Below are 144,179 nucleotides of genomic sequence, written 5' to 3'. Positions count from 1 at the left end.
TCATGAAATCAATCTGCGACCAGTTTAAACGTTCTCTCTGTCGCTCACTTTCTAAACCAACTGTCAGAACAAGAAAGCAATATTTTTTCCCAAGGCAAGCTGATTGTGCCTGCGGATTACTTCCTGTAAGAGCCTGAGGAATTGCTTTCATTTTTTGTCAAGTACAATAGGGAAATGGGTCTAATGAATTAGTACAATCGGAAAATGTAAGGGGGATATGGAGGAGCTCAGAGTCACAAGGTACGCCAAGGCTAGTCGGGACTGTTTGTGTCGAGACCTGTTGTCCACAACAAGCAGCAAGGGCACAGTGCCTCTCTCTGAGAGATGCTCTCAGAATGAAAGTACGTTCTGAAAGTACGCTCAGAATAAAATCAAAAGTCGCTGAATTAGATCAAGGCCCTCGCAAGAGAATTATTTGATTGAACCTTTTCTATTCAGGACCTCACCAGCTGACAACGGCAAGAAACTGTCCGACTGTATCAGCTCCGCGGCTTGTTAGCAAATGGCAAATGGTTGTGTAAGGTCCTTACACAAATACCACAAATCCACACGAGGCACATTCTATGGACAAGGTCACTCCATGATCTGAACCTTTATTCACAGGACCCAGAAGTGATGACACTGCGTGGAACCTCCCTTTATATCCCTGGGTGACCAGGTGAGGAGTGTCTCCCACAAGTTCACCCCCTGTGGTCAAGGTGTGCATTTCTTACGTATATACAGTATTGCAGTGTTGTTACATAAAGGTTACATACATGACATCACCTCCCCCTCAACATCTTATTGGGATCATAGGTTAAGTCTCTCGGGTGGTCTGCGCTCTCTCGTGGAGCGCCGCAGTTGGGGCTCTGGTTGTTGAGCCTTGGTATGCGTGTCTGTCACCTGTGGTGATTCCGGCCTGTCCGGGCTGACCGCAGGGACTGTGCATGCTGCTGAATGTTCTTGTTGCTCATTCACTGGCGGTGGTGTGAATACCATCTCATGAACTTCCTCGGGTTCCTCAGTGTCCATGCTGAACCTTTTTTTTACTTGGTCCCGATGCTTGTGGCATATCTGCCCATTATTAAGTTTAATCACGATGACCCTATTCCCCTCTTTGTCTATTACAGTACCCTCAAGCCATTTGGGCCCCAAAGCGTGATTGAGAACAAATACGGGGTCATCAATTTCTATACATCTCCCCCTTGAATTTCGGTCATGGTACTCGTTTTGGGACTGGCGCTTGCCCTCAACAATGTCGGACAGGACTGGATGAATGAGGGACAGCCGAGTTTTGAGTGTTCATTTCATGAGTAGCTCCTCGGGCAGGACCCCCGTGAGCGAGTGCGGTCGGGACCTATAGGCCAGCAGGAGGCGCGATAGACAGCATTGAAGGGAGGGTCCTTGAATCTGGAGCATGCCTTGCTTTATCATTTGGACCGCACGTTCTGCCTGGCCATTGGAGGCCGGCTTGAACGGTGCTGTCTGACATGGTTAATGCCATTACCCGACCCGGAATTCGTAGCTTGTGAAATATGGGCCGTTATCGCTAACAAAGATGTCCGGCAAGCAGAGGGTCGCAAAGACCGCATGTAGACCCTCCACGGTGGTGGATGTCGTGCACAAATTCAAAATGATGCACTTGATCCATTTCGAATACGCATCAACCACAATGAGCAACATTTTTCCCATGAACGGGCCCGTGTAGTCTACGTGAATACGTGACCATGGCCTGGTGGGCCAGGGCCACCGGCTGAGCGGGGCCTCCCTTGGGGCATTACGCAGCTGGGCACACGTCGTGCACCTGCAAACACAGTGTTCCAGGTCTGAATCAATTCCCGGCCACCAAACGTGTGACCGGGCAATTGCCTTCATCAGCATGATGCCTGGGTGCTCGCTGTGGAGTTCCCTGATGAATGCTTCCCTGCCCCTCTGGGGCATGACTATCCGACTGCCCCATAGTAGGCAGTCGGCTTGGATGGAGAGCTCATCCATCCGTCTGTGAAACGGTCTGCCCTCCTCGGGGCATGCTCCGTGTACGGGCGCCCAATCCCCAGTCAGGACACATTTCTTAATCAGGGATAGGAGGGGATCTCTGTTGGTCCAGATTTTGATCTGGTGGGCTGTGATGGGGGAGCCTGCGTTGTCAAAGGCATCACCAGCCATGACCATCTCAGCACTTTGCTTCGCTGCCCCTTCAGTGGTGGCCAGTGGAAGCCTGCTGAGCGCGTCAGCGCAATTTTCGGTGCTTGGCCGGTGCCGGATGGTGTAGTCATACGCAGCGAGCGTGAGAGCCCATCGCTATATGCGAGCTGACAGCCTTGCTGTCTGACAACAGGGAAGTTAATGGCTTGTGGTCTGTTTCTAATTCAAACCTCCTGCCAAAAAGGTACTGGTGCATCTTTTTCAACCCATAGACACATGCGAGTGCTTCCTTCTCAACCATCCTATATCCCCGTTCAGCTTGAGAGAGCGACCTGGAGGCATAAGCCACAGGTTGTAGTTGGCCCTCAGCGTTACCCTGCTGCAACACGCACCCAACCCCATAGGACGATGCATCACATGTCAGAACCAATTTTTTACAGGGGTTGTACAGGATCAACAACTTATTTGAACAAAGCAGGTTCCGCGCCCGATTGAAAGCCGGTTCCTGACAGTCCCCCCAAAACCAATCTCAACCCTTACGCAGGAGCACGTGTAGTGGCTCCAACAATGTGTTTAAGTTCGGAAAAAAGTTCACGAAATAGTTCAAGAGTCCCAAAAATGAACGCAACTCCGATGTGTTGCAGGGCCTGGGCGCTCGTCGAATCACCTCTGTTTTGGATTCGGTGGGCCGAATCCCGTCTGCAGCAACCCTCCTGCCCAGAAACTCGACCTCAGGAGCCAAAAACACACACTTAGACTTTTTGAGTCGCAGGCCTACCCGGTCCAGTTGGCGTGGCACCTCCTCCAGGTTGTGGAGGTGTTCCTCGGTATCACGACCTGTGATGAGGATGTCGTCCTGGAATACGATTGTTCCAGGAATGGATTTGAACAGGCGTTCCATGTTTCTTTGAAAAATCGCAGCCGTTGATCGAATGCCAAACGGACACCTGTTGTAAACAAACAGTCCCTTGTGCGTGGTGATGGTGGTCAGTAGTTTAGATTCGTCGGCCAGTTCTTGGGTCATGTAGGCTGAATTGACGTCCAACTTGGTGAACAGCTTGCCGCCTGCCAGCGTGACAAAAAGGTCCTCCACTCTCGGGAGCGGATATTGGTCTTGTAGGGACACCCGATTGATAGTGGCCTTGTAGTCGCCACAGATCCTGACCGGGCCATCCGCTTTTAGGACGGGAACAATGGGGCTTGCCCAGTTGCTGAATTCAACGGGCGAGATTATGCCCTCTCTCAGCAACCAGTCCAACTCACTCTCAATTTTCTCCTGCATTGCATACGGCACAGCTCTGGCTTTGTGGTGCACTGGTCTGGCGTCCGGGGTGATGCGTATCACTACTTTGCTACCTTTGAACATCCCGACGCCAGGTTGAAATAGTGATTCAAATTGCTGTAGGACTTGTGAGCAGGAATTTTGCTCCACAGATGACATGGCATGCACATCCCCCCATTTCCAGTTCATCTCAGCTAACCAGCTCCTCCCCAACAGTGCGGGACCATTGCCCGGGACAATCCAGAGCAGCAGCCAGTTCACCAATCCATTGTCTGTGACCGCCAACATTGCACTGCCTAGCACTGGAATGATTTCTTTGGTGTACGTCCGTAATTACGTCTCAATGCGTTCTAGTTTGGGTCTGCTGGCTTTGAGTGGCCACAGATTTTTGAATTGTTGAACACTCATGAGTGACTGGCTGGCCCCCATGTCCAGCTCCATGCATACAGGGATGCCGTTTAATAGATGGCGTTTTGGTATATGAGCTGTGAATGTTTGCCACATGAACCCGCTGAACTTCAGCATCCATTGATTTGCCCCAAGCGTCATCCTGCCTCGCAGACCCCTCATCTGGTTCATCCACCTCTTATATTAGCCTGGTTACAGGCTTTCTGCACATTCTGGCTAAATGGCCACTGATATTACAATTTCTGCAGACGAACTGTTGAAACCTGCAAGTCCTGGCAGCATGTCTGCCCCCACACCTCCAGCATGAACTGAGATTCTCATTGTTGTGAACAAAAGAGCTGTTGCAAGGCATTCCTTGCTGATTGTCCCTTTGACTGCTCTTGAGCACCCTGTTAGTGGGTGTCAATGGCCCCATCCCGGGCCGCATTGTCCACTGGGGGGGGGGGGGGCGTAGGGATCAGTGCTGGGACCCCAACTATTTACAATCAATATTAACGACTTGGAAGAGGGGACTGAATGTAACGTAGCCAAGTTTGCTGATGATACAAAGATGGGAGGAAGGGCAATGTGTGAGGAGGACATAAAGAGGCTGCAGGAGGACATAGACAGGCTAAGTGAGTGGGCAAGAATTTGGCAGATGGAGTATAATGTTGGAAAGTGTGAGGTCATGCACTTTGGCAGATAAAAATCAAAGAGCAAGTTATTATTTAAATGGAGAAAGATTGCAAAGTGATGCAGTACAGCGGGACCTGGGGGTACTTGTGCATAAAACACAAAAGGATAGTATGCAGATACAGCAAGTGATCAGGAAGGCCAATGGAATCTTGGCCTTTATTGCAAAAGGGATGGAGTATAAAAGCAGGGAAGTCTTGTTACAGCTGTACAGGGTATTAGTGAGGCCACACCTGGAATACTGCATGCAGTTTTGGTTTCCATATTTATGAAAGGATATACTTGCTTTGGAGGTAGTTCAGAGAAGGTTCACTAGGTTGATCCCGGGGATGAGGGGGTTGACTTATGAGGAAAGGTTGAGCAGGTTGGTCCTCTACTCATTGCAATTCAGAAGAATGAGAGGTGATCTTATCGAAATGTATAAGATTACGAGGGAGCTTGATAAGGTGGATGCAGAGAGGATGTTTCTGTTGGTGGGGGAGACTGGAACTAGAGGGCATGATCTTAGAATAAGTGGCCACCCATTTAAAGCAGAGATGAGGAGACATTTCTTCTCTCAGAGGGTTGTAAATCTGTGGAATTCACTGCCTCAGAGAGCTGTGGAAGCTTGGATATTGAATAAATTTAAGACAGAAATAGACAGTTTCTTTAACGATAAGGGGACAAGGGGTTATGGGGAGCAGGCAGAGAAGTGGAGCTGAGTCCATGATCAGATCAGCCATGATCTTATTGAATGGCGAAGCAGGCTCGAGGGGCCTTATGGCCTACTCCTGCTTCTATTTCTTATCCTCTAGTGTGGAAAGGATGCTACCTATAAGCAGGCTCTGCTCTGTGAACATTTCATATTTGGCAGGGTGATAATCTCTCATTTTCTGCAGCTTATCTCCCCTGTGGAGGAGGCGAGAGCTTATCCATGTTGCTCTTAGTAGTTTGTTTGTTCCGCCCATAATAAGAATGCCTTATCTCTGAAGCCCAGACTAGGAATCCTATTAAGACAGGCCTAGTGTAAACTCGTTCCTTCCCAAAATACCACATGAAGCCAATATTAAGAACATAAGTATCACTGAATGTGGAATATCATTGGTCTCATTAAAAGCTATTCCTCCCCACAGGCAATGCAAAACCACTTTATCATGGGCCCTCCTGAGGGAAGATTGTGCCTAATGGGCCCTGGGCCCCAAAGGTAATCAAAGGAAACTCGACTACATTGGCTACTCTCCGATCTCCACGATTCAACCATTAGCTGCTTCCTTGCCCTCCCCATTGTGTCTCAGACAGTACGTGACCATCTCATCCCTACCCCTCCCTACAAAATGAGGTGGAAGAAGAAATTGGCGAGTGGAGCTGTGCTGTGCAAAGGTGGCGAATTAGTCTAATCCATCAGGAAACTACTGGTGCTTTCAGGATGCCATGGACAAACAAAGAGATTGGAAAATTGAAGAAGAGAGTCTATAAGAATAATCATTAAAAAATGAAAGGATAATATGAGAAAATAAGAAAAGAGGTGAAGAGGCGGATAAAGAAAGCAAAGTGGGAGTACAAGATGAAAACATCAAAAAATACCAAAAGGAACAGTAAAGTATTTTACTAATACCCTGTATATTAGTAAAATGAGAATTGTTAAACGCAAGTCGGGAATGCTGAGAGGAGGACATTGTCACTAATTGGCAGAGATAGAATTGGCGAAGATAGAATCATTGCCCAGAAATCTGACTGCAATGCAAAAGTTGCCACGGGTTAATGACCGCTGAAAACGGTGGTCCTGGTAAAAGTTATAAATTCGTGCTGGGGTCTAAAGATTATTAGCCCAGTGCTAAACTGACCATGTCATCATCTTAGGTGGTCCCTCGTGTTGATGATGACTTGTTGCCACAAGGGATGAGTTCACAGGTGTTTCAATGAAGGACCTGACATTTCAGATCCCGAACTGCATATTGAAGGGTGGAAGATGTCTGTGCGTGGATTTTTTTAACATGTGGTGGCCGTTGCACACCAGTCACCACACGGGCTTGACAGAGCTAGGTCTTGTTCCAGTGGCAAAGCAGCGCAAGAATGTGTACCCTTCCACTCTGATAAGCTCAATAAGCTCACTTGTGTTTTGCAGGTCCACCAACAAGGCGCGCCGGAAACCTTCTCCCTCCACAGGAGGGGAGGAGGAACAGAGCAGCGAACAAGAGAAGGAGGATACCCTAATGGAATCGGAGGAAGATGCCCCTCCGCTGACCATGACCATGGCTGATGTCGGACCTGCGCCCACTTTCTCGGTTTCGACTGAAGAGGTGGCGTGACCAAGCGGCGTGCAGCCGGCGACGCCAAGGTGTTTTACAGTGCACACGTCGACCCCACGGAGGTCGGGTCAGCGAGGTCAGCACTGGCTGATCGGATAGAGGGCTGGTCCAGACTGTGCGAGGAGAGTGTCGGGATCAGTCACGAGCATTTCCAGGCGTTTGTGGTGTTCACGAGAGACATGTCCCGGGTGTGAAGTTTCTCAGCAGACGCTCTTGGAGATGCGTGCGCAGACCTCCTCCATCGATACCTTGCGGCATGCGGTGTTGGCGGGACAAGGCACTGAACCCCAAGGTGCCACTGTCACACACACCACCAGCACCAGCACACAAGCGAGTCAGGAGGAAGCACTTCCTTCTGACTCGGAAGGCGATGCTCCAGTTTCGTCTTCCCCTCCAACAACCCCCCAACAGGCGATTGCATCACCATCACCCCCACCACGGCAGGAAGTCTTGCCATTACCCGCTACACGTCAGCTTCGTCTCGGTACCCAGGGACCAAAACAGGGTAGGGTTAAGATGCCGGGGGGTACAGGACCTGGAGGGAAATGTGGCCGCAGGTAGGGAGGGGGGTGTTTTATTGTTGTTATTGTTATTGTTGTATTTTCTTATTGTTGTTGCTGGGGGTGGTGGGGGGGGAGGGGGGTTGTTACAGTTGAAAAATGTAATTAAATTATTAATATATTGAATTTTACAATTGTTGTTCTGTGTCTTCTAATAACGTAAGTAAAGTTAAAAATATTAATTTAACTGTTGTACAATGGCCAGGCCAGACCAGGCAAGGATAAAACTGTAATGTATATAATGACTCGAAAGACTTGTTACTGTAAATTCACTCAAGTGCAAATCTGGTTCAACTTTATTCCCGCCCAAAGTGCCCATATGACATGGTACTCGCACTTATATTCCAGGGCCCGCGCACACAAGCGTACAGCCCGATGACCTCCGACAGTGGCGCCCCCTGGTGTCTAGTGACCCCAAGCATCAGTACATAACAACATCCCCCTTCAAGACCTTAGTATCAGTCTCTTTACAAATTAAGACAGTCTGGGGCTCTTCGCTCACAAGTTGATCGTCTCAGTTCAACTCCAGTTCTGTGCAAGAGTTCTGAGTCAGTTATGACTGGAGGCTATTTAGCCAATCTAATGGGAGTGGTAATGACCCTATCAGAGACTGAAAGTCCAGGTTCAGTAATGACAGCAGAGTCTTCTGATGAATTAGCATTGTTTGTTTGGTCACTGACTGCATCTTCCTCAACCGGTTCCGGTTCATTCGTGTGCCGCAGTTTTATCTGATCAAAATGTTTCCTGCATGTTTGCCCATTCTTGAGCACGGCAATAAACACTCTGTTACCCTCCTTGGCCGTAACAGTACTGGTGATCCACTTTGGACGTTGACCATAATTCAACACATAAACTGGATCATTGAAAGAGATGTCACGTGACACAGCAGCACGATCATGAAACCATTGCAGATTTTGACGTCTGTTTTCAACTTGATCATTCAAATCAAGATCGACAAGAGATAGCTTGTTCTTGAGACTTCCCTTCGTCAGTAGTTCAGCAGGGGAGACCCCGGTAAGCGTGTGAGGTCTTGTCCTGTAACTAAGCAATATACGTGACAAATGAGTCTGCAGTGAACCCTGAGTCACACGTTTCATGCTTTGCTTGATCGTTTGAACCGCACACTCTGCTTGACCATTAGACGCAGGTTTGAATGGAGCAGACCTTACATGTCTGATACCATTGAGGTTCATGAACTCCTGAAACTCAAGACTTGTGAAGCAAGATCCGTTATTGCTCACAACAATGTCAGGCAAACTATGTTGGGTAGGCTGGGCCTCTGCTCATTGGGATTCAGAAAAATGAGAGGTGATCTTATCGAAACCTATAAGATTATGAGGGGGCTTGACAAGGTGGATGCAGAGAGGATGTTTGGGGGAGACTAGAACTAGAGGGCATGATCTTAGAATAAGGGGCCGCCTATTTAAAACAGAGATGAGAAGAAATTTCTTCTCTCAGAAGGTTTTAAATCTGTGGAATTCGCTGCCTCAGAGAGCTGTGGAAGCCGGGACATTGAATAAATTTAAGACAGAAATACACAGTTTCTTAAACAATAAGGGGTTATGGGGAGCCGGCGGGGAAGTGGAGCTGAGTCCATGATCAGATCAGAGCAGGCTCGAGGGGCCGTATGGCCTACTCCTGCTTTTATTTCTTATGTTCTTATGAGTAGCAAACATGACATGAAGGCTCTCAATAGTAGCTGTGGACGTATTGGATGACATAATAATACACTCTATCCACTTTGAATATGCATCCACCACAACAAAAATATCTGTTCCAGGAAAGGGCCCGCAAAATCGACATGTGTCCTTGACCATGGTTTAGATGGCCATGACCAAAGACTCAGCGGAGATTCCGCTGGTACTTAGCTGCATGCAAGTATTGCACTGATGCAGACATGATTCCAGGTCAGAGTCAATTCCAGGCCACCAAACATAAGCCCTGGCAATGGCTTTCATCATGATGATATCAGGATGAGTGCTATGTAGTTCATGTACACATTTTTCTCTGCCGTTCTTAGGCATAACAACACGATTATCCCACAGTAGACAATCTGACTGAATGGATAGTTCATCTTTGCGACAGTTGTAACGTTTGGTCTTATCACACATTTCCATAGGTATTGCAGACCAATCACCACTGAGGACACAACATTTCACAATCGATAAAATAGGATCATGGCTGGTCCAGATCCTTACTTGTTGAGCAGTGACAGGAGTTTCTTCACTCTCAAAAGCATCCATTACTAACATTAGATCTGCAGGTGGGCAACGGCAGACGATTCAGTGCATTGGCACAATTCTCAGTGCCAGGTCTATGACGAATAACATAATCATAGGCAGACAATGTCAACGCCCACCTCTGGATATGGGACGATGCATTGGTATTAATACCTTTGTTTTCCGAAAACAATGAAATGAGTGGCTTGTAATCGGTTTTGAGTTCAAAACGAAGACCAAACACATACTGATGCATCTTTTTGACCCCTTACACACAGGCCAAAGCTTCTTTTTCTACCATGCTGTAAGCTCTTTCCATCTTTGACAAACTTTTCGAGGCATACGCAACAGGTTGTAGCTTACCCGACTCATTTGCTTGTTGGAGTACACAGCCAACCCCATATGATGAAGCATCACAGGCCAATACAAGATGCTTAGTGAACAAACAGCTTGTATGAACAGAGCAGATTCTTGGCTTTCTCAAAAGTTCTATCTTGAGATATACCCCAGACTCAGTTGTCACCTTTTCTGAGCAGCATGTGCAGTGGCTCTAATAAAGTGCTCAATCTGGGTAAGAAACTACCAAAGTAGTTGAGTAGCCCAAGGAATGAACGCAGCTCCGTCATATTCTGAGGTCTGGTGCATTTTTGATGGCCTTGCTTTTTGAATCAGTAGGCCTGATGCCATCAGCAGCAATCTTCCTCCCCAGGAATTCAACATCAGGTGCCATGAAGACATACTTCGAACATTTGAGTCCCACTTTGTCCAGACGATGTAGGCCTTCTTCAAGATTGTTCAGATGTTCAGCAGTGTTGCGACCTGTGACCAGAATGTCATCTTGAAACATGACAGTTCTAGGAATGGACTTCAGTAGACTCTCCATGTTCCTCTGAAATATGGCTGCAGCTGAACGGATTCCAAATGGACACCTGTTGTAGACAGACAGTCCTTTATGGATGTTGATGCAGGTGAGTTTCTTCGAAGTGTCGACAGGCACCTGTATCATATAGGCCAAAGTCAGATCCAGTTTAGTGAACGACTTTCCACCATGGCGAACAGCCTTTGGTAGCGGATACTGATCCTGTTTCGAAAATCAGTTAACCGTAACCTTGTAGTCTCCACAGATCCTGACAGTGCCAATACTCTTTAACACAGGAATGATAGGACTGGCCCATTCGTTAAATTCAACCCCTTCGCATTGGAGTCTGTCAAGCTCATCATGTACGGAACAGACCGAGCTTTATGATAGACAGGCCTTGCATTAGAATCCAGGTGAATTTGCACCTTGGCTCCAGTAAAATTGCCAATGCTCGGTTCAAACAAAGAAGGAAACTTCTTCAGCACTCGAGCACACGAAGTGTCATCCACCGAGGACAATGCTTTGATATCATTCCAGTTCCACTTGATTTTCTCAAGCCAATTCCTGCCGAACAGCTTTGGATCACCTGGGACGATCCATAATGGTAAATCGTGAACCACACCATCATACGACATCTTGACTACTGCACTGCCAATCACTGGTATGAGTTCCTTAGTGTAAGTACTCAACTTGGCATTGACTGGACTCAGCTTAGGCTTCACAGCCTCAGTGTCCCACAGCTTGTCAATTGTCCTTTGGCTTATTATCGACTGACTCGCACCCATGTCCAGCCCCATTGATACAGGCACACCGTTCAGCTTCACATTAACCATTATCGGTTGGCTCTTTATCAGGAATGAATACAGGTTGTACACTTCCTTCTCGGGTATCTTGGGTTGCATATCCAGGCCAGCACTGAACTGGTCATCATCATCAATGTGATGAGCAGCAGCACGCTTGCTCAGTTGTGGGCACATTCGCTGAAGATGCCCCACTTTCAAACAGATGTACTGCTTAAACTGACATTGATGAGGTCGATGACTGTCCCCACAATGCCAACAGGGTGAAATCGGATTCATACCAGTTGGCAGACTTTGAGCAGCTACAGGTTTCACATAAACAGTTGAGTAGGCCCTGCCATAAGCAGCTCTGCCAGACGACAACACAATCTTGTTTACAGTACTTGCCGTGGAGCTCCGACTCTTCGATGATATCTGCCTTAAATTTTCATCAGTCGCCATGCATGCCTGGGCAGTCGCAATGGCCTTGCTCAAATCCAGCGTCTCTGCAGCCAATAATTTCCGAAGGATCACATCATGGTTGATGCCTATCACGAAGAAATCTTGCAGCACATCTTCCAACACATTTCCGAACTTACACGGCTCAGCCAGATGTCTCAGGTCGGTGACGAATCCCGACACATCCTGGCTCTCAGCACGAACATGTGTGTAGAAGCGATAGTGTGAGATGATGATCCCCTCTTTTGGCTTGAGATGTTCATGCACCAGAGCGCACAAATCCCCATTTGTCCGTTGGACGTGCAGGCGAGAGAAGGTTCTTTATGAGGCCATAAGTTTTTGGACCACAAACGGTGAGGAAAACTGCCCTGCGCCTAACTGCATCACCAACTTCCTCCATTTTGTTGGCCACGAAATACTGTCGATAAAATCCGCCCAATCCTCGCCATCCATGAATCTCTCCAGAATTCCAATCTTGCCCATTGTGCATACGAAGGTTCTTAAGTTACCTCATCGCCAAATGTAATGTATATAATGACTCGAAAGACTTGTTACTGTAAACTCACTCAGGTGCAAACCTGGTTCAACTTTATTCACGGCCAAAGTGCACACATGACATGGTACTCACTTTTATATGCCAGGGCCCGCGCACACCCGCGTACAGCCCGATGACCTCTGACAATGGCGCTCCCTGGTGTCTAGTGACCCCAAGCATCAATACATAACAAAAACGTAACTCAACGCAAATGCAACTGTTGTCTAACCATAACTGTAACTATAACTGTGAATGACCCCCAATTAAGTTCATGCAAAGCGTTCACTTATGAGCTGCTGGTCCAACAGCTTTGCAGCCGCATAATTCCCATAGGGTTTCTCCAGTCTTCCGGGAGGGGGTGGGACCATGGATTCATCGTCAGGCTGATTGTCCTCCTGAAAACCTCACCAGCCTCCTCCTCCTCCTCCTGCTGCTCCTTGTCATCTGCCTCTTCCGCCTCCACTACTTCCTGAGGTGGACCGGCAGCCCCATCTGGCAATTGTTATCCTCTCCTTATAGCCAGGTTATGCAACATGCAGCACACCACAATAAACTCAGCGACCTGGTCAAGGTGGTATTGTAGGCTGCCTCAAGAGTGGTCCAGGCATCTGAAGTGCTGCTTGAACACTCCAATTGTCCTTTTAAATAAGAACATTAGAAATAGGAACAGGAGTAGGCCATACGGTCCCTAGAGCGCGCTCCGCCATTCAATATCATGGCTGATCTGATCATGGACTCTGTTCCACTTCTCCACCCGCTCTCCATAACCCCTTATCCCCTTATCGTTTAAAAAACTGTCGATTTCTGTCTTAAATTTATTCACTGTCCCAGCTTCCACAGCTCTCTGAGGCAGCGAATTCCATAGATTTACAACCCTCTGAGAGAAGAAATTTCTCCTCATCTCAGTTTTAAATGGGCGGCCCCTTATTCTAAGATCATGCCCTCTAGTTTTAGTCTCCCCCATCAGTGGAAATATCCTCTCTGCGTCCACCTTGTCAAGCCCTCTCATAATCTTATACGTTTCGATAAGATCACCTCTCATTCTTCTGAATTCCAATGAATAGAGGTCCAACCTACTCAAACTTTCCTCATTAGTCAACCCCCTCATCCCTGGAATCAACCTAGTGAACCTCCACTGAACTGCCTCCTTTCGTAAATATGGAAACCAAAACTGCATGCAGTATTCCAAGTGTGGCCTCGCCAATACCTTATATAGCTGTAGCAAGACTTCTCTGCTTTTATACTCCATCCCCTTTGCAATTACCATTGGTCTTCCTGATCACTTGCTGTACCTGCATAATATCCTTTTGCATTTCATGCACAAGTACCCCCAGGTCCCACTGTGCACTGTGCAATCTTTCTCCATTTAAATAATAACTTGCTCTTTGATTTTTATCTGCCAAAGTGCATGACCTCACACTTTCCAACATTATACTCCATCTGCCAAATTTTTGCCCACTCACTTAGCCTGTCTATGGCTTTTGCAGATTTTTTGTGTCCTCCTCACATATTACTTTTCCTCCCATCTTTGTGTCTTCAGCAAACCTGGCTATGTTACACTCAGTCCCTTCTCCCTTCATCTTGACGATATTGCGTGTAGCTATGTGGCTTTCATTGTAACACTTCTCGGCTTCCATTAGGGGATTATGCAGCGGGGTCATGAGCCAGCTGGCAAGGCCAATCCTTTATGCCCCAGCATTCAACCATAACCTTCTGGCTGACTGTCAAGCAGGTCTGAGATAGTGCTCTCATGCAGGATGTGCGCATCATGGATGCTGCCTGGAAATTTAGCATTAACTGCCATGATAATTTGGTTGTGGTCAACAATGAGCTGCACATTCAGGGAGTGGAATCCATTTCGGTTATGAAACACCACCGTGTTCTGTAAAGGTGCCTTCAGGGCAATGTGCGGTCAGTCTATTGCTCTCTGCACCTTGGGGAAGTTTGCTATTCTCGAGAGTCCCAAAGCCCTCCCTGGTCATAGGGAAGCTTATAAAGTCCATCCTGCGTGTGTAAAGGGCTTCAGTCACCTGTCGAATGCAGCAATGTGTGGTGTGCTCAGAGATACCACAGATGTTGCCAGCTGAAGCCTGGAAGGATCCAGATGCGTAGAAGGATAGTGCCACAGTAACCTTTACCTCAACAAGCAGTGCAGTCCTGATGGTGCTGGTAGGCTGCAGATCCCCCTTGATGAGCTGGAATGTCTCATCGATGACCTCCTTCCGGAAGCGCAGCCTCCTAAGGCATTTGTTATCAGACAAGTTGAGGTAAAATTGCTTTCCCTGTAAGTTCGTTGGCTGTACGTTCTCCTCCTCCGCCTCTGAATTAGTCTGCCACCTCTTCGATTGGCCCCTTCACTAAACCCTTTACTTAACTCACATTCAGACACCAGCATGTGAGCATTTACAAGTAATGGTAGAGAAGCTGCAGGCTCCATCACTATCACTATTATCACTATCACTGTTGTTATAAATGCCCTTTGTACTAAAAAATATATAAAATATAAATATAAATATAAATATATCAATATAAATATAAATAAAAATGTGAGTGGATCTATCAGTAAAAGGCCCTTAAATAACTCACAAATTATAAGCCCCTTGATTAAGCAGCTCCTCACTTCCTCTGACGTTCAAAATGGCGTCCGTAGTGCCAGGTTCTGTGAGGAAGGCCAGGTAAAAGCAGCTTTTCTCCAGCGGTGTTCAGCGATCTTTTCGGTGAGCAATCAGCCCGGCGATGTGTGGGCGATGTGCCAAAAGTTGCGCTGGACGAAATGTGGGCAATCCCCTCAGCGATCACCTCGGCAATGTGACATGAAAGTTGGGCCAGCAATTTTCTGATGATGTCCCGTCCCAACTTTCCACTTTTTGGGCGATATATGGGCACTAGCCCAGCGATTTGAAGTGGAAAGTCTAGCCTTTTTGTCATCGGTACTTGAGTACATCAACAGTACAATAACAGGATGTGATTCCGTTCTTGAGCTGGAACTCTTGATCTACACACAATGGTGTATGGCACTGGGCCACACATTAATAATTGATATGACATAAATTAAAATTAACATTCAAGAGACTTATGCTCCCTATCCAAAAGAAGAAAGTGATGCCCTTCCAATGCAAGCAGCAGGTCAATGAAAGCTTTTATGCAGGAGGACCACCTCGACAATACTGGCAAAGGTCATGGGGTGGTGAAATGCCTAATAAGGAAAATATTGCCTTCTATTTTACTGGTAGATATTTCAAAATAGAAACATAGAAACATAGTAACATAGAAATTTACAGCACAGAAGGGGGCCATTCTGGCCCTTTATGTCCGCGCCGGCCGACAAAGAGCCACACGGCCCTCGGTCAGCAGCCCTAAAGGTTACATATAAACCTATGAGCAATGGCGGAAAGGCAAAGAGCACCCAGCCCAACCAGTCCACCTCACCACAACTGCGACACCCCTTATACTGAAACATTCTACATTCCACCCCAACCGGAGCCATGTGATCTGCTGGAAGAGGCAAAAACCAGATAAAAACCCAGGCCAATTTAGGGAGAAAAAAATCTGGGAAAATTCCTTTCCGATCCATGCAGGCGATCGAAACTAGTCCAGGAGATCACCCTGGCTGTATTCTATTCCCTACAGTACTTACCATTATATCTGCTCCATCCAACAAAAGGTCATCCAGTCTAATCCCAATTTCCAGCTCTTGGTCCATAACCCTTTAAGTGTCCATCCAACCATCTCTTAAAAGTGGTGAGGGTTTCTGCATCCACCAGTCTTCCAGGCAGCGAGTTCCAGATCCCCACAACCCTCTGCATAAAGAAGCCCCCCTCAAATCCCCTCTAAACCTTCCACCAACCACCTTAAAACTATGTCCCCTTGTAATAGACCCTTTACCAATGGAAATAGACCCTTACTATCCACTATGTCTAGGCCCCTCAATATTTTGTACACCTCAATGCGATCCTCTCAACCTCTTCTGTTCCAATGAGAACAAACCCAGCGTATCCAATCTGTCCTCATAACTAAGATTCTCCATTCCAGGCAGCATCTTAGTAAATCTCCTCTGCGCCCTCTCTAGGGCAATCACATCCTTCTTATAATACGGCGAACAGAACTACACGCAATACTCCAGCTGTGGCTGAACCAAAATATTACACAATTTAAGCATAACCTCCCTACTCTTATATTGTATGACTCAGTCAATAAAGGCAAGCATTCCGTATGCCTTCTTAACCACCTTATCCACCTGGTTATTTTTAGGGATCTGTGGACAAGCACTCCAAGGTCCCTTTGTTCATCTACACTATTAAGTGGCCTACCGCTTAATGTGTATACCCTTTCCTTATTAGCCCTCCCAAAGTGCATCACCTCACACTTCTCTGAATTAAATTCCATTTGCCACTGCTCTGCCCACCTGACCAGTAGATTGATATCCTCCTGCAGCCCATGACTTTCCTCTTCATTATCAACCACACAGCCAATTTTAGTGTCGCTTGCAAACTTCTTAATCATACTCCCTATATTCAAATCTGAATCGTTGATATATTCCACAAAAAGCAAGGGTCCCAGTGCTGAGCCCTGCAGAACCCCACTGGAAACATCCTTCCAGTCACAAAAACATCCATCAATCATTACCCTTTGCTTCCTACCTCTATGCTAATTTTGGATCCAACTTGACACTTTGTCCTGTATCCCATGGGCTTTAATCTTCATGACCAGTCTTCCATGTGGGACCTTCTCAAAAGCTTTGCTGAATTCCATATATACTACATCATATGCACTACCCTCATCGACCCTCTTGGCTACCTCCTCAAAAAATTCAATCAGCTCTCCTCTTAACAAATGCGTGCTGACTGTCCCTAATTAATCCTTGCCTTTCCAATTGTAGATTCATCCTACCATTCAGGATTTTTTCCAATAGTTTTTGCATTCTTACTTTTGATGTGAGCACATGCCTGATGGAGGACAGAATATATATACCTGAATAGAGCTCGTAAAACAATATTCTTAAAACTAGCAAGGACAAGAGGGAAATTTATCATCAGGGTGGCCTCCTCCCTTGAGGTACTCACCCACTCTTCCATTCAACTTCACGGAAAAGAATAATAAGGCATATTTAGTATTAGTAGTTTGTGTCATGTTGGAATCTACTTTACCTTTGCCATCTCTGCCCTCAACCCTCATTATGAATGGCAGTACGGCGCTTTAGTGTTCCAATGTTCTGCATCATGGAGCTTTGTACACTCAAATCAGCACAAGATGAGCTTCTGATTGTGCTATCCAGAAGGTACTAGGAGAATGCTATTTGCTTCAACAAAGGAAGTGAATACATTTCAGACATTGACGGAGTCACAGTGCGGATTCCGTCCGCTATGAGGTACAACGGACATGATCTTTACGGCGCGACAACTACAAGTGAAATGCAGGGAACAGCACCAACCCTCGTACATGGCCTTCTTTGACCTCACAAAGGCCTTTGACACTGTTAACCGTGAGGGACTATGGAGCATCCTTCTCTGTTTCGGCTGCCCCCAAAAGTTTGTCACCATCCTCCGCCTGCTCCATGGCGGCACGCAGGCCGTGATCCTGACCAAAGGATCCATCACAGACCCAATCCACGTCCGGACCGGGGTCAAGCAGGGCTGCATTGTCGCCCCAACCCTCTTCTCAATCTTCCTTTCAAAAGGATTTTGACAAGGTGCCACACAAGAGATTGGTGTGCAAAATTAAAGCACATGGTATTGGGGGTAATGTATTGACGTGGATAGAGAACTGGTTGACAGACAGGAAGCAAAGAGTAGGAATAAACGGGTCCTTTTCAGAATGGCAGGCAGTGACTAGTGAGGTACCACAAGGTTCAGTGCTGGGACCCAAGCTATTTACAATATACATTAATGATTTAGAAGAAGGAATTGAATGTAATATCTCCAATTTTGCAGATGACACTAAGCTAGGTGGCAGTGTGAACTGTGAAGAGGATGCTAAGAGGCTGCAGAGTGACTTTGATAGGTTAGGTGAGTGGGCAAATGCATGGCAGATGCAGTATAATGTAGATAAATATGAGGATATCCACTTTGGTGGCAAAAACAGGAAGGTAGAATATTATCTGAATGGTGACAGATTAGGAAAAGGGAAGGTGCAACGAGACCTGGGTGTCATGGTACATCAGTCACTGAAAGTTGGCATGCAGGTACAGCAGGCAGTGAAGAAGGCAAATGGCATGTTGGCCTTCATAGTGAGAGGATTTGCGTATAGGAGCAGGGAGGTCTTACTGCAGTTGTACAGGGCCTTGGTGAGGCCACACCTTGAATGTTATGTACAGTTTTGGTTTCCTAACCTGAGGAAGGACATTCTTACTATTGAGGGAGTGCAGCGAAGGTTCACCAGACTGATTCCCGGGATGGCGGGACTGACATAGAAAGAAAGACTGGATCGATTAGGCTTATAGTCACTGGAATTTAGAAGAATGTGAGGGGATCTCATAGAAACATATAACATTCTGATGGGATTGGACAGGTTAGATGCAGGAAGAATGTTCCCGATGTTGGGGAAGTCCAGAACCAGGGGTCACAGTCTAAGGGTAAGGGGTAAGTCATTTAGGACCGAGATGAGGAGAAACTTCTTCATTCAGAGAATTGTGAACCTGTGGAATTCTCTACCACAGAAAGTTGTTGAGGCCAGTTCGTTAGATATATTCAAAAGGGAGTTAGATGTGGCCCTTACGGCTAAAGGGATCAAGGCGTATGGAGAGAAAGCAGGAATGGGGTACTAAAGTTGCAAAAATTATCAGCCATGATCATATTGAATGGTGATGCAGGCTCGAAGGGCTGAATGACCGACTCCTGCACCTATTTTCTATGCTTCTATATTTTTCCTCACTGCAATGCTCCATCTCATGTTCAACAAGCTCCAGGCTGGAGTGGAACTAAACTATAGAATCAGTGGGAACCTGTTCAACCTTCGTCACCTCCAGGCTAGATCCAAGACCATTACATCCTCTGTCGTTGAACTCATCATCATAGGCAGTCCCTTGAAATCAAGGAAGGCTTGCTTCCACTACAAAAGTGAGTTCCCAGGTGACTGTGCAGTCCAATATGGGAATTACAGTCCCTGGCGCAGGTGGGACAGACAATCATTGAAGGAAAGGGTGGATAGGGAGTCTGGTTTGCCGCACGCTCCTTCTGCTGCCTGCGTTTGGTTTCTGCATATTCTCAGCGACGTGACTCGAGGTGCTCAGCGCCCTCCCGGATGCTCTTGCTCCACTTAGGGTGGCCTTGGGCCAGGGACTCCAAGGTGCCGGTGAGGATGTTGCATTTTATCAAGGCGGCTTTGAGGGGATCCTTGAAATGGTTCCTCTGCCAACCTGGGGCTCGCTTGCCGATTCAGAGTTTCATGTAGAGCGCTTGCTTTGGGAGCTTCGTGTCGGGCATGTGAACAATGTGGCCCACCCAATGGAGCTGGTCAAGTGTGGTCAGTGCTTCGATGAACACTGACATTGGTGCGTCTGCCTCCCAGGGGATTTGCAAGATCTTGCGGAGGCATCGCTGGTGGTATTTCTCCAGCGATTTTAGGTGTCTACGATATATGGTCCATGTCTCTGAGCCATACAGGGGGGCAGGTATCACTACAGTCCTGTAGACCATAAGCTTGGTGCCAGATTTGAGGGCCTTGTCTTCGAACACTCTTTTCTTCAGGCGGCCGAAGGCTGATGCATCGTCAATGTCTGCCCTTGCTAATAATAGGCTACTGAGGTATGGAAAGTGGTCCATGTTGTCCAGGGCCGCACCATACATCTTGATGACTGGGGGGCAGTGCTGTGTGGTGGGGTCAGTTTGATGGAGGACCTTTGTCTTACAGATGTTTAGTGTAAGGCCCAAGCTTTCATATGCCTCGATGAAGATGTTGACGATGACTTGGAGTTTAGCCTCTGAGTGTGCGTGGATGCATGCGTCATCCACGTACTGTAGTTCGTCGACAGGGGATGGAACGGTCTCAGATCTGGCCTGGAGGCGATGAAGGTTGAACTGGTTCCCACTGGTTTATAGTTTAGTTCCACTCCAGCGGGGAGCTTGTTGAGCATTGAGGTGGAGCATTGAAGTGTGAGGTGGAGCATTTAAGTGAGGAAAATCAAAAAGAGGGTTGGTGCGATGACACAGCTTGACCCCGGTCTGGACGTGGATTGGGTCTGTGGTGGATCCGTTGGTCAGGATCACTGCTTGCATGCCATCGTGGAGCAGGCGGAGGATGACGACAAACCTTTGGGGACAACCGAAACAGAGGAGGACACTCCATAGTCCCTCGTGGTTAACAGTGTCAAAGGCCTTTGTAAGGTGAAAGAAGGCCATGTACAAGGGTTGGTGCTGTTCCCTGCATTTCTCTTGCAGTTGTCGCGCCGTAAAGATCATGTCCGTTGTACCCCATAGTGGACGGAATCTGCACTGTGACTCTGGGAGGAGCTCCTCAGCCACAGGGAGAAGACGGTTGAGGAGGATTCTAGCGATGACTTTCCCAGTGGCTGACAACAGGGAGATTCCTCTGTAGTTGCCGCGGTCGGACTTGTCCCCTTTTTTAAAGATGGTCACGGTTACTGCATCTCTGAGATCTCCAGGCATGCACTCCTCCCTCCAGATGAGAGAGATGAGGTCATGCATTCGTGCCAGTAGTGTCTCTCTGCCATACCTTAGTGAATCAGCGGGGATTCCATTTGCTCCCGATGCCTTGTTGTTCTTGAGCTTATGGATGGCCTTTTCTACCCCGTGCAGGGCTGGGGTTTTGCTGAGATGGTGGTGGGGTAGCATGCTGCGAGATGGAGTTGAGGACACTCGTCTCAGAGGCAGAGTCTCGATTAAGGAGATCTTCGAAATGCTCCTTCCAGTGGGTCCTGATTGCCTCGGTATCCTTGATGAGTGTCTCCCCATTCTTACCCAGCAGTGGGGTGGGGCCTTGGGTGCTTGGGCCGTAGGTGGACTTGACTGTGGTGAAGAATCCTCGCCCATCATGGCTGTCAGCCAGCTGCTGAATCTCCTGTGCTTTCTCTATCCACCACCTGTTCTTTAGGTCGCGGTTTTTTGTTGGACTTGGCCTTCAGGCGTCTATAAAGCTGCTTTGCTGCTCCCGAGTTGGGTTGTTGTTTTAGGTTCCGAAATGCCCTGCGCTTGCGATTTATTAGCTCCTGGTCATTCTCATCAAACCAGTTTGTTACCCTAAAATGCTAGTTTAAGTGGGATAACCTGTTATGGACTCAACTAACCAGTGAAGTTATGCATTGAGACAGGGAAATTTAGGGTAAAAAGTGGGTCTAGTTGTGAGTTATGTTCGTTAGATGTTAACATACAATACTCTTAAATCAAAGGTTTAAATCACGCTAATTGATTAAAGATGAGTTTAAATTAGATAAAAGCAACTGTGATGATCCTTGTAAAAGCACTTCTCATACGATTAATTAAGTCAATTCATCCTGAAGCGAGGTGTTTACAATCCTAATTTGTTTATCACATAAATACTTTTTATGGGAGTACAGCTTTGCAGGAACATGTTGTAGAGCTAGGAGGACTGTGTTCACAGGGCAAGTGAAAAGTTTGATAGATTTGTGACACGGGACATAAGGTATAATTACTGATACAAGATCTTGCAATATCAGATAAGGTAGTAATGTAGAGAACTGGGTGCTATGACAAATGGTAGTGGTATATCATAATAGCAGTGCTTATAAATTAACAGTGGTCATGATGTTTAAGTTGAATATGGAGAACATGTAAACCACCTGAAAATCAGAATTAGTATAACATTTTCACAAATGTTGGGGAAGCTATTGTCAATCAGATGGATGAATCTGTTTCCAACATTAGGCCCAAATTCATTGCTCCTCCCCTTGAAAAGGGGAGTTAAAGGCTCCACCTTTGGGGATAAAGTAGTTTCTGAACATCAAAAAATATAGGTGGAGAAATTGGCATCCTTTCCGCCACGCGTTAGCGCCTCCGGAGGGCGATAACGGGGCACTAACGGCTTTCTGACCGGTCGCGGCCAATGTACAGATGCCCACGAACTTCCCTCACAGGTTAACACCGTCGGTAAACCATAACGCCCCTGAGATTGTGATGTCATCTGGTGCACAGCGCCCCGTTACCACCCCGGATGTAATACTTCCTACCGCCCCCTGCAGCATCGCCAACAACGGCAGCTGCAGGAGGCATTGCAAGGTCAGCCGGTCACTTGGGGAGCGGTAATTAAAGGGATTGGTGGTCAGGTAAGCCAAAAAAAAATGTTTCACCCCTTCCTGCTTGTTTTGGATTTTTGCTCCTGTCACGATTGATCAGCCCTGCGCTGTGTTAGAGTGCTTGGAGCTGTTCATCGGGGATCGCAGGTGCTGTCGCTGACTAGTCGATTTGTAACCTTGCAGCCTCCTCAGCAATGGCCCTTCCCAGACGCCACGCAAATTCTAGCCAATATTTTCTGCCGAGTCAAATCAGCCCCACTGACATGGAACATTTGTGGAAGGGTAGGGAAACTGGATGAGAATTAATTTCACGTACCCAGGCCACAAGCCACCTTCTGTCAGTTGTGTGAACAAGTAGGGGTAGAAATTTGTCTTGGGCGATATCACGAAGCGGGCAGTATCATATCAGATGCCTGTTGTATGCCCTGCTCGATATTCAGTTCCACTAAAGTCACGCAGGTACCTTTTACTGGCAGTGTGCTTAATACTGGTACTTATCATATTTAATGGGCACAGAATTAAGATATGTGGCAACATTGCCATATGTGACATTAAGATATGGTGTCCCACGAGAATATAAGCATACCTATGGAGCTGGCAAAGTTCTGTTTATCTTTATCTGGGATTCTCCATCAAGTTTTGAGTGAAGTGAAATGTGGTTAAGATGCTTTGTAAGTTAACACTAACATTAAGCCACATGGCAGCACACATACCTTGCCAACCTGCTCCCAGACTCAGGCCCAAGGAAAGACAACATCCACACTCTCTGTCGCCTCCACCCCAGCATGTGTGATGCTGTTCTTTATCATAGGACAACCTTCACTTTCAAAATGAGAGAAAATATGGCAACTTGATTACTGCAGCATTTAGAGATAGAAGCGAGCAACAGAGAATCAAATGGTATTCTTATCTTCAGCTTTTAGTAATTCCACCAACACAGACTGTCTGTGATGGTACCCTGCCCAACTTGATCTACAAGGGCTGCAACCTCTCTGCTGTTACTATGGGCCCGATATTGGCGGCCTTACCGCCCACCTGCCGCCTGTTGCCGCCAACTGTCGTCGCGTTTTGCCTCTGGTTTCCTCTCTCTCCCAGTTTCCACTTCGGTTGGAGCAGGCGGGAGGGAAGTGCCGCCGGGAACGGTCCGCCAAGTGGCCAAGCTGCCTCCGCCCGCCGAGATGCCAGATTGGTGCGGGCGGGAGTCGGCGGGAGTCAGTGCCAGCAGGGGGAAGGACCGCTGCCTGGAGGCAGGTCTAACCCTGACGGTAAGTACGAAGAAGGGAAAAAGATGTTAGTGAAAATATATTAAATGTTTTATTTACAGCAACTTACCTGGATGGGGGCCTCTGAGGTGTGTTCCAGTGTTTTTTTGGCCTGTTCCATAGGATGTTCAGATTTGTATTCCACCATGTTGTTCATTAGTAAATAAAACTGTCAAAATTTGTATTGGTATAAAAGGAAGGCCTACATAGCACTTATTGGGGAGATCGTGGAGAATTCCAGTAGCTGGACGATTCAGTCAATACACTGAGAATTAGTGTTGGGTCTTTTTGGACTGAGCATCCTACAAGCTGTAAACTTTGCTTCCGCTGAAATATTTTACATTTGCACATGTTTGCTTCAGTTTCCTTTTGAAATAAAGTTAACGTGGCATATGCTCGTCGGTGCAGCCCATAGTGGTTAAAACTAGTTCAAGTAGATCATAGTGTTGAAAGAGCCACGGCCCCTGTGCAAAACCATTAAACACACTAATATTTCCATATAGTTGGAACTACCAACCTGAACTGAGTATGTGGAGATAGGGATGATTAAAGGACAAATGTTACCACTTGTTACACTTGTTTAAATAAATGGTTTTGGGGAATTCAATGTCCTTTTTTATTGCCATTTGTCTGTTGATTTGTTTAAACCATCAGCACTGATGACATCAGTGTAGTTACATTTGGGAAAGTTCCAAAGCTAACTTGGAAATTTGGAGATGATGATTTGCATCAGCTTATGTAAATTCTGCCGCCACACCTTGTCACAGCAATTGCCGGATTTTGGTCTCAACCCATTTTGTTTAAACAAAGACATTCAGAACAAAAATGTTCCACTGAAGCAGAGACTGGTTTGAGGGAAAATAGTTAAGAAAGAGTAGGCCAAACTTCCACTTGTGTTCCACCTGGAGTGGGCATGAGATTGGGAAAGGGTGGGCCTGTGAATGCTTTGTGTCTGATTAGCATTTCTGGTGGTCCAGGAGCAGGTGCAGAAAGCCCCTGCCTAAAACAAGGGTGAAGCTTTATAAAATATTCCAGTGCACAGGGACGATGTCATATCAGCTCCCAAATAATGTTCCACCCGTTACACCTGCACAGTGGCAACTGGTGCTTGCCCCGATATAAAATGTGCCCAGGGTTGCTCGGGATCAGCTTTCATTTAAAAAGAATCTATGAAGACTAAGGGAGTGAATTTCTTTGCTGGTTTAATCACATTCGCAATGCTGGAATGGTGCATGGAAAGTTGGGTCTAAGTGATTCACGCCACATTAGTGCCTTTGGAAAGATCCCCACGAGTTTTCTTGTAATTTTACCTAAAATCATCATCATAGGCAGTCCCTTGTATCAAAGATGACTTGCTTCCATGCCAAAAAGGGATGAGTTCACAGGTGTTTCAATGAAGCACCTAATATTCCAGGTCCCGAACTACATCATGAAGGGTGGAAAATGCCTGTGTGTGGATTTTTTTAACGTGTGGTGTTCGTTGCACACCAACCACCACACGGGCTTGACAGAGCTAGGTCTTGGTCCAGTGGCAAGGGTTACCCAAGACGACTGTAGACCTGCTCTGCTGCACGGACCTAGTGAGCACACATCGTAGTGTGAGTTGGCCCGTGCTGCCCCTGGGCCCTCACCTCTTCTGGTCCCGGTCACTTCCTTCTACAAACTCTTGCCTCTCCTTCGCCCCTCCTGCTGTGCCTGCCCGCACTGCAATTAGTGACCTGGTTTCACAGCCATCGCCCTCCTGCAGCAGCACGCGCTGCTCCCTGCAGTGGTATTCCACCTCACGCTGCTCCCTGTAATGGCCCCGGCCTGCTGATGGTCTTGTAGGCCGGGACCACGCGTGCGGTGGCCCAGCCTGGAAATCCCTAAAATAAAGAATGTGTGACACACAGACAATGCAGACCTTAACATGCTTGCTGTTATGTATGCCCTTATCCTTCTAGGTGGTAGAGGCTGGAATTTGGGAGGTGCTGTCAAAGAAACCTTGGTCATTATCTGGCACTTGTGTGGCATGAATGTTGCTTGACAATAATCAGCCCAAGCCTGAATGCTGTCCAGGTCTTGCTGCACGTGGGCACGGAATGCTTCATTATTTGAGAAGTTGCGAATGGAACTGAACACTGTGAAAGCATCAGCAAACATCCCCACTTTTATCCTTATGACGGCAGGAAGGTCATTGTTGAATCAGCTGAAGATGGTTGGGCCGAAGACACTGGCGTGAGGAACTCCTGTAGCTATGTCTTGGGGCTGAGATGATTGGTCTCCAATAACCACAATCATCTTCCTCCCCTGGGGAACAGAGGCATCAACATTAGCGTTCTCGACCAGGCCAACATCCCCAGCATTGAAGCACTGACCACATTTGATCAGCTCCACTGGGCATGCCTGTAATGACTAAAGAGTTTGGTTACTGTAAACTCACTCAGGTGCAACCTGATCCATCATTATTCAAGCCCAAGAGTGCCTGCGTGACAAAGACACCCAGCTTATATACAGGTGACCAAGAACACATGCGTACAGCCCGATGACCTCAGACCACGCACCCTTTGGTGTCTGGTGACCCCCAAGCATTAATACATAACAACTTCCCCCTTTTAAAATCTTAACAAGAGTCTTTTTACAAATTAAGACCGTTTGGGACTTTCCTCTCAAGAGTTGATCGTCTCAGTTCAACTTTGAATCTGGGCGAGCGTTCTGAGTCCGCTGAGACTGAGGGCTGAGTAGCCGATCTGATGGGAGTGATCATGACCACATCAGAGACTGAAGGTTCAGAGTCCTCTGCTGAGTGAACAATGGTTGGTTGGTCACTGACTACACTTTCCTCACTTGGTTCCAGTTCATCCGTGTGCCGCAGTTTAACCTGGTGAAAGTGTTTCCTGCATGTTTGCCCATTCTTGAGCACGACAATAAACACTCTATTACCTTCCTTGGCTGTAACAGTGCAGACGATCCACTTTGGACTGTGACCATAGTTCAGTACATAAACCGGATCGTTGACCAAGATGTCACGTGACACGGCAATACGATCATGACACCATTGCTGACTTTCATGTCTGTTTTCAACACGATCATTCAAATCAGGATGAACTTCATCAGGACTTCAGCAGGAGGAATCCCAGTAAAATTATGAGGTCTTGACCTGTAACTGAGCAATATACATGACAACCGTCTCTGCAGTGAACCCTGAGTTACACGTTTCATACTTTGCTTGATCGTTTGAACAGCATGCTCTGTTTGACCATTAGAAGCAGGCTTGAATGGATCTGATCTCACATGTCTGATGCCATTGAATTTCATGAACTCTTGGAACTTAAGACTTGTGAAGCTAAATCCGTTGTCGCTCACAACAATGTCAGGCAAACCATGAGTAGCAAACATGATACGAAGGCTCTCAATAGTAGTTGTAGACGTGCTGGATGACAAAATAACACACTCTATCCACTTAGTATATGCATCTATTTTGACAAAAAACATCTTTCCTAGGAACAGGCCCGCAAAATCAATGTGGATCCTCGACCATGGTTTGGATGGCCATGACCAAAGACTTGGCGGAGATTCCGCTGGTATTTTACTTAGCTGCATGCAAGTATTGCACTGATGCACGCATGATTCCAGATCAGAGTCCATTCCAGGCCACCATACATGAGACCTAGCAATGGACTTCATCATGACAATACCAGGATGAGTGCTATGAAGTTCATGAGCAAATTTTTCTCTACCTTTCTCAGGCATGTTTACACGATTACCCCACAGTAAACAGTCTGACTGAATGGATAGCCCATCCTTGCGTCGGTTGTAAGATTTGGTCTCCTCACGCATCTCTATAGGTATGGCAGACCAATCACCACTGAGTACACACGGTTTCACAACCGATAAAATAGGGTCATGGCTGGTCCAGATACTAACTTGTTGAGCAGTGACAGGGATTCCTTCACTCTCAAAAGCATCCATTACTAACAGTAGGTCTGCAGGTTGAGGCATCTACATCTCAGTTGTGGGTAAGGGCAGGCGACTCAGTGCATCGGCACAATTCTCAGTATCAAGTCCATGACAGATGACGTAATCATAGGCAGACAATGTCAGCGCCCATCTTTGAATGCAAGACAATGCATTGGTATTAATACCTTTGTTTTCCGCAAACAATGAAATGAGTGGCTTGTGATCCGTTTCTAGTTCAAAACGAAGACCAAACACGTACTGGTGCATTTTTTTTACCCCATACACACAGGCCAAAGCTTCTTTCTCTACCATGCTGTAGGCTCTTTCCGCTTTAGACAGTCTTCTCGAAGCATACGCAACAGATTGTAGCTTCTTTTACTTGTTGGATTACGCAGCCAACCCCATATGATGAAGCATCACAAGCCAATACAAGACGCTTACATGGATCATAATGAACAAGCAACTTTTTTGAACATAGCAGATTCTTGACTTTCTCAAAGGCTCGATCTTGAGACGCACCCCAGACCCTGTTGTCGCCTTTTCTTAGTAACACATGCAGTGGCTCTAGTAAAGTGCTCAATCTGGGTAAGAAATTACCAAAGTAGTTGAGTAGCCCAAGGAACGAATGCAGCTCCGTCACATTCTGAGGCCTGGATGCATTTTTGATGACCTCGATTTTTGAATCAGTGGGCCTGATGCCATCAGCAGCAATCTTCCTCCCGAGGAATTCGACTTCAAGAGCCATGAATACACACTTCGAGCGTTTCAGCCCGAGTCCCACTTTGTCCAGACGCTGTAGGACTTCTTCAAGATTGTTCAGATGTTCAGCAGTGTCGCGAACTGTGACCAGAATATCATCTTGAAACATGACAGTTCTAAGAATGGACTTCAGTAAACTCTCCATATTCCTCTGAAATATGGCTGTAACTGAACTAATCCCAAAAGGACATCTGTTGTAGATGAACAGTCCTTTATGGGTGTTGATGCAGGCGAGTTTCTTCAAAGTGTTGACAAGCTCCTGGGTCATATAGGCCAACGTCAGATCCAGTTTCGTCAACGACTTTCCACCAGCTAGCATGGCGAACAGGTCATCAGCCCTCGATAACAGATACTGATCCTGTTTCGAAAATCATAACTTTGTAGTCTCCACAAATCCTGACAGTGCCATCACTCTTCAACACAGGAACAATGGGACGAGCCCCACTTGTTAAACTCGACCGGTGATATGATCCCTTCACGCTGGAGTCTGTCAAGCTCAATTTCAACCTTTTCTCTCGTCATGTATGGAACAGACCGAGCTTTGTGATAGACAGGCCTTGCATTGGAGTCCAAGTGAATCTGCACCTTGGCTCTCGTAAAATGACCAATGCCCGGTTCAAACAAAGAAGGAAACTTTTTCAATACATGAGCACACGAAGTACCATCCATCGAGGACAACATCTTGACTTCATTCCAGTTCAGCTTGATTTTCTCAAGCCAATTCCTGCTGAACAACGTTGGACCATTACCTGGGGCGATCCATAATGGTAGCTCGTGAACTACACCATCATATGACACCTCGATTGCTGCACTGCCGAGCACCAGTATGAGTTCCTCAGTGCAAGTACGCAACCTGGTATTGATTGGACTCAGCTTCGGTTTCACAGACTTAGTGTCCCACAGCTTGTCGAATGTCCTTTGGCTCATTATTGACTGGCTTGCACCCATGTCCAGCTCCATTGATGCAGGCACACCATTCAGCTTCGCATTAACAACTATCGTCTGGCTCTTGCTCAGGAACGAATACAGTCCATTTACTTCCTCCTCAGATTGCATATCTAGGCCATCACTGAACTGGTTATCATCAACCATGTGGTAAGCTGCACCACACTTGCTCCATTGTGGACACATCCTGTGAAGATGCCCCACTTTCGAACATCCATTGTATGAGTATTGTCTAAACCAACATTGATGAGGCCGATGATTGCCCCCACAACGCCAACAGGGTGAAATCTGGTTCGAACCAGTTGGCTCTAAGCAGCGGCAGGATTCGCGTTAGCAGCTCTGCCTGAAAATGAAGACATCTTGTTTACAGTACTTGCCGTGGAACTCCTACTGGTCGATGATATCTCCCTCAAATTATCATCCGTCGTCATGCATGCCTGGGCAGTCGCGATGGCCTTTTTCAAATCCAGCGTCTCTGCAGCCAACAGCTTCCTGAGGATCGCATCATGGCTGATGCCTATCATGAAGACATCACGCAGCATGTCTTCCAGCATGTTCCCGAACTTGCACGGCTCAGCAAGACGTCGCAGGTCGGCGAGAAATCCTGACACAACCTGGCCCTTAGCACTAACATGCATTTAGAAATGGTAGCATGATATGATGATCCCCTCTTGTGGCTTCAGATGGTTACCCAACCAACGTACACAATTCCTCGCAGCATTTTTCCGCCGGACATACAGGCGAGAAAAGATTCTTCATGAGGTCATATATTTTCGGACCACAAATGGTGAGGAAAACTGCCCTGTGCTTAACTGCATAGGTCTCTGCCTCCATGCCGTTGGCCACAAAATACTGATCCAGGTGGTCGACAAAATCCGCCCAATCCTCGCCCTCCATGAATCTCTCCAGAATTCCAACCGTGTCCATTGTGCATGCGAAGGTTCTTAAATTACCTCGTCGCCAATTGTAATGACTCAAGAGTCTGGTTACTGTAAACTCACTGAGGTGCAACCTGATCCATCTTTATTCCAGCCCAAGAGTGCCTGCGTGACAAAGACACCCAGCTTATATACAGGTGACCAAGCACACATGCCACATGCATACAGCCCGATGAGCTCTGACCTCGGCGCCCTCTGGTGTCTGGTGACCCCCAAGCATTAATATATAACAACACCAGTCATGAGACTCCCAAAGCAAGCGCTCTACTCGGAACTCCTTCACGGCAAACGAGTCAAAGGTGGGCAGAGGAAACGTTACAAGGACACCCTCAAAGCCTCCCTGATAAAGTGCAACATTCCCACCGACACCTGGGAGTCCTTGGCCAAAGACCGCCCTAAGTGGAGGCAGTGAATCCGGGAGGGCGCTGAGCACCTTGAGTCTCATCGCCGAGAGCATGCAGAAATCAAGCGCAGGCAGCGGAAAGAGCGTGCGGCAAACCAGTCCCACCTTCCCTCAACCACTATCTGTCCCACCTGTGACAGACTATGGTTCTCGTATTGGACTGTACAGTCATCTAAGAATTCATTTTAAGAGTTGAAGCAAGTATTCCACGATTCTGAGGGACTGCCTATGAAGATTGTGTTAGGTATGACTTCAACCGGCCATATCGGTAAATGCTGTAATTATATTAAAGAATCACTGCTACTTGAGTTGAATCCATGACTGTTTAAGTCAAGGAATGAGTTTAATTTCTGAGGGATGCCTGGGAAAGGTCGGTGTTATGTATTTAACTTTTTCTAACCTGTATGACACCTGACCACCAGAGAGCCCAACTGTTAGTGTCCCAAGGGATCCCAGCATTCCTTGCGAGCATAGTATATAAGCAGGCCACCCACGAAGTACCTGCACCCTGGAATCTTATTACAGGAGCTAAGGTCACCCTTGCTCATTGTACACAGTACTCAGTTTCATCCTTTATTATGAGTGTACCAATTGGCGACGAGGTAACGAATAACCGCGCAAAAATGCAAAGAATAGTCAGTATCCTGGGGAAGTTCTCAAAAGGGGACGATTGGGAGGCCTTCCTGGAGAGACTCGACCAATACTTCATGGCCAACGAGCTGGAAGGGGACGAGAAAGCTACCAAACGAAGGGCGATCCTCCTAACTGTCTATGGGGCAACAACCTATGGCCTCATGAAGAATCTCCTGGCCCTGGCAAAACCAACAGAGAAATCCTACGAAGAATTGTGTACACTGGTCCAGGAGTACCTAAATCCTAAGAAAAGCGTTTTGATGGCGAGATATCGGTTCTACACGTGTCAACGATCGGAGGGCCAGGAAGTGGCGAGCTATGTCGCCGAACTAAGGCGCCTCGCAGGACATTGTGAGTTTGAGGCATTCCGAGAACAAATGCTCAGGGACTTTTTTGTACTGGGCATTGGACATGAGACAATCCTTTGCAAACTGTTGACTGTAAACTCCGACTCTAAGTAAAGCCATAACAATAGCCCAGGCATTTATGTCCACTAGCGACAACACCAAACAGATTTCGCAGAGTAAAGAAGTTTCTGTCAGTACTGTGCAAAAAGTAACGTCGGTCTCGACCTCAATTGTCCCAGAGTCCGCCGTCAATCGTTAATGTGAGGCAGTTAACACCTTGTTGGCGCTGCGGAGGTGATCATCGACCCCATAATGTCGCTTTAAGCACTATGTGTGCAATGGTTGCAACGAATGTGCAGGCGAGCTGCAAACCCTGCAAACCACCGCAGAGGAAGATCGATCCACGGTTGATCAGGCTGAATTGGAGACTCGTACTGAGAAGGCAAAAGTGTACGGGATACACACATTCACTAAGAAATGCCCACCATTAATATTGAAAGTTGAACTGAACGGAATTCCAGTATCTATGGAACTGGACACGGGGAAAGGTCAGTCCATAATGAGTAAAAAGGCCTTCGACAGGCTATGGGGCAAAAAGGCACACAGGCCCAAGCTCAGCCCCAGTCACACCAAACTAAGGACTTACACCAAGGAACTAATCCCTGTAATTGGCAGTGCAGAAGTCAAAGTCTCCTATGATGGAGCAGTACATGAACTCCCGCTATGGATTGTGCCAGGAGATGGCCCCACGTTGTTTGGTAGAAGCTGACTGGGAAAAATCTGCTGGAACTGGGACGACATCAGAGCGCTTTCGACTGTTGACGACGCCTCATGTACCCAGGTTCTGAGCAAGTTCCCATCATTGCTTGAGCCAGGCATTGGAAGCTTCTCGGGGGCAAAAGTGCAGATCCATTTGCTTCCCGGTACGCGACATCCACCATAAGGCACGGGCGGTACTGTACATGATGCGTGAAAAAGTGGAAATTGAGCTGAACAGGCTGCAACGTGAAGGCATCATCGCACCGGTGGAATTCAACGACTGGGCCAGTCCGATTGTCCCGGTACTTAAGGAGGACGGCACGATTAGAATTTGTGGGGACTATAAAGTAACGATTAACCATTTTTCGCTGCAGAACCAGTACCCGCTACCCAAGGCAGACAACCTATTTGCTACCCTGGCTGGAGGGAAGACGATCACCAAGCTGGACCTGACCTTGGCCTACATGATGCAGGAGCTGGAGGAGTCTTCGAAAGGCCTCACCTGCATCAACACGCACAAAGGTCTGTTTATCAACAACCGGTGCCCATTTGGGATTCATCGGTCACAGCTATCTTCCAGCGGAACATGGAGAGCTTGCTAAAGTCGGTTCCTTGCACAGTGATTCTCCATAATGACATATTGGTTACAGGTCGGGACACCGTGGAGCACTTGAAGAATCTGGAAGAGATACTAAGTCGGTTGGATCGCGTGGGCCTCAGGTTGAAACGCTCAAAATATGTTTTCCTGGCACAGGACGTCGTGTTCTTGGGAAGAAGAATCGCAGCAGATGGCATCAGACCCACCGACGTCAAGACGGAGGCCATCAAGAACGCGCTGCGACCACAGAATGTGACGGAGCTGCGGTCGTTCCTGGGACTCCTTAACTATTTCGGTAATTTCCTACCTGGTTAAGCACCCTGCTAAAACCCCTCCCTACATGTGCTACTGCGCAAGGGAAACGACTGGGTATGGGGGAATTCACAAGAGGCTGCCTTTAAGAAAGCCAGAAACCTGCTGTGATCAAACAAGCTGTTTGTCCTATATGACCCTTGTAAACAATTAGTGCTAGCTTGCGATGCGCCGTCATACGGGGTCGGGTGTGTGTTACAACAAGCTAATGAATCGGTGATTTTGCAACCGGTCGCTTATGCGTCCAGGAATTTGTCCATGGCCTAAAGGGCCTACAGCATGATTGAAAAAGAGGCTCTGGCATGCGTCTATGGGTAGAAAAAAAATGCACCAGTACTTATTTGGCCTCAAGTTTGAGCTAGAAACTGACCACAAGCCGCTCATATTGCTATTCTCTGAGAGCAAAGGGATTAATACCAATGCCCCTGCCCGCATCCAAAGATGGGTGCTCACGCTGTCGGCATACAAATATGTAATCCGCCACAGACTGGGCACAGAGAACCACGCAGATGCTCTCAGTCGGCTGCCATTGCGCACCATCAGGGTGGAAATGGCACAGCCAGCAGATCTGCTCATGTTCATGGAGGCATTCGAGAACGAGAAGTCTCCCATTACAGCCCGCCAGATCAGGACCTGGACCAGACATGGACCAGCCTGGATCCTTTACTGTCCTTGGTAAAAAAACTGTGTCCTCCATGGGAGTTGGTCCGATGTTCCAGTGGAGATGCAGGAGGCGATTAAGCCGTTCCACAGAAGCAAAGACAAGTTGTCCCTTCAGGCGGACTGTCTATTGTGGGGCAATCGCGTGGTCTTGCCCACAAAAGGTAGAGATACGCTCATATGTGAACTGCACAGCACCCACCCAGGTATCGTAATGATGAAAGCCATAGCCAGATCCCATGTGTAGCGGCCCGGCATCGACTCAGATTTAGAGTCATGCGTGTGTCAGTGCAACACTTGCTCTCAGCTGAGCAATGCACCCAGAGAGGTCGTGGCCATTCAAACCGTGGTCGAGGATCCACGTGGACTCTGCGGGCCCATTTCTAGGAAAAATGCTTTTGGTTGTCATGGACGCTTACTCAAAATGGATTGAATGCGATAATGTCTGTAAGCACGTCCATGGCCACTATTGAAAGCCTACAAGCCGTGTTTGCCACGCATGGCCTGCCTGATGTCCTAGTCAGCAACAATGGGCCGTGCTTCACCAGTGCTGAATTCAGGGAATTCATGACCCGCAACGGGATCAAACGCATCACATCTGCCCCGTTCAAGCCCGCATCCAACGGCCAGGCAGAACGGGCAGTTCAGACCATCAAGCAACGCTTAAAACATGTGTCAGAAGGCTGCCTGCAGACCCGGTTGTCCCGAGTACTGCTCAGCTACTGCACCCGACCCCACTCACTCACCGGGGCTCCCCCAGCCAAGCTGCTCATGAAAAGGGCACTAAAAACAAGGCTTTCTCTTGTCCACCCTGACCTCCATGATCACGTGGAAGGCAAGCGGCATCAACAAAGTGTGTACCATGACTGAGCGAATTTGGCATGCGATATTGAGATCAATGATCCCAAATGGCTCGCTGGCACGGTCACAGCCAAAGAGGGGAGTAGGGTGTTTCTGGTCAAATTGGCCAATGACCAAACGCACAGAAAACATTTGGACCAAATCAAATTGCGGTTCACCAACAGCTATGAACAACCCGAAGAGGACACTACCAGCTTTGACCTTCCAACGCACACACAAGTGGCAACTGACATATTGGTTGACCACGAAGCCGAACTCATCATCCCCAGCAGTCTGGCAAGGCTGGCTGCCCAACAGCTCAGCAAAGAACTGACCAACCCACCCACACCCATATTTGTACCGAGATGATCGCCAAGGGAGTGTAAAGCCCCAGATCATCTCACCTTGTAAATAAGTGTACTGTTAACTTCACGGGAGAGTGATGTTATGTATTTAACCCCTTGTAACCTGCATGACACATGACCACCAGAGGGCCTACCTGTTGGAGTCCCAAGGGATCACAGCAGCCCTTGGGAGCATGGTATATAAGCTGGCCACCTATGAGATACCTGCACTCTGGAGTCTTATTAAAGGAGCTAAGGTCACCCTTGCTCATTGTACACAGTACTCAGTTTCATCCTTTATTATAAGTGTACCAGTCGGCACTGGCCAGTCGTGGGAAAATTTCTTATCCAGTAATGTCTGCTCATCTTTTAGGCTGACACTTCAGTGAAGTACTGAGGGGGGGGCTGCACTGTCGGAGGTGCCATCTTTTGGATGAGACGATAAAGTGAAAGAAATATTCTGCAAGTGATACAGGTACAGCGTCGAAAATCCAGAATTCCAAAATCCATACTGTTCCGGAATCGGGATACCAGGACAATCCGTGGAGTACAGAAGATGATCTGGAATCCGGACCCGCAGCACCGCCCCCCCCCCCCTCAACCTGCTCCGCCGCTGGACTCCCGGATCCCCACCGACCTTTCTCCCACCTCGGGCCACCGCCGACCTCTCCCCCACGACCTTTCCCCCACCGACCTCTCCCCCACGACTTCTCCCCCACCGACCTCTCCCCCACCGACCTCTCCCCCACGACCTCTCCCCACGACCTCTCCCCCACCGACCTCTCCCCCACCGACCTCTCCCCACGACCTCTCCCCCACCGACCTCTCCCCCTCGACCTCTCCCCCACGACCTCTCCCCCACCGACCTCTCCCCCACTGACCTCTCCCCCACGACCTCTCCCCCACCGACCTCTCCCCCACTGACCTCTCCCCCAGGACCTCTCCCCCACCGACCTCTCCCCACGACCTCTCCCCCACGACCTCTCCCCACGACCTCTCCCCCACCGACCTCTCCCCCACCGACCTCTCCTCCACGACCTCTCCCCCACCGACCTCTCCTCCACTGACCTCTCCCCCAGGACCTCTCCCCCACCGACCTCTCCCCCACGACCTCTCCCCCACGACCTCTCCTCCGCTGACCTCTCCCCGCCACCTCTCCCCCACGACCTCTTCCCCACGACCTCTCCCCCATCGACCTCTCCCCCACCGACCTCTCCCCCACCGACCTCTCGCCCGCCGACCTCTCCCCCGCCGACCTCTCCCCCGCCGACCTCTCCGCCGCCGACCTCTACCCCGCCGACCTCTCCCCCGCCGACCTCTCCCCCGCCGACCTCTCCCCCGCCGACCTCTCCCCCGCCGACCTCTCCCCCGCTGACCTCTCCCCCGCCGACCTCTCCCCCGCCGACCTCTCCCCCGCTGACCTCTCCGCCGCCGACCTCTACCCCGCCGACCTCTCTCCCGCCGACCTCTCCCCCGCCGACCTCTCCCCCGCTGACCTCTCCGCCGCCGACCTCTACCCCGCCGACCTCTCTCCCGCCGACCTCTTCCCCACCGACCTCGCTCCCACCTCGGGCCACCGCCGACCTCTCCCCCACGACCTCTCCCCCACATCCTCTGCCCCACCGACCTCTCCCCCACGACCTCTCCCCCACATCCTCTCCCCCACCGACCTCTCCCCCACGACTTCTCCCCCACATCCTCTCCCCCACCAACCTCTCCCCCACGACCTCTCCCCCACCGACCTTGCCTCCGCATTGGGCCGACCACCCCCGCCGCTGCCTGACCCCCCCCTCCCCTCTCCTCCCATCCCTGCCCCTACCTACCGGAAATACACAGAATCGGGAACGGCCTCGCCCCCGAGGCTCCCGGATATTCGACGCTGTACCTGTATGCGGAAATACTTGAAGCAGTTTACCTCATTGTCTGCCAGGCAAACAAATCAATAATCTGCATTTTCTTCACAAAGACATGTCCGTTTAATATTGGCAACTCCCATGGAGGTGCGGCCACAAATAAAGACAAAGTGTTACTGTAAACAGGTGCTCAGGCTGTATAAGTACAAGGTACATTCTGCTCTTGGAGGATACTGGAGAAGTTGGTCGGAGTGTGAGAGAGAGAGAAAAGCCATCTCGTTGAAAAAACATGTGTGAGTTCAATGTTCTCATTTTGAAGGATCTCTTATTTTGATTCCCCTTTCTGTCTATCTGTTTAATCTTGCTAAATTAATTTTCTTCTCTTTTTTTCCCCCTCTTCATGTTTAGACCTGAGCGCCTTGTGACATGATTGAGAGATGGTAGTTTGAGTGGGTTGAGGATAGAGTCTGCCACTTGATTGTGTGATTCTGTTCAGATAGTGCTGGCGTTATCACCTGGGGACACTTGTCTTTTCTCTCCCTTTGGGACCATTTAGATAATGGACTGAATGTGAGGGATTGAATATTTCATCATCATCATAGGCAGTCCCTCGGAATTGAGCAGGACTTCCTTCCACTCTTAACATGAGTTCTTAAGTGGCTGAACAGTCCAATACGAGAAACACAGTCCCTGTCACAGGCGTGACAGATAGTCGTTGAGAGAAAGGGTGGGTGGGACTGCTTTGCCGCACACTCCTTCCGCTGCCTGCGCTTGGTTTCTGCATGCTCTCGGCAATGAGACTCGAGTTGCTCAGCGCCCTCCTGGATGTTGTTCCTCAACTTAGGGCGGTCTTCGGCCAGGGGCTCCCAGGTGTCGGTGGGGATGTTGCACTTTATCAGGGAGGCTTTGAGGGTGTCCTTGTAACATTTCCGCTGTCCACCTTTGGCTTACATAGAAACATAGATACATAGAAAATAGATGCAGGAGTAGGCCATTCAGCCCTTCGAGCCTGCACCGCCATTCAATGAGTTCATGGCTGAACATGCAACTTCAGTATCCCACTCCTGCTTTCCTGCCATACCCTTTGATCGCCCTAGTAGTAAGGACTACATCTAACTCCTTTTTGAATATATTTAGTGAATTGGCCTCAACAACTTCCTTTGGTAGAGAATTCCACAGGTTCACCACTCTCTGGGTGAAGAAGTTTCTCCTCATCTCGGTCCTAAATGGCTTACCCCTTATCCTTAGACTGTGACGCCTGGTTCTGGACTTCCCCAACATTGGGAACATTCTTCCTGCATCTAACCTGTCTAAACCCATCAGAATTTTAAACGTTTCTATTTAAAAACGTTTCTCATTCTTCTGAACTCCAGTGAATACAAGCCCAGTTGATCCAGTCTTTCTTGATATGTCAGTCCCGCCATCCAGGGAATCAGTCTGGTGAACCTTCGCTGCACCCCCTCAATAGCAAGAATGTCCTTCCTCAAGTTAGGAGACCAAAACTGTACACAATACTCCAGGTGTGGCCTCACCAAGGCCCTGTACAACTGTAATAACACTTCCCTGCCCCTGTACTCAAATCCCCTCGCTATGAAGGCCAACATGCCATTTGCTTTCTTAACCGCCTGCTGTACCTGCATGCCAACTTTCAATGACTGATGTACCATGACACCCAGGTCTCGTTGCACCTCCCCCTTTCCTAATCTGTCACCATTCAGATAATAGTCTGTCTCTCTGTTTTTACCACCAAAGTGGATAACCTCACATTTATCCACATTATACTTCATCTGCCATGCATTTTCCCACTCACCTAACCTATCCAAGTCACTCTGCAGCCTCAAAGCATCCTCCTCGCAGCTCACACTGCCACCCAACTTAGTGTAATCCGCAAATTTGGAGTTAGTACATTTAATCCCCTCGTCTTAATCATTAATGTACAATGTAAACAGCTGAGGCCCCAGCACAGAACCTTGCGGTACCCCACTAGTCACTGCCTGCCATTCTGAAAAGTATCCATTTACTTCTACTCTTTGCTTCCTGTCTGACAACCAGTTCTCAATCCACATCAGCACACTACCCCCAATCCCATGTGCTTTAACTTTGCACATTAATCTCTTGTGTGGGACCTTGTCGAAAGCCTTCTGAAAGTCCAAATACTACTGGAAACATCCTCAAAAAATTCCAGAAGATTTGTCAAGCATGATTTCCCTTTCACAAATCCATGCTGACTTGCACCTATCATGTCACCTCTTTCCAAATGCGCTGAAAGTTGGCATCCTTAATAATTGATTCCATCATTTTAGCCACTACTGAGGTCAGGCTGACCGGTCTATAATTCCCTGTTTTCTCTCTCCCTCCTTTTTTTAAAAAATGGGGTTATGTTGGCTACCCTCCACTCCATAGGAACTGATCCATAGTCTATGGAATGTTTGAAAATGACTGTCAATGCATCCGCTATTTCCAAGGCCACCTCCTTAAGTACTCTGGGATGCAGTCCATCAGGCCCTGGGGATTTATCGGCCTTCAATCCCATCAATTTCCCCAACACAATTTCCCGACTAGTAAGGATTTCCCTCAGTTCCTCCTTCTTACTAGACCCTCTGACTCCTTTTATATCCGGAAGGTTGTTTGTGTCCTCCTTAGTGAATATCGAACCAAAGTACTTATTCAATTGGTCTGCCATTTCTTTGTTCCCCGTTATGACTTCCCCTGATTCTGACTGCAGGGGACCTACGTTTGTCTTTACTAACCTTTTTCTCTTTACATATCTATAGAAGCTTTTGCAGTCTGCCTTAATGTTCCCTGCAAGCTTCCTCTCGTACTCTATTTTCCCTGCCCTAATCAAACCCTTTGCCCTCCTCTGCTGAGTTCTAACTTTCTCCCAGTCCCCGGGTTCGCTGCTATTTCTGGCCAATTTGTATGCCACTTCCTTGGCTTTAATACTATCCCTGATTTCCCTTGATAGCCACGATTGAGCCACCTTCGCTTTTTTATTTTTACGCCAGACAGGGATGTATAATTGTTGTAGTTCATCCATGCAGTCTCTAAATGTCTGCCATTGCCCATCCACAGTCAACCCCTTCAGTATCATTCGCCAATCTATCCTAGTCAATTCACGCCTCATACCTTCAAAATTACCCTTCTTTAAGTTCTTGTTTATTTACAGCTCTATTTTATGCCCTGCTTTTGTTCATATTTTTCTGCGGTACTGAACATGCATTTTCAAACTTGTGGTTTACAGATAACCACAGCAGAATGCTACTAATCTATTTAATGTTAGCAGAGAGTGCGCAGAAGCGTCATTTTCACACAACTTCAAACTACTAAATACTTCGACAAACTCAGCAAGAGCCAGTAGAAATCAATCAGAAACTAACCAGTAACTAGTTGATGATCCCTTTAACTCGCGCTGGTGGGAGCATTCTTCCTGCTGCTGAACACACGTTCAGCTGTGCAAGCTCGAGAGAGGGCACTAGCTGGGGCGTTGAGCTCCGAAATTTCACCGCTGGCATCAAATCAGCATTGCACACTGATTGACGTCACGATCTGCCTACTCTGCATACTTCCAGCGCGTGCTGCACGTGTGTGCAATAACGCCCTACCCAAGATGGCATACTGCACGACCTGCACCAGAAGTATGCATGCCGCCATGGATGTCATATTGGAACCAAAATGGCACCCGTAGTGCCCAAACAATGGGTGCTACGGAGCAGAATTTTGTGGCCAATAGCTTTATAAATGTCCTTTGTTTTTCAAGCTGGGGTTTCTTCAAAATGCCGAGTTGACTTTCAATTTGAGAAGAATAACATGGAACACAGAACCGATGAGATCAGCACCAAGCGCCTGATAGTCAGAAGGGGCCAGATCTTCAACATTAAGGTGGACTTCACGGATGGATCCAATCTGGAAATGACCAAGTTTAGATTGATCTTCGAGACAGGTAAATGCCCCCACCCTGCCCCACCCCGCCCCCTGCGCCCCGCCCCATCCCCACACCTGGCCTGCACCCCCCCTGCCCCGCCATCCCTCCACCCCTCCGACTTTCCCCTCCGTCCCCTCCCGCCCCTCCCTGACCCCCACCCTGCCATCCCTCTGCCCTGCCCCATCTCCCCACCCCCGGCACGACCCCCCCTTCCGCCCCGATCCCTGCATCATCCTGGACCCAGCACCTAACCTGGGCCTGTGGTGTCCAGCCTGTGTGCCCCATGTGACTGGAAGCCAGCCAGCCAATCAGACTGTCTTCTGGCCATGGAACCCACCTTTTGTGTTGCTGTGAATTTAAAACTTCATGGTTTCCCACTGTCTCCCGTTGCATGCCGGTAGGAAAGGGGAAAATCTAGCCCTACATATTTCACTGTGGAAAAGTGCTGCACAATAAAGCCCTCACTGGCCACTTGTGGCAAATTAGGATTCCAGATGTGGTTAATTTGATTTCTGATTGGCTAGCTAATAAAAATTGAGTACTGACACCGTCGTTGTGGTGTCCCTGCACCGTACTACAAACTCACATGAGGCATGTACTGCAGACAAAGTCACTATGTGACCTTAACCTTTATTCCCAGGACCAAGGAGTGCTGACCCTGGGTGGGACCTCCCCTTTTATACCTGGAAACCCAGGTGAGGAGTGTCTCCCACAAGTTCACTCCCTGTGGTCAGGGTGTGCATTTCTAGGGTATAAGTACAGTGTACATGAGTTGCATGAAGGTTACAGTTACATGAAGATTACCGTTGCATGATGGTTACATACATGACATCACCTCCCCCCTTACGTCTTTTTATGTCAAAGGTTGAGTCTTTCAGCTGGTTGCTCTCTCGTGGAGCGCCGCAGTTGGAGCTCTGGTGGCTGAGCCTCGGCACGCATCTCTGTCACCTGAGGTGATTCCGGCCTGTCCGGGCTGGCCGCAGGGACTGTGCATGCTGAGGATTGCACTCGTTACTCGTCCACTGGCAGTGGTGTGGGTGACATCTCATGCTCTTCTTCAGGTTCCTCTGTGTCTATGCTGAACCTTTTCTTTACTTGGTCCAAGTGTTTGCGGCATATCTGCCTATTGTTTAGTCTAACCACTATGACCCTATTCCCTTCTTTGCCAATTACGGTGCCCTCAAGCCACTTGGGTCCCAAAGCATGGTTAAGAACAAATACCGGGTCATCCATATCTATACACCTCCCCCTTGAGTTTCGATCATGGAACTCGGTTTGGGACTGCCGCTTGCCCTCAACAATGTCTGCCAGGGCTGGGTGAATGAGGGACAGCCGCGTTTTAAGCGTGCATTTCATGAGGAGTTCCGCTGGCGGGACTCCCGTGAGCGAGTGCGGACAGGAGCTGTAGGCCAGCAGGGGGCGCGATAGGCGATACTGAAGGGAGGGTCCTTGGATGCGTAGCATGCCCTGTTTTATGACTTGGACCGCCCGTTCTGCCTGGCCATTGGAAGCCGGCTTGAACGGTGCTGTCCGGACGTGTTTGATACCATTACCCAACATAAACTCCTGGAATTCATGGCTGGTGAAACACGGGCCATTGTCGCTGACCAGAATGTCCAGCAAGCCGTGCGTCGCGAAAACCATACGCAGACTCTCCATGGTGATGGATGCCGTGCACGAGTTTAATATGATGCGCTCGATCCATTTCAACGATCAGGAACATTTCCCCATGAACGGGCCCGCATAGTCTACGTGAATACGTGACCATGGCCTGGTGGGCCAGGGCCACGGGCTGAGTGGGGCCTCCCTGGGGGCATTGCCCAGCTGGGTACACGTCGTGCACCTGCGAACCCAGTGTTCCAGGTCTGAGTCAATTCCCGGCCACCATACATGTGAACGGGCAATGGCTTTCATTAACACGATGCCAGGGTGCTCGCTGTGGAGTTCCCTGATGAACGCTTCCCTTCCTTTCTGGGGCATGACTACTCAGCTGCTCCATAGCAGGCAGTCGGCTTGGATGGAGAGCTCATCCATCCGTCTCTGAAACGGTCTGATCTCTTCGGGGCACGCGGGTGCCCAATCCCCAGTCTGGACACATTTCTCGATCATGGATAGGAGAGTTGGTCCAGAGTTTGATCTGGTGGGCTGTGATGGGGGAGCCTGCGGTGTCAAAAGCCTCAACCAGCCATGACCATCTCAGTGCTTTGCTCCGTTGTCCCCTCGGTGGTGGCCAGTGGGAGCCTGCTGAGCGCATCAGTGCAATTTTCGGTGCCTGGCCGGTGTCATATCGTGTAGTCATATGCAGCCAGCGTGAGAGCCCATCGCTGTATGCGAGCTGACGCATTGGCATTGACAGCCTTGCTGTCGGACAACAGGGATGTTAACGGCTTGTGGTCCATCTCTAGCTCGAACCGTCTCCCGAAAAGGTACTGGTGCATCTTTTTCATACTGTAAACACCAGCGAGTGCTTCCTTTCTGACCATGCCGTATCCACGCTCTGCCTGGTTGGAGTCACCGGTTGGAGTCGGCCGTCATCATTACCCTGCTGCAACTCACACCCAACCCCGTAGGACGATGCATCGCACATTAAAACCAGTTTTTTACAGGGGTCATACAAAGTCAACAGTTTGTTAGAACACAGCAGGTTCCTCGCCTTATTGAAAGCCCGTTGTTGACAATCCCCCATTATGTGTTACCACCAAGTTTGCACTGCCTAGCACTGGGATGATCTCTTTGGTGTACATCCATAGCTGCGTGTCAATGCATTCCAGTTTGGGCCTGCTAGCTCTGTGTGGCCATAGTCTCTCAAATTGTTGGGCGCTCATAAGTGACTGGCTATCTTCCATATCCGGCTCCATGCGCACCGGGATGCCATTCAATAAAACTTTCATTATCATGGGTGGCATTTTAGTGTATGAGCTGTGGACATCAGCCACGTGAACCCGCTGAACTTCAGCATCCATGGCTTTTCCCCAGGCATCATCCTGCATTGCAGACCCCTCGTCTTGTTCCTCTGTCTCACAGATTAGCCTCGCCACAGCCTTTTTGCACATCCTGGCCAAGTGTCCACTGACGTTACAAATCCTACAGGTATATTGCTGGAACCTGCAGCTTTTCGCATCTCGAGCATCAGCTGAGATTGTTGTTAACAAAAGGACTGTTACCAGGCATTCCTCTCTAATTGCCCATTTGGTTGTTTCTAAGCATTCTGATGGTGGGTGTTAATGGTCCCATCGCAGGACGCATTGTTCTTTGTGATGGCGTGAATTGCCGATCCCCTTTCCATTGTCCCTGTTGCGGGCCCACCCTAGAGTCTGTTGCTGCCTGGGCGGTTTCGAAATGCCCTTGCCTGCCTGCGGGGTCCCTAGCCGCGTTCACAATGTTAACTCCCTGGTCCATCGCAACGTTGGGACCAGGGCTGCACGTGTAAATTAGCTTGGTCTCCTCTTCCCCTGTCATAAAGGTCTGAGCTATCAACGCCGCCCCTTCTAAAGTCAAGTCCTTTGCCTCCATAAGCTTCCTGAAAATCCCAGCATGATTAATGCCCTCAATGAAAAAGTCCCTTAACATCTCCCCCCTGCTGGTGTCTGTGAATTTACAGAGACTGGCCAAGCGCCGCAGGTGCGCAACGAAGACTGAGATGTATTGTCCCTCCCAACGCTGGGGTGTGTGGAACCAGTGCCGGGCCATGTGTACGCTACTCGCCGGCTTGAGATGCTCACTGATCAGTTGGCTGACCTCTTCAAAGGACTTGTCCGCTGGCTTTTGGGGTGCGAGCAGGTCTTTCATCAGCACATACGTCTGTGGTCCGCAGCTGGTCAGTAGATGCGCCCTCCGCTTCTCAGTCGCTGTCGCTCCCAGCCAGTCCTTCGTGACAAAGCTCTGCTGGAGTCTTTCCACGAAGTTGTCCCAGTCCTCACCCACACAGTAATGTTCCTCTGTGCTACCGGTGGCCATCCTCGTGGTTCGGTGATTCCCGTTTCTCGTCGCCAAATGTGGTGTCCCTGTACCGTACTACAAACTCACACGAGGCATGTATTGCAGACACAGTCACTACGTGACCTTAACCTTTATTACCAGGACCAAGGAGTGCTGACCCTGGGTGGAACCTCCCCTTTTATACCTGGAAACCCAGGTGAGGAGTGTCTCCCACAAGTTCACCTCCTGTGGTCAGGGTGTGCATTTCTAGGGTATAAGTACAGTGTACAGGAGTTGCATGAAGGTTACAGTTGCATGAAGATTACCGTTGCATGATGGTTACATACATGACAGTCGTTGACCATGTGATTTCAGTACTCATACTCGGAAGGTGTATGCATGTGAACTTTAACCTTCTGGTGCATTTGTTGGTAAAATGGTCAGACAAAAAGCAGAGACTTTGAATGCTTTACAAAAAGAAAGAAAGAAAGAAAGAAAGAAAGAAAGAAAGAAAGAAAGAAAGAAAGAAAGAAAGAAAGAAAGAAAGAAAGAAAGAACGATTGCATTTATATAGCACCTTTCACGACCACTGATGTCTTAAATTGCTTTACAGCCAATGAAGTGTAATCACTGTTGTAACGTGGGAAACTGAATGGTGATAGATGTTTGTTACGTGAATATACATGCATAAAATACATTTGCTTCTATTTAAGGTGCTTAGAAACATAGAAACATAGAAAATAGGTGCAGGAGTAGGCCATTCGGTCCTTCGAGCCTGCACCACCATTCAATAAGATCACAGCTGATCATTCATCTCAGTACCCCTTTCCTGCTTTCTTTCCATACCCCTTGATCCCTTTAGCCGTAAGGGCCATATCTAACTCCCTCTTGAATATATCCAATGAACTGGCATCAACAACTCTCTGCGGTAGAGAATTCCACAGGTTAACAACTCTCTGGGTGAAGAAGTTTCTCCCCATCTCAGTCCTAAATGGCTTACCCCTTATCCTTAGACTGTAACCCCTGATTCTGGACTTCCCCAACATCGGGAACATTCTTCCTGCATCTAACCTGTCCAGTCCCGTCAGAATTTTGTATGTTTCTATGAGATCTCCTCTCATCCTTCTAAACTCCAGTGAATACAGGCCCAGTCGATCCAGTCTCTTCTCATATGTCAGTCCTGCCATCCCGGGAATCAGTCTGGTGAACTTTCGCTCAATAGCAAGAACGTCCTTCCTCAGATTAGGAGACCAAAACTGAACACAATATTCCAGGTGAGGCCTCACTAAGGCCCTGTACAACTGCAGTAAGACCTCCCTGCTCCTATAATCAAATCCCCTAGCTATGAAGGTCAACATACCATTTGCCTTCTTCACCACCTGCTGTACCTGCATGCCCACTTTCAATGACTTTCTACTAAAACAGACTCACTGTAGCCATGCCAGTAGCTAGTCAATAATTTCTATTGGACGACACTGCCTGAGACTTTAGAGTAAGGTCAGAACACAAGAACACAAGGAATAGGAGCAGGAATAGGCCATTTGATCCCTTGAGCCTGCTCTGCCATTTAATAAGATCATAGCTGATCTGATCATGGACTCAGCTCCACTTCCCTGTAACCCCTTATTCCCTTATCACTCAAAAATCTGTCTATCTCCTCCTTAAATATATTCAATGACCCAGCCTCCAAAGCTCTCTGGGGCAGATAATTCCACAGATTTACAACCCTCTGAGAGAAGAAATTCCTCCTCATCACAGTTTTAAATGGGCGGCCCCTTATTCTGAGACTTTGCCACCTAGTTTTAGTTTCCCATATGAGTGGAAATATCCTCTCTGCATCCACCTTGTCGAGCCCCCTCATTATCTTATATGTTTCGATAAGATCACTTCTCATTCTTCTGAAATCCAATGAGTAGAGGCCCAACCTACTCAACCTATCTTCATAAGTCAACCCCTCATCTCCAGAATCAACCTATGAACCTTCTAAGAATGCAAGTATATCCTTCCTTAAATACGGAGACCAAAACTGCACGCAGTACTCCAGGTGTAGCCTCACCAATACCCTGTACAGCTGTAGCAGGACTTCTCTGCTTTTATACTCTATCCCCCTTGCCATAAAGGCCAACATTCCATTTGCCTTCCTGATTACTTGCTGTACCTGCATATGAACTTTTTGTGTTTCATGCACAAGGACCCGCAGGTCCGTCTGTACTGCAGTACTTTGCAATTTTTCTCCATTCAAATTATAATTTGCTTTTCTATTATTTCTGCCAAAGTGGATAACCTCACATTTTTTCACATTATACTCCATCTGCCAAATTTTTGCACCACTCACTTAGCCTGTCTATATTCCTTTGCAGATTTTAAATGTCCTCCTCACAATTTGCTTTCCCAACCATCTTTGTATCATCAGTAAACTTAGCTACATTACACTCGGTCCCTTCATCCAAGTCGTTAATATAAATTGTAAATAGTTGAGGCCCCAGCACTGATCCCTGCGGCACCCCACTGGTTAATCTTTGCCAATCGGAAAACGACACATTTATCCCGACTCTCTGTTTTCTGTTAGTTAGCCAATCCTCAATCCATGCTAATATTTTATCCCAACCCCGTGAACTTTTATCTAATGCAGTAACCTTTTATGTGGCACCTTATCGAATGCCTTCTTGAAATCCAAATACACCATATCCACTGGTTCCCCCTTATCCACCCTGCTCATTACATCCTCAAAGAACTGCAGCAAATTTGTCAAACATGATTTCCCTTTCATAAAACCATGCTGACTCTGCTTGGTAGAATTATGCTTTTCCAAATATCCTGCTACTGCTTCCTCAATAATGGATTCCAGCATTTTTCCAAGGATAGATGTTAGGCTAACTGGTCTATAGTTTCCTGCTTTCTGTCTGCCTCCCGATACATTTGCGGTTTTCCAATCCACTGGGATCTCCACAGAATCTAGGGAATTTTAGTAGATTACAAACAATGCATCCACTATCTCTGCAGTCACTTCTTATAGGACCCTAGGGTGCAAGCCATCAGATCCAGGGGACTTGTCTGCCATTAGTCCTATTATTTTACCGAGTACTACTTCATTAGTGATAGTGATTGTATTAAGTTCCTCCCTCCCTATAGCCCCTTGATTATCCACTATTGGGATGCTTTTAGTGCCTTCTACTGTGAAGACCGATACAAGGTATTTGTTCAAAGTCTCTAACATTTCCCTGTTCCCCATTATAAGTTCTCCAGTTTCATCCTCTCGGGACCAACATTTACTTAACCACTCTTTTTCTTTTTACGTACCTGTAGTTAGTTATGAGGACAGATTGGATAGGCTGGGTTTGTTCTCATTGGAACAGAGGAGGTTGAGAGGAGACCTTACTGAGGTGTACAAAATATTGAGAGGCCTGGACATAGTGGATAGTAAGGGTCTATTTCCATTGGTGGAGGGGTCTATTACGAGGGGGCATAGTTTTAAGTCGGTTGGGGGAAGGTTTAGAGGGAATTTGAGGAGGGCTTCTTTATGCGGGGAGTTGTGGGGATCTGGAATTCGCTGCCTGGAAGAGTGGTGGATACAGAAACCCTCACCACTTTTAAGAGATGGTTGGATGGGCACTTAAAGTGCAGTAACCTGCAGGGTTACGGACCTAGAGCTGGTAATTGGGATTAGACTGGATGACCTTTTGTTGGACGGCGCAGATATAATGGTAAGTACTGCAGGGAATCGAATACGGCCAGGGTGATCTCCTGGACTAGTTTCGATCGCCTGGATGGGTCGGAGAGGAATTTTCCCAGATGTTTTTCTCCCTAAATTGGCCTGGGGTTTTATCTGGTTTTTGCCTCTCCCAGGAGATCACATGGCTCTGGTTGGGATGAAATGTAGAATGTTTCAGTATGAGGGGTGTCGCAGTTGTGTGAGGCAGACTGGTTTGGGCTGGATGCTCTTTGTCTTTCCGCATTGTTCATAGGTTTGTATGTAACCTTCAGGGCTGCTGACGAAGGGCCATGTGGCTCTTTGTCGGCCGGCATGGACACGATGGACCAAAATGGCCTCCATCTGCGCTGTTAGTTTCTATGTTTCTATGTTTCTGTAGAAACTCTTACTATCTGTTTTTATATTTCATGCTAGTTTACTTTCATAATCTATCTTCCCTCTCTTTATTTTTTTTTCGTTGTTCTTTGCTGGCTTTTTAAAGTTTCCCAATCCCCTGGCCTCCCATTAGTCTTGGCTACATTCTATGCCCTTGTTTTCAATTTGATACCATCCCTTATTTCCTTAGTTAGCCACAGATGATTATCCCTTCTCTTACAGCCTTTCCTTCTTATTGGGATATATTTTTGTTGAGAGTTATGAAATACCTCCTTAAATGTCTGCCACTGCTCATCCACCGTTCCAGTCTTTAATCTATTTTCCCAGTCCACTTTGGCCAACTCTGCCTTCATACCTTTGTAGTCTCCTTTATTTAAGCTTAGGACACTGATTAGAGATCCAACTTTCTCACCCTTCAACTGAATTTGAAATTCAACCATGTTATGGTCACTCATTCCTAGAGGATCCTTTACTTGGAGATCATTTATTAATCCTGTCTCGTTACACAGTACCAGATCTAAGATAAATTTTGGTTGGTTCCGGAACGTACTGTTCAAGGAAGCTATCCTGGATGCACTCTATGAAGTCTTCCTTAAGGCTACCCTGGCCAATTTGCTTTGTCCAATCAATATGAAGGTTAAAATCTCCCATGATTAGTGCCATTCCTTTTTTACAAGCCTCATTATTTCTTGATTGATACTCCATCCAACAGTGTAGCTACTGTTAGGGGCCTATAGACTCTGCCCACCAGAGGCCTGACTCCAGCAACTTTAGGGTTGATACAATGTGGGGACCTCTTTGCACTGATGTCAAAGGTGTAGTTTTGGTGTATCATAAGATAAGTGCAAATGAGACATGAGGGGAATATTACCTTGCACTGGGATCTGGATAAATAACCAGTGTAACGACTGCTGAAGCGAATTAGCTTAACATATATTGAATATAAATTACATGATCATAAAATATAAAAGCTTGGTACAAAGCTACCTTTTCTGTCGTATTATTAATCTAACAGTGCTTCTTTTGCTTTAGGTCCAAAACCGAGCACTGCCATAAGAACCAAAATAGTGGTTCCTTTCACAAAGTCAATAGATTTCAAAAGATGGAGTGCGATTATTTCCTCTTCCACCAAGAGTGAATGGTGCCTAGCCATATCACCATCGCCAGAAGCCATGATTGGTTACCACAGATTAATTCTGCAACACACTGATGACGAAGATGTGAAGCACTATCTTGGAAACTTTGTGGTACTCTTCAACCCATGGTGCTCAGGTACAACTCCTTTTAAGTAAGAGTATTCCTGCAATTGGCATGTTATCCCATGTGGTGCTGTGGTGAATGCTTCACAATTGTGCGTGAGTTCAGCTGATTTTGACGGTCATGCTGGAACCAGTGCATTATCAGCCCCACAATTGTAATTGTTCTATTGTTTATACATCACAAATGATCTGATTATTGCCCCATCTGCTTTACCTATTCAGAGGATGAAGTCTTTCTGAACAGTGATTTACAACGAGATGAGTATGTGATGAATGAAACTGGAATTATTTATGCTGGTGCTACAGAAGACATATCATTTTTTAGCTGGAACTTTGGACAGGTATATGAAAATCAGAAAACTTCCTGGTGCATTCCCTTTATCAGCTAACGTTAAATCCTGTGACATTTTTAGACTTTTACTTATATGGTTTGGTCGGAATTCTGTTTTAATTCAAATTACGTTATTGATATAAGGTCAGATTCTGCTTACAAAGTGTTAATTCCCAGAGATACACAAAGGTTTTAAAAAGTTGATTAGGATGATTTCTGAATGGAATATCAAACGGTGGAAGTTATGTACAGTTTTGAGATAAAGCTGTGCATAAAGTGCTCTTATGGAAGATCTCTCTTATCAGTGTATAAGTCTGCACATTGGCATTGCATCTTGGGCTTAGTGAACACCTGAACGTACAGCCATAACAGAATCCTGATCTGCAGCACAGGAACAGTTAAATGATTTGAACACTGCAGGAGGCTGAGCATTGTATAACCTTTTTGAAGGAACCAAAGCGAAGTGCAGGACACCACTAAGATTGAAACAAGAAGGGGAAGGTGAGGTAAATTGGGAAGTGGTGATTAGGTGACTCCAATATTGGATTTAAAAGTCTGTAATTTGAATGGGGGAGAAAAGTTTAAGGGAAGTGAGCAGTTTGATCGTTCTGAGGCTCTGAAGTTAGAAGTTAGTGTATTATGTTAAAGGATACAGGGGAGAGCAGGAGCACAGAAGACAGCTTATATATTGCATTGCTAATGAATGAAGAAAAGTAAAATTAAATCAAATGGAATACTGCAGCATGAGAGGACTTCAATTAATGAATCATTTCTAATACTGTTGACCAATTGATACAAATGTTAATTTTTCCAGTTTGAAGAAGATATTTTGGACATCTGCCTTAAGATATTGGACAACGCACCCAAATATCTGAAAAACCCAAATCAAGCACTTCAAAAAACAGGTTCTTCTGTTTATATCGTGAGAACTGTGTCTGCCATGGTAAGCGTTTAAATGTGAACAGTAAAGGTGCAGCTTCCCAATGGTTTTGTTGGTGAAGTCACTGTGTCGTCAGCTGTATAGATTTGAAGGTCCTAGATTTGATTCCCAGTCTGTGATGACTTAGCTGATTGCTGCCAGAAAAGGCCGTTGGGTTCTACAATTAGCCTCAAGTTCTAGGCCAAGGAAGAGGGCATTCAGGCAGGGTTATGAAGTGATCCCTGTGCATTCATGTCGATTTCTGTTGAGGACAGCATTGGGTTTGAAATACTGCCCACATTAATTTGCCAATATTCACTGTATAGGCTCATACATGAAGAATGGCTGCCTTGGGAAAGGGACTGAGGGGGCCTGGCATCGATGGAACCAGCACCAAGCAAGATCCTCAGGAAAGGAGGAGGGGAGAAAGGGGGCGAAAAGTATTGCTGATAATAAGAGGACAGTTAATGAGTAACTTTAATGAATAATAAAATAATGGCCTCTAATTTGCAGTCAGCAGCAAAGCAAAGGCATTCGCCATTGGCCGCGAAGTAAGCTCCGTGCAAAGATCTTGCGATCTCTGTGTTTAGAGGGAATCCCATAATGCAGGCTGCTGTGACATCAACAACTTGTCTAAGCAGCCAATCAAAAGGCAGATCTTCTCACAGACAGCACACCAGGAAGTGGATAAACTCTTAAAATTCTCACTGAGAGAGCAATCCAAAGATTGGGGCGCTCACATGGGGACAAGACAAATCGGGAAATATAGATGAACAAACGTTCAGAAAAATCATTTTACTTTTTTGTTAAGTTTCTCAAAAATTAAGTATCTTTTTAAAATTAAAATGGATGAATTTGAAACTGTACAAAATTTAAATTAGTTTTTCAGAACCATAACCTTTTTTTGGATTCAATATGTTGTTAAAGCCTCAGTTACACATAATCCCCTTGGGTCTAACTTTTAGTGGGGAGTTTAACAGTGTACTTACTGCAGAAGAGCTGAAGTTTTCGCTAGCTTTCATGATTTGAGAGATGTCACTGATTGCCAGCTCTGCGGCTCTGTGCGGGTGCACGGGGGTGGGGGGGTGCACGGGGGGGTGGGGGGTGGATGGGTGCACAGGGGGGGTGGGTGGGGGGTGGATGGGGGGGCTGGGTGGGGGGTGGGGGGTGCACGGGGGGGGTGAATGGGGGGATGGGGGGTGGATGGGGGGGTGGGGGTGGATGGAGGGGTGGGGGGTGCACGGGGGGGTGGGTGGGGGTGGAAGGGGGGGTAGGGGGTGGATGGGGGGTGGGGGTGGATGGGGGGGTTGGGGGTGCACGGGTGGTGGGGGGCGGGAGAGTGGGTGGGACGTGGCGGGCAGGGGGTGGGTGTGGGGGGCTGCGCGGGTGAGGTTGCATGGGGGGGTGGGGGCAGGGAGGGGCCAGGGGGTGGTGGGGGAGGCGGGCGGTGGGTGGGTGGTGCGCAGACAGTGGATGGGGGCTGCACGGGGGGGTGGGCAGGGGGTGCATGAGTGGGGGGGGTGTGGGATGGATGGGGGGTGTGGGGGGGATGCGGGGGGTTGGGGATCGGGGGGGTGGGCAGGGAGCAGGAGGTGCGTGATTGGGGGGGGTGGGCGGGTGGGTGGTGCTCGGGGGGTGGGTGGGGGTGCGTACAGCACATAGAAAACATAGAAAAACATAGAAAATAGGTGCAGGAGTAGGCCATTCGGCCCTTCGAGCCTGCACCGCCATTCAATGAGTTCATGGCTGAACATGCAACTTCAGTACCCACTTCCTGCTTTCTCACCATACCCCTTGATTCCCCTAGTAGTAAGGACTACATCTAACTCCTTTTTGAATATATTTAGTGAATTGGCCTCAACAACTTTCTGTGGTAGAGAATTCCACAGGTTCACCACTCTCTGGGTGAAGAAGTTTCTCCTCATCTAGGTCCTAAATGGCTTACCCCTTATGCTTAGACTGTGACCCCTGGTTCTGGACTTCCCCAACATTGGGAACATTCTTCCTGCATGTAACCTGTCTGAACCCATCAGAATTTTAAACATTTCTATAAGGTCCCCTCTCATTCTTCTGAACTCCAGTGAATACAAGCCCAGTTGATTTAGTTTTTCTTGATAGGTCAGTCCCGCCATCCCGGGAATCAGTCAGGTGAACCTTCACTGCACTCCCTCAATAACAAGAATGTCCTTCCTCAGGTTAGGAGACCAAAATGTACACAATACTCCAGGTGTGGCCTCACCAAGGTCCTGTACAACTGTAGCAACACCTCCCTGCCCCTGTACTCAAATCCCCTCGCTATGAAGGCCAACATGCCATTTGCTTTCTTAACCGTCTGCTGTACCTGCATGCCAACCTTCAATGACTGATGTACCAAGACATCCAGGTCTCGTTGCACCTCCCCTTTCCCTAATCTGTCACCATTCAGATAATAGTCTGTCTCTCTGTTTTTACCACCAAAGTGGACAACCTCACATTTATCCACATTATACTTCATCTGCCATGCATTTGCCCACTCACCTAACCTATCCAAGTCACTCTGCAGCCTCATAGCATCCTCCTCGCAGCTCACACTGCCACCTAACTTAGTGTCATCCGCAAATTTGGAGATACTACATTTAATCCCCTCGTCTAAATCATTAATGTACAGTGTAAACAGCTGGGGCCCAGCACAGAACCTTGTGGTACCCCACTAGTCACTGCCTGCCATTCTGAAAAGTACCCATTTACTCCTACTCTTTGCTTCCTGTCTGACAACCAGTTCTCAATCCACGTCAGCACACTATCCCCAATCCCATGTGCTTTAACTTTGCACATTAATCTCTTGTGTGGAACCTTGTCGAAAGCCTTCTGAAAGTCCAAATATACCACATCAAATGGTTCTCCCTTGTCCACTCTACTGGAAACATCCTCAAAAAATTCCAGAAGATTTGTCAAGCATGATTTCCCTTTCACAAATCTATGCTGACTTCGACCTATCATGTCACCTCTTTCCAAATGCGCTGCTATGACATCCTTAATAATTGATTCCATCATCTTACCCACTACCGATGTCAGGCTGACCGGTCTATAATTCCCTGTTTTCTCTCTCCCTCCTTTTTTAAAAAGTGGGGTTACATTGGCTACCCTCCACTCCATAGGAACTGATCCAGAGTCAATGGAATGTTGGAAAATGACTGTCAATGCATCCGCTATTTCCAAGGCCACCTCCTTAAGTACTCTGGGATGCAGTCCATCAGGCCCTGGAGATTTATCGGCCTTCAATCCCATCAATTTCCCCAACACAATTTCCCGACTAATAATTATTTCCCTCAGTTCCTCCTCCTTACTAGACCCTCTGACCCTTCTTATATCCGGATTGTTGTTTGTGTCCTCCTTAGTGAATACCGAACCAAAGTACTTGTTCAATTGGTCTGCCATTTCTTTGTTCCCCGTTATGATTTCCCTTGATTCTGACTGCAGGGTACCTACATTTACTAACCTTTTTCTATAGAATATCTATAGAAACTTTTGCAATCCGTCTTAATGTTCCCTGCAAGCTTCTTCTCGTACTCCATTTTCCCTGCCCTAATCAAACCCTTTGTCCTCCTCTGCTGAGTTCTAAATTTCGCCCAGTCTCCGGGTTCGCTGCTATTTCTGGCCAATTTGTATGCCACTTCCTTGGCTTTAATACTATCCCTGATTTCCCTTGATAGCCACGGTTGACTCACCTTCGCTTTTTTATTTTTACGCCAGACAGGTATGTACAATTGTTGTAGTTCATCCATGCGGTCTCTAAATGTCTGCCATTGCCCATCCTCAGTCAACCCCTCAAGTATCATTCGCCAATCAATCCTAGCCAATTCATGCCTCATACCTTCAAAGTTACCCTTCTTTAAGTTCTGGACCATGGTCTCTGAATTAACTGTTTCATTCTCCATCCTAATGCAGAATTCCACCATGTTATGGTCACTCTTCCCCAAGGGGCCTTGCACAATGAGATTGCTAATTAATCCTCTCTCATTACACAACACCCAGTCTAAGATGGCCTCTCCCCTAGTTGGTTCCTCGACATATTGGTCTAGAAAACCATCCCTTATGCACTCTAGGAAATCCTCCTCCACCATATTGCTTCCAGTTTGGTTAGCCCAATCTATGTTCATATTAAAGTCACCCATTATAACTGCTGCATCCTTATTGCATGCACCCATAATTTCTTGTTTGATGCCCTCCCCAACATCACTACTACTGTTTGGAGGTCTGTACACAACTCCCACTAACGTTTTTTGCCCTTTGGTGTTCTGCAGCTCTACCCATATAGATTCCACATCATCCAAGCTAATGTCATTCCTAACTATTGCATTAATCTCCTCTTTAACCAGCAATGCTACCCCACCTCCTTTTCCTTTTATTCTATCCTTCCTGAATGTTGAATACCCCTGGATGTTGAGTTCCCAGCCCTGATCATCCTGGAGCCACGTCTCTGTAATCCCAATCATATCATATTTGTTAACATCTATTTGCACAGTTAATTCATCCACCCTATTATGGATACTCCTTGCATTAAGATACAAAGCCTTCAGGCTTGTTTACACAAAGCCTTCAGCACAGCCTGTGGAGCAGCAGTCAGCAGTGAATGACAGACTGCAACATCCAGATTTCCACATTCGGCTGCACATGTGCCAAATCCAGAAGTTGCAGTCAGTTTCAAAGGTGAAATGACGGTGAACACTGCCGGTTTGCTGTCATCAGTACCGCAAATTCCAGGCCAACGTTTTTAGGGATTTATTAGCTATTGTAACCCAAATGACTAAATATTATACTGCTCTCAAAATTACTCTTTTGTGCACCCCAGAATACATTTAGCCCCGGTTGAGCATTCTCTAATCAATTTCTCAGGTAGGGGAATTTTTCAGGGGGTCAGTGGATGCGATCGGTGGCGGGTCAGGTGGGAAAATATTTCTTATTGACAGCGAGTCGGGACCCCACTGTCAACCCGTCGTCACACGCCTTTCCCAAATGTTAGGCCTGTCAGCACTGATCAGACCAGAATTCAGCCGCGGTGGAGGCAATTCAAGTCATTATGACCTTGTTCACAGCCCATTAAGAAGAATCTTGAGCACACCTTCACATTTTACGAGATTGCTACGGGGTCCACACTGCTCGGGATCATGTCAGGTAAGCAGGTCGGGAATTGAATGGCCATGGAATCATCTCATTACTTAACAGCTGCATATGTGCTATAAAAGCTCCCATCTCACAGCGGTTCACTTTAAGGAAATAGGCTGATGATGCATCATTAAATGGCCGGCAAACGCACTGAGTGGGCTTAACAAGCCCAATCCAAGGAAAAACATTTTGGACAGTGCGCTGAGCCAGCAGCGAGGTGGGGAGCCGAGTTTGGAGAATTTGCAGCCTCAGTCACCTGACTGGAACAGTGAGACCTTATTCTGAGGCAGATACCAACAAGTGGTCCTTTTTAGCCGTAGATGGATTCTGGTGTGGTGAGCCATACGACAGATTCCCTTATAGATCCTCATTGGAAGCATAATTAGAATAATTCAAGATCACCAGTTCTGTTCCATCATTTGGCTCTGATCAGTAACTCAATTCCATCACCCCTGCAGATTTTAGTCATTTCATCCCCTCATATCTCCCTCCCACCGTCTTGATTCCAACACTTTTATTCCTTCTCAGTCTGGTTGATTTTCCTTTCAGGTGACCTTTCACAGCAGTTTCAATTCGCTTGCATTTGCTTCAGGAATGTGGATGATAGCACTGTGCTAAAATAAGGGGAGATTTTCTCTCATTGCCGTGCCTGGGGCTCGTTCAGTTCCCTCGACACAGCAAAGGAGAAAAAGGGTCTTATCACTCTACCTACCCCTACCCCTGCCCTCCCCACCCCTACTCCTGGGGCTGCCCAAATTAAACCACTGCAGTACATGCAGGTCTCACATTATAATGGAAATGAGGTGGGAGGGGAGTTCCTGAGGTATTAGTGAGAAGTCCTAGTGCAGGCTGAGGCCATTCAGGTCACCATCAAGGTGGACACGAAAAGAGAGAGAAGATGGAGAAATTTGGAATTATGTGTTGCTAAATTTGGATTTTAGAAGATTGTAAATTAAAGCAAGAAGTGAAAACTAAGAGAAAAGAAAGAACTTGCATGTATAAATGTGTCTTTTATGGCCTCAGGATATCCCAAAGCACTTAACAGCCCATTAAGTATTTTTGAAGTGTAATCACTGTTGTAATCTATGGAAAAGTGGGAGCCAATTTGTGCAAAGCAAGGTCCTACAAACAGCAATGCAATGTGGGACCAACGGTGATCCTTCAATTTATCGCAAAAGTCTAGACCCAAGCAAGTGCTAATACCAGAAAAAAGGGAGAGAGTTCCATAGGCTACCTTTGTAAATGGTTGTAAATTGTCCAATAAGTTTGACTCATTGATCTTGTCGATGTGTTTGCCTTCTTCATTGATGTCGTGACTTCACAACAATGTCAGTACAAATTTACTGTGTTATCCTTTCAGGTGAATAGTAAAGATGATAAAGGAGTCCTTCAGGGCAAATGGAAAGAACCATATACCGATGGAGTGTATCCAGGGAAATGGAATGGAAGTGTTGCAATCCTTCGCCAATGGAGTAATACTGACTATCAACCAGTTCGCTATGGGCAGTGCTGGGTGTTTGCAGGAGTGACCTGCACAGGTAGAGAGGCAATTGGTGTTGGATCTCACACAAAGGACTTAGAGTTGAAATGGAATTGTAAATGCAGATATATATTTAAAAATTTCCATAAGTAACTGAGATATATTTGTACATAGACAAAAGTTTATAGAACACATTTTAATGGATGCTGAAAGGAATTTCAAGGGGAGGAATTTTCCTGGATTTTGCCCGAATTTATGGCATTTCAGTGGAAACCCTGCGGGAACAACATCAATGGCTGGTTAGATCTCTGGGGTTTTGCCAATCTCCCGCTGAAGTTATGGCAGGAGCTCAGGAGAACCCCCATGGAAATTCCAGGTGTATATGTTTAAGGACCTGAAACTTGCACAGGGGTTCTTCAAAGTAAGACTGGCGGACACCTTGGAGAAATGTTGGAAATGGCCAAAAATGGTTGTTTGCACCAATAACGGCAACTTACACTTATAGCGCCTTTAACATAATAAAACTTCCCAAGGTGCTTCAAAGGGGTGTAATAAAACAAAATTTGGCACCGAGCCACACAAGGAGACATTAAGGCAGATGACTAAACACTTGGTCAAAGAGGTAGGTTTTAAGGAGTGTCATCAAGCAGGAGAGAGATGCAGAGAGATGGTGAGGTTTAGGCAGGGAATTCCAGAGCTTAGGGCCGAGGCAACAGAAGGCACGGCCACCAATAGTTGAGCGATTAAAATCAGAGATACTCAAGAGGCCAGAATTTGAGGAGCGCAAATATCTTGGAGGTTTGTGGGGCTTGAGGAGATTACGGAGCTAGGAAGATCAAGATAAATTCACAGACTTAATGCACCAAACCAGTGTTGCACACTGTTGCAACCTCTCTCACCATTGGCAGATTGCTTCTGTCATCTCAACTTCAGCTGCCACCTATTCCAACAGCATCAGTGCCCTTCCAACTCTCTCACCTTGGTCCTCAGAATCCCACCACGATCAGCTCCAACACCAGCAGCACCAACAACATCAACCTTTTCCACAATCACCTGAAGCTGGACCTGACGTGGGGCATCAGCACCCGAGCACATTGCTACCCAGGACACCAGGGATGGCCTCACCATGGCTAGATTTACTTCACTTGACGCTGTACACCCTGGCTGCCACATGATGCGCCAGGTTGGCACCACCTCACACCAGCACCTACAACATTCCTACAATGCCCAAGCCATTCCTTTCACACTCATCACCATTGCGGGGGGTACCATTATGTCTTACCATTCACTGCAACTCACTAAGCCACTTCCAAAGGTGCACACAGACCTGTCCAAGAATGCAAAGTGTTGAAAATAAAGGTTTTAATGTTTGACACCACATTAACAGAAACTTTACATAAACATTGCACGAAATACCCAAGTGCCTACCCTTGTGTGTTGCAGGGGGTACCGTTATTATTTAAATGGTGAAAGATTGCAAAGTGCCACAGTACAGCATGAAACACAAAAGGATAGTATGCAGGTATAGCAAGTGATCAGGAAGACTAATGGTATCTTGGCCTTTATTGCAAAGGGGATGGAGTATAAAAGCAGGAAGTCTTGCTATAGCTATACAAGGCTTTGGTGAGGCCACACCTGGAATACTGAGTGCAGTTTTGGTTTCCATATTTACAAAAGGATATACTTGCTTTGGAGGCAGTTCAGAGAAGGTTCACTAGGTTGATTCCGGGGATGAGGGGGTTGACTTATGAGGAAAGGTTGAGTAGGTTGGGCCTCTATTCATTGGAATTCAGAAGAATGAGAGGGATCGTATCGAAACGTATAAGTGTTATGTTCGTAATAAAGTAATGTAACTGAGTACTGTGGACATGAGTAAGTGCGACCTTAGCTCCTTTATTCTAACTCCAGAATGCCGGTACAGCATATATACAGTGCTCCCAAGGAATGCTGGTATCCTTTGGGTCTCCAACAGGTACGCCCTCTGGTGGTGGTGTGATACTGGTTATATAGGGTTGCATACATAACATCACTCCCTCCGAAAGTCAATAGTACACTTAATTATAGGGTGAGACGATCTGGGGCTTTTCGCTCCCTTGTCGACCGTCTCGGTACAAATGTAGGTGTAGGTGAGTTGGTTGGTTCTTTGCTGGGCTGCTGGGCAGCCGGCCTTACTGGGCTGCTGGGGATGGTGAGTTCAGCTTTGTGGGGCAATCGCGTGGTTTTGCCTAAGAAAGGCAGGGAAACGTTCATACGCGACCTACACAGTACCCACTAGGCATAGTAATGATGAAAGCTACAGCCAGACCCCATGTGTGGTGGCCCGGCATCGACTCAGATTTGAAGTCATGCGTGTGCCAATACAGCACTTGCTCTCAACTGAGCAATGCACCCAGGGAGGCATCGCTAAATTTGTGATCATGGCCCTCCAAAACGTGGTCTAGGATCCACATTGACTTTGCTGGCCCGTTTCTAGTCAAAATGTTTTTGGTTGTTGTGGTCAACTGTGACGTCGGTTGCCACTTGTGTGTGTGTTGGAGGGTCGAAGTTGGTGGTGTCCTCTTCGGGTTGCTCGTGGCTGCAGTTTGAATTGCAGTTTGGTTTGGTCCAAATGCTTTCTGCAAGTTAGTCCATTTGCAAGTTTGACCTGAAACACCCTACTTCCTTATTTGGTTATGACAGTACCAGCAAGCCATTTGGGACTATGTCCACAGTTGAGTACAAATACAGGGTCATTGACTTCAATATCGCGTGACAAGTTTGTTCACTCATGGTACCTGCTTTGTTGATGCCGCCTGTCCTCGACGTGATCATGGAGGTCAAGGTGGACAAGAGAAAGCCTTGCTTTGAGTGCCTTTTTCATGAGCAGCTCGGCTGGAAGAATCCCGGTGAGAGAATGGGGTCTGGTGCAGTAGCTGAGCAGGACTCGGGACAGGCGGGTGTGTAGCGAGCCTTCCAACAAGCATTTCAAGCTTTGCTCGATGGTTTGGACTGCCCGTTCTGCCTGGCGGTTGGATGTGGGTTTGAACGCGGAAGATGTGACATGCTTGATCCCATTGCGGGTCATGAATTCCTTGAATGCAGCACTGGTGAAGCACGGCCCATTGTCGCTGACTAGGACATCAGGCAGGCCGTGTGTGGTGAACATGGCTCATAGGCTTTCGATGGTGTCAGTGGACGTGCTTACAGACATTATTACACACTCAATCCATTTTGAATAAGCATCCACAGCAACCAAAAACATTTTGACTAGAAACAGGCCAGCAAAGTCAATGTGGATCCTAGACCACGTTTTGGAGGGCCATGATCACAAACTTAGCGATGCCTCCCTGGCGCATGCATGACTTCAAATCTGAGTCGATGCCGGGCCACCACACATGGGGTCTGGCTGTAGCTTTCATCATTACTATGCCTAGTGGGTACTGTGTAGGTCGCGTATGAACGTTTCCCTGCCTTTCTTAGGCAAAACCATGCGATTGCCCCACAAAAGACAGTCTGCCTGTATGGACATTTCACCACTGCGCTGCTGGAACAACTTGATCTTTTCGTGCATCTCTGCTGGGATGCTGGACCAGCTCCCATGGAGGACACAGTTTTCTACAAGGGACAGTAAAGGATCCTGACTGGTCCAGGTCCTGATCTGGCGGGCCATAACGGGTGACTTTTCATTTTCAAATGCATCCATCACCAAGAGTAAGTCTGCAGGCTGTGCCATTTCCACCCCGGTGGTGGGCAATGGTAGCCGACTGAAAGCATCAGCGCAGTTTTCAGTGCCTGGTCTATGGCGGATTACATAGTTATATGCAGACAGTGTGAGCGTCCATCTTTGGATGCAGGCAGAGGCATTGGTATTAATCCCTTTGCTCTCTAAGAATAGCGATATGAGCGGCTTATGGCCAGTTTCCAACTCAAACTTAAGACCAAACAGATACTGATGCATTTTTTTGGCCCCATAAACGCATGCCAGAGCTTCTTTTTCAATCATGCTGTAGGCCCTTTTGACCTTGGACAAACTCCTGGATGCATAGACGACCGGTTGCAATGAGGCAGCGGGAGTTCGTGAGTCAGCGACAGGCAGCGTGGGGAGGCCTATAAAAAGGCTCAGCGTTGGTGAGTCAGCGAGAGGCAGTGAGAGTTCGTGAGTCAGCGAGAGTTCGTGAGTCAGCGAGAGGCAGCGGGAGTTCGTGAATCAGCGAGAGGCAGTGAGTCGGCGAGAGGCAGTGAGAGTTGGTGAGTCAGCGAGAGGCAGTGAGAGTTCGTGAGTCGGCGAGAGGCAGTGAGAGTTCGTGAGTCGGCGAGAGGCAGTGAGAGTTCGTGAGTCGGCGAGAGGCAGTGAGAGTTCGTGAGTCAGCGAGAGGCAGTGAGAGTTGGTGAGTCAGCGAGAGGCAGTGAGTTCGTGAGTCAGCGAGAGGCAGTGAGTTCGTGAGTCAGCGAGAGGCAGTGAGAGTTCGTGAGTCGGCGAGAGGCAGTGAGTTCGTGAGTCAGCGAGAGGCAGTGAGAGTTGGTGAGTCAGCGAGAGGCAGTGAGAGTTCGTGAGTCAGCGAGAGGCAGTGAGTTCGTGAGTCAGCGAGAGGCAGTGAGAGTTCGTGAGTCGGCGAGAGGCAGTGAGTTCGTGAGTCAGCGAGAGGCAGTGAGAGTTCGTGAGTCGGCGAGAGGCAGTGAGTTCGTGAGTCAGCGAGAGGCAGTGAGTTCGTGAGTCAGCGAGAGGCAGTGAGTTCGTGAGTCAGCGAGAGGCAGTGAGTTCGTGAGTCGGCGAGAGGCAGTGAGTTCGTGAGTCAGCGAGAGGCAGTGAGTTCGTGAGTCGGCGAGAGGCAGCGGGAGTTCGTGAGTCGGCGAGAGGCAGTGAGAGTTCGTGAGTCGGCGAGAGGCAGTGAGTTCGTGAGTCAGCGAGAGGCAGCGGGAGTTCGTGAGTCGGCGAGAGGCAGCGGGAGTTCGTGAGTCGGCGAGAGGCAGTGAGAGTTCGTGAGTCGGCGAGAGGCAGTGAGAGTTCGTGAGTCGGCGAGAGGCAGTGAGAGTTGGTGAGTCAGCGAGAGGCAGTGAGAGTTCGTGAGTCGGCGAGAGGCAGTGAGAGTTGGTGAGTCAGCGAGAGGCAGTGAGTTCGTGAGTCGGCGAGAGGCAGTGAGAGTTGGTGAGTCAGCGAGAGGCAGTGAGTTCGTGAGTCGGCGAGAGGCAGTGAGTTCGTGAGTCAGCGAGAGGCAGTGAGAGTTCGTGAGTCAGCGAGAGGCAGTGAGAGTTCGTGAGTCGGCGAGAGGCAGTGAGAGTTGGTGAGTCAGCGAGAGGTAGTGAGAGTTCGTGAGTCGGCGAGAGGCAGTGAGAGTTCGTGAGTCGGCGAGAGGCAGTGAGAGTTGGTGAGTCAGCGAGAGGCAGTGAGAGTTCGTGAGTCGGCGAGAGGCAGTGAGTTCGTGAGTCGGCGAGAGGCAGTGAGAGTTCGTGAGTCAGCGAGAGGCAGTGAGTTCGTGAGTCGGCGAGAGGCAGTGAGAGTTCGTGAGTCAGCGAGAGGCAGTGAGTTCGTGAGTCGGCGAGAGGCAGTGAGAGTTGGTGAGTCGGCGAGAGGCAGTGAGAGTTCGTGAGTCAGCGAGAGGCAGTGAGTTCGTGAGTCAGCGAGAGGCAGTGAGTTCGTGAGTCAGCGAGAGGCAGTGAGTTCGTGAGTCAGCGAGAGGCAGTGAGTTCGTGAGTCAGCGAGAGGCAGTGAGAGTTCGTGAGTCAGCGAGAGGCAGTGAGTTCGTGAGTCAGCGAGAGGCAGTGAGAGTTCGTGAGTCAGCGAGAGGCAGTGAGAGTTCGTGAGTCGGCGAGAGGCAGTGAGTTCGTGAGTCAGCGAGAGGCAGTGAGTTCGTGAGTCAGCGAGAGGCAGTGAGTTCGTGAGTCAGCGAGAGGCAGTGAGTTCGTGAGTCGGCGAGAGGCAGTGAGTTCGTGAGTCAGCGAGAGGCAGTGAGTTCGTGAGTCGGCGAGAGGCAGCGGGAGTTCGTGAGTCGGCGAGAGGCAGTGAGAGTTCGTGAGTCGGCGAGAGGCAGTGAGTTCGTGAGTCAGCGAGAGGCAGCGGGAGTTCGTGAGTCGGCGAGAGGCAGCGGGAGTTCGTGAGTCGGCGAGAGGCAGCGAGAGTTCGTGAGTCGGCGAGAGGCAGTGAGAGTTCGTGAGTCGGCGAGAGGCAGTGAGAGTTGGTGAGTCAGCGAGAGGCAGTGAGAGTTCGTGAGTCGGCGAGAGGCAGTGAGAGTTGGTGAGTCAGCGAGAGGCAGTGAGTTCGTGAGTCGGCGAGAGGCAGTGAGAGTTGGTGAGTCAGCGAGAGGCAGTGAGTTCGTGAGTCGGCGAGAGGCAGTGAGTTCGTGAGTCAGCGAGAGGCAGTGAGAGTTCGTGAGTCAGCGAGAGGCAGTGAGAGTTCGTGAGTCGGCGAGAGGCAGTGAGAGTTGGTGAGTCAGCGAGAGGTAGTGAGAGTTCGTGAGTCGGCGAGAGGCAGTGAGAGTTCGTGAGTCGGCGAGAGGCAGTGAGAGTTGGTGAGTCAGCGAGAGGCAGTGAGAGTTCGTGAGTCGGCGAGAGGCAGTGAGTTCGTGAGTCGGCGAGAGGCAGTGAGAGTTCGTGAGTCAGCGAGAGGCAGTGAGTTCGTGAGTCGGCGAGAGGCAGTGAGAGTTCGTGAGTCAGCGAGAGGCAGTGAGTTCGTGAGTCGGCGAGAGGCAGTGAGAGTTGGTGAGTCGGCGAGAGGCAGTGAGAGTTCGTGAGTCAGCGAGAGGCAGTGAGTTCGTGAGTCAGCGAGAGGCAGTGAGTTCGTGAGTCAGCGAGAGGCAGTGAGTTCGTGAGTCAGCGAGAGGCAGTGAGTTCGTGAGTCAGCGAGAGGCAGTGAGAGTTCGTGAGTCAGCGAGAGGCAGTGAGTTCGTGAGTCAGCGAGAGGCAGTGAGAGTTCGTGAGTCAGCGAGAGGCAGTGAGAGTTCGTGAGTCGGCGAGAGGCAGTGAGTTCGTGAGTCAGCGAGAGGCAGTGAGAGTTCGTGAGTCAGCGAGAGGCAGTGAGTTCGTGAGTCAGCGAGAGGCAGTGAGAGTTCGTGAGTCAGCGAGAGGCAGTGAGAGTTCGTGAGTCAGCGAGAGGCAGCGGGAGTTCGTGAGTCGGCGAGAGGCAGTGAGAGTTCGTGAGTCGGCGAGAGGCAGTGAGAGTTGGTGAGTCAGCGAGAGGCAGTGAGAGTTCGTGAGTCAGCGAGAGGCAGTGAGAGTACGTGAGTCAGCGAGAGGCAGTGAGAGTTCGTGAGTCGGCGAGAGGCAGTGAGAGTTCGTGAGTCAGCGAGAGGCAGTGAGTTCGTGAGTCAGCGAGAGGCAGTGAGAGTTCGTGAGTCGGCGAGAGGCAGTGAGAGTTGGTGAGTCGGCGAGAGGCAGTGAGAGTTCGTGAGTCAGCGAGAGGCAGTGAGAGTTGGTGAGTCAGCGAGAGGCAGTGAGTTCGTGAGTCAGCGAGAGGTAGTGAGTTCGTGAGTCAGCGAGAGGCAGTGAGAGTTCGTGAGTCGCCTGTGCAGCTGCAGTAGGGAGAGAAGGCAAAAAAGTAGAAGGAAATCGAAAGGTGACATCACAGCCAAGAGGGTAAGTGATTGGCTGGTGATTGGTAAGTAGTATATCAGTAAGCAACCTTTAGCATTGTTGTTGCCAAATTAAGTTACTCTTAGGGTTAAGTCATGGCAGGAGAGCTCGGACACGTGTTATGCTCCTCCTGTACTATGTGGGAAGTCAGGGACGCTTCCGGTGTCCCTGACGACTACGTGTGCTGGAAGTTTATCCGCCTCCAGCTCCTGACGGACCGCATTGCGGCACTGGAGCTGCGGGTGGATTCACTCTGGAGCATCCACGATGCTGAGAATGACGTGAATAGCACATTGAGTGAGTTGGTCTCACCGCAGGTAAAGGGTACACAGCCAAATAGTAAATGGGTAACCAACAGGAAGAGCAGTGCAAGGAAGGTAGTGCAGGGGTCCCCTGCGGTCATCCCCCTGCAAAACAGATACACCGCTTTGGGTACCGTTGAGGGGGATGACTCATCAGGGGAGGGCAGCAGCAGCCAACTTCATGGCACCGTGGCTGGCTCTGCTGCACAGAAGGGTAGGAAAAAGAGTGGGAGAGCGATTGTGATAGGGGATTCAATTGTAAGGGGAATGGATAGGCGTTTCTGCGGCCACAACCAAGATTCCAGGATGGTATGTTGCCTCCCTGGTGCAAGGGTCAAGGATGTCTCGGAGCAGGTACAGGACATTCTGAAGCCAGTTGTTGTGGTACATATAGGTACCAACGATATCAGTAAAAAACGGGATGAGGTCCTACGAGACGAAATTAGGGAGCTAGGAGCCAAATTTAAAAGTAGGACCTCTCAGGATTGCTACCAGTGCCATGTGCTAGTCAGAGTAGGAATCACAGGAATAGCTCAGATGAATACGTGGCTTGAGGAGTGGTGCAAGAGAGAGGGATTCAAATTCCCGGGACATTGGAACTGGTTCTGGGGGGAGGTGGGATCAGTACAAACCGGACGGTCTGCACCTGGGCAGACCTGGAACCAATGTCCTAGGGGGAGTGTTTGCGAGTGCTGTTGGGGAGGAGTTAAACTAACATGGCAGGGGGATGGGAACCTATGCAGGGAGACAGAGGGAAATAAAATGGAGGCAGAAGCAAAAGATAGAAAGGAGAATATTAAAAGTGGAGGGCAGAGAAAACCAAGACAAAAAACAAAAAGGGCCACATTACAGCAAAATTCTAAAGGGGCAAAGTGTGTTAAAAAGACAAGCCTGAAAGCTCTGTGCCTCAATGCAAGGAGTATTCGGAATAAGGTGGACGAATTAACTGCGCAGACAGCAGTTAACGGATATGATGTAATTGGCATCACGAAAAAATGGCTCCAGGGTGACCAAGGCTGGGAACTCAACATCCAGGGGTATTCAACATTTCGAAGGATAGGCAGAGAGGAAAAGGAGGTAGGATGGCGTTGCTGGTTAAAGAGGAAATTAATGCAATAGTAAGGAAGGACATTAACCTGGATGATGTGGAATCAGTATGGCTGGAGCTGCGGCATTCCAAAGGGCAGAAAACATTAGTGGGAGTTGTGTACAGATCACCAAACAGTTGTAGTGAGGTTGGGGACAGCATCAAACAAGAAATAAGGGATGTGTGCAATAAAGGTACAGCAGTTATCATGGGTGACTTTAATCTACATATTGATTGGGCTAATCAAACTGGTAGCAATGCGGTGGAGGAGGATTTCCTGGAGTGTATTAGGGATGGTTTTCTAGACCAATATGTCGAGGAACCAACTAGAGAGCTGGCCATCCTAGACTGGGTGATGTGTAATGAGAAGGGACTAATTAGCAATCTTGTTGTGCGAGGCCCCTTGGGGAAGAGTAACCATAATATGGTAGAATTCTTTATTAAGATGGAGAGTGACAGTTAATTTGGAAACTAGGGTCCTGAACTTAAGGAAAGGTAACTTCGACGGTATGAGGCATGAATTGGCTAGAATAGACTGGCAAAGGATACTTAAAGGGTTGACGGTGGATAAGCAATTGCAAACATTTAAAGATCACATGGATGAACTTCAACAATTGTCTGGAGTAAAAAATAAAACTGGGAAGGTGGCTCAACCATGGCTAACAAGGGAAATTAAGGATAGTGTTAAAGCAAGGAAGAGGCATATAAATTAGCTAGAAAAAGCATCAAACCTGAGGACTAGGAGAAATTTAGAATTCAACAGAGGAGGACTAAGGGTCTAATTAAGAGGGGGAAAATAGAGTATGAGAGGAAGCTTGCAGGGAACATAAAAACTGACTGCAAAAGCTTCTATAGATATGTGAAGAGAAAAAGATTAGTGAAGACAAACGTAGGTCCCTTGCAGTTGGATTCAGGTGAATTTATAATGGGGAACAAAGAAATGGCAGACCAATTGAACAAATACTTCAGTTCTGTCTTCACGAAGGACGACACAAATAACCTTCCGCATATAATAGGGGACAGTGGGTCTAGTGAGAAGGAGGAACTGAAGGATATCCTTATTCGGCGGGAAATTGTGTTAGGGAAATTGATGGGATTGAAGGCGGATAAATCCCCGGGGCCTGATAGCCTACATCCCAGAGTACTTAAGGAAGTGGCCCTATAAATAGTGGATGCATTGGTGATCATTTTCCAATAGTCTATCGACTCTGGATCAGTACCTATGGACTGGAGGGTAGCTAATGTAACACCACTTTTTAAAAAAGGAGGGAGAGAGAAAATGGTTAATTATAGATCGGTTAGCCTGACATCAGTAGTGGGGAAAATGTTGGAATCAATCATTAAGGATGAAATAGCAGCGTATTTGGAAAGCTGTGACAGGATCGGAGAAAGTCAGCATGGATTTATGAAAGGGAAATCATGCTTGACGAGTCTTCTGGAATTTTTTGAGGATGTAACTAGCAGAGTGGACAAGGGAGAATCAGTGGATGTGATGTATTTGGACTTTCAAAAGGCTTTTGACAAGGTCCCACACAAGAGATTGTTGTGCAAAATTAAAGCGCATGGTATTGGGGGTAATGTACTGACATGGATAGAGGACTGGTTGGTAGACAGGAAGCAGAGAGTCGGGATAAACGGGTCCTTTTCAGAATGGCAGGCAGTGACTAGTGGAGTGCCGCAGGGCTCAGTGCTGGGACCCCAGCTATTTACAATATAAATTAACGATTTAGATGAAGGAATTGAGTGTAATATCTCCAAGTTTGCGGATGACACTAAACTGGGTGGTGGTGTGAGCTGTGATGAGGGCGCTAAGCGGCTGCAGGGTGACTTGGACAGATTAGGTGAGTGGGCAAATGCATGGCAGATGCAGTATAATGTGGATAAATATGAGGTTATCCACTTTGGGGGCAAAACACGAAGGCAGAATATTATCTGAATGGCGGCAGATTAGGAAAAGGGGAGGCGCAACGAGACCTGGGTATCATGGTTCATCAGTCACTGAAAGTTGGCATGCAGGTACAGCAGACGGTGAAGAAGGCAAATGGTATGTTGGCCTTCATAGCTAGAGGATTTGAATATAGGAGCAGGAAGGTCTTACTGCAGTTGTACAGGGCCTTAGTGAGGCCTCACCTGGAATATTGTGTTCAGTTTTAGTCTCCTAATCTGAGGAAGGACGTTCTTGCTATTGAGGGAGTGCAGTGAAGGTTCACCAGACTGATTCCAGGGATGGCAGGACTGTCATATGAGAAGAGATTGGATCAACTGGGCCTTTATTCACTGGAGTTTAGAAGGATGAGAGGGGATCTCATAGAAACATATAAAATTCTGATGGGACTAGACAGGTTAGATGCCGGGAAGAATGTTCCCGATGATGGGGAAGTCCAGAACCAGGGGACACAGTCTTAGGATAAGGGGTAAGCCATTTAGGACTGAGATGAGGAGAAACTTCTTCACTCAGAGAGTTGTTAACCTGTCGAATTCCCTGCCGCAGAGAGTTGTTGATGTCAGTTCATTGGATATATTCAAGAGGGAGTTAGATGTGGCTCTTACGGCTAAAGGGATCAATGGGTATGAAGAGAAAGCAGGAAATGGGTACAGAGGAAATGATCAGCCATGATCTTATTGAATGGTGGTGCAGGATCGAAGGGCCGAATGGCTTACTCCTGCACCTATTTTCTATGTTTCTATGTTTTTATGTTTCCCGATTCATTTGTTTGTTGAAACACACACCCGACCCCGTACGAAGACACATCGCAAGCTAGCACTAAACATTTACATTGGTTATACAGAACAAGCAGTTTGTTGGAACATAACAGATTTCTGGCTTTCTCAAAAGCAGCCTCTTGTGATTTCCCCCATATTCAGTCATCTCCCTTGCGTAGCAGCACATGTAGGGGTTCCAGCAAGGTGCTTAACCCGGGTAGGAAATTACCAAAATAGTTGAAGAATCCCAGGAACGACCGCAGCTCCGTCATGTTCTGTGGTCTCTGCGCATTCTTGATGCCTCCATCGTGGGTCTGATGCCATCTGCCGCGATTCTTCTCCCTAAGAACTTGACCTCTGGTGCCAGGAAAACAAACTTCGAGCGTTTCAACCTTAGTCCCACGCGATCTAGCTGACTTAGAACCTCTTCCAATATGTCGTCCTGGAAAACCACGGTGCACGGAACCAATTTTAGCAGGCTCTCCATGTTCCTTTGAAAAATAGCCGCAGCCGATCGAATCTCAAACAGGCATCTATTGTAGATGAACAGACCTTTGTGCATGTTGATGCAGGTGAGGCCTTTCAAAGATTCCGCCAGCTCCTGCGTCATGTAGGCCGAGGTTAGGTCCAACTTGATGAACGCCTTTCCTCCAGCCAAGATAGCGGGTACTGGTACTGTAGCGAAAAACGGTTAATTGTTACTTTATAGTCGCCACAAATTCTGACCGTGCCATCGCCCTTGAAGACCGGAACAATCGGACTAACCCACTCGTTGAATTCCACTGGCGCGATGATGCCATCTCGTTGCAGCCTTTCCAGCTCGATTTCCACTTTCTCTTGCAACATATATGGTACCGCCCGTGCCTTGTGATGGATGGGTCATGTACCAGGAACCATGTGGATCTGCACCTTCGCCCCCGAGAAACTTCCGATGCCTGGCTCAAACAATGACGGAAACTTGCTCAGAACCTGGGCGCATGAGGCGTCGTTGATGGATGAGAGCGCTCGGATGTTGTCCCAGTTCCAGCGGATTTTTCCCAGCCAGCTTCTGCCGAACAGTGTGGGGCCATCTCCTGGTACAATCCATAGTGGTAGTTCATGCACCGCTCCATCGTAGGAGACTTTTACTGCTGCACTGTCAATTATAGGGATCATCTCTTTAGTGTAAGTTCTCAACTTGGTATGAATGGGGCTAAGCTTGGGCCTGTATGCCTTGCTGCACCACAGTCTGTCGAAGGCCTTTTTGCTCATGATAGACTGACTCGCACCGGTGTCCAGTTCCATGGATGCTGGAATTCCGTCCAGTTCGATTTTTAGCATGATCGGTGGACATTTCGTGGTGAAGGTGTGTACCCCGTACACTTCTGCCTCCTCAGTTCGAGTCTCTAGTTCAGCCTGATCCGCCATGGATCGATCTTCCACTGCAACGTGGTGGTTTGCAGGGTTTGCAGCTCATCTGCACATTCGCTGGAGGTGTCCCATTGTTCCACAGCCTTTGCACACATATTTGAAGCGGCATTGATGGGCTCGATGATCACCTCCGCAGCGCCAACAAGGTGTTAACTGCCTCGCATTAACATTTGATTGTGGACTCTGAGTCATCTCAGGTCATGCAGCTGCAGGTGTGTACGTTCTGCCATAAGCATTCCTGCCTGAAAACGACGTTACTTTGTGTACAGTACTTGCCGAAACCTCTTTATGCTGCAAAATTTGTTTGCTGTTATCGCTGCTGAACATAAATGCCTGGGCTATCGTTAAGGCTTTGCTCAGGTTCGGTGTTTCAACAGTGAATAGTTTGCGAAGGATAACCTCATGGCCAATGCCAAGCACAAAGAAGTCTCTTAGCATTTGTTCAAGGGATCCATCAAATTCGCAATGTCTTGCAAGGCGCCTTAGTTCGGCGACGTAGCTTGCCCCTTCCTGGCCTTCAGATCGCTAACGTGTAAAATCGATACCATACCATCAGAATGCATTCCTTCGGATTTAGGTGCTCCCGGACCAGCGTACACAGTTCTTCATATGATTTTGTTGTTGGTTTCACCGGAGCTGGAAGATTCTTCATGAGGCCATAGATGCCCCACAGACGGTAAGGAGGATCGCCCATCGTTTGGCAGCATTCTCATTCCCTTCCAGCTCATTGGCCACAAAGTGTTGGTCGAGTCGCTCCACGAAGGCCTCTCAATCGTCCCCTTCTGAGAATTTCTCCATGATATCAACTGTTCTCTGCATTTTCGTGTGATGGTTCGTTATCTCGTCGCCATTTGTTATGTTCATCATAAAGTAATATAACTGAGTAAAGTAATATAACTGAGTACTGTGGACATGAGTAAGTGTGACCTTAGCTCCTTTATTCTAACTCAATAGTGCCGGTATAACATGGGAGGCCTGCTTATATACAGTGCTCCCAAGAGATGCTGGGATCCCTTGGGACTCCAACAGATACGCCCTCTGGTGGCGGTGTGATACTGGTTACATAGGATTGCATACATAACAATAAGATTATGAGGGGGCTTGACAAGGTGGATACAGAGAGGATGTTTCCACTGATGGGGGAGACTAAAATTAGAGGGCATGATTTTAGAATAAGGGACCGCCCATTTAAAACAGAGATGAGGAGAAATTTCTTCTCTCAAAGGGTTGTAAATCTGTGGAATTTGCTGCCTCGGAGATCTGTGGAAGCTGGGATATTGAATAAATTTAAGACTGGAATAGACAGTTTCTTAAGCAATAAGGGGATAAAGGGTTATGGGGAGCGGGCGGGGAAGTGGAGCTGAGTCCATGATCAGATCAGCCCTGATCTTATTGAATGGCGGAGCAGGCTCGAGGGGCCGTATGGCCTACTCCTGTTTCTGTTTCTTATGTTCTTACGTTCTTATGAGTGCTGCCCAATCCTCCACATTAATTACTATGCATGTTATTCACTTCAAAGTAAAAGATATTATGGCATTCTGTTAAGGTCAGGAAAGAAGCAATAAGTGAAGTCCAGACTGCATCACAAATTGCTAGTCAGTATAGCATGTTCGGCGTTAATGTTAAGATTTACGGTGACAACAATATGTAGGTTTAAATCTTCAAGTCTATGTAACCTGCATCCAATTGTAAAATGATGGCCCGGAAGTTATGGTCTACACTGCAGTGAAAGAATCTGCTGCTGGCCCTGAAGTATGTGCCTCACAAGGATCTCACAATCCCTCTGTCGAGGACTTCAGGTTTTCCGACCTTGAAATCAATTCCACGGAACTTAATGGGGATCAACATGTTCGAATTGCTGTGATGTCAACAGGCTGTCTTAGGAGCCAATCAAAAACCAGAATTCACAGACAGTGAACAAGGAAGTGAGTAATCCCTTAAAATTCTCACTTTTTAAAATAGTTAGAGAGTGGAAAAGAAAGATTGGGGCTCTCAGATGGGGGAAAAGGCAGACCTGAAATAAAGATGGATAAACTTATAAAAAAAACTATTAAAATCTTTCTTTAAGTTTTAAAAATGTTTAATTTTTATTAAAATGGAGACATTTCACATTGCAGAAATTTAAAATTCATTTTCCAGGCCCTTTAACATTTGCTTAGCAGTCAACAGCCCGTTAAAACCCCACTTATACCTGATCCCTTTGGGTCTAACTTTTAGTGGGTAATTTAACAGCGTACTTACTGCGGAAGATCCGAAGTTTACGTCAGTTTCAATGATTTGACTGATTGCTCAGATTGCCGGCTCTGGGGAGGGATGGAGGGGGTGTGTTGGGGAGGGGTGTGGGTGGGGGGGTTGTGGGGAGGGTGAGGGGTTGGGGGTGTGTGGGGTGAGGGCGTTGGAGATTGGGGGTGTGGGTGGGGGATGTGGGGGGGGGGTTGAGGGGTGGCAGTGTGGGGTGGGCGGTATGGGGGGAGAGTGTGGGTAGGGGATGGGTGGGGGATGTGGGTGGTGGAGTGTGGAGTGTGGAGTGTGGAGTGTGGACTCTGGGGGGTGTGGGTGGGGGTGTAGGGAGTGTGTGGGGGGGCTGGGGAGGGGGGGTGACGGGGATGTAATTGGGGAGGGGGGTTGTGGGGGTGTGTGGGTGGGGCATGTGGTGGCTGTGAGGGGGGGTTGGGTGATGCCTTTTGTTTCTGGAAATCTATCTATCTCCCTTTTAAATATATTCAGTGACTTGGCCTCCACAGCCTTCTGTGGTAGAGAATTCCACAGGTTCACCACCCTCTGAGTGAAAAAATTTCTCCCCATCTTGGTCCTAAATATCCTACCCCGTATCCTGAGACTGTGACCCGTTTGAGAGCATTACAATAGTTATTCTCCCGTAGTTGGAAACACATGCATTAGATGTGAATTAATAACTTTTCTTCTTTCTTTAGTTTTGAGGTGTTTAGGAATTCCTACCCGTGTGGTCACAAACTTTGACTCTGCTCATGATACTGATGCAAACTTATCCATTGATACCTACTATGATGTAGAAGGGAACAACATGGCAGAAACACGAGATAGTATTTGGTGAGTTTAAACTGAAATGAATATTCAAACAGCACAATGCCTTTTTACTAAATGCACTGCATCATGCCCATGTTGTAATTAAACCTGACATGGAGAGAACTTTATGCCAACAAACCCAAGTGCCAGTGGGAGGAGGGGTGGATGGGTATTTTCCATATTAAAAAAAATGTCTGGCAGCCAGTGCTTAAATATGGAGCCAGACAGAAAACCTAAGAGAAGGAAAAGAGGAAACCAAACTGGAAGAAACATTAGACAGAATGCGGTCAGGAGCCGGGCCAAGGCAGAGGTGGACCAGAGCTGGGAAATACTTAGGCAGCAGTTGTGCCGGGAATGGAGACAGGTGAGTATTTCAGTACATCAGGAAAGTGGCGAGCAGCTAATATTTCAAGTAGGTTAATATACAATTGGAGCAAGTTTCTCACAGTTGTGTTGGCAAAGAAATAGGGAACTTGGGGTTGTGTGGGGGGGGGGGGGGCAGGGTGGAGACGTGGGGACGTGGTGGGGTGGGGGGAGGGGGGGAATGGAGCAGTTCAATAGTGCCACCTAGTGTCAGGGTTCTGCATTTACAGCCAAATGTTGATGTAAGCTATGCCCGTCATGAAATGTTAACCTAAGGTTTTTCCATTTTAAGTATTACTATAAAAAGTGAAGCTCAAAATATTAACACAGGAAGTAAGGCTAATTTGGACAGGAAGTGTGCAACATATGCAAAACTTTGAATGCATTATAGACACTGGTAGTTTAGGCATTTGTAGAATAGCTGTTTGGAATACTGAGTGATCAAACTTTTAATCAGAATATTGACTGCAAAAAAAAAATGCTCTTCAATACTGATCACCAAAGTCAATGGCAATTGGAGACTAATTGGTTCTTGATTTTGAACAATGATCAGAAGTTGTGAAGTTGACAAATTTAGGCTAAAGTTATGACACATGGTGAGCAATCTTTGGGGCCGAAATTGTCCCATTTTTAAATAACAGTTACCGCCTCAAAGAGCGCATCCGCCCTTAAAGGGGAGGGCGCACCGCCGCGGCCGCCATTTTATTTTAATTGTGGGCCGAGTCTGCTGAATCCCTCCCTAGTGGCCCAGAGGGCGCCAAGTAGGCCTCGCAGCGTTCCTCTCCTTGAAGTGGAGGGACATCGCAAAGTATCCGCTGACATCATCAGCATCGCACTGATGACACCACCCGCCTTCTGCCCCTCTCCTGACTCGCATCCGCCCCTCTGCCACCCCAAACACCGCCCCAATGATTTTTCAGAAGCAAAGAGGGCAATTACCCTCTATTTCCCACCCCATCGATTAGGATGGTAAATCACGATGTAATTCTAATTATCCATCCCAGATCCAGGGCGGAGGGCAATTTCGGCCCCTTAATAACCAATATGTGGTTCTACTGAAGTATAACACAAAGGTTCTCAGATTGAGGTCCCTGGACTCGAGGGGATCTCAGCTCGTCTATGAGGCCATCAGATTTCTGTATTTGTTGACTTACTAACACAATCTTTCTGTTGCTCCATAATAAATATTTTCTGCAATGATATTCCTTTGGCTAACTGAAATTATATTTTAGATAGGGGCATTCTAGGGTGTGTCAACATTTGCAGGAAGTCTCTATGTGTGTTATTACTTACATGGAGCTAGACTTTCCACTCCAATCACAATGGTCCAAAAAAATGGGCGATGTTCCAGCCTTCATGATCACTGGAATATCGCCCATTTTTGGGATCGTGACTTTCGCTCGGCGATAACCCAGCGATGTGAAATGGGCGAAGCATTAGCCCAGCTATGTGGAAGACAAATATTTCCTTGCAACGGCCTTCTGCGCATGCGTTTTTTTCCAGTAAACAGGTTTTCCCGCATTTTGGGAGGTCAGGGGTCATCCACACATGCGTAGAACGTAAGGGGAGAGAAAGAGAGAGAGAGAGGAGGGAGAGAGGGAAAGGATGTGGAGAGGAGATAGAGATAGAGAGAGAGAGAGATCGAACAAACTGACCAGATTTAAACTATCAATATGTCCGAGTCTGCTGAAAGCGGGCAGGAGGTGGAGGGCAGGAGGAGGGCCAAGCCCTTCTCTGATGAAGCAAATGAGGCCCTCAATAAGGTGCTCTCTTGGTGGTCCCAATTAACTCTGGGTGGGCGTGGGAAACCTCCACCCCAGACCTAACCACAAACTATGGAGCGAGACCGCCAATGTGGTCTCCGTGACGTCCAATGAGGCGAGGGGCTTGGCCCAGTGCCACAAGCGCTGGTTGCTTCAGCCAGAGTAAGTATAGATTTTATATTGTCATGATGCAAATTGTAATCATAATTATAAATATCCAGGATTGAAATTAAGCTTGTTGTTCTTACATATATATTTCATATATTCCTTGCTAAGACAGGGCTATGAACCTGCGCCCTTTTTAAGTCTCTCTGGCTGCTGTCACTTACACATTGACCCAGCATGGACTGAGGGAGAGCTGCCCTTGCTCACTGTCTGCCCTGGGACACTTTGGGACATTAGTCCCTGTCATTGCCGAGTTCAATGAAGATGGTAGTCGAGAGAGATGTTTTTGTCAAGCATTAGCTCCTTTGTACTAAACAAAATATAAACTATAAATTATAAATATAAATATAAATGTGAGTGGATCTATCAGTAAAAGGCCCTTAAATAACTCACAAATTATAAGCCCCTTATTTAAGCAGCCACCTTACTTCCTCCAACTTTCAAAATGGTGTCCGTAGTGCCAGGTTCTGTGAGGAAGGCCAGGTAAAAGCAGCTTTTCTCCAGCGATCTTTTCAGCGAGCGATCAGCCCAGCAATGCGTGGGCAATGTGCCGAAAGTTGCACTGGGCGATCACCTCAGTGATCACCTTGGCGTTGTGACACAAAAGTTGGGCCGGCAATTTTCTGCCGATGTTCCGGCCTAACTTTCCACTTTTTAATCAAAATGGGCGATAGCCTGCCTTTTTGGGCGATATATGGGCACTTGCCCAGTGATCTGAACAGGTATCTCTTGGAGTGTGTCAATATTTGCAGTTTTCTGCTAGGAGTATGCCAATATTTGTATTGCCTTCGCCTCAAGGAATGTTGGAAACTCTTGGAGATAACGCCTGTTCATAACTATTAATAGTTCTATTTCAGTGAGATTTTCAGCAATCTGAGACTTTTCTCTTTGGTATTTACTTTAGGAATTTCCACGTGTGGAATGAATGTTGGATGAGACGAAGTGACGGGCATTCAGGCTATGATGGATGGCAGGCAATGGATGCAACACCGCAAGTAAAAAGTGATGGTAAAGACTGAAAGGATTAGGTTGTGCATTATGAATGAAACGATGACACATGAGGAAGATATGAACAGGAGCAGGTCAATCAAGCCCTGGAGTTTGTTATGCCATTCAGTTAGATCCTGGCTGATTTGAATCTAAACTCCATTTACCCGCCTTGGTTTCATAACCTTTAGTACCCTTACCGAAAAAAAAAATCTATCAATTGCAGTTTTGAAATTTCCAATTTGTTGTGTATGCAATAACTGTTCGACTGAGTACTGTTTAACTCAAAGAGGTATGACCTTGGCTCTGCTTTATTAAGGCCCAAAGTGACTAATATACAAAATGGCTGACCTTTTATACTTGGGCTGCACACACGTGCGTGCAGCCCAATGGCCTCCAACAGTGACGCCATCTAGTGGCTAGTGATCCCAAAAGTACATACATGACAATATCCCCCTCTGAGATATTAACACAGTCTTTTAGAAATTGAGACGGTCCGGTGTTTTATGCTCCCGGGTTGACCGTCTCAGTTCAACACCAGCCTTAAGTGAGTGTTCAGAGTCTGTTGTGACTGGTGGCTGGGTGGCTGACCTGGTGGGAGTGGCACTGGCCATGTCAGAGATTGAAAGTCCATTTTCATTGAACATGTCAGTGATTGAAAGTCATGATTCACTGATGACCACTGAGTCCTCTGATGACTGGGGGTAGGTTGTTTGGTTGTTGATTGTCTCTTCCTCCGACTGTTCCGGTTCGTCTGCAGCTTTGTCTGATCCATATGTTTCCTGCGTGTTTGCCCATTTTTGAGCTTGACAATAAATACTCTGTTACCCTCCTTGGCCATGATAGTACCAGCGATCCACTTGGGGCCCTGACCATAATTCAGAACATATACAGGATCATTTACAGAAATATCACGTGACATGGCTGCACGATCGTGATACCCTTGCTGACTTTGTCTTCTATATTCAACCTGATTATTCATGTCAGGGTGTACAAGAGATAGCTTGGTCTTAAGACCTCTCCATCATTAGTTTGGCAGGCGAGACCCAGGTAAACGTGTGTGGTCTTGTCCTGTAACTCAGCAGTTTGCATGACAGGCGGGTCTGCAGTGACCTTTGGGTTACTCACTTCATACTCTGCTTTATGATTTGGACAGCACGTTCTGCTTGCCCATTGGATGCAGGTTTGAATGGTGCTGACCTTACATGTTTGATACCATTGAGTTTCATGAACTCTTGAAAATCGTAACTGGTGAAGCACGATCCGTTGTCGCTAACAACAATGTCAGGCAGACCATGTGTCGCGAACATGACACTGAGATTCTCAATGGTAGCTGTGGATGTACTGGATGACATGATTATACACTCGATCCACTTCGAATATGCATCCACCACAGCTAAAAACATTTTCCCCAGGAAGGGACCTGCAAAGTCTATGTGGATCCTCGACCACGGTTTAGACGGCCACGGCCACAGACTCAGCGGCGATTCCGCTGGTGCTTTGCTGAGCTGCATGCAAGTGTTGTACTGATGCACACATGATTCCAGCTCAGAGTCAATTCCCAGCTACCATACATGAGACCTGGCGATGGCTTTCATCATACAATGCCGGGATGTGTACTATATAGCTCATGTACAAATTTCTCTCTCCCTTTCTTGGGCATAACAACATGATTGCCCCACAGTATACAATCCGACTGAATAGACAGTTCGCCTTTGCGACGAATGTAAGGTTTGGTCTCCTCGCACATTTGTTTGGGTATGGCCATTGATAAAATCAGGTCCCGGCTGGTCCAGCTCTTAATTTGTTGAGCCGTGACAGGGATTCCTTCACTCTCAAAAGCCTCCAATAACAATAGGTCCGCCGGTTGTGACGTTTCCACCTCCGGTGTGGGCAATGGCAGACGGCTCAAAGCATCGGCACAATTCCCAGTGCCAGTTCTATGGCAAATGACATAATCATAAGCGGATAATGTCAGCGCCCACCTCTGGATGTGGGATGAAGCATTGGTCTTCGGAGAACAGTGAAATGAGCGACTTGTGATCTGTCTCCAGTTCAAACGAAGACCGAACAGGTACTGATGCATCTTTTAAACCCCATACACAAAGGCTAGTGCTTCTTTCTCTTCCGCTTTAGACAAACTTTTTGAAGCACACGTGACTGGTTGAAGTTTACACGACTCATTAGCTTTTTGGAGCACCAACCGATTCCATATGACGAAGCATCACAGGCCAATATTAAACGTTTACATGGGTCATAATGTACCAGCAGCTTGTTAGAGCAAAGCAGATTAGTGGCTTTCTCAAAAGCTCTGTCTTGAGACGCACCCACACCCAGTTGTCACCTTTTCTTAGCAGCATGTGCAGTGGTTCTAATAAGGTGCTCAATTTAGATAGGAAGTTACCGAAGTAGTTGAGTAGACGCAGGAACGAACGCAGCTCCATCACATTCTGTGGCTTGGGTGCATTCTTGATGGCCTTGGTTTCTGCGTCTGTGGGCCTGATGCCGTCAGCACCAATTTTCCTCCCCAGGAATTTGAACCTCTGGTACCATGAAGATGCACTTCGAGCGTTTCAGTCTGAGTCCCACTTTGTCCAGACGATGTAGAACCTCTTCCAGGTTGTTCAGATGTTCCTTGGAGTCACAACCTGTGATCAGGATGTCATCTTGGAACACGATGGTTCTGGGAACAGACTTCAGTAGACTCTCCATGTTCCTCTGAAATATTGCTGTAGCCGAGTGAATTCCAAAAGGGCACCTGTGATAAATAAACAGTCCGTTATGCGTGTTAATGCATGTAAGTCTCTTCGACATCTCGACCAGCTCCTGTGTCATGTAGACCAACGTCAAGTCCAGTTTGGTGAACGACTTCCCCCCCGGCTAGCGTTGCAAACAAGTTATCAGCCTTCGGTAATGGGTACTGATCCTGTTTCGAAACCCTGTTGATCGTAGCCTTGTAATCTCCACAGATTCTGACTGTGCCATCACTTTTCAGCCCATGAACAATGGGGCTGACATATTCATTAAATTCAACCGGTGATATGATCCTTCCATGTTGGAGTCTGACCAGTTCGATTTTGACCTTCTGTCTCATCATTTACAGAACTGCCCGAGCTTTATGATGGACAGGTCTTGCATCCGAGTCCACGTGGATCTGCACCTTGGCTCCCGTGAAGTTGCCGATGCTTGGTTCAAACAGCGAGGGGAACTTGCTCAGTACTTGGGCACATCTATCTTCCTCCAACAACAATGCCTTGATGTTGTTCCAATCGTATCTGATTTTTTTCAAGTCAGTTCCTGCCGAACAGCATTGGGCCATTGCGTGGGATAATCCACAGTGGTAACTCGTGAACCGCACCGACATACGACACTTTAATTGTGGCACTGCCAATCACCGTTATGAGTTCTTTGGTGTACGTGGGCAACTTGGCATTGACTGGACTCAGCCTGGGCCTCACAGCCTTAGTATCCCGCAGTTTGTCGAATGCCCTCTGGCTCATTATCGATTGACTTGCCCCTGTGTCCAGTTCCATCGATACTGGCACCCCATTAAATTTTACATTGATCATTATCGGTTTGCTCTTAGTTAGGAATGAGTACAGTCCATACACTTCCTCCTCTAGTATCTCGGATTGCGTATCCGGATCTGCACTAGTCTGACCATCATCCTCCATGTGGTGTGTCGCAGCACGCTTGTTCATCTGCAGACACTTGCGCTGGAGATGCCCCACTCTCGGACAACATTTGGAGCTATATTGCTTAAATCAGCACTGCAGGTGCCGGTGATTTCCCCCACAACGCCAACACGGAGAAATCGGATGCATTCCCGCTGGTGGACTTTGGGCAGCCACAGGTTCCGCGTACGCAGTCGGGTAGGCTCTGCCATGTGCCGCTCTGCCGAACGCCGAATCAATCATATTTACAGTACTTGCCGAGTTTCGATTTTTCACTGACATCTGCTTTAGACTTCTATCCGTCGTCATGCATGACTGAGCGATCGTGATGACCCTGTTCCAGTCCAACGTCTCCACCGCCAGTAGTTTACGCAGGATCACCTCTCAGTTGATGCCGATTACAAAGAAGTCCCGCAGCATGTCTGCCAACACAGCCCCAAACTTACACGGTCCTGCTAAACGTCTCAGGTCGGCAACAAATTCCGCCACATTCTTACCCTCTAAGCGAACATGCATATAAAACCTGTATCTCAAGATGATGATGCCTTCGTCTGGCTTAAGGTGATCCTGTACCAGTGTACATAATTCTTCATACGTCTTCTCTGTTGGACTCACAGGCAGGAGTAGGTTCTTTATCAGACCATAAATTTTTGGAACCCAAACCGTGAGGCGCCGATCTGCATCTCCGACCTCCTTCATATTGTTGGCCATGAAGAACTGGCTCAAATGGCTCACAAAGTCTGCCCAATCTTTTCCCTCCACAAATTGCTCCAACAATCCAATCGTGCTCATTTTTGTATGCAAAGGTTCTTGTTGCCTCATCGCCAAATATTGTGTATGCAATAACTGTTAGACTGAGTACTGTTTAACTCCAAGAGGTATAACCTTGGCTCTGCTTTATTAAGGCTCAAAAGTGACTAATATACAAAATGTGCGTGCAGCCCAATGGCCTCCAACAGTGACGCCATCTGGTGGCTAGTGATCCAGTACATACGTGACACAATTGACCCAGCCTCAACAGGAGAGAGAGTTCCAGATTTCTAATTTTAAGCTTATGCCCCTTGTTCGAGACACCCTCACCAAAGGAAATAGTTTCTCTCTCTACACTATAACATCCTTTAATAATCTTAAGCATCTCAATTAGATCACCCCTTAATCTTCTATAGTCAAGGGAATACAATCCTAGTCTATGTAACCTGGCCTCATAATTTAACCCTTTCAGCCCCAGTGAAATGCATTGCATGGATTATAATAGAATAATAGCAGTAGACAGATACCAGAGAGTAATTGAATCGAGGAGTCTGTATTAAACTCCAGTGTTTCCCCATTGCCCTTTGAGGGGACAGCTCTAGGTTCAGTGGATTTGCAGCTCCGGTGCCTATATGGGTAGAACAAACGCAGAACCCTGTTTAAACACAGCACACATACAAAGTAATGTGCCGTTCAGGTACCTGTTAATTTCATATATTCATATTCTCAATCATTTCCCTGATTTTTAAGGAGTCTACCAATGTGGACCTGCTTCAGTCAAGGCAATCAAAGAAGGGAAGATGGATATGAAGTATGATCTCCCATTTATTTTTGCTGAGGTAAATGCACTATGTGTTAAATGGCTGGTTGATAAAGATGGATTGAAGGTGATGAATATGGATGACTTAAAGATTGGCCAAAACGTGAGCACGAAGAGCTGTGGTTCCGATAAACGTGAGGACATCACAAGCTATTACAAATACCCTGACGGTAAGAAAAAATTAATTAGCACAAAGTAAAGAAAGGCAAATTTATATAATCTCTCTTCATCATCATCAGGATAGGTGATCCCTCGAACGAGGATGACTTGCTTCCATGAGTTCACAGATGTTTCAATGAAGAACCCGATGTTCTAGTCCTAAACTTCAGTTGAAGGGTGGAAGATGCCTGTGTGTGGATTTTTTAACATGTGGTGACCGTTGCGCACCAGCCACCACACGGGCTTGACAGAGCTAGGCCTTTGTCCAGTGGCAAGGGTTAACCAGGACGACTGGACCTAGTGCGCACATATATCAGTGTGGACTGGCCTGTGCTGCCCCTGGGCTCTCGGCTCTTCTGGGCCCCGTATCCTTATATAATCTCTAATCTTATATGAAAATACAGTTCTTTATAAAATAAGCAGGAGTTCAAAAATATATTGCTGGGAGCAATTGGTAATGTGTTGTTTTTTTCAAGCTAAGATTGGGACAGTTACAATTCTAGAATCCAATATATTTCTTATAGTTAGGAAAATTAATGGTCTAAATCAAAGGAATTGAAAATGTATTGGTAATTAAAAACATGCTTTATGGGATAACATCATCTATAACTTATTGAAAAATATTTTCACTTCCATAAATTCTTGAATGGCCTTTAAGTGATATTTTGAAACAATGGAAACATTTGGGGCTTTCAACTGCATTAAAATCTGTTTGGAAAAGAATTGCTTACTTCACCTTTTGATATAGTGTTTTTAATATATTTCATCACTTAAAGAAGAAAGGAAGACTCCCATTGTTTAAAATTGTAATATATATGGGTAGAACAAATGCAGAACAGAGACACGATGAGTTGCTCATCAATGTGCTTGCTTTATTAGGCCAGAGTGAACTGAGCATGCTCAAACTAAACCATGTGATAAACCATGTGGTAATGCATTACAAAAATAAACTCACATCTTATGAAAGAAAATATTAGTCTCAGGAGAATTTCGATTTAAATGAAAGATATTGCTGATATGGAGCACTTGGAGTAAAGTCTATTATTTATGGACTTTATGCTAGTTAAGAACACAAGTTCATAAGAAATAGAAGCATGAGTGGGCCATTCGGCCCCTCAAGCATCCTCCGCCATTCAATAAGATCATGGCTTATCTTCCACCTCAACTCCACCTTCCCACATTATCCCCATTTCCCTCGATTGCCTTAATATCCAAAAATCTATCGATATCTGTCTAAAATGCTGAGGCTAAGTGGAATTTCAAGGATAGAGAAAACAGGGAACTGTCGACCAGTTAGCCTGAGAACCACAGGTAGAGAATTCCAAAGATTCACAACCCTTTTGAGTAAAGGAATTTTGCCTCACCTCAATCCTAGATGGCTGACCCATTATTCTGAGACTGTGACCCCTTTTCTAGATTCCCCAGCCTGGTGACCCCTAGTTCTAGATTCTTCCAGCATCTATCCTGTCAAGCTCTAAGAATTATCTATGTTTCAATGAGATCACCTCTCATTCTTCTAAGTTCTCAGGAATATAGGCCCATTCTACCCAATCTCTCCTTGTACAACAATCCACCATCCCAGGAATCAGCCTGGTGAACTTTTTTGCACTCCCTCGAAAGCATGTATATCCTTCCTTAGGATCCAAGATTGTATATAGTCCTCCACGTGTTGTCTTACCAAGGCCCTATTTAATTGCAATGAGACTTCTTTATTCTTATACTCCAAATCCTTTTGTAACAAAGGCTAACATACCATTTGCTTTCCTAATTGCTTGCTGTACCTGCATGTTAACTTTCAGTGATTCGTGTACAAGGACACACAGGTCCCTCTGAATACCAACATTTCCCAATCTCTCACCATTAAAAAATACTCTGCTTTTCTATTTTTCTTACCAAAGTGGGTAACTTCACATTTCTCCATATTATATTCCATCTGCCATGTTCTTGCCCACTCATGTAACCTGTTTATATCCCTTTTCAGCCTCTTTGCATCCTCCTCACAATTTACTTGCCCAACTAGTTTTATCATCAGCAAACTTGGATATGTTACCCTTCATCTAAGTCATTGATATAGATTGTAAATAGCTGAGGTCCAAGCACTGATCTTTGCGGTATCCCAGTAGTTACAACCTGCTAACCCAGAAATGATCTGTTTATTCCTACTCTCTGTTTTCTGTCCGTTAAGCAATCCTCAATCCATGCTAATATATTACCCCCAATCCCATAGTAATGTATCCGCTTCATGGGTTCTTTGCTTAAGAATTCATAGCAACTCATTCTTATTAACAACTAGTTGGATTATTAGCAAAGGTTTAACAATCACATTACACTTTACCAGTTCATCCACCAGGCTCACAACGACCTGCCTCATCGTGGATCCCCTGAACCCAACTGGCTGGGGTTTTATTGAATCTTGTGAACATCACATGACTGGCTAAGCCACTCCCAACTCAACAGCTCTACAAACCATGCTTACTTTACACCCAAGAGCCTGAATTTTGTGCAATAACCTCATGTGTGGTACCTTATCGAATGCCTTCTGAAAATCCAAATACACAACATCCACTGGTTCCCTCTTATCTACTAGTTACAATCTCAAAAAACTCTAACAGATTTGTCAAACATGATTTCCCTTTCATAAATCTGTGTTGACTCTGCCCAATCATATTATGATTTTCTAAATGCTCTGTTACAATGTCCCTAATAATAGATTCTAGCATTTCCCCTACTACTGATGTCAGGCTAACTGGTCTACAGTTTGCTGTTTTCTCTCTCCCTCCTTTCCTGATATTCCATTTGGGCTCAACATTCATGAACCTTGCATTCCTTCTGCTCAGAAGTCTGCCTTTATCTACTCAATATAGGTAAGTGCTAGCAAGACCCACTGATCCAATCCTTGACACCGTACACTCCCTTATTGGATTGTGCCATGTGATAGTCCTCAGCTTCAGTAGGCATACTGAATAAACACTGTCAGACCAAGATATAAACCAACAAATAATTCTTTTAAATAGAGCAGATAAATTAATATTATTCAAAATAAAATATTGGTCCTGAAATTCTGTTCGACCTCTTCCCCCTGGCAAACGACCTAAAAACAGAAAAAAGATACGCACTTACCTGCTATCGCTGCGCCCGTCGTGACTTCCGAGCCTGAGGCCTGTCCTCAGTGCGAGTCACAGCGCGTGCACGTCGACGCGTGCGCAGGCCTAGAGCTGGAGTCACATGGCTCCGGGCAGCCAATTAGGTAAAGTATCATAGTAATAGGAGTTCCGCAGGGTCCTAAACTCCTACAGCCCCAAACACCCAAAACTTAATAAAAAATAGAAAATAATTACACTACATTAATTTAAATTCAAGTTATTAATGTCTTAAAAAAAATAATTTCCCGATTTTTTAAAAAGTTTTTTTAAATAAACTTACCGTTGTGGGGAAGGGTTTTAATGATGATATGTTTTAATAACTTTATTTTTATGTATTTTTGTGTTTATTAAAACACTTGCTCTTGTAAAAGTAGGCTATGCGCCTTCTTTTTCAGGCGCAAGATTTTTGAGGACATTTGTAAGCGTAAATATCGGAGATTTCCACTTACAGTGTCCTTGCTCCCGAGATGTGGCCATCTGTCAAGCCAGAAACTTGACAGATCGGAAATGTCAGTTCCAGCGCATGCGCATTGTGCACTGGAAACCAGCATTTCCGATACCTTCCCAGGTCCGGAGGAACTCCGTACGGATCTGGGGAGGCCGGAATTTCAGGCCCATTATATTTCAGATTTTGTCATTTTTCAAGATCCTCTTCTGCTGTCCTGATATCCACATTCCAGCACATTCCAACAGACCTCTGTCAGGCATTTCCCTACTCGAGATCCGCTTATTCACCACAGAGTACAAAGTACTTGAAACCCACTTTGACTATTATCTGCTGCATGGATACCATATATCCCTGGGCTGTGGAGTCTTGCAACTTTGTTTTAACAACAAACAGTATCACAAATTTGGATAATTTCATGCAGCCTATTAAATTCAACAGTTTTCTGTTTCATATCTGTTAAAATCTTCTCCAATATCATATGACTTGATTATGAAGTGATTGTCAGTAACATAGAAACATAAAAAATAGGTGCAGGAGTAGGCCATTCGGCCCTTCGAGCCTGCACCACCATTCAATATAATCATGGCTGATCATACAACTTCAGTACCCCATTCCTGCTTTCTCTCCATACCCCTTGATCCCTTTAACCGTAAGGGCCACATCTAACTCCCTTTTGAATATATCTAACGAACTGGCCTCAACAACTTTCTGTGGTAGAGAATTCCACAGATTCACAATTCTCTGAGTGAAGAAGTTTCTCCTCATCTCGGTCCTAAGTAGCTTACCTCTTATCCTTAGACTGTGACCCCTGGTTCTGACTTCCCCAACACCGGGAACATTCTTCCTGCATCTAACCTGTCCAGTCCCGTCGGAATGTTATATGATTCTGTGAGACCCCCCTCATTCTTCTAAATTCCAGTGAATATAAGCCTAGTCAATCCAGTCTCTCCTCATATGTCAGTCCTGCCATCCCGGGAATCAGTCTGGTGAACCTTCGCTGCACTCCCTCAATAGCAAGAACGTCCTTCCTCAGATTTGGAGACCAAAACTGACCTGTACAACTGCAGTAAGACCTCCCTGCTCCTATACTCAAATCCCCTCGCTATGAATATTTGGGGAGTGCAGAAGCGATGGAAAACAGAATGTAGGAATTCACTTATGTAAAAATGAACTGTAGGCAGTTCCATCTGTTATCATGAGACGAGCCGTTTCTGCATAAATATTCTGTGTTGTGCTTCTGTTGCTGTTTTCTTAGCTTTTTAAAAAAAATAATGCACTGGTTTGTTCTTTATGAAATCTCTTTCCTTCTTTCTTTCTCTCTTTTTTTTCTCAGTCTCTATCTCTCTCTCAATTAAACATAGAACATCTTTTAATCATTGAGGCCAAGTCAGCTACAATATCGAATAAGAAGTCTGTTAATTACAATTAATGACTATTCCAGTGCTCTCCTGTCTGGTCTCCCATCCTCCACCCTCTGTAAATATCAGCTCAATCAGCTCATCGAAAACTCTGCCGCCCGTATACAAACTCACACCAAGTCCTGTTCCTCCATTATGTCTTTGCTCGCCGACCTACATTAACTCTGGGTCCAGCAACTCCTCATCCTTGTGTTCAAATCCCTCCCTATCTTTGTAAACTCTTCCAACCCTACAACTCTCCAAGAACTCTACATTTCTCCAATTATTGCTTCTAGTGTCAGCTCTAGCCCAGTTGAGTCAGCTGGCTCAAAATCTCCCTCCCTAACAGCACTGTGGGAGCAACTTCACCACACAGACTGCAGCGGTTCAAGAAGGAGGCTCACTCCCACATTCCCAAGGGCATTAGGGATGGACAGTGAATGCTGGCCTTCCCAGTGATGCCCATATCCTGCAGCAAATGTTTAGAAAGTAGTTAGCACCCTTTCCTGCGAGTTAGAAGGTTGTGGGTTCAAGTCCCACCCTAGAAACTTAAGCACAAAAATCTAGGCTGACACTCAGTACAGTACTGAGGGAGTGCTGCACTGTTGGAGGTGCCATCTTTTGGATGAGGTGTTGAACTGAGTTTGCTCTCTCAGGAGAATGTAAAAGATCCTATGGCACTATTTCAAGAAGAGCAGGGAGTTAGCACAGTGTCCTGGCCAATATTTATCCCTCAGTCAACATCACTAAAAAACAGATTATCTGGTAATCATCACATTATTTAAACCATTCATTTTCCTAACTATATGCTATACATGAAACCAACATCATTAAAAATCAGATTATCTGGTCATTATAGCATTGCTGTTTATGGGAGCTTGCTGTGCGCAAATTGGCTGTCCTGTTTCCTACATTACAACAGTCACAACACTTCAAAAAAGTACTTCATTGGCTGTAAAGCACTTTAGAATGTCCAGTGGTCGTGAAAGGTGCTACATAAATGCAGATCTTTCTTTCTTATCTATCCACGATTTATTTCGCACCACATTGGTGGCCATGCCTTCAGCTGTTAGGCTCTAAGCTCTGGAATTCCCTCCTTAAACTTCTCCGCCTTTCTCTAACTCCCCTACCCCCTTTAATACACTCCTTAACACCTATCTTTTTGACCAAACATTACCCGTGATCTCTGTAATAATGCTAAGTATTTCTAAACTGGTTCTGCTTAAATGACAAGCTTAATCTCAGGATTTTTAAAAATCAACAATCCCTCATATCCCATATCAAATTTGAAATTATGATATGGTCTTTCTGGGATTTCCCTCCTTTAAGTTGTTCCTTTCCTGTTGTAAAAAGAGGTGAAGCTACTCTAACCAATCAGGAAATATGATAAAATGAACTTAAATGGCAAATGCCAAGTCACACTTGTCACACCTACAACACCATGCAATCTCGCAATGGGCTGCTTTAATGTTTAGCTCATTTGTGTGAATGGCAATTCATATTTATAAATGCCTTCCTCAATCAAGAATTTAAAGTAAAAGCATAAAGTGCATATGAATCTAATTTAAATATAAATTTGAAACTAATATATGTAAGTTTTGTTTAACACACGATAAAACCTTTGTTGATTTTACAGTGGGTGCAAATTAACTAAGTTATTTTTTAAAAGAGGAATAAGCAGTATGGCAATTAGTTGTGTTGTAAACTGTGATCAGGATGTGATCCATGTGCAAACCATGTACCAAGGAGCCAGTTTTAAGTCACCTGTTTAACTTGTCAATGGGACTGACCATGAAACTGTCAAACACAATTTATCGATGGACTGAATAATTAAAGCCAGCAAACTTGTTTGTCTTGTATGCAACAGCACTCATTTGTTTTTTTGACTCCAAGGCTCCTCTGAAGAACAACTTGTTTTTGAAAGGGCTAACAGGATGCAAAATATGCCAAAAGAAGACAGGATACTAAGTTTGTCAATAACCACTGACAAAGTTCTCTACAATGGAAAACCCTTTGTGGTCACATTGGTTGTTTCCAACAATACTTCAGAGAAGAAGGACTGCAGCCTTCTATTTCAGACAAATAAAAGAAGGTACACTGGATTTTCTGGGCCACAAGTCAAGACGATTAAACAGGAGATCACTATTGCCCCCAATGAAGGTAACACAAGAGCCGTTGTGTCATATAAACCTAGAGATTAGTGTCAGTGGTCTTGCTGGAGACATTAGTGTTTGTCAGCTTGGATCAATGACGACACTCTTACCAAATTGGTGTGGGCTCAAGTCCTACTTTAGGGTTTTAGCAATTCAGTGTAGTATGGAGGGATGCTGCATTATCAGAGATGCTGTCCTTTGGGTGAAATATTAAATTGAAGTATTGTCTGCCTGCTCAGGTGGATATCAAAGATCGTATAGCTCTATTTGAAGACTAGCAGTGAGTTCTCCTTTTGTCTTTGTTTACATTCATCTCTCAAATAACACCACCAAATCACATTAACTAGCTATCCATTTCGTGGGATCTTGCTGTGTTCAGACTGACTGTCATGCTGACCTGCATAGCATGCAGCCACTGTATTTCAAAAGTAATTTGTATGAAATGCTTTAAAATGTTTCTTTTGTATGACATCCTTTTATCTATTATTCTCAGAGGCATAAATCTGTTCAAATAATAACCTCTGCTAAAGCAATGACGTATGAACATTAGGTATTCATCTGGCATTATCACCAACAATAGCTTCCAGTATCTAATCTGTTGAGACTTGGTTAAATCTGAGCTGCTCTTGATATACTCATGATGGGAAAGACATGAGCTACCTAGGTATCTAGGTATACAGTCTACCTAATTGGTTTCCTGAGGGCAGGCAGCTTTGTAATAGCTTGTCTAAAGTATTCTTCCTCATTGCAATGAGGCCTCATCTTCATCAGTGATGTCACCAGCATAGTAAGGAGACCTGATTAGGTTGACGTCTATTGAGGTGAGAAGTTTCATGTATTTTATAAAATATTAAATCATGTTTTTCTCACTATATCTTCAGATGCTCAATGATACTTAAAGTTAAATGCGGCAATTTTATAACCTCCTTTTTACCTTTCTTGATATTTTGCAGTAAAGGTAATCGACTTGACTCTGGATTACGAAGAATATGGAAGATTCCTTGACATGTACAACCTGATGACACTGATATTGATTGTAATTGACCTATCATCAAAAAGGAAAACTGCTGTAATAAAAGACATTACTCTGATCAACCCTCCCCTCACAATTAAGGTAAAGATCAGGAATTGCCCCACCTCATTGAATTTCCACCATGTAAGCTAACACTGATTGTGCCCACCTCTGTTGACACTTTTATTTTCCCCTCTTCCTCGTTTCATTAGGGCAGATTTTACACTGGTGGGCTTTGTTGCACTGGTGAGAAACGGGGTCAAGAGATCAGATCGCATTCAATTCGCAACGTGCAACTTTTGAGGCCGGCCTAAAATGTTCTCTCTCAAAATGTATGAGAACATCAGTAACGTAGCTAATGCTATGAAAATGTGAATGTTGCTTATCCTTGATCAAGTTGTGAGCTTAGCCCACCACATGGGATAAAAAGGAAGCTCTGTGCATAAAGATCACAAGATAGTTACAGATCAGGAAGACCATTTAACTCATTTTACTTCACCTACCCAAAAAAGTCCTCAATTTCCTCTCGTTATGGGGAATTTTGCACTTTTTCACACAAAGGATAGTAGAAATTTAGAACCCTGTCTCCCAAAAGGTTGGTGGAGGCTAGGAGCATTTGGAGCTTTCAAAAATTAGATAGATAGATTTTTGTTGGTTAAGGTTATCAAGGGTTGTGGAGCAAAGGCGCGTAAATGGAGTTGAGGTACAGATCAGCTTTGATCGAATCAAATGGTGGAGCAGGCCCAAGCTGCTGAATGTCCTACTCCTGTTCCTAATATTCCCATGTTCCTATCTATCAGCATCCACTTTGTAACAAGAATCCATGGTTTTATCTCCGCTAGTTTTCCTAGAAGTCTATTCCATACACTGATCACTCAGTGAAAAGTAGAGTTCCTGACATCAGTCCTAAATCGATCTTTTACTAATTTTCTACATCCCCTGTCCTGCTCTCACTATTTAATTTAAAATATTATTCTGTTTTGCCTCAGCGTCTCTTGTTGCCCTGGCAACTTCAGCTTTTCGCACATACCCAGAGAGTTTTTAACGTTGACTTGAAGCTCGGCCGCTCCACTCCCCTCCCCCTACCCACCCCGCGCCCCACCCCGCCCCCCTAGACTAACTTCGGGGAACACTGCGCCAAATTCAAATATTTATTTGGTGAAAGTGCCGATTTTCTTTCCTGCCGCAAACGTACATCAAAAAATCGTACGTTAACATGTGCGGGCACCAAAAATCCAGCAAGTGGAAAATAGGTGCCAATGTATGTTCTGTGCAAGTCTCTGTTGCAAGTTGATTTAAGAACATAATGTGCCTGAAGTTCCAGCCTCCCTGGGCCCATACAAAGTTTTTACGGACCCGGGAAGGCATCGGAAAAGCCGGTTTTCAGCATGCAGTGCGCATGCGCTGAAAACCGGCTTTTCCAATCTGTCAAGCTGGAGCTCGACAGATCTCACACATATCGGGAGTGAGGACACTTGCAGGGCAAGATTTCCGATATTTACGGATATCTTGCCCAGCAAATGTCCTCAAAAATCTTGCGCCTGATAAAAGCAGACATCTAGCCTACTTTTACAGGCACAAGTGTTTAAAAATACACAAAAACATTTTAAAATAAAGTTATAAAAACACATTTTATTGTTAAAAACCCTCCCCACTACGGTACGTTTATTTTAAGGCTTAATTAAAAAAACTTTTTAAAAGGTCGGGAAAATATTTTTTTATATCAGCTTTAATTTAAATGAATTTTAAATATGTAGTTTATTTTCTATTTTTTTAATTGTGTTTTGGGTGTTTGGAGGGCAGGGGGGGTTCTCATTCATAGTAATAGGAGTTCCGGACTATGAATGAGAATCTATACTACACCTGATTGGCTGCTGTCTCCAGCTCACGGCCTGCACACGTTCCCACGTGCACACGCTGCGACACCCAGTCACGAGAGGCCTCAGCCTCGGAAGTTCCAATGGGCGCAGCAACAACAGGTAAGTGCACATCTTTTTTCTCTTTTTCTGTCATTTGCCCGCGGGAAGAGATCGACAGGAATTTCAGGGCCAATAAAATAAGAAATAGGAGCAGGAGTAGGCCATTCAGCCCCTCGAGCCTGCTCCGCCATTTAATAAGATCATGGCTGATCCGATCATGGACTCAGGTCCACTTCCCTGCCCGCTCCCCATAACCGCTTATTCCCTTATCGGTTAAGAAACTACCTCTGCCTTAAATATATTCAATATCCCAGCTTCCACAGCTTTCTGAGGCAGCGAATTCCACAGATTTACAACTCTCTGAAGGAAGAAATTCTTCCTCATCTCAGTTTTAAATGGGCGGCCCCTTATTCTAAGATTATGCCCCCTAGTTTTAGTCACCCCTTTCAGTGGAAACATCCTCTCTGCATCCACCTTGGTCAAGCCCCCTCATTATCTTATATGTTTCGATAAGATCACCTCTTATTCTTCTGAACTCCAATGAGTATAGGCCCAACCTACTCAAACTATCTTCATACGTCGTATTGTTGTGCCTCCAATCATATCTGCAGGCTATCATGGAATTGTTACAGCATAGAAGAAAGCCATTTGGCCCGTCGAGCCCATGCTGACTCTCAGCTAGTCCCACTCCCCCGCACTTTCTCCGAAACCCGGCAAATGTTTTCCTTCAGAGACTTAATCAACTCCCTTTTGAAAGCCGTGATTGAGTCTGCCTTCACCATCCTTTCAGGCAGTGCATTCCAGATCCTAACCACTCGCTGAGTAAAAAACTTTTTCTCTTACGTCGCTTTTAGTTCTTCTACCAATCACCTTAAATCTGTGTCCTCTGGTTCTCAACCCTTCTGCCAATGGGAAGAATTTCTCTCTGACTAATCTGTCCAGACCCCTCATGATTTTGAACACCTCGATCAAATCTCCGTTCAACAAATCTTCACTATTCCAACATAAGTGTTATATATGTAAATCTGTAAATACCATGTTTAACCACCAGAGGGCTTATCCCCTGGAGTCCCAAGGGATCCCACAATCCCTTGGGAGCACCTGTACATAAGGAGGCCTCACAGGCTGGAGAGGCACTCCGAGACTTGTAATAAAGGACTATGCACACCTTAATTTGAGCTTGCAGTATCTGGTCTGACTCTTTATTCAAGATATAACAATAAGAACATAGAAATAGGAGCCATATGACCCCTTGAGCCTGCTCTTCCATTTAATACGATCATGGCTGATCTGATCATGGACTCAGGTCCACTTCCCCGCTCCCCATAACCCCTTATTCCCTTATCGGTTAAGAAACTGTCTATCTCTGTCTTAAATTTATTCAATGACCCAGCTTCCACAGCTCTCTGAGGCAGTGAATTCCACAGGTTTACAACCCTCTCAGAGAAAATTCCTCCTCATCTCAGTTTTAAATGGGCAGCCCCTTATTCCATTATGCCCCCTGATTCTAGTCTCCCCTGTCAGTGGAAACATTCTCTCTATATCCATCTTGTCAAGCCCTCTCATAATTTTATATGTTTCGATAAGATCACCTCTCATTCTCCTGAATTCCAATGAGTGGAGGCCCAACCTACTCAACCTTTCCTTTTCAGTCAACCCCATCATCTCCACAATCAACTTAGTGAACCTTCTCTGAAGTGCCTCCAAAGCATATCCTTTCTTAAACATGGAAACCAAAACTGTCCGCAGTATTCCAGGTGTGCCCTCTCCAATACCCTGTATAACTGTAGCAAGATTTCCCTGCTTTTATACTCCATCCATTTTGCAATAAGGGCCAAGATTCCATTGGCATTCCTGATCGCTTGCTGTACCTGCATACAACCTTTTGTGTTTCATGCATAAGTACCCCCAGGTCTCGCTGTACTGCAGCACTTTGCAAATTTCTCAATTTAAATAATAACATGTTCTTAGATTTTTTTCTGCCAACGTGCATAACCTCACACTTTCCAATACTGTACTCCATCTGCCAAATTTTTGCCCACTCACTTAGCCTGTCTATGTCCTTTTGCAGGTTTTTTGTGTCCTCCTCACACATTGCTTTTACTCCCATCTTTGTATCATCAGCAAACTTGGCTACGTTACACTCGGTCCCTTCATCCAAGTCGTTCACATAGATTGTAAATAGTTGGGGTCCCAGCACTGATCCCTGTGGCACCCCACTAGTTACTGGTTGCCAACCCGAGAATGAACCATTTATCCCGACTCTCTGTTTTCTGTTAGTTAGCCAATCCTCTATTCATGCTAATATATTGCCCCCAACCCCATGAACTTTTATCTTGTGCAGTAACCTTTTATGTGGCACCTTGTCAAATGCCTTCTGGAAGTCCAAATACACTACATCCACTGGTTCCCCTTTATTCACCCTGTTTGTTACATCCTCAAAGAATTCCAGCAAATTTGTCAAACATGACTTCCCCTTCATAAATCTATGCTGACTGCCTGACCGAATTTTGCTTTTCCAAATGTCCTGCTACTGCTTCTTTAATAATGGACACCAACATTTTCCCAAACACAGCTTCTCCAGTCTCTCAACGTAACTGAAGTCCCTCATTCCTGGAATCATTCTCATAAGTCTTTTCTACACCTTCTCTAAGGCCTTCACATCCTTCCTAAAATGTGGCACGCAGAATTAGACACAGTACTCCAGTTGGGGCCGAACCAGTGTTTTATACAAGTTCACCATCATTTCCTTACTTTTGTAAGCCCAGGATGCCGTAAGCCTTTTTAACTGCTTTCTCAATCTCCCCTGACACCTTAAACAATTGCTACACATATAACCCCCGGTCTCTGTTCGTGCACCCCTTCAGGATTGTAACATTTCGTTTACATGTCCTCTCCTCATTCTTTCTATTAAAATGTATCACTTCACATTTTCTGTGTTAAATTTAATTTGCCACGCGTCTGCATGTCTTATGTCTTCCTGAAGTCTATCAATCTCCTCCTCACTATTCAGTATACTTCCATGTTTTGTGTCATCTGCAAATTTTGAAATTGTGCCCCATACATCCATGTCCAAGTCATTAATATAGATCAAGAAAAGCAGTAGTCCTAGCACTGAGCCCTGGGGAACACCACTGTATACCTTCCTCCAGTCCAAAAAATAACCGTTCACCACTACTCTCTGCTTGCTGTCACTTAGATCATTTCATATACATGCTGCCACTGTCCCTCTTATTCCATGGGATTCTACTTTGCTGATAAGCCTATTATGTGGCCCTTGGTCGAGCCTTGGCACACTTACCTGCCAATGACAAGGGTAGTTGCATCCACAGACTAGTTGCCTGAAAACCGTATTACCGGCGTTGGGCGGCCATAGTGAGGATATTTTTTTCAATTGTCAACTGCTAGCCGCCCTTTTCCAGCGTGGGCTTTGGTACTAAGGAAATTATCTGATTAAAAACCCGAACATGTAATATTGCATCCATCGCTTTTAATTGTTGTTTAAGGTAAACTTCTGTTTAGTTCCAAATTTTGAGTCATCGGCAAGCTGCATCTATAAAGCCATGTTTGACTAATCTTGATGTTCCAAAGGGAGTGCAGTATAATTTACAATGTTAAACATTGATTTACTTCATCAGATCCCGATGGGGCCGGTTGTGCTGAATACAAAACTGAATGCAGAAATCAGCTTTCTGAACACTTTTCCTGATACTCTGAAGGATTGTGTTATGACTCTCGAGGGAGCAGGTCTGATTAAAGGTGAAAAGCAGATAAAGTAAGTAGAAACACTCTGAAAATATATAGTGCATGGCAAGAAGCAGATGTATCTCGAGCTGTTGATAATTGTGTCCTTAGATCTGATAACGTAATTAAGGCTACCGAAACAGATACACAAGACTTTGAAAGAGCAAATTTTGGGGCTGAGAAGGATGCATCAGGGAGATTGAAGATTCTACTAGAAGAAAACTGGACTACTTTAAGGGATCTTAAAAATATGTCCTGCTAAGAAGAAATAATGGGAGGAATTCTCTTCCGTGATGCTGCCGAGATGCAGCTGAGAATTTTGGAAAATTCGAGTCGTGATACCTCCCACCTCTTCACAACCGTGACCGAGATTTCCATGCTTTGGCCTCGCATGAATCGCTGCTGGCTGGTTCTTCCCCAACCACTGTATGCAAATAGCAGGAGGGGTCTGGGCCCCGGTTCCCGGAGAAATTTCCTCCTATCTATTACCAGGGCTGCCATGTGGAAAATAAAGGTAGACCCTGGCAAGCAGCAGGAAAGGCCTCGAGTTCCCCCAATGGCAGGAGAGGGCCTTGCTGTAGCCTCCCCTCCCCCGGACGGAACCCAAACACTTCCCTGCTGAAGGCCTGGTTCTTGGCTGACACCCTCAGTGGGAGCCTTAATTCCAGTCTTTGGGTGCTTCTGCTCCTTTAAAGTATGTTTTTGCCTCTTCTGGTGCTGCACTCTGTGATATCTTCTTTACGACCTGACAAGCACACAGACTCTAGGATGGCTGATAACTTCAGGAACCTGTCAGGTGACCTGTTCCCTCTTTATTATTGTAAACAGCAATGGCTGCATTACCACAGTGGAGCTATATATATATTACACTTCTCCCTCCTTAATGAAGAAGTAATTATAACAAACAATCATCATACATAACTTGCATGGTTATACATAACAAAGGATATGGACTTATTTTGCCATATTTACAATTCAAGCTTAACCACTTGTTTTCTGTTTCGAAGAGGATACCTACACTCTCGAACAAAACTTTCCAAACATAGTGTTGAACTTAGACTTATTCTAGGCTGATCCTGAGAAATGTTTTCTTCCAAGGGACGCCCTTGATTTACATTTGAACTCTCTATAACTTCAGACTGTTTGTCTGCCTGACACGGACTCAGACTTAAATTCTGACTTTCTCATGGACTTGTTTCCAGTATATTTGATGTAGGACATGCTACTGGTACTCTACTTGTAACAAAACTATCTGATGAGTCAGAAATAATCGACTTATTCCAACTTTCAACTCCTTCCACATCTGTAGGTAAAATATGATCAAAGTGAGCAAACCTAACCTGTCCATGATCAAATATCTTGACCAAATATGTGCGAGGACCACATATCTTCATGACTCCTCCTGGTAACTACTTTAACCATTTATGGTGATGCTTCTTCACTCTCACCTTCTGATTTAATTTCACACTTCTCTCTTTTACTCTACATCTATCATGATTCTCTTTCTGTCTTAATTGTTTCTTTTCTATGGACTATGCCAAGTTTGGTTTTAAAAACAAGAATCTGGTTTGTGGCAGTCTATTGAGAAACAACTCTGCTGGTATTATCATCATAGGCAGTCTCTCGAAACGAGGATGACTTGCTTCCACACCAAAAAAGAATAAGTTCACAGGTATTCCAATGAAGGATCTAATATTCCATGTCCCGAACTACATGTTGAAGGGTGGAAGATGCCTGTGCGTGGATTTTTTTAACGTGTGGTGGCCATTGTACATCAGCCACAACACGGGCTTGACAGAGCTAGGTCTTGGTCCATTGGCAAGGGTTAACCAGGACAACTGAAGACCTGCTCTGCTGCACGGACCTAGTGCGCACACATATCGCAGTGTGGGCTGGCCCGTGCTGTCCCTGGGCCACTGGCCCCAAACTCTCCTGGGCCCCGATCATGTCCCTCCACAGTTTCTCGCTGCCCCTTTGCCCCGCCCTCGCTGCTCCTGCTGTATCTGCCCACGCTCCAATCACCGGCCTGGACCTTGATGATGTCACTCTTTGCTGCCGTCGTAGCTCGTGCTGCTCCCTTAAGTGGTATGCCCCCACGCTGCACCCAGGGCCTCTGCTCGCCGCTCCTTTTTTGGCCCCGACCTGCCGCTGGTGTTCTCACGCAGGTGTTCTACCAGTAGTTGTATGAGGAGTATTACGATAAGTAATTACAAAATTAGCCAATTTGTGGTCCAATGACAACTGTTGTTTCTTTGGATTTGGATCCAACATTTGTTTGATAAGGGCACGTTTTACGACTTGTACTGTGCGCTCTGCTGCGCCATTTGAAGCAGGGTGGTGCGGTGGAACCTTGGTATGTTTCACACCATTTTTGCTCGTGAACTGTGCAAATTCTTCTGAACAAAATTGTGGTCCATTATCAGAAACAATTTCTTCTCGGAGGTCAAATGAAGAAAATAATCTTTGCAAAATATTTTACTTGTTATTTTCCACATTGGAAACACCTCGATCCACTTCAAATGGCGATCAATCACAATGAACAGTTGCTGACCTTCCAGCTCAGCAAAATCGATATGTAGCCTTTGCCATACCCTGGGAGGCCATTTTCATGGCTATAATGGTACTGATGGTGGTTTCTTGCTTACCAATTGACATGTCATACACTGACTCACGGTGTACTTATATCTTTATCTAGATCTAGCCACCATAAGTAACTGCATGCAAAACTCTTGGTCAAGCACATTCCCAGGTGCTGATCATGGAGGTCTCCTAATAATTTGGACCTGAATTTATTTGGTATAACCACTCTTGCACCCCACATGATACAATCTTTATCCACGAACAATTCATTCCTATGAATGAAGAATGGATGAATATCTTTCTCTGTTACCTGGTTTGGCCAGCCATTTGCAATAGAATCATATACCTTTGACATAACTGGGTCACGTTTGGTTGCTCTACCAATGTCTTCAGCTCTGACTGGCAATGTATGAAAAATAGAACAATTCTTCATTGTTGGGTGTAACTTGTGATGGGGAAGGCAATCTAGACATAACATCAGCATTACTGTGATCAGCTGATCGTCTGTATTCAATATTGTATGTATATGCTGAAAAAAATCAAAGCCCATCTCTTCATTCAGGCTGCAGCTAATGTTGGAACTGGGGACTTTGGATGGAGGATTGCTGTCAGGGGCTTAAAAATCTCACTCCAATCCAGCTTCAGTGATCCCAACCAATTTCTTCCTAGTAAAGCAGACTTGTCTCTTGCCACTACTGACAGAGGCAAGCTCTGAAATTGATCATTGTATTTTACCGGTAAGGTGATATGACCGACCACAGGAATGTTCTCTCCTGAGTAGCCTCGCAGCTCTATCTTGGATTTCACCAATGGGAAATCACGCAATTTGTCAAGATATAGCGATTCCGCTACTAGACTCATGGATGCTCCATGGGTATCTGGGTTCCTGCAACATTTACATGGATGATGATACTCTTTGAATTGCTGTTAGATACCCTCATGCTCCTGATGATGTGTATCTCTTCATTTGTTGCTTTTCTTCCATACTATGTAGTCTCTGGGGATTTCTACTTATAGCCTTGAAAGTTGGTTTACTCTTCAGTTGGCATGCCTTCACAGGTTGCCCAGTTTTCATGGAGAAAGAACACTCTGCCTTCATATATGGACAACTTTGAGCAATATGTTGCCCCAGGCACCGATAGCAGGACTTCAATGCTCTGTTACCATTGCCAGTTTCTGAGACCTTGGGGCCCAACTGCCTTTTACTTTTAACCTGCAGGCAATTCACCTCGGTATTCTGACGACAGGAAATTATACGAAATTGTCGGGAATATTGGTCTGCCATGTCCATTGACATAGTTGTCTGAAAAGCTAAATCAAAAGTCAAGTTAGGAGTTGTCAATAACTTTCTTCTGATCGCATCATTTTTCATCCCAGAAACAAAGAGGTCACGCAATGCACGGTCCTGAAAATCTTCGAAATGACAGTGAATAGATAGCTTCTTTAATGCTACAATATACTCACTGATACTTTTGTCAATAAATTGATCTCGTATTCCAAAACGATAACTTTCAGCAATTTCCAAGGGCTCAGGACTGTAGTGCTGTTAGAACCTGCTTAATTGATGTGTCCTTTGGCTTAATAGGCACAAGCAAATCTTTCAGGGCTTCATACACCTCGGGCCCTGCTTCAGATAAGAAAATATCCCTTTTTCTTTCCAACACCATCCGATTAAGGTTTTTATTGTCGGGGACATCAATTATACTATTCATGGTGAAAAACATTTCTTGCTGCTCCACAAAAGCTCTGAAACTTTCACGGTTGCATTGGAACTCACCCAAGCACCTTATTATTCCCATAGGCGCGGCCATCTGGACACTGGCAGTTCAGCCAAGTGTGTTTGTAATTTACCTTGGATTTTTAGCTGTTAATCAAAACAAAGAAGCTCTCAAGTCTCTCTGTCAGTTGGCTGAATCATCCACTAACAAACATTTCAGCTAGGTTATCCAGAAATCCTATCCTTTGTCGCCAATGTGATATCTTCTGTATGACCTCACAAACACACAGGCTCTAAGATGGCTGATAACCTCAGGAACCTGTCAGGTGGCCTGTTCCCTCTTTATTGTTGTAAACATCAATGGCTCCATTACCACAGTAGTCCACTGAGTGGAGCTATATATATATTACACACACAGCTCCCCCACGGCAACTCCACCGGAGGTTCCTCAGTTGCACTGACAGGCTTCCTTTTGATGGCAGGAATCCCACTGGGAGCCTGCCATGCAGATGCAATAAGCCCCGACCCAGGAAAATGGGTTGGGTTTGGAGCAGGCATGGTGGAGGGAGCATGAGTCCTGCCCCATTTAAACCCTGTCTCGAAGACGGGAATCTCCAACACCACTGAAAATGTTTGAGCTGAATAGACCAAGTTTGGTCACTCAATGACTAATGAGGCAATTGCTAATATTCAAAGCACCATAATATTATTAAACACTAGTCACACATAAGAGTAGATGGTTATGTCCAAATAGTTGGTTCTTCTTCAGTCTTGTATTTACAATTTTATAACCAGTGACTTAGAATTCTTAAGATTCTTTTTACATTTTTCTTTCCTTAGTTTTGCAGACATAGAACCGAACCAAACAGCAACAGTGAGGTACGACTTTGTTCCGTATAAGTCAGGGATGAAGAGACTACTGGTAGATTTTGACTGCGACAAACTGCAAGATGTGAAAGGATCCTTGAACATCGTAGTCCAAGATAAGTAGAGAAAAAGGAAAGCACGAAAAAAAGAGCTTAAAGCACCTATTTCTTTATTTTATGAATCTGTGGAATATATTAATTAACAGATGCTTAAATTTTAACACATAATCATTACAGACACTGAAGTCCGCTTGCATGTTTAAATATACTTTTTATTTTAATTATAATTGATAGTCAACTTTAACACTGTATTATTTCAGTGAATGTTCTCCCTGTTTATGTGAGGATTTTATTGCAAAGTTTGAATTCACTTTGAAATATAGGTCATATGTTCAATCTGCCCTGTGGAGGAGTGATAGTTTAAAGTGTCAGTAAAACAATGCAAATGGTATATAACAACTTGAGCTTTCAGAGACAATATACTGAGGTCCATTTGCTCTCAGGTGAACATAAAAGATCCCATGGCACTAAGCAAGGAAGTTTTCCTCAGTGTTTTGACCAATATTTATCCCTCATACATCATCAATTAAACAGATTATCTGGTTATTAATGCCACTGCTGTTTTTGGGACCTTGCCGTGTGTAAATTGACTGCCACATTTCCCTACAACAGTGACTACACTTCAGCAGTACCTCATTGACTGTGAGGTACTTTGGGATGCATTGAAGGTGTGAAAAGTGATATGCAAGTTGCTTTTTCTTTCTTTGTGCTATGACAATACAGTGAGGAGAACTTGTTACCAATTGATGTTATGGTGGCGAGTATCATTGTTTCTGTCACTCAGCCTCTTCATGTACACCTCATAATTGGATCTCAGGTTCTTAAATTAAACAATCTCCTGTCCCACTGTTTTCCTTTCCTGAACCAAGCATATCCATTAGACTAAATACCAATTGACACCTCTTCAAGACTCTGTAAAATCAGTCATTCACCACCACTTCATAATACAGGTTGAAGCTCCCTTATTCAGAATTCCCTTACCTGGAACCACATCTCATTCACCATCCTGGCCACCGGGTGGCAAATGCGCAGAACTCCGACATGAACAAATTGAACAAAGTGAAGTCCTTCCTCACTGCAATCGCTGGCCTGACCTCGCGATCCACCACGCTCCCCCCACCCCCCACAATGATCTCTCCGCCACACTCCCAGCCCCAAGCCAGCCAGCCCCAATATCCCTTTACTCAGAACCTGTACCATCCAATTTAACGTGACCACCCTTCGTCCGGAAAAATCCCTTATCCAGAACAGACCAGGTCCCGCCGGTTCCAGATAAAGGAGGTTCAACCTGTATAATATTTTATCTATGCGAATCAAATTCTTGACATTTCTGTTACTTTCAGATATATATTCGGATAAAATTGGTAAAGGGTATTAAGAATATAACTGAAATATATTTTAGCTTTGGGAACAAATGTGATTTCTGGCTATTACGCTGACTCTGCATTTCACCAATAAAATGGTATGGCAATAAATTCTGTGTCACTGTTTGCTTCTTATTACAAGCGCAGAATGTCCACACTGTTTTCATGTAATGTCAAAATCGGGCAAGTAATGTCATAAGACATTTGCGCAAGTTTTCCACCCCAAAAACAATCCCCCCAAATTCCCTTGAACTTTTTGACTTTTCCTGTGTTCCATTTACTAAATTCCAAGAGAGGTCATTTACATATATTATAATGAAGGCCCCTCTGGGTTTCCTGCTTTTGCACTCTGGGTACGTTCGACCAGGAAATAAAAGGTGCATCTGTTGCCAGGATCAGCTGCTATAGGCAGAAATGAGGAGTTTGTGACTGAAGAGTTTTAATAGTGATTTCTGTAGCTATTCTTGGGGCATGCTGCCTATATAGAGCTGGATTTGCTTCTTACTGCTTTGTGTGAAACCAAAGGCTTGAGGACCCGTGCATACCTCCTTTTTATCTGGAGGAAGTGAATGGAGTTAAAGGAAAAGTTTTAAACGATTTTTCCTTTAACTCAACTCACTTTCTCCAGATAAAAGGATGTCACTATAGGTCTGTTCGTAGAATAAATTACACAAACTTTGATGCAGTTTTATTCACTTTCTTCCCTGTTCTTTTTTCATTACATTAATGGCTGTGTGTGTACCACTTCCTGTGCTCTCCCTGATCTAGAGAATTTGATCAATTTTGCTTCAAATTGCAACCTCTCCCTTATCTTTCTATGGTCCATCTCTGACACTTCCTTTCCATTTCTGGACTTCTCCAGCTGTATCTCTGGGGATATTGTCGGGTGTTTGTTTTACACTCTACCTTGATTCGTAGATCTGGGGAATTACAGGAAAAAGGACTACACGTGATGCAAAGTTTAAGCTTAACCCAGTGTCAGGTTTATTTCGCAAAAACTAACTAAAAACTACAGAACTAGACTTCTGAGAGAATTGACTGAAGACATACAATCACCCATCCAGTCCATACGTGTAATCATGGATTGTAGATTCGTGGTCGTTGGTTCCATGACCAGTTGTTCCCTCTTCTGGTCGTTCTCTTCAGTTCTGTTCCTTCTGTGTTCATCCCATTCCTTTCCGTTTGCTTCCGTACTTTGCTTCTGAGCTGCTTCTAGCCCATATGAATAATCCCCCGCTGAGCTGCGGTTTCCAATAATGTGTTTGCATCGATGCGTTGTTTGTGGTGATCTGTTTGACTGACTGCCATGATGGACCTGGATGTCCCCAATTTGCATACGGTGTCTAAAGGGCAAAAGATGACTCCTTATCTTCAGTACCCCGTTCTCCAAAAATGTACACCTTGTGGGGTCCTTTTGATGTTCTGGTTCCTTGCAGACTTGGAGTCTCTAGAGAGAATTATTTTTTCCCCTCTGGCCAATAAGTTCAGGGGCTCTTCTGTGGGTTCATATCAAATATATCAACCCCATTGTTTCTCTGCATAAAACCAGTCTGGCTCTCAACCGCAGAGATTGTCCTTAATTGGTGATGAGTCACCAGCTGCCCCGGGCTGGCGCCCTTTGTCCAGTCAATCCCAAAAGTTTGTATTAAATCAATTTAATAAATTTTTAGTTCGTGATCTCTTTCTGTGCCTTCTGGAAATGTCTGTAACCTTACACTCCCCCTTTAATGTCTCTTAATATAAACTCAGAGACATTACTCACGGTGATATCTTCTTTTTCATGAGCCTTTTTGGGTGTTTTGCAGTCTTCAGTCAAAACTCCAGATTACATTCCTTTTTACAACAAAATAGTACTTTTCCCGACAAACCAACGCGTTTTACAACAACACAATGTTCGGTATTGATCTGACTTCAGTTTTATATACAAACACTTTGGCTTTGGTACATTTTAATAACTCTTCAAGATTCCCTTCCTTTGTTTTCTGTTTTAGCTTACAGGATAAGATAAATAGGTACAACACTATTACCAACTGTACAATTACTAGTGCGTGAGATACGATTCGAACCCAGGGGGAAATCTCAATATTGAGTCTCAAGTTCCATCGTGGAGGGGGCATCATTTCCTCAATTTCCTCCCTTATCTTTTCATTTGTTTGGTGTAATGTGTAATAATGTTTGTGGGATAGCTCGATGTCCTTTAATTGCTTGGTCAAATGTTCGGGTAACGGCGGGATATCGTATCCAAAACACGATATGTATTTCTGGAGGTTGGGTAAAGTACCATTGACTGTGATACTTATGTGTTTGTGATCTGAGATGGGAATTAACTTGTGCTATGAGTGTCTCTACCTGGGGTTTGAAGCAAAAGGTAGGATCTGTCACTGGACACCAAGTGTCCTGGTGTACTCTATACCGACTTTCGCTGGTGGTGACACAGTATGTCCTGTTTCCCTTGTACGCAACCTGTGGCGAGACATGGTCGTGAACTGTCACTTCCATGATACAGCTTATAGGCTGCCCGGCCTCTGACTTGAACCCACATAGAAACATAGAAACATAGAAAATAGGTGCAGGAGCAGGCCATTCAGCCCTTCTAGCCTGCACCGCCATTCAATGAGTTCATGGCTGAACATGAAACTTCAGTACCCACTTCCTGCTTTCACGCCATACCCCTTGATCCCCCGAGTAGTAAGGACTTCATCTAACTCCCTTTTGAATATATTTAGTGGATTGGCCTCAACTACTTTCTGTGGTAGAGAATTCCACAGGTTCACCACTCTCTGGGTGAAGAAGTTTCTCCTTATCTCGGTCCTAAATGGCTTACCCCTTATCCTTAGACTGTGACCCCTGGTTCTGGACTTCCCCAACATTGGGAACATTCTTCCTGCATCCAACCTGTCCAAACCCGTCAGAATTTTAAACGTTTCTATGAGGTCCCCTCTCACTCTTCTGAACTCCAGTGAATACAAGCCCAGTTGATCCAGTCTTTCTTGATATGTCAGTCCCGCCATCCCGGGAATCAGTCTGGTGAACCTTCGCTGCACTCCCTCAATAGCAAGAATGTCCTTCCTCAAGTTAGGAGACCAAAACTGTACACAACACTCCAGGTGTGGCCTCACCAAGGCCCTGTACAACTGTAGCAACACCTCCCTCCCCCTGTACTCAAATCCCCTCGCTATGAAGGCCAACATGCCATTTGCTTTCTTAACCGCCTGCTGTACCTGCATGCCAACCTTCAATGACTGATGTACCATGACACCCAGGTCTCGTTGCACCTTCCCTTTTCCTAATCTGTCACCATTCAGATAATACTCTGTCTCTCTGTTTTTACCACCAAAGTGGATAACCTCACATTTATCCACATTATACTTCATCTGCCACGCATTTGCCCACTCACCTAACCTATCCAAGTCACTCTGTAGCCTCATAGCATCCTCCTCGCAGCTCACACTGCCACCCAACTTAGTGTCATCCGCAAATTTGGAGATACTACATTTAATCCCCTCGTCTAAATCATTAATTACAATGTAAACAGCTGGGGCCCCAGCACAGAACCCTGCGGTACCCCACTAGTCACTGCCTGCCATTCCGAAAAGTACCCATTTACTCCTACTCTTTGCTTCCTGTCTGACAACCAGTTCTCAATCCACGTCAGCACACTACCCCCAATCCCATGTGCTTTAACTTTGCACATTAATCTCCTGTGTGGGACCTTGTCGAAAGCCTTCTGAAAGTCCAAATATACCACATCAACTGGTACTCCTTTGTCCACTTTATTGGAAACATCCTCAAAAAATTCCAGAAGATTTGTCAAGCATGATCTCCCTTTCACAAATCCATGCTGACTTGGACCTATCATGTCACCATTTTCTAAATGCGCTGCTATGACATCCTTAATAATTGATTCCATCATTTTACCCACTACTGAGGTCAGGCTGACCGGTCTATAATTCCCTGCTTTCTCCCTCCTTTTTTAAAAAGTGGGGTTACATTGGCTACCCTCCACTCGATAGGAACTGATCCAGAGTCAATGGAATGTTGGAAAATGACTGTCAATGCATCCGCTATTTCCAAGGCCACCTCCTTAAGTACTCTGGGATGCAGTCCATCAGGCCCTGGGGATTTATCGGCCTTCAATCCCATCAATTTCCCCAACACAATTTCCCGACTAATAAAGATTTCCCTCAGTTCCTCCTCCTTAATAGACCCTCTGACCCCTTTTATATCCGGAAGGTTGTTTGTGTCCTCCTTAGTGAATACCGAACCAAAGTACTTGTTCAATTGGTCTGCCATTTCTTTGTTCCCCGTTATGACTTCCCCTGATTCTGACTGCAGGGGACCTACGTTTGTCTTTACTAACCTTTTTCTCTTTACATACCTATGGAAACTTTTGCAATCCGCCTTAATGTTCCCTGCAAGCTTCTTCTCGTACTCCATTTTCCCTGCCCTAATCAAACCCTTTGTACTCCTCTGCTGAGTTCTAAATTTCTCCCAGTCCCCAGGTTCGCTGCTATTTCTGGCCAATTTGTATGCCATTTCCTTGGCTTTAATACTATCGCTGATTTCCCTAGATAGCCACGGTTGAGCCACCTTCCCTTTTTTATTTTTACGCCAGACAGGAATGTACAATTGTTGTAATTCATCCATGCGGTCTCTAAATGTCTGCCATTGCCCATCCACAGTCAACCCCTTAAGTATCATTAGCCAATCTATCTTAGCCAATTCATGCCTCATACCTTCAAAGTTACCCTTCTTTAAGTTCTGGACCATGGTCTCTGAATTAACTGTTTCATTCTCCATCCTAATGCAGAATTCCACCATATTATGGTCACTCTTCCCCAAGGGGCCTCGCACAATGAGATTGCTAATTAATCCTCTCTCATTACACAACACCCAGTCTAAGATGGCCTCCCCCCTAGTTGGTTCCTCGACATATTGGTCTAGAAAACCATCCCTTATGCATTCCAGGAAATCCTCCTCCACCGTATTGCTTCCAGTTTGGCTAGCCCAATCTATGTGCATATTAAAGTCACCCATTATAACTGCTGCATCTTTATTGCATGCACTCCTAATTTCCTGTTTGATGCCCTCCCCAACATCACTACTACTGTTTGGAGGTCTGTACACAACTCCCACTCACGATTTTTGCCCTTTAGTGTTCTGCAGCTCTACCCATATAGATTCCACTTCATCCAAGCTAATGTCTTTCCTAACTATTGCATTAATCTCCTCTTTAACCAGCAATGCTACCCCACCTCCTTTTCCTTTTATTCTATCCTTCCTGAATGTTGAATACCCCTGGATGTTGAGTTCCCAGCCCTGATCATCCTGGAGCCACGTCTCCGTAATCCCAATCACATCATATTTGTTAACATCTATTTGCACAGTTAATTCATCCACCCTATTGTGGATACTCCTTGCATTAAGACACAAAGCCTTCAGGCTTGCTTTTTTAACACCCTTTGTCCTTCTAGAATTTTGCTGTACAGTGGCCCTTTTTGTTCTTTGCCTTGGGTTTCTCTGCCCTCCACATACCGGCCGGTCAAAAGGATTCAGATGATAGGGGCACAATATCACATGTGTACCTCCTCTCTGGCATACCTCCAGACCAGCATCGGTTATTGAGTCTCCCAATTTCACCACATACTGAGCGGTTTTAAGATGCTTCACATGTACCTCGTTCCGAATTACCCCAATATTTTCCACCCGATATACCGGTACGGGTCGTTGTGACTGATCCATCACCAGTATTCTAAGCACTATCCCCATTATAGATTGTTTACTCGGACCACAGTTAACCGGGACGCTTCGGAGGCTGACTGTAGCTGGCACGAATTCAGGAGCTTGTTGTAGACACTCAAAGCTTTTAGATGCTTGTTACTGACCCACGACAGTACTTGGCCTTGTTTTAAATCCTCTAAATTACTTCGTCCTTTATTTAACAACCAAGCTCTGTACATGACACACACGTCATTCTGAACAGCTTGATCTGACGCGTTTCTACCCTCCTTGATTAAAGCATTGATGGTCTGAGAGTGTGTCTCTACCTCAGCTACCATCTCCTTCAAATGAATTGTCATTGCCTGGTCCTCCTATAGTTCGTGACCCTCTATGTCACTCCCCTCCTCCAGTAATTTCTTTAACTGGTCCCTTAAGGTATTTAAACCCCTTTTTCATCTCGGTTTGTACGCATCCCCCTGACTCTCGTCCCCATAATTCTTCTGCTAGAATTGGTTAAACATTTCTTTTAGCAACCGTTTGTATAACTTTTCTGTTTCTGGAGGGCACCACTGGGGTAATTGTAATTCTGTTAAATTTAGAATAACTAAAGTTACTTCGTAATACATAGTATGATACAACATTTTCCCTGTTGGGATTAATGCCAGCTTGTTCTTAGGTCCAAGTGTTAGGACAGGACATGGAATTTCTTGGTTTGGAATCTCCAGCATTTTAGGGAGAAGTTTTAATTTGCTCGCGATCAGCTCAGTTGCATTGACTGTTTTTGGAGGGTTGAAGGTCACACAGGAATCAAAACCTCACATCCAATATATTCCCGACCCGGAATCCTGCCATTGTCATTTAAAAACAATACCACACCTACCCTGCACTTGTGGCTAAATCCAACCACACAGGTTTAAATCCCTTGTTCTTCCTTCCACCACTTCTCCCAATACAATGTCGCCCCTTCTCTTGTTCCTGTGGTCCGCCTGTTTGAACTATTAACCAGTTTCTCTCATTCTGTGGATGCATTAATTTTTCTCCTGTCTGTTTTCCATAACCATCACCATCCTCCCATGGGGGTAATCCCTTTACATTCCAGACAAACTCGTCCATCCTCTCTTACCCGTACCTTCCTGGTTGTGATGTTTAGCCTGGGGCAGGACACTGACACCCCCCAGTTTATTCTCGGTTTGTCTGGAGTATTTGGTCGAATTTGACCCGAACCACCCTGGCCAACTCCCAGTGTGAGCTTGGGCATTTGTGCCCTTGTTGCTCCGTATCGCTCTCCCTTGAGTGACGGTGGGGCCGGTTCCGCCCAAACATCCGTATGTAAGGAATGTCTCGGTATCTCCCCAATCTCCCCATCCTGTTATAATCAGGGCCATCCACAGCGTCCACCTCATCTCGTATCCCTGGCTCCATTCGCTCCTATAAAGACAAAATGAAATAAATATTTTGCTCTGTGGGGGGGTTTCCCCTCATAGGTCTTCCTTCAGTTATTCACATATGTACATAACACCTTTTTACGATCACTGCTTCCCTCTCCTTTTATCCCGATGCTTGGGCTTTCCGAGGCTCGGGGTGGAGATAGAGGAGGCATCCAGGGCACCCTCGGTCGCAGTACCCGACCACTCTGCCTTACTGCACCGTCCCTTACATCTTCATCGTCCCAGAGCATGGGTGGAGGGCTTACACTGATCAAACTCATCATGTTCCTTGAGCCTTGGCCCGCTATTTACTTTTCTCTCCGGGGTTGTACAGCTTACACTGGTTTATGTGAGACCACTTTATTCATTTTCGCAGCTGGATCGCACAGACCAAAGGGCTTGCCTTGTCTACAATGCTATATGGTACACGGTTCAAATGCCCCTTCTGGCATAATTCCTGACCATCACCTGATCTCCTATCCTCCATTCCTATATAACCCAGGGTTCCAACAGCAGTTTATTCTGCTGGTGCTGTCTGCCCATATTGTTAGCTGCTTCCCTGCCTCAGGATCGTAAATCCCACAGCCTGTTTTTCTCTCTCCTTTTATCACTGAACTAGACCCATTTACATAGATGTCCCTGGTTGGCGGGTGTTCCCTGCTCGGAATCCCACCTTTACATCCCACATTCCTTCCGCTGGACACACGTGAGCTGCGCCCGGATAAACCAGGTTCATGGCTAGCTTTGGTTCTCCTAGCCTTTCTACCTTCAGGTTTAACTGAGTAAGCAACAATGTCCAGCGGACAATCCTGTTACTGCTCACTGTCCCATCTTTCATTCTACCGTCCAGTAACATTTGTGTCGGAGTGTGACAGGTCAGTAGAGTCACTGTAGCTAAACCTGTGAGCAACCGAAAATGCTTTATTGCTCAAAAAGTTGCTAACAGATGTCGCTCGCAATTTGAAAAGCTCTTTTCTACTTCTGTGAGAACTCGGGAGGCGTAAGCCACCAGTCTCAGCTTGCTGTGTCACTCCTGGAGTAACACTGCACTCGAGCTGTCCCCAGTAGCTGCTACCTCCAGACTAAAGTCCTGGTCCCCATTTACTGCTCCCAACGCTGGTGCTGTCTGTAACACCTCTTTTAAATGGATGAAAGTTTCCTGACAACTCTCACTCCATTCCCACTCTATTGCTTTCCTAAGAAGTCTCAACCAAGGTGCTGCCATGGCTGCATATCCCTCTATAAATTCCCTGCAGTAACCCGTTATTCCCAGGAACGACCTTACTCCAGACACGTCCTTCGTAACGGGCAGGTCCTGGACTGTCTTTCTCTTAGCTCCATCTATGGCTCTCTCTCCTGCTCTAATGGTCAAACCTAGAAACTGCACCTCCTCTTGGCCTACGAGCTTCCTTGGGATTTACTTTGAAACCTGCTTCTTTCAACAAAATGCAGTATCTCACTCAATAGTGGCCCGTGGTCCTCCGCACTTTCGGAGAATAACAACATGTTGTCCACATATTGGACCAACCGATTCGGCTGACTAAAACCTTTTAGTGCCTCGGCCATACTCTGGTGAAAGATCGTGGGAATATTGTGAAACCCTTGTGGAAGACATGTCCACTTGTACTGCTGACCCTTAAAGGTGAAGGCAAATTTATATTGGTCCTCCCGTCTCAGGGGAATGGACCAAAACCCATTTGAAAAGTCCAGCACGGTAAAAGTTGTTGCGGCTTCAGGGATACTGCCTATCAAATCCGCTGCCATCACTACCATGGGCGCACAGCCTGGAATATTTTTATTCAGGACTCGGTAATCTACCTGTAATGTCTGTAGCTCCACACTGTGGATGTATTGTGTAACTGCAACTAGAGTGTAAATAAACAGATAGGTCACTTGACAAGAAGCAGGACGTTCCACAGGCTTCCGGGGAGATCTGCCATTTTAAAGACTGGTGTGCAGTGTGTGCCTCTGTGAATCTATCACCAATGGCGACAACGTATGGGATAATCGGATAAAACAAAGCAGAAATTTTTGTTAGTGAAGGATTCAGCCAGCCGATGGAGAGACTTTGAAAGCTTCTCTGTTTTTAGAAACAGCTACAAATCCGAGATAAATTACAAGCACACTTGGTTAAACTACCAGAGTCAAAATGGCTACACCCATGGGAGTAATTTAGGTGAATATAAATGCGACCGGGAAAGGTTCAAAGCATATGTGGATCAGCTAAAAATGTATTTCACTACAAATAACATAATCAAAGTTCCAGGCAATGCTGACCAGAACTGAACAGTGTTGGAACGAAAAAGAGTGATTTTCTTATCTGAAGCTGGCCCTGAGTTGTATGAAACACTGATAAATCTGCTTGTGCCTGCCGAGCCAAAGAACACAATGCTTAAGGAAATTTTAACTAAGCTGGAACAGCATTACAACCCCGTACCCTTAGAAATTGCTGAAAGCTATCGTTTCGGTATACAAAATCAAAAGGCTGATGAAAATATCAGTGAGTACATAGTAGCATTAAAAAAGCTATCTCTTCACTTTAATTCACTTTCAGAACCAAGCATTGCAGGACCGCTTTGTTTGTGGGATGAAAAATGATGTGATCAGAAGAAAGTTATTGACAACGCCTGACTTGACTTTTGATATATCTTGTCAGACAGTTAGGTCGATGGGTGTGGCCGACCAATATTCCCGAGAATTTCATAATAATTACAGTCATCAGACAACCAAGGTGAATCGCCTGCAGGTTCAAACTAAAAGGCGGTGGGGGCCCAAATTCTCAGAAACTGGAAATTCTAACAGAGCATTGAAGTCATGCTATCAGTGCCTGGGACAACACATTGCTCAAAGTTGTCCATATGTGAAGGCAGAGTGTTTCTTCTGCAGAAAAACTGGGCATCTTGCGAAGGCATGCCGACTGAAGCTTAAACCAGTTTTCAAAGCTTTGAGTAGAAATCCCAAGAAACTACATAGCATGGAAGAACAACAACAGGATGAGGAAATGTTAGAATTAAACGTCATCAGGAGCGCGAGGTTAACGGACAGCGATTCAAAAAGTATCAAAATCCACATAGATGTTGCGGGATTCAAGATACCCATGGAAATCGACATCTGTGAGTGTAGTACCAGAGTCGCTATACCTCAACAGATTACGTGATTTCCCATTGGAGAAATTCAAGGTAGAGCTGCGAGGCTACTCGGGAGAGAACATTCCTGTGGTAGGTCGTATCACCGTACGGTGAAATACAAGGATCAATTTGAGAACTTGCCTCCATTAATAGTGGCAGGAGACAAGCCTGCCTTACTAGGAAGAAATTGGTTGAGATCACTGAAGCTGGATTGGAGTGAGATTTTCCATGTTGAAATGAGATTTGCATCAACGGATGATGTTATCAATAGTTATCCGAAGGTGTTCTGCGAAACTCTCTCTCCTGCGACAGTTGGAACTGGTGCTCTCCACTCTCTCTCCTGTGACAGTTGGAAATAGTGCTCTCCACTCTCTCTTCTGTGACAGTTGGAACTAGTGCTCTCCACTCTCTCTCCTGCAACAGTTGGAACTAGTGCTCTCCACTCTCTCTCCTGCAACAGTTGGAAATAGTGCTCTCCACTCTCTCTTCTGTGACAGTTGGAAATAGTGCTCTCCACTCTCTCTTCTGTGACAGTTGGAACTAGTGCTCTACACTCTCTCTCCTGCAACAGTTGGAACTGGTGCTCTCCACTCTCCTTGCATATATTAGTAATTAACTTTTAGCATTGTTGTTGCCAATTTAAGTGTATCTAAGGGTTAAGTCATGGCAGGAAAGCTTGGACACATGTTATACTCCTCCTGTACTATGTGGGAAGTCAGGAACACTTCCAGTGTCCCTGACGACTACATGTGCGGGAAGTGTGTCTGCCACCAGCTCCTGACGGACCGTGTTGCGGAGCTGGAGCTGCAGGTGGATTCACTCTGGAGCATGCACGATGCTGAGAATGACATGAATAGCACGTTTAGTGAGTTGGTCTTACCACAGGTAAAGGGTCCACAGCCAGATAGGAAATGGAAGACCAATAGGAAGAGCAGTGCAGGGAAGGTAGTGCAGGGGTCCCCTGCAGCCATCCCCCTGCAAAACAGCTACACCGCTTTGGGTACTGTTGAGGGGGATGACTCATCAGGTGAGAGCAGCAGCAGCCAAGTTCATGGCACTGTGGGTGGCTCTGCTGCACAGGAGGGCAGGAAAATCACTGGGAGAGCGATAGTGGTAGGGGATTCAATTGTAAGGGGAATAGATAGGTGTTCCTGCGGCCACAACTGAGACTCCAGGATGGTATGTTGCCTCCCTGGTGCAAGGGTCAAGGATGTCTCAGAGCGGCTGCAGGACATTCTGTAAAGGGAGGGTGAACAGCCAATTGTCGTGATGCATGTAGGTAAAAAACGGGATGAGGTCTTACGAGACAAATTTAGAGAGCTAGGAGTTAAATTAAAAAGTAGGACCTCAAAAGTAGTAATCTCAGGATTGCTACCAGTGCCACGTGCTAGTCAGAGTAGGAATCGCAGGATAGCTCAGATGAATACGTGGCTTGAGAAATGGTGCCGAAGGGAGGGATTCAAATTCCTGGGACATTGGAACCAGTTCTGGGGGAAGTGGGATCAGTACAAACCGGACGGTCTGCACTTGGGCAGGATCGGAACCAATGTCCTCTGGGGAGTGTATGCTAGTGCTTTTGGGGAGGAGTTAAACTAATATGGCAGGGGGATGGGAACCTATGCAGGGAGACTGAGGGAAATAGAAGGGGGGAAGAAGCAAAAGATAGAAAGGAGAATAGTTAAAGTGGAGGGCAGAGAAACCCAAGGCAAAAAGCAAAAAGTGCCACATTACAGCAAGATTCAAAAGGGGCAAAGTGTGTTAAAAAGCCAAGCCTGAAGGCTCTGTGCCTCAACACAAGGAGTATTCGGAATAAGGTGGATGAATTTACTGCGCAGATAGCAGTTAACGGATACGATGTGATTGGCATCACGGAGGCATGGCTCCAGGGTGACCAAGGCTGGGAACTCAACATCCAAGGGTATTCAGCATTTAGGAAGGATAGACAGAAAGGAAAAGGAGGTGGGATGGCGTTGCTGGTTAAAGAGGAAATTAATGCAATTGTAAGGAAGGACATTAGCCTGGATGATGTGGAATCGGTATGGGTGGAGCTACGGAATACCAAAGGGCAGAAAACGCTAGTGGGAGTTGTGTATAGACCACCAAATAGTAGTAGTGAGGTTGGGGACAGCATCAAACAAGAAATAAGGGATGTGTGCAATAAAGGTACAGCAGTAACCATGGGCGACTTTAATCTACATATAGATTGGGCTAACCTAACTGGTAGCAATGCGGTGGAGGAGGATTTCCTGGAGTGTATTAGGGATGGTTTTCTAGACCAATGTGTCGAGGAACCAACCAGGGAGCTGGCCATCCTAGACTGGGTGATGTGTAATGAGAAGGGACTAATTAGCAATCTTGTTATGCGAAGCCTTTTGGGGAAAGAAAAGTGACCATAATATGGTAGAATTCCTTATTAAGATGGAGAGTGACAAAGTTAACTCGGAAACTAGGGTCCTGAACTTAAGGAAAGGTAACTTCGACGGTATGAGGTGTGAATTGGCTAGAATAGACTGGCAAAGGATACTTAAAGGGTTGACGGTGGATAAGCAATGGCAAACATTTAAAGATCACATGGATGAACTTCAGCAATTGTACATCCCTGTCTGGAGTAAAAATAAAACTGGGAAGGTGGCTCAACCATGGCTAACAAGGGAAATTAATGATAGTGTTAAAACCAAGGAAGAGGCATATACATTGGCTAGAAAAAGCAACAAACCTGAGGACTGGGAGAAATTTAGAATTCAACAGAGGAGGACTAATGGGTTTAATTAAGAAGGGAAAAATAGAGTACGAGAGGAAACTTGCATGGAACATAAAAACTGACTGCAAATGCTTCTATAAATATGTGAAGAGAAAAAGATTAGTAAAGACAAACTTGGTCCCTTGCAGTCAGATTCAGGTGAATTTATAATGGGGAACAAAGAAATGGCAGACCAATTGAACCAATACTTCGGTTCTGTCTTCACAAAGGAAGATACAAATAACCTTCCGAATGTACAAGGGAACAGTGGGTTTAGTGAGAATGAGGAACTGAAAGATATCCTTATTAGGTGAGAAATTGTGTTAGGTAAATTGGTGGAATTAAAGGCTGATAGATCCCCGAGTCATGATAGTCTGCATCCCAGAGTAATAAGGAAGTGGCCCTAGAAATAGTGGATGCATTGGTGATCATTTTCCAACAATCTATCGACTCAGGATCAGTTCCTATGGACTGGAGGGTAGCTAATGTAATGGCACTTTTTAAAAAAGGAGGGAGAGAGAAGGCGGGTCATTATAGACCGGTTAGCCTGACATCAGTAGTGGGGAAAATGTTGGAATCAATCACTAAGGATGAAATAGCAGCCCATTTGGAAATCAGTGACAGGATCGGTCGAAGTCAGCATGGAGTTATGAAAGGGAAATCATGCTTGACGAATCTTCTGGAATTTTTTGAGGATGTAACTAGTAGAGTGGACAAGGGAGAACCAGTGTATGTGGTGTATTTGGACTTTCAAAAGGCTTTTGACAAGGTCCCGCACAAGAGATTGGTGTTCAAAATCAAAGCGCATGGTATTGGGGGTAATGTACTGACATGGAAAGAGAACTGGTTGGCAGACAGGAAGCAGAGAGTCGGGATAAACGGGTCCTTTTCAGAATGACAGGCAGTTACTAGTGGGGTGCCGCAGGGCTCAGTGCTGGGACCCCAGCTCATTAAAATATACATTAACGATTTGGATGAAGGAATAGAGTGTAATATCTCCAAGTTTGCGGATGACACTAAACTGGGTGGCGGTGTGAGCTGTGAGGAGGACGCTAAGAGGCTGCAGGGTTACTTGGACAGATTAGTTGAGTGGGAAAATACATGGCAGATGCAGTATAATGTGGATAAATGTGAGGTTATCCATTTTGGGGGCAAAAACACGAAGGCAGAATATTATCTGAATGGTGGCAGACTAGAAAAAAGGGAGGTGCAACGAGACCTGGGTGTCATGGTTCATCAGTCACTGAAAGTGGGCACGCAGGTACAGCAGGCGGTAAAGAAGGCAAATGGTATGTTGGCCTTCATAGTTAAGGGATTTGAATATAGGAGCAGGGAGGTCTTACTGCAATTGTATAGGGCCTTAGTGAGGCCTCACCTGGAATATTGTGTTCAGTTCTGGTCTCCTAGTCTGAGGAAGGATGTTCTTGCTATTGAGGGAGTGCAGCAAAGGTTCACCAGACTGATTCCAGGGATGGCTGGGCTGTCATATGAGGAGAGACTGGATCAACTGGGCCTTTATTCACTGGCGTTTAGAAGGATGAGAGGGGATTTCATAGAAACATATAAGATTCTGACGGGACTGGACAGGTTAGATGTGGGAAGAATGTTCTCGATGTTGGGGAAGTCCAGAACCAGGGGATATAGTCTTAGGATAAGGGGTAGGCCATTTAGAACTGACATGAGGAGAAATGTCTTCACTCAGAGAGTTGTTGACCTGTGGGATTCCCTGCCGCAGAGAGTTGTTGATGTCAGTTCATTGGATATATTCAAGAGGGAGTTAGATATGGCCCTTACGGCTAAGGGGATCAAGAGGTATGGAGAGAAAGCAGAAAAGGGGTACTGAAGGAATCTTATTGAATGGCAGTGCAGGCTCAAAGGGCCGAATGGCCTACTCCTGCACGTATTTTCTATGAAACGGGCAGTCCGATCCAAGGCTTCAAGGCGAGTGTCAGGGTAAAGAAGGGCGCTCGATCGGTTTACTACAAGCCACGTTCCGTACCATATGCACTCAAGGAGAAAGTTAAGCAAGAACTCAAAAGATTAGAGACTGAGAACATTATTTCTAAGATAGATCGATATAATTGGGCTACACCAATTGTTGTTGTACCTAAGTCCAATGGTAAGGCAAGATTGTGTGGTGATTATATAGTGACTGTAAACCAGGTTCTAGAGGGTAATGTCCCTAATACATTGCCAAATGTAGAAGATTTGTTCACAACACTGACAGGTGGTCAGATCTTCTCAAAACTGGATCTTACGAATGCCTACTTACAGCGTGAACTAGATGAGTAGTCCGAGTCCTGTTTGACTATAAATACTCATCTAGGCCTATATCAATTTAATAGGCTACCGTTTGGAGTGTCTTCCGTTCCTGCCATATTCCAAGGGGTGATGAACCAGATTTTGCAAGGTATTGAAGGGGTAGTATGTTATTTAGATGACATACTAATTTCAGCACCAAATAGGCAAATTCATAATAACTTATTGAATGAAGTCCTCAAACGGCTGGAGAAGCACAGAGTACGAGTGTCTGCTCGTAAGTGTGAGTTATTTAAAAACTCAATGGAGTACTTAGGGTACAGAGATGGTTTATATCCAACCATGGGAAAGCTGGATGCAATCAGAAATGCACCCACTCCCAAGAATGTCACTGAACTTCAATCAGTTTTGGGTCTTTTGAACTATTATGGGAAGTTCCTACCAAATTTGGCTACAGTATTACATCCACTGAATGAACAATTGAAAAAACAGGTCTATTGGAGTTGGTCAAAAGAATGCGATACAGCATTTAAGGAGTGTAAAAGCGAATTGGTAGAGGACACCTTGTTAGTTCACCATGACATATTTAAAGAGGTCAAGCTAGCATGTGATGCCTCTCCGTATGTGGTTGGGGCAGTGATCTCTCACGTATCACGTAGTGGGGAGGAGAAACCAATTGCTTTTGCTTCACGCACTCCCAGTGCCAGTGAGAGTAATTATGCGCAAATCGAAAGGGAAGTTTTAACATTAATATTTGGGGTCAAGAAGTTCCACAAATACTTGTATGGTCATAAGTTTACCATTGTTATGGACCATAAGCCCCTGACAGCAATCCTCCATCCAAAGTCCCCAGTTCCAACATTAGCTGCAGCCCAAATGCAGAGATGGGCTTTGATTTTGTCAGCATATATATCTGATATTGAATACAGACGATCAGCTGATCACAGTAATGCTGATGCAATGTCTAGATTGCCTTCCCCATCACAAGTTACCTCGATAGGGAAGAAGTGTTTTATTTTTCATACATTGATGAACTGCCAGTCACAGCTGAAGAGATTGGTAGAGCAACCAAACATGACCCAGAGATATCAAAGGTGTATGAGTATATTGCAAATGGATGGCCAAACCAGGTAAAGACAAAGATATTCATCCATTCTTCATTTGTAGGAATGAATTATCAGTGGATAAAGATTGTATCATGTGGAGTGCAAGAGTGGTTACACCAAATAAATTCAGGTCCAAATTATTAGACCTCCATGACCAGCACCTGGGAATGTGCTTGACCAAGAGTTTTGCACGCAATTACTTATGCTGGCCAGGTCTTGATAAAGATATATAATGCATCGTGAGTCAGTGTACGACATGTCAATCGGTAAGCAAGCAACCACCACAAGTACCATTACAGCCATGGAAATGGCTTCCCAGTGTGTGACAAAGGCTACATATTGATTTTGCTGAACTAGAAGGACAACAATTGTTCATTGTGATTGATAGCCATTCGAAGTGAGTCGAGGTGTTTCCAATGTGGAAAAAAACAACAAGTAAAACATTAGACATTTTGCGAAGTTTATTTTCTTCATTTGGCCTCCCAGAAGAAATTGTTTCTGATAATGGACCACAATTCCATTCAGAAGAGTTTGCACATTTCACGAGCAAAAATGGTGTGAAACATACCAAGGTTCCACCCTACCACCTTGTTTCGAATGATGCAGCAGAGCGCACTGTACAAATTGTAAAACGTGCCCTAATCAAACAAATGTTGGATCCAAATCCAAGGAAACAACAGTTGTCATTGGATCACAAATTGGCTAATATTCTAATTACGTATCGTAATACTCCTCATACAACTACTGGTAGAACACTAGCAGTGTTGTTTCTCAAACGACAGCCACGAACCAGATTCTCATTGTTAAAACCAAATTTGGCACAGTCCGTAGAAGAGACGCAATTAAGACAGAAAGAGAATCATGATAGAGGTAGAATAAAAGAGAGAAGTGTGAAATTAAATCAGAAGGTGAGAGTGAAGAACCATCACCATAAATGGTTAAAGTGGTTACAAGGTAGAGTGGTGAACATATGTGGTTCTCGCACATATTTGGTCAAGATGTTTGATAATGGACAGGTTAGGTTTGTTCACATTGATTATATTTTCCTATAGACATGGAAGGAGTTGAAGGTGGGAATAATTCAATTATTTTTGACTCGTTAGATAGTTTTGATAACCAGTAGCATATCCTAAATCCAATGTACTGGAAACAAATCCAAGAGAAAATCAGAATTTAAGTCTGAATCCAAGTCAGGAAAACAAAGAGTCTGAAGTTATAGTGAGATCAAATGAAAATCAAGGGCATCCCTTGGAGGAAAACTTTCCTCAGGATCAACCTTGATTGAGTTTAAATTCGACACAATGTTTGAAAGGTACTTTTTGAGAGCAAAGGTATCCTCTTTGTCATGTATGTATGCTTGGGGTTACTAGCCAACAGGTGGCGCCACTGTCGGAGGTCATTGGGCTGTACACACGTGTGTGTGGCCCAGGTATAAAGGGCAAGCCATCATGTAATGTAATCACTTTGGACCCTAAGAAAGCAGAGCCAGGTTTGTGCCTGTGTTAGTTTATAGTATTCAGTCTATCAAGTTATTACATACATAGCATTTGGCGACGAGGTAACTTAAGAACCTTTGCATGCAAAAATGAGCACAATTGGAATTCTAGAGAGATTCGTGGAGGGAGAGGACTGGGCAGATTTTGTAGCTTGCCTGGAGCAGTACTTTGTGGCAAACAAAATGGAGGATTCCACTGATGCAGTTAGGCGCAGGGCGGTCTTCCTCACGGTTTGCGGTCTGAAAATCTATGGACTCATAAAGAATCTTCTCTCGCCTGCAAGTCCAACGGACAAGGACTATGAAACATTGTGTGCTCTGGTACGTGATCCTCTCAAACCAGAAGAAGGCATCATCATCTCATGATATCGATTCTACACGCATGTTCGTTCAGAGGGCCAAGATGTGTCGGAATGCGTTGCAGACCTGAGACCTCTAGCTGGACTGTGTAAGTTCAAAAATGCGTTGGGAGACATGCTGCGGGACTTGTTTTAATCGGCATCAACCACGAGGTGATCCTGCGTAAGCTACTGGCGGCGGAGACGCTGGATTTGAGCAAGCCCATCACGATTGCCCATGCTAGCATAATGACGAACAAAAACTTAAAGCAGATATCATCGAAAAATCGGAATTCGGCAAGTACTGTAAACAAGATTGTATCGTCGTTTGGCAGAACTGCATATGGCAGGGCCTACTCGACCGCGTATGCTAAACCTGTGGCTGCTCAAAGTACGCCAACGGGAATGAATCTGATTTCACCATGTTGGCTTTGTGGGGGAAATCATCGGCCTCATCAGTGTCGGTTTAAACAGTACATTTGTAAAGGCTGTTCGAGACGGGAGAATTGCCAGCGCATGTGTCCGCAACTGAGCAAGCGTGCTGCAACACACCACGTGGAGGATGATGACCAGTATAGCGCGGATCTGGATATGCAATCCGAGATACCACGAGGAGGAAGTGTATGGACTGTATTCGTTCCTAACAAAGAGCAAACCGATAATGATTGATGTGAAACTTGACGGTACCGATGGAATTGGACATGGGTACGAATCTATCAATAATGAGCCAGAGGACATTCGACAAGCTGTGGGATACTAAGACTGTGAGGCCTAATCTGAGTCCAGTCAATGCCAACTTGCGTACATACACTAAAGAACTCATAATGTTGATTGGCATTGCAGTAGTCAAGGTGTCATATGATGGTGCGGTTCAAGATTTACCGGTATGGATTGTTCCAGGCAATGGTCCAATGCTGTTGAGCAGGAATTGGCTAGAAAAAATCAAATGGAATTGCAATGATATCAAAGCATTTTCGTCAGAGGATGATACTCCATGTGCTCAAATGCTGAGCAAGTTCCCCTCGCTATTTGAACCAGGCATCGGCAATTTCATGGGAGCCAAGGTGCAGATCCATATGGACTCGGATGCAAGACCCGTCCATCATAAAGCTCGGGCGGTTCCGAGAAGGTCGAAATTGAATTGGACAGACTCTAGCGTGAAGGGGTCATACCACCGGTCGAATTTAACGACTGGGCCAACCCCATTGTTCCTGTGTTGAAGAGTGATGGCTCTGTCAGGAATTATGGAGACTACAAGGTTACGATCAGGGAGTCGGACTCGGAGCTCGGGCAGTGTGTTTGGGCTGAGCACCAGTGGCGCCGCGCTGGGCCCTTGTCTCGGCGAGTTGGAGCCGGTGGGAGCGGCTCACGGCGGCGGCCGCCTGCTTTTATACTCGGGGGTGGGGGGGGGTTTATTTCACACTTTGGATTCTTCTTGTTATTATTCACTCGGGGGGAGCCAGGGCGTCATGGCAACGGGTTTGGTGAGTGAGCTGGACACTGGCTTCTTCCCCGGGAAGCTGCTGAGCAGTGGCTGGGGGGTGGGGGGGTGACTGGGGGGTGGGAGGGTGAGGAGGGCTCACCATGTCTCTATTGTCAGTACCTAGAACCATAGACACACACAGCACAGGAGGAGGCCATTCTGACCAACCAAAGGACACAAAACGTTAGTGGCAGTTGTGTACACACCTCCAAACAGTAGTAGTGATGTTGGGGAGGGCAGCAAACAGGACATTAGGGGTGCATGCAACAAAGGTGCAGCAGTTATCATGGGTGACTTTAATATGTATATAGATTGGGCGAACCAAACTGGAAGCAATACGGTGGAGGAGGATTTCCTGGAGTGCATAAGGGATGGTTTTCTAGACCAATATGTCGAGGAACCAACTAGGGGGGAGGCCATCTTAGACTGGGTGTTGTGTAATGAGAGAGGATTAATTAGCAATCTCCTTGTGCGAGGCCCCTTGGGGAAGAGTGACCATAATATGGTGGAATTCTACATTAGGATGGAGAATGAAACAGTTCATTCAGAGACCATGGTCCAGAACTTAAAGAAGGGTAACTTCGAAGGTATGAGGCGTGAATTGGCTAGGATAGATTGGCGAATGATACTTAAGGGGTTGACAGTGGATGGGCAATGGCAGACATTTAGAGACCACATGGCTGAACTACAACAATTGTACATCCCTGTCTGGCGTAAAAATAAAAAAGGGAAGGTGGCTCAACTGTGGCTATCAAGGGAAATCAGGGATAGTATTAAAGCCAAGGAAGTGGCATACAAATTGGCCAGAAATAGCTGCGAACCCGGAGAGTGGGAAAAAGTTAGAACTCTGCAGAGGAGGACAAAGAGTTTGATTTGGGCAGGGAAACTAGAATACGAGAGGAAGCTTGCAGGGAACATTAAAACGGACAGCAAAAGCTTCTACAGATATGTAAAGAGAAAAAGGTTAGTAAAGACAAACATAGGTCCCCTGCAGTCAGAATCAGGGGAAGTCATAACGGGGAACAAAGAAATGGCAGACCAATAGAACAAGTACTTTGCTTTGGTCTTTACTAAGGAGGACACAAGCAACCTTCCGGATATAAAAGGGATCAGAGGGTCTAGTAAGAAGGAGGAACTGAGGGAAATCCTTATTAGTTGGGAAATTGTGTTGGGGAGATTGAAGGCCGATAATTCCCCAGGGCCTGATGGTCTGCATCCCAGAGTACTTAAGGAGGTGGCCTTGGAAATAGCGGATGCATTGACAGTTATTTTCCAACATTCCATAGACTCTGGATCAGATCCTATGGAGTGGAGGGTAGCCAATGTAACCCCACTTTTTAAAAAAGGAGGGAGAGAGAAAACAAGGAATTATAGACCGGTCAGCCTGACATCGGTAGTTGGTAAAATGATGGAATCAATTATGAAGGATGTCATAGCAGCGCATTTGGAAAGAGATGACATGATCGGTCCAAGTCAGCATGGAGTTTTGAAATGGAAATTATGCATGACAAATCTTCTGGAATTTTTTGAGGATGTTTCCAGTAGAGTGGATAAGGGAGAACCAGTTGATGTGGTGTATTTGGACTTTCAGAAGGCTTTCGATAAGGTCCCACATGAGAGATTAATGTGCAAAGTTAAAGCACATGGGATTGGGGGTAGTGTGCTGACGTGGATTGAGAACTGGTTGGCAGACAGGAAGCAAAGAGTAGGAGTAAATGGGTACTTTTCAGAATAGCAGGCAGTGACTAGTGGGGTACCGCAAGGTTCTGTGCTGGGGCCCCAGCTGTTTACATTGTACATTAATGATTTAGACGAGGGGATTAAATGTAGTATCTTCAAATTTGCGGATGACACTAAGTTGGGTGGCAGTGTGAGCTGCGAGGAGGATGCTGTGAGACTGCAGTGTGACTTGGATAGGTTAGGTGAGTGGGCAAATGCGTGGCAGATGAAGTATAATGTGGATAAATGTGAGGTTATCCACTTTGGTGGTAAAAACAGAGAGACAGACTATTATCTGAATGGTGACAGATTAGGAAAAGGGGAGGTGCAACGAGACCTGGATGTCATAGTACTTCAGTCATTGAAGGTTGGCATGCAGATACAGCAGGCGGTTAAGAAAGCAAATGTCATGTTGGCCTTCATAGCGAGTACAGGGGCAGGGAGGTGTTACTACAGTTGTACAGGGCCTTGGTGAGGCCACACCTGGAGTATTGTGTACAATTTTGGTCTCCTAACTTGAGGAAGGACATTCTTGCTATTGAGGGAGTGCAGCGAAGATTCACCAGACTGATTCCCGGGATGGTGGGACTGACATATCAAGAAAGACTGGATCAACTGGGCTTGTATTCACTGGAGTTCAGAAGAATGAGGGGGTCTCATAGAAACGTTTAAAATTCTGATGGGTTTAGACAGGTTACATGCAGGAAGAATGTTCACAATGTTGGGGAAGTCCAGAACCAGGGATCACAGTCTAAGGATAAGGGGTAAGCCATTTAGGACCGAGATGAGGAGAAACTTCTTCACCCAGAGAGTGGTGAACCTGTGGAATTCTCTACCACAGAAAGTTGTTGAGGCCAATTCATTAAATATATTCAAAAAGGAGTTAGATGTAGTCCTTGCTATTAGGAGGATCAAGGGATATGGTGAGAAAGCAGGAATGGGGTACTGAAGTTGCATGTTCAGCCATGATCTTATTGAATGGCGGTGCAGGCTCGAAGGGCCGAATGGCCTACTCCTGCACCTATTTTCTATGTTTCTCTGTTTCTATCAACTGAGTTTCAAAACAGGATCAATACCGTTACCAATGGCTGATGACCTGTTTGCAATGTTAGCCGGGGGGGAAGTTGTTCACTAAACTGGATCTGACATCGGCCTACATGACACAGGAGCTGGTCAAGGCATCGAAGAAACTTTTGTGCATCAACACTCATAAATGACTGTTTATCTACAACAGGTGTCCTTTCGGAATTCGCTCGGCTGCAGCCATATTTCAGAGGAACATGGAGAGTCTACTGAAGTCTGTCCCTAGAACCGTCGTGTTCCAAGATGATATCCTGGTCACAGGTCTACCGGAAGTCGAATTCCTGGGGAAAATTGCTGCTGACAGCATCAGGCCTACGGACTCGAAAACTAAGTCCATCAAAAATGCACCCAAGCCTCAGAATGCGACGGAGCTACATTCGTTCCTTAGTCTACTAAACTATACGGTAATTTCCTACCTAGATTGAGCACTTCATTAGAGCCACTGCACATGCTGCTAAGAAAAGGCGACAACTGGGTTTGGGGTGTGTCTCAAAATAGAGCTTTTGAGAAAGTTACTAATCTGCTTTGCTCTAACAAGCTGCTGGTACATTATGATCCATGTAAGGGTCTAGTATTGGCCTCTAATGAGTCGGGTAATCTCCAACCTGTTGCGTATGCTTCTAAAAGTTCGTCAAAGGCAGAAAGAGCCTACAGCATGGTCGAAAAAGAAGCATTAGCCTGTGTGTATGGGGTTAAAAAGATGCATCAGTAACTGTTTGGTCTTCGGGTTGAACTGGAAACAGATCACAAGTCATCATTTCATTGTTTTCGGAAAAAATAGGTATAAATAACTATGCATTGTCCCGCTTCCAGAGGTGGGTGCTGACATTATCTGCCTATGATTATGTCATTCACCGTAGACCTGGCACCGAGAATTGTGCCGATGCACTGAGCCGTCTGCCGTTACCCACACCGGAGGTGGAGACGCCACAACCTGCAGACCTATTGTTAGTTATGCACGTATTTGAAAGTGAAGGAACCCCTGTCACGGCTCAACAAGTTAAGACCTGAACCAGCCAAGACCTGATATTATTGGTTGTGAAAAGTTGTGTCCTTAGTGATGATTGGTCTGCCTTACCCAAGCAAATGTGTGATGAGAACAAACCTTACAACCGTCGAAAGATGAACTATCAATTCTGTCAGATTGTTTACTGTGGGGTAATCATGTTGTTATGCCTAAGAAAGGCAGAGAGAAATTTGTACATGTTCTACATAGCACTCATCCCGTGTTGTCATGATGAAAGCCATTGCCAAGCTCATGTATGGTGGCCTGGAATTGACTCTGATCTGGAATCATGTGTGCATCAGTACAACACTTGCATGTAGCTAATAAAGCACCAGCGGAATCTTCGCTGAGTCTGTGGTCATGGCCATCTAAACCATGGTCCAGGATCCACATCGACTTTGCAGGTCCCTTCCTGGGAAAGATGCTTTTAGTTGTGGTGGATGCATATTCCAAGTGGACAGAGTGTATAATCATGTCATCCAGCACATCCACAGCTACCATTGAGAGCCTTCATGTCATGTTTGCCACTCATGGTCTGCCCAATATCGTTGTAAACGACAACGGATCTTGCTTCACTAGTCTGGAGTTTCAAGAGTTCATGAAACTCAATGGTATCAAACATGTGAGGTCAGCACCATTCAAACCCGCATCTAATGGTCAAGCAGAGCATGCTGTCCAAACCATCAAGCAGAGTATGAAACGTGTAACTCAAGGTTCACTGCAGACTCGCTTGTCATGCATATTGCTTAGTTACAGCACAAGACCCCACACACTTACCGGGGTCTCCCCTGCTGAACTATTGATGAAGAGAGGTCTCAAGACCAAGCTCTCTCTTTTCCACCCTGATTTGAACGATCATCTTGAATACAGATGTCAAAGTCAGCAGCGGTATCATGATCGCGCTGCTGTGTCATGCGACATTTCTGTTAACGATCCTGTGTATGTACTAAATTATGGTCAAGGTCCCAAGTGGATCGCCGGTACTGTTATGGCTAAGGAGGGTAACAGAAGGTTTATCATCAAGCTCAAGAATAGGCAAAATTTCAGGAAACCTGTTGATCAGATAAAGCTGCGGCACACGGATGAACCGGAACAGTCTGAGGAAAACACAATCAGTGGCCAACCAATCTACCCTCAGTCATCAGAGGACTCCGCTGTCATCAATGAATCTGGACTTTCAATCCCTGACGTGGTCATTGTCACTCCCATCAGATCGGCTACCCAGTCCCCAGTCATAACAGACTCAGAACGTTCACCCAAGGCTGGAGTTGAGCTGAGACGATCAACTCGGGAGCGGAAAACCCCGGACCATCTCAATTTGTAAAAAGACCGTTAATAATATCTTAAAGTGGGATATTGTCATGTATGTATGCTTGGGGTTACTAGCCAACAGGTGGCGCCACTGTCGGAGGTCATTGGGCTGTGCGCACATGTGTGCGGCCCAGGTATAAAAGGCAAGCCATGATGTAATGTAATCACTTTGGGCCCTAATAAAGCAGAGCCAGGTTTGTACCTGTGTTAGTTTACAGTATTCAGTCTATCGGGTTATTACATACATAGCACTCTTCGAAACAGAAAACAAGTGGTTAAGCTTAATTTGTAAATATGACAAAATAAGTCCATATCCTTTGTTATGTATAATCATGCAAGTTATGCATGATGATTGTTGTTATAATAACATCTTCATTAAGGAGGAAGAAGTGTAATGTCTGTAGCTCCACACTGTGGATTATTGTGTTACTGCAACTAGAGGGTTTAATGAAAGATAGGTCACCTGACAAGAAGCAGGAATTTCCACAAGCTTCCATAGGCTTCCGGGGAGATCTGCCATTTTAAATACTGGTGTGGAGTGTGTGCTTCTGTGAATCTATCATATACCGTCGCCCTCCATGAGTTGTCGGGCTTCTTTACTGGCCATAGGGATGAGTTCACGTTTGTTGCTATAGTCCTCAACCCACCTTGATCCACCAGGGAATTTATAGCAGTTTCCAAATCCCTTTCTGCTTCCCGGGAAGAATCTTCACCTCTACCCCAGTTACTTTCCCGCAGTCATGTTTGTGCATTGCACATGCATCCCGTATACACCTTTGTTACCTGGCCGAAATGTTATCGATTAATTTTTCTAAGTCATAACTCCCTTTCGGCTTCATCGTGCAGGTGCTGCCTTTGTCTGTACTGTCCCTGGGAATCACTACGATCTCCCCCATCCTATCTGCATCAACTGCCCCCCCATAGACAATTGTTTTCCATATCTGTGGTGTATGTAGCACTCAAATCACTGACTCCACACGGTCTGGTGTTGTAGTAACTGCTGTGACCTTGGTCCTTTATTGTGTAACTCCAGCGTGCCTCTCAGGTGTGGTGGGCAGCCTTTTATACTCTATCTTGCAGGTACTTTCAGGTCTCCCACCACAGCGCACTCTGTGGTGCACCATTGTACTTATACATTTAATGTACCTGGACAATTCTTAACATCTCACTCCCCCCCCCCCCACCCCCAGTTCCAAGAGTCATTGCCGGTAACCTCGGCCTTGTTCGTCCTGGTTGATTTGTGAGTGTGAGTCCATGACCATCCACTTCCCTCTTCCCCCCCATGTAGAGATTATGCTTGCAATCCGGTGCAAGCGTGTGGTATTAGCAGTCCTTACATAGGTGATGAAGTCACGAGTATAACCTCCAACAGAAAGCAGGTATACATGGACCGTACATTTATATGGTACATATATTTTTTGGTACAGATGTTATGTCAAGTTTGCAGGTAGACTGAACAGGTATTTAATCCCAGCTCACTGGGTGAGGTATAGTGGCGGTATGCTGCCCCTTTTTGCCAGAGGTAATGGGCTTCCCTGAGACAGGGTATCACAACTAGTGCGTTGCCTCTGTTCTCAGTAGTCGCCTTAGCGGCTATCTGCAGCCGCTGAACCATTGCATGAATCACATAAAATCGAAAATCGCCTTGGTCCATTAGTCATGTTAGTCACGGACCCCTTAACCCTTTCACTTGTACCTCGTGGTATTAACTCTTTTCGTAAATCAGTCATATCCATCATTTTAATCACAGTACCCATATAGCATCAAAATATTAACTCTTATCCTAAATCACGTCATCATATAAATCACATTACTCAATTAGACTCGCTCTTGCCTTATAAAAGTCGCTTTGTGGGGACCGCCAATGGTGTAAGGCCCTTTTAAGGCTCCCGGGTGCATTTCCCTTTTAAGACGTCATCTTGTGGTTCCCATGAGGCTTCCACTGGGCGCCGCCATTTTAGTTGCTCTGCTTGCCTTTGTTCTGCTGAACTCTGCTGCTCTTGAGCTTGCTGGCATGGCGTTTTAGGAAGAACTGCCACCGCTGTAGCCTCCACCGCCGCTGCAGCCTCCTCTCCTGCCGTTCCGGCCACCGCTGTCACCTCTGCCGCCGCCTTAGCCTCCTCTCCTGCTGTTCCGGCTGCCGCTGTAGTCTCCGCCGCCGCTGTAGCCTCCTCTTCTGCCGTTCCGGCCACCGCTGTTCCGGCCTCCATCATAGCTGCTGCCCGACTTTCCCTCCGCGTGGGCCCCAGCGATTTGTCGTCCGTCAATGGATTTCCCGATCAACGCCTGCTCTTCCAGGGTCTGCTCGTCTGTGGAGGCTGAGGCTGCAGGATTGCTTGAGGTCAGGAGTTCTAGGCTGCTGTCGTCTATGTGGGGATTTAGACTGCTGATGAATGGCTTCTTTCTCCTCCAGCTCGGTCGGCACTGCTCTTTGGAAACCTGGGGAACAGCAGTCTGTGGAGGAATGAAGTCTTCCCAGCCAGCTCCCACGGACCTTCCCCATCCACCTCCTGCTGAGTAGGGTTGGCCCATCGCCTGCAATGACCCACAAAGGTAAACCATGCGTCTCGCCCCCATGAGATACCTGCACATCCGCTCTGCCAAGAACAGGTATCAGTTCCCTGGTGTAGGTGCGCAGCTTCACCGTGATCGGGACCAGCTTGGGTCGTGCAGCTGGGTTGACCCACAGTTTCTCAAAAGTTCTCTGCCTCATCAACGACGGACCCGATCCAGTGTCCACTTCCATACTCACTGGGACTCCGTTGATCTTGACTTCCATAATCACTGGGGCCGAATCGTCGGTACACGTGTACAGTCCAAACACATCATCTTCTTCTGCCTGCTCCTCGCTGGATGGTGGATCCTCTACCATCTCCTCAGCCAGACGGTGAGTCAGGTTTCTTTTGCACATATGCAGAAGGTGGCCTTTCGTGTGGCAGGTATTGCACGTATACTCCGCAAACCTGCACCGGTGAGCCCCATGGCTTCCTCCACAGCGCCAGCATGGTGCTACTCGATTAGCCCTCCTCGGCGGACTCTGAGTTCCAAGACCCCGAGGTCTGTGCTCCCTACCCTGGGCAGAGCCACGTTCTGCAGTTTTGTCCATGGTGGGCACTATCCTGTGGACAGTGCCTGCCAGGTTCGAGACTGTGTGGATCATCTGCTTGGTGCTGCACGTTGAGGTCATAAATGCCCTGCTGATGGTGATGGCTTGCTTCAGGTTGACTGTGGGTTCAGTGGATAGCAGCTTGTGAAGGAGCCCCTCATGGCCAATCCCCATAACAAAGACATCTTGCAACGCATCGTCAAGGTGTGTGCCAAAATCACACGGCGCCGCGAGTCTCCTGAGGTCCGCAGCATATTTGGTGACATCCTGGCCCTCAGGTCTGCAGTGGTGGTAGAATTTGTGCCGGGCCATGAGGATGCTCTCCTTTGGTTTCAGTTGGTCACGAATGAGTGCAATCAGCTTCTCATATGACTTATCCCTGGCGCTCGGGGTTGCCAGCAAATCCCATCCTCGTCGCCAATGTGGTGTATGTAGCACTCAAATCACTGACTCCACACGGTTTGGTGTTATAGTAACTGCTGTGACCTTAGTCCTTTATTGTATAACTCCAGAGTGCCTCTCAGGTGTGGTGGGCGTCCTTTTATACTCTGTCTTGCAGGTACTTTCAGGTCTCCCACCACAGCGCCCTCTGTGGCGCACCATTGAACTTATAAGAACATAAGAACATAAGAACATAAGAATTAGGAACAGGAGTAGGCCATCTAGCCCCTCGAGCCTGCTCCGCCATTCAATAAGATCATGGCTGATCTGGCCGTGGACTCAGCTCCACTTACCTGCCCGCTCCCCGTAACCTTTAATTCCCTTATTGGTTAAAAATCTATCGATCTGTGATTTGAATACATTCAATGAGCTAGCCTCAACTGCTTCCTTGGGCAGAGAATTCCACAGATTCACAACCCTCTGGGAGAAGAAATTCCTTCTCAACTCGGTTTTAAATTGGCTCCCCCATATTTTGAGGCTGTGCCCCCTAGTTCTAGTCTCCCCGACCAGTGGAAACAACCTCTCTGCCTCTATCTTGTCTATCCCTTTCATTATTTTAAATGTTTCAATAAGATTACTCCTCATCCTTCTGAACTCCAACGAGTAAAGACCCAGTCTACTCAATCTATCATCATAAGGTAACCCCATCATCTCCGGAATCAGCCTAGTGAATCGTCTCTGTACCCCCTCTAAAGATAGTATATCCTTCCTTAAGTAAGGTGACCAAAACTGCACGCAGTACTCCAGGTGCGGCCGCACCAATATTCTGTACAGTTGCAGCAGGATCTCTCTGCTTTTGTACTCCATCCCTCTCGCAATGAAGGCCAACATTCCATTCGCTTCCTGATTACCTGCTGCACCTGCAAACTAACTTTTTGGGATTCATGCACAAGGACCCCCAGGTCCCTCTGCACCACAGCATGTTGTAATTTCTCCCCATTCAAATAATATTCCCTTTTACTGTTTTTTTTTCCAAGGTGGATGACCTCACATTTTCCGACATTGTATTCCATCTGCCAAACCTTAGCCCATTCGCTTAACCTATCTAAATCTCTTTGCAGCCTCTCTGAGTCCTCTACACAACCCGCTTTCCCACTAATCTTTGTGTCATCTGCAAATTTTGTTACATTACACTCTGTCCCCTCTTCCAGGTCATCTATGTATATTGTAAACAGTTGTGGTCCCAGCACCGATCCCTGTGGCACACCACTAACCACCGATTTCCAACCCAAAAAGGACCCATTTATCCCGACTCTCTGCTTTCTGTTAGCTAGCCAATTCTCTATCCATGCTAATACATTTCCTCTGACTCCGCATACCTTTTTCTTCTGCAGTAAACTTTTGTGTGGCACTTTATCGAATGCCTTTTGGAAATCTAAATACACCACATCCATCTATCCACCATGCTCGTTATAACCTCAAAGAATTCCAGTAATTCCATTTCCCCTTCATGAATCCATGTTGCGTCTGCTTGATTGCACTATTCCTATCTAGATGTCCTGCTATTTCTTCCTTAATGATAGCTTCAAACATTTTCCCCACTACAGATGTTAAACTAACCGGCCTATAGTTACCTGCCTTTTGTCTGCCTCCTTTTTTAAACAGAGGCGTTACATTAGCTGCTTTCCAATCCGCTGGTACCTCCCCAGAGTCCAGAGAATTTTGGTAGATTATAACGAATGCATCTGCTATAACTTCCGCTATCTCTTTTAATACCCTAGGATGCATTTCATCAGGACCAGGGGACTTGTCTACCTTGAGTCCCATTAGCCTGTCCGGCACTACCCCGCTTGTGATAGTGATTATCTCAAGGTCCTCCCTTCCCACATTCCCGTGACCAGCAATTTTTGGCATGGTTTTTCTGTCTTCCACTGTGAAGACCGAAGCAAAATAATTGTTTAAAGTCTCAGCCATTTCCACATTTCCCATTATTAAATCCCCCTTCTCATCTTCTAAGGGACCAACATTTACTTTAGTCACTCTTTTCCGTTTTATATATCGGTAAAAGCTTTTACAATCTGTACTTATACTATCTGTATTAAATGTACTTATACATTTAATGTACCTGGACAATACATAACAATATCCACTATGGCGTGGTGTGCCAACATGTAGTCGGCCCCGAGAACTCCCGAACCGGGCCGTTCCCACTTCAGTAAAATGCATTTCCACTTTGTCACGTTAGGTCCTACTTCTATGGTTAAGGATTTGGACACTGCCCCATAAAACCCGCCAGTGTAAATGGGACTCCGCTCAAACACGGGGAAGTGGTCAGATTCGGTGAATGGACAACCGTGCTAGATGCTCCTGTATCTACTAAATAACTTCCCCTAACTGTTTCCACCTTCGCATCCACACATGGCCTGCCTCACACATCGTATATGAGCGGATACAGGTATTCTGGCTGGGCGCAATGTCAAAGTGGGGGCGCCGACACATTGGGTCCCTTTTCTCCCACTGTTGCGCCTAGCTTTCCTCCACCCGTGCCCATAACCTGCTGTAATGTGGCCACTAAACTCTGTACTGGGTCATCGACTACCTTCTTCTGGCCTTTTCCTGCCTCAGCACCCTCGTACCCTGGCTTCCCTCCTTTAGAGAGCCTACAATCCTTGCTCCAGTGTCCCAACTTCCCACAGTTAAAACACTCTCCTTTAGCTCGACCCACATTACCTCCCTTTTATCTCCATTCTTTCTTTGGCCTAATCTCTCCTTTTATTTCTTGCACCTTCCCTTTTAGTTTCTCCTCCTCTCCTTGCCTGGACTTAAAAGCTAGAGTTAATCTTCTTAGCAACCCTGCCTCTGTGTTCTGGAGATGGTCTGGGTCAAACCATGCTTCGACGTTTGCTCTGAGCCGTGGCAAACTGTTAGCCATTACGGTTCTCAACCAATGGTTCTTGGGTTCCCCAATTAAATCTGCCCGTACCAGATTCCCTCCAGTGGCCCTTAAATAAGTAGGCCACAGTCTATCTGCAAGCGTATCGGGTGATTCGTTTACTTGCTGCCGAGTCTGTTCTACCTGCCAGAACGGACTACCCTGACTGTACCCTAGCACTGCCATGATCTCCTCCTTTATGCCCTGTGGGGTTCCTCCACCTAACCTGATGGCTCTTGACAAGCTCTGATATAGCTTCTCCTCCAGTGAGAGCAGTGTTAGCTTCACTTTCTCCTCCTCGCTGCAGTTATTGATACCCCCTATCTGCTCTATGTTGGCAAAATGAACGGAGGCATCCTCTCCTTGCTTTAATTTTATCACACCCGGCAGCATCTCCTGCAGCTGAAGCGGCGTGTCTGGAAACATAGAAACATAGAAAATAGGTGCAGGAGGCCATTCAGCCCTTCGATCCTGCACCGCCATTCAATAATGGCTGATCATTCCCTCAGTACGCCTTTCCTGCTTTCTCTCCATACCCCTTGATTCCCTTAGCTGTAAGGGCCATTCCTAACTCCCTCTTGAATATATCCAATGAACAACAAATCTCTGCGGCAGGGAATTTGACAGGTTAACAAATCTCTGAGTGAAGAAGTTTCTCCTCATTTCAGTCCTAAATGGCCTACCCCTTATCCTGAGACTGTGTCCCCTGGTTCTGGACTTCCCCAACATCGGGAACATTCTACCCGCATCTAACCTGTCCAGTTCGGTCAGAATCTTCTAGGTTTCTATGAGATCCCCTCTCATCCTTCTAAACTCCAGTGTATAAAGGCCCAGTTGATCCAGTCTCTCCTCATATGACAGTCCAGCCATCCCTGGAATCAGTCTGGTGAATCTTCGCTGCACTCCCTCAACAGCAAGAACATCCTTCCTCAGATTAGGAGACCAAAACTGAACACAATATTCCAGGTGAGGCCTCACTAATGCCCTGTACAACTGCAGTAAGACCTCCATGCTCCTATACTCAAATCCCCTAACTATGAAGGCCAACATACCATTTGCCTTCTTCACCGCCTGCTGTACCTGCATGCCAACTTTCAACGACTGATGTACTATGACACCCAGGTCTCGTTGCACCTCCCCTTTTCCTAATCTGCCGCCATTCAGATAATATTCTGCCTTTGTGTTTTTGCCCCCAAAATGGATAACCTCACATTTATCCATATTATACTGCATCTGCCATGCATTTGCCTACTCACCTAACCTGTCCAAGTCACCCTGCAGCCTCTTAGCGTCCCCCTCACAGCTCACACCGCCACCCAGTTTAGTGTCATCTGCAAACTTAGAAATATTACACTCAATTCCTTCATCCAAATTATTGATGTATATTGTAAAGAGCTGGGGTCCCAGCACTGAACCCTGCAGCACCTCACTAGTCACTGCCTGCCATTCTGAAAAGGACCGGTTTATCCCGACTCTCTGCTTTCTGTCTGCCAACCAATTCTCTATCCATGTCAGTACATTATCCCCAATACCATGCGCTTTGATTTTGCACACCAATCTCTTGTGCTGGACCTTGTCAAAAGTCTTTTGAAAGTCCAAACACACCACATCCACTGGTTCTCCCTTGTCTACTCTGCTAGTTACATCCTCAAAAAATTCAAAAAGATTCGTCAAGCATGATTTCCCTTTCATAAATCCATGCTGACTTGGACTGATCCTGTCACTGCTTTCCAAATGTGCTGCTATGTCATCCTTAATGATTGATTCGAACATTTTCCACTACTGATGTCAGGCTAACCAGTCTATAATTACCCATTTTCTCTCTCCCTCCTTTTTTAAAAAGTGGTGTTACATTAGCTACACTCCAGTCTTTCTTTCTCGAAACTGCCAATCTCATCTCTTAACATTTTATTATCCTCCTCCAGCTGTCCTACCCTTTCTGTTAACAGTTGTGTCTGCTTCTGCAGGCACATGAGCCAAATCGTCTTCTCTTTTGACCCTTTGTGTTTACTGCTAACTGTCACTCTGCCGCTTTTCCCTGCGGATCCCCAGAGTGCAGCATTTCTCCTGCCTATGGCTCTGAAATGTCCAGTTTGTGGCATATATATGCAGCTACCTTAGCCTCCAGAGTCGATAGGCTATTGGAAAATGATCACCAATGCATCCACTATTTCTAGGGCCACTTCCTTAAGTACTCTGGGATGCAGACTATCAGCCTTCAATCCCATCAATTTCCCTAACACAATTTTCCACCTAATAAGGATATCCTTCAGTTCCTCCTTCTCACTAGACCCACTGTCCCCTAGTATATTCGGAAGGTTATTCGTGTCTTCATTCGTGAAGACAGAACCGAAGTATTTGTTCAATTGGTCTGCCATTTCTTTGTTCCCCATTATAAATTCACCTGAATCCGACTGCAAAGGACCTACATTTGTCTTCACTAATCGTTTTCTCTTCACATATTTATAGAAGCTTTTGCAGTCAGTTTTTATGTTCCCTGCAAGCTTCCTCTCATACTCTACTATCCCCCTCTTAATTAAACCCTTAGTCCTCCTCTGTTGAATTCTAAATTTCTCCCAGTCGTCAGGTTTGTTACTTTTTCTAGCCAATTTATACGCCTCTTCCTTGGTTTTAACACTATCCTTAATTTCCCTTGTTAGCCACGGTTGAGCCACCTTCATTTTATTTTTACTCCAGACAGGGATGTACAATTGCTGAAGTTTATTCATGTGGTCTTTAAATGTTTGCCATTGCTTATCTACCATCAACCCTTTAAGTATCTTTTGCCAGTCTATTCTAGCCATGGGATGGGATCACAAAGTTGGTGTGTAATTGAGCCGGACCACCATTTGGTGGGGGTGGGCCGAATTTCTGCTGTCTCAAAGGACACATCGGTTTCAGAGGTCCCGGCGCCTCGGGAGCCGGCCGATGCTCGCTATACTCGGGCCCGTCGTCTGACTCCTCCCCCTCTGGATCCTCGCCTGTTCCGGATGCCATGAGACAAACCATCCCTTTGGCCCCATCTCACTCTGCCGTTAACTGGCGGATCTTTTCCTTACAAGGTCCGTGATCTGCCCTCTCATAACCCTGTTTCTGCGCTACCTGATAGGCTATCGATTTTCCTGAGCTGGTCCTCTGCCTCTTTGGCTCTCTCTAAATGCCTTTCACTTTGTTCAATGTGGGTCCGCTGCTGCTTTTTGCACTCGGTCACCTGGCACTGCAAATACTCTAGGTGATTCCGCACCGTTTCTTCCTTCCTACCCTGGTCCTGGCTTTCTTTCTCGAAGCTGCCAATCTCGTCTCTTAACGTTTTATTATCCTCCTCCAGCTGTCCTACCCTTTCTGTTAACAGTTGTGTCTGCTTCTGCAGGCACATGAGCCAAATCGCCTTCTCTTTTGACCCTTTGTGGTTACTGCTAACTGTCACTCTGCCGCTTTTCCCTGCGGATCCCCAGAGTGCAGCATTTTTCATGCCTATGGCTCTGAAATGTCCAGTTTGTAGCATATATATGCAGCTACCTTAGCCTCCATGGACATCTTAGCCACGGGCTGTACCGTGTTTTTCTGCCATGAGTCCATTTCCAGTCCTCTGACTGAGAAACTTCCCCTGACTACCTTGGTTCCCCTGAGACCACCTCGCAGTGACCTGTGGTTCCTGTCACTCAGGCTCTCTCTGTGGCTACCCTTGTCGACCCGAGACTACTCCACCCTGTCCGAGGCTGCTTCTCTCCTGGTCCCCTAGCCACCCTTGAGATCAACCTTGACCTCCCTGAGACCCCTTCGCAGATTACCTGCGACTACTTCTGGCTTTTCTCTGTGACTACCCCAGTCAACCGAGATTACTTCAGCCTATCCGAGTCTGTTTCTCTCCTCTGGCTACCCTGGCCGTCCGTGAGATTACCCCTGGCCTCCCTGAGACCCCTTCACAGACTACCTGCGATTTTCTCGGTGGCTACCCTAGTCAACCAGGGATTACTCCAGCCTACCGAAGACTGCTTCCTTCCTTCTCTGGTTGCCCTAGCCACCCTTGAGAATTTTCCTTTCTACTTACAACTACTTTATGAACTGAGACTTAACCATGCCTCCCTAGGGTTTATTGCCCTTGCTTTTTGTCTGTGATCCTATTCCAAACACTGATGTCCTGCCGCGGTAGCCATTTTCTGTAGGGTGTTTGTTTTACACTCTAGCTTGATTCGTAGACCTCGGGAATTACTGGAAAAATTACATGACACAAAGTTTAGGCTTCACCCAGTGTCAGTTTTATTAAGCAAAAACTAACTAAAAACTACAGAACTAGACTTCTGAGAGAATTGACTGAAGACATACATTCACCCGTCCAGTTCATAGCTGTAATCATAGATTGTAGGTTCGTAGTCGTTGGTTCCTTGACCAGTTGTTCCCTCTTCTGGTCTGTTATGTATTAATGCTTGGGGGTCACCAGACACCAGAAGGCGCCGTGGTCGAAGGTAATCGGGCTGTACGTATATGGCATGTGTATATAAGCTGGGTGTCTTTGTCATGCAGGCACGCTTGGGCTGGAAGAAAGATGGATCAGGTTGCACCTGAGTGAGTTCACAGTAACCAGACTCTTGAGTCATTACAATTGGCGACGAGGTAATTTAAGAACCTTCGCATGCACAATGGGCACTGTTGGAATCCTGGAGAGATTTGTGGAGGGTGAGGATTGGGCGGATTATGTCGACCGCCTGGATCAGTATTTTGTGACCAACGGCATGGAGGCAGAGGCTTACGCAGTTAAGCACAGGGCAATTCTCCTCACCGTTTGTGGTCTGAAAATTTATGGCCTCATGAAGAATCTTCTCTCACCTGTACGTCCGGTGGAAAAAGGGTACGAGGAATTGTGTATGTTGGTGGGTAACTATCTGTTGCCAAAAGTGGGGATCATCGTATCACACTACTGTTTCTAAATGCATGTTCGTGCTAAGGGCCAGGTTGTGTCGGGATTTGTCGCCGACCTGCGACGTCTTGCTGAGCCATGTAAGTTCGGGAACATGCTAGAAGACATGCTGTGTGATGTCTTCGTAATAGGCATCAGCCATGATGCGATCTTCAGGAAGCTGTTGGCTGCAGAGACGCTGGATTTGAAAAAGGCCATCGCGACTGCCCAGGCATGCATGACGACGGATGATAATTTGAGGCAGATATCATCGACGAGTCGGAGTTCCACGCAAGTACTGTAAAAAAGATGGCGTCGTTTTCGGGCAGAGCTGCTTATGCGAAACCTGCCATTGCTCAGAGCCCGCCAACTGGTTCGAACCAGATTTCATCCTGTGGCACGGTGGGGGCAATCATTGGCCTCATCGGTGTCGATTTAGACAATACTCATGCAATGGATGTTCAAAAGTGGGGCATCTTCACAGGATGTGTCCACAACAGAGCAAGCGTGGTACGGCTCACCACGTGATTGATGAGGACCAGTTCAGTGATGGCCCGGATACGCAACCCGAGGAGGAAGTGAATGGACTGTATTCATTCCTGAGCAAGAGCCAGCCGATTGTCGTTAATGTGAAGCTGAATGGTGTGCCTGTATCAATGGAGCTGGACACGGGTGCCGGATACTGATTCTGTTTCAAAAATCGATTAATCATAACCTTGTAGTCGCCACAAATCCTGACAGTGCCATCACTCTTCAACACAGGAACAATGGGACTAGCCCACTCGTTAAACTCGACCGGTGATATGATCCCTTCCCGCTGGAGTCTGTCAAGCTCAATTTCAACCTTATTCCTCATCATGTACGGAACAGACTGAGCTTTGACATAGACAGGCCTTGCATTGGAGTCCAGGTGAATCTGCATCTTGACTCCTGTAAAATTAGCCAAAGGCTATTCGACAAGCTGTGGGACACTAAAGCTGCGAAACCGAAGTTGAGTCCAGTCAATGCCAGGTTGCGTACTTTCACCAAGGAGCTCATACCGGTGCTCGGCAGTGCAGCAATCGAGGTGTCATATGACGGTGTGGTTCATGAGCTACCATTATGGATCATCCAAGGTAATGGTCCAAGGCTGTTCTGCAGAAATTCGCTCAAGAAAATCAAGCTGAACTGGAATGATCTCAAGATGTTGTTCTCAGTGGATGATACTTCATCTGCTCAAGTATTGAAAAAGTATCCTTCTTTGTTTGATCCGGGCATTGGTAATTTTACAGGAGTCAAGATGCAGATTCACCTGGACTACAATGCAAGACCTGTCTATCACAAAGCTCGGTCTGGTCCGTACATGATGACGAACAAGGTTGAAATTGAGCTTGATAGACTCCAGCATGAAGGGATCATATCACCGGTCGAGATTAACAAATGGGGCTAGTCCCATTGTTCCTGTGTTGAAGAGTGATGGCACTGTCAGGATTTGTGGAGATTACAAGGTTATGATTAACCGATTTTTGAAACAGGATCAGTATCGTTACCGAGGAATGATGACCTGTTCGCCATGCTAGCTGGTGGAAAGTCATTCACGAAACTGGATCTGACGTCAGCCTATATGACCCAGGAGCTTGTCAACACTTCGAAGAAACTCACCTGCATCAACACCCATAAAGGACTGTTCATCTACAACAGATGTCCTTTTGGGATTAGTTCGGTTACAGCCATATTTCAGAGGAATATGGAGAGTTTACTGAAGTCCGATCCTAGAACTGTCGTGTTTCAAGATGACATTCTGGTCATAGGTCGTGACACTGCTGAACATCTGAACAATCTTGAAGAAGTCCTACAGCGTCTGGACAAAGTGGGACTCAGGCTGAAACGCTCGAAGTGTGTATTCATGGCACCGGAAGTCGAATTCCTCGGGAGGAAGATTGCTGCTGATGGCATCAGGCCCACTGATTCGAAAACCGAGGCCATGAAAAATGCACCCAGACTTCAGAATGTGACGGACCTGCATTCGTTCCTTGGGCTACTCAACTACTTCGGTAATTTCTTACCCAGATTGAGCACTTTACTAGAGCCACTGCATGTGTTACTAAGAAAAGGCGACAACAGGGTCTGGGGTGCGTCTCAAGATCGAGCCTTTGAGAAAGTCAAGAATCTGCTATGTTCAAAAAAGTTGCTTGTTCATTATGATCCGTGTAAGCGTCTTGTATTGGCTTGTGATGCTTCATCATATGGGGTTGGCTGCGTACTCCAACAATTGAATGAATCGGGAAAGCTACAACCTGTTGCGTGTGCTTAGAGAAGTCTGTCTAAAGTGGAAAGAGCTTACAGTATGGTAGAGAAAGAAGCTTTGGCCTGTGTGTATGGGGTAAAAAAAATGCACCAGTACCTGGTTGGTCTTCGTTTTGAACTAGGAACAAATCACAAGCCACTCATTTCATTGTTTGCGGAAAACAAAGGTATTAATACCAATGCATTGTCCTGCATTCAAAGGTGGGCACTGACATTGTCTGCCTATGATTACATCATCCGTCATGGACCTGGTACTGAGAATTGTGCCGATGCACTGAGTCGCCTGCCCTTACCCACAATTGAGATGGAGATGCCTCAATCTGCAGATCTACTGTTAGTAATGGATGCTTTTGAGAGTGAAGGAATCCCTGTCACTGCTCAACAAGTTAGGATCTGTACCAGCCATGACCCTATTTTATCAGTTGTGAAACCATGTGTACTCAGTGGTGATTGGTCTGCCATACCTATGGAGATGCGTGAGACTAAACCTTACAACCGTCGCAAGGATGAGTGTCCATTCAGTCAGACTGTTTACTGTGGGGTAATCGCGTAATCATACCTAAGAAAGGTAGAGAAAAATTTGCTCATGAACTTCATAGCACTCATCCTAGTATTGTCATGATGAAGTCCATTGCTAGGTCTCATGTATGGTGGCCTGGAATTGACTCTGATCTGGAATCATGCGTGCATCAGTGCAATACTTGCATGCAGCTTAGTAAAGTACCAGCGGAATCTCCGCTGAGTCTTTGATTGTGGCCATCCAAACCATGGTCAAGGAGCCACATTGATTTTGCGGGCCCGTTCCTAGGAAAGCTGTTTTTTGTCGTAGTAGATGCATATTCTAATTGGATGGAGTGTGTTATTATGTCATCCAGCATGTCTACAACTACCATTGAGAGCCTTCGTATTATGTTTGCTACTCATGGTTTCCCTGACATTGTTGTGAGCGACACCGGATCTTGCTTCACAAGCCTTGATTTCCAGGAGTTCAGGAAACTCAATGGCATCAGACATGTGAGATCAGCTCCATTCAAGCCTGCTTCTAATGGTCAAGCAGAGCATGCTCTTCAAACAATCAAGTAACTCAGGGTTCACTGAAGAGACGATTGTCATGTATATTGCTCAGTTACAGGTCAAGACCTCATAATTTTACTGGGATTCCTCCTGCTGAACTACTGATGAAGAGAAATCTCAAGACCAGGCTTTCTCTTGTTCATCCTGATTTGACTGACCGTGTTGAAAACAGATGTCAAAGTCAGCAATAGTGCCATGATCGTGTTGCCGTGTCAAGTGACATCTCGGTCAACGATTCGGTTTATGTACTGAACTATGGTCAAGGTCCAAAGTGGATCGCTGGCACTGTTACAGCCAAGGAGAGTAACAGTGCTCAAGAATGGGAAAACATGCAGGAAACACCTTGACCAGGTGAAACTGCGGCATACGGGATGAACTGGAACCGAGTGAGGAAGATGCAGTCAGTGATCAACCAACCGTTGTTCACTCATCAGAGGACTCTGCTGACATTACTGATCCTGAACCTTCAGTCTCTGATGTGGTCACGACCACTCCCATCAAATCGACTACTCAGTCCTGAGCCTCAACGGACTCAGAACGCTTGCCCAGAGCCAAAGTTGAACTGAGACGATCAACTTGTGAGACCATCTTAATTTGTAAAAAGACTGTTGTTAAGATTTTAAAAGGGGGATGTTGTTATGTATTAATGCTTGGGGCTCACCAGACACCAAAGGGCGCCGCGGTCGGTGGTCATCGGGCTGTACGCATGTGGCATGTGTGCTTGGTCACCTGTATATAAGCTGGGTGTCTTTGTCACGCGGGCACTCTTGGGCATAATAAAGATGGATCAGGTTGCACATGAGTGAGTTCAGAGTAACCAGACTCTTGAGTCATTACATGGTCATTCTCTTCAGTTCTATTCCTCCTGTGTTCATTCCGTTCCTTTCCATGTGCTTCAGTACTTCACTTCTGAGCTGCTTCTAGCCTGTATACTGATATCCATTTTAGAAATAATACTCCCGCTGAGCTGCGGTTCCCAATAATGTGTTTGGATCGATGCGTTGTTTGTGGTGATCCATTTGACTGACTGCCATGATGGACCTGGATGTCCCCAATTTGCACACGGCAAAAGATAACTCCTTATCTTAAATGCCCCGTTCTCCAAAAATGTACACCTTGTGGGGTCCCTTTGTTGTTCTGGTTTCTTGCAGACTTGGAGTCTCCAGAGAAAATTGTTTTCCCCCTCTGGCCAATCAGTTCAGGGGCTCGTCAGTTGGTTTATGAAATGTAACAATCCCATTGTTTCTCTGCATAAACCCAGTCTGGTTTCTTGACCGCAGAGATTGTCTTTAATTGGTGATGAGTCACCAGCTGCCCCGGGCTGGCGCCCTTTTCCTCCCTTTCTCCAGTCAATCCCAAAAGCTTGTATTCAATCAATTTAATTAACTTTTAGTTTATGGCCTCTTTCTGTGCCTTCTGGGAAAGTGTGTAACCTTACACCACAGTGACTACACTTCGGAAGTATT

General features: G+C 46.2%; 1 protein-coding gene across 1 annotated transcript; it reads left to right on the top strand.

The window, feature by feature from the left end:
- The first annotated feature begins 40,591 nt into the window (after positions 1-40,591).
- Positions 40,592-101,922, top strand: LOC139276869 (protein-glutamine gamma-glutamyltransferase 2-like). Its single transcript, XM_070894866.1, has 13 exons — positions 40,592-40,619; positions 40,742-40,924; positions 49,944-50,183; positions 50,393-50,511; positions 51,316-51,444; positions 57,926-58,103; positions 74,026-74,161; positions 77,333-77,436; positions 82,590-82,829; positions 89,700-89,966; positions 90,913-91,073; positions 96,529-96,665; positions 101,772-101,922. The coding sequence occupies exons 1-13, from the start codon at positions 40,592-40,594 to the stop codon at positions 101,920-101,922; spliced, it is 2,073 nt and encodes a 690-aa protein (XP_070750967.1).
- The last annotated feature ends 42,257 nt before the right edge of the window (positions 101,923-144,179 follow it).

Source organism: Pristiophorus japonicus, chromosome 12, assembly GCF_044704955.1.
Source record: "Pristiophorus japonicus isolate sPriJap1 chromosome 12, sPriJap1.hap1, whole genome shotgun sequence".
NCBI classification, from domain to species: domain Eukaryota; kingdom Metazoa; phylum Chordata; class Chondrichthyes; family Pristiophoridae; genus Pristiophorus; species Pristiophorus japonicus.
This window is presented reverse-complemented; position numbering and strand designations above follow the sequence as displayed.

What these genes read in the sequence shown, in the direction of transcription:
- LOC139276869 (XM_070894866.1), top strand. Translation starts at nt 40,592, where the DNA reads ATGGCATACTGCACGACCTGCACCAGAA. An exon ending in TTAGCTGGAACTTTGGACAG is followed by an intron (nt 50,512 to 51,315) that starts GTATATGAAAAT and finishes TAATTTTTCCAG; the next exon opens with TTTGAAGAAGATATTTTGGA. An exon ending in AAAGGTGAAAAGCAGATAAA is followed by an intron (nt 96,666 to 101,771) that starts GTAAGTAGAAAC and finishes TTCTTTCCTTAG; the next exon opens with TTTTGCAGACATAGAACCGA.